Here is a 144,179-nt window from a genome sequence, read left to right on the forward strand (position 1 = left end):
GGATGAAACAGGCAGGAAGTTTTTGAGAGGACTATCCTGAAATAAATTGGAGGTGTTCATGTAATTGTTGCTATTATTATTTAACCTTTTAGAGTTGAAGGGGACCTGAAGCATCACCTAAGACAATGCTAAGATAAATACATGTAACTTCTGCTTTCTTATATCTAGTGATAAATGCTGTGCCCTTCCGGGGAGGCCAGATCCCAAAGTAACCTCAAACATAAGTAATAACGGACAGCTTTTACTCTTGTCTGACTAGCATTTATTATTCCTTTTATGTTTATAGCATCCAATTTTCCTCTATCATGTTCAGTTCATTGGTCCTGGGGGGGAAGAGTCCACCCCAGCTTTAGAGGTAGGCATATGAATCAGGCCTGGCCAACCACAGCACTGCATCTGTGGCAGAGCCCATTGATTGGCCAACCCAATTCCTATCCCCAACCCCCTTCTTCCCAGCCTAAGTCAACTGGAGTCTGGAAGAGCAAAATAGCTGGCTCCCCAACCTCCCTTGAACGTAGAGGCAGGCTTCTGACCCAGTTGTGGCCAGTGAGTTGTGAGCAGAAGTCTGCTGGGTGCTTTGGGGAAAGCTTTTGCTTTCCTCAAAGAGGAATATTTGCTGCCCATAACATCTTTTTGCTGCCTAACACCTGGATGTCCTATTTTGGGGGGGGGGGGGACTGCATCAGCCATCTTGCAATCCTGAAGAAAAGGCCAAAGAATTATGGAAGTTGTTAGTCCATAGAATCATCAGCAGGAGCTGTGCATTCCACGTGTTTTTGTAAGTAAGGGACATGAACTTCATTTTCTTTTATCATGTTCTTGTTGGTAGTTGAAGGCATCTCTAACTGATAAAATAGCTCCTGGGCTACCCTGATTGGTTCCAGGATGGGCATGTGACTTAAGTTAGACCAATCAGAGCCAATGAGACTTAATTTTAGGACTTAAACTGGACTGCTAGAATAAGAAGTTCTGGGTCTTTAGATTTGAAAGTAAAAAGATATTAAGCCAGAACTGCTGCAGTCAACTTGCCCCTACATGGCCAGAGTGAGAATGAAGCCCGTTCAGAGGAAATCAGAGATGAGATGTGGAGGGAGAGTGAGCTACAATGACATGCTTTGAGTCCCTGATACTGATCTGCCTGAAGTTAAGGTGCCTTTGGGCTTTTTGAGTACATGGGTCAATAAATCTCTCTTTGGCTCAAGCTTATCCGAGAGGAGTTTTCCAGCATGTATTATAACTTGGCAAGATATTACTCATGCTGCTTCTAGTCCGTATTTTCCCCTGCCTACTTGGCCTCAAGTGGTATTTAAGTACCTAAAAGTAGGACTTAATATTAATCCATTTTTATTTTTTAAAAGATTTTATTTATTTATTTGACAGAGAGAGGGAGACAGCGAGAGAAGGAACACAAGCCGGGGGAGTGGGAGAGGGAGAAGCAGGTTTCCCGTCGAGCAGGGAGCCCGATGCAGGGCTCGATCCCAGGACCCTGGGATCATGACCCGAGCCGAAGGCAGACACTTAAGGACTGAGTCACCCAGGTGCCCCAATACTTATCCATTTTTAGTGAGCCCCTCCTCCTCCACCTCCTCTCTTGAGACTTTTGTGCCTCCCCGCCCCCCCCCCCCCCCCCCCGCCATCAATAAGGACAGTTCTTTGCTCTGGGTACAAAGAGATGAAAGATCCCATACATCTTCGGGGCAAGACTTGCCAGCACAGGGAAGCCAAGTGCACACAGTTCAATTCCTCTCTGGTTGAAATTCATCAAGAGGCTGTTCAGAGGGGCACGGAAGAGGAGACTGGTTGGAGTTGCTAGGATGAAAGATAATTTGGTTTATTACTATCAAACTTTTTTTCCCCTTATTCTCAAAGTCACAGAGAAAATATAAAAATAGAGATCACTGTCTCATGAATGATTTTTCTTCTTATAGTCTTCTGTATTTCCCTCTGTCTTCTGCTAAGCATGTATGTCGTTGATAATCAGAAGAACATGATAATGGTTGAATCACTTTGAGAGCAACAACCCAAAGTCCCAAGGCCAAGGGAGAGAAGTAGTTTGGGCTGTTGTCAGGAGACAGAGTGTCAACCTGGACTCCAGCACCTACAGCTGGCCAGGTGATGTCTTTAATTCTCCAATTCCTCCTCTACAAAATAGAGATAGTAGCACCTAAGTACCGACCTACCTGCCCACTTACCTCGTTTGGATATTGTGAGAATTAAATGAGATAGTATTCTTTTATATTCCTAGTAAGACATATGTGTTTCTTGTGCGTCTTGTTAGAACAGGGAGTTTAGAGACCAGTGACTGAGGGGCGCCTGGGTGGCTCAGTTGGTTAAGTGACTGCCTTTGGCTCAGGTCATGATCCTGGAGTCCCGGGATCGAGTCCCGCATCGCGCTCCCTGCTCAGCAGGGAGTCTGCTTCTCCCTCTGACCCTCCCCCCTCTCATGCTCTCTCTCTCTCTCTCTCTCATTCTCTCTCTCAAATAAATAAATAAAATCTTAAAAAAAAAAAGGTCAGAGACCAGTGACTGGGGTGGACAGCACAGGGGAGAAAGACAGAGTGAGAGGCTGTCCAGCTACCCGCCCGCAGCACCCCATTATCCCAGCGCCTGTTACATTCCCCACCTCCACGGACGCCACTCTTCCTGTACTTACTCATGTTGTTTTCTTGTTACTCCTGTGTCCTCATGCATACCTGCAGCAGGCCTGTGCATTTTCAGGCTGTTTTACAGAATTTCAGGGGGAACGTGTACCTCTCTTCCTGCTGGCCCTGCTGACACCCAACAGCTCTGTGTCTTCTGCTGTCCTTCCTCTCCCTGTCTAGAAACAGATAAGCATTCACAGACGTGTTCTTTAGGGTCATGTCATCAAGATTTTTTAAAATGTGAATGGCAAGTGAGGTTTCTGAAGTTCCTTCTTTTTTTGTTTTTGTTTTAAAAAATGTATTTATTGGGGCACCTGGGTGGCTCCGTCATTAAGCGTCTGCCTTCGGCTCAGGTCATGACCCCAGTGTCCTGGGATTGAGCCCCGCATCGCGCTCCCTGTTCAGCCGGAAGCCTGCTTCTCCCTCTCCCACTCCCCCTGCTTGTGTTCCCTCTCTCGCTGTGTCTCTTTCTGTCAAATACATAAATAAAATCTTTTTTTTAAAAAAGTATTTATTTGAGAGAGAGAGAGAGTGCCCAGCAGTACACGCAAAGGGGCAGAGGGAGAGGGAGAGAAAGTCCCAAGCAAACTTTCTGCTGAGCCAAGGGTGGGGGGTGGAGGGTTGCTGATCTCACCACCCTGAGCTGAAACCAAGAGTCAGAAGCTCAACCAACTGCCCACACCAGCGCCCCTGAAGTTCCTTCTTTGAAGTCTTTTCAGAAGTCACCGGGAACTGATGGGGGTATGGCAATGGGGCCTGGGAGCTGTTCTTGCTGCAAGAAAAGTGGTCCCGCACCCCGCAATCCAAGGACGACCTTTGCTTGAAGAGTCCTCTCCCCGTTTCCTCCCACGCTGGTCTGTAGACCTCCACAAAAAGAAGGAGGAACAACGACTTCTTCAGCTACAGAGACATGGCGGCCACAGGGACTTCCAGGGCTCCCCTGACACCCAGGCGCACCCGGCACAGCCACCCACCCTCCCGCACAGCGCCCTCAACCCTTGCTCATGCAGGTCACGTGCCCTCTCCACCTGCTCACGCGGACGTCGTTCCAACGCTCAGCCCGCAAACCAGAGGCGCAAGACAGCAATAGCTCTTTACTGCATGGCTAGGCTCAGGAAGACTTCACACACTTTATTCTCTAATCGTTATTCAAATTTACAAAGAGTTAGTGACCCCACTTGCCTTTCTTTTATGTGTATGGAGACCCAGGTTCAGGATGTTATAGCTGGCCTAAAGTCAGTCGGTAAGTGTCACAATCAGGTTGTAAACCCAAGTCTGTCAGGCTCTCTGAAGCTGGTGTCCAGCCTCATTTTTCTATTTCCTGGTTGGCTCGTGTAAAGGAAAAACCCCAAACCAATGTGATCTTAAAAGAAAAAAATCCATTTCCCCCTGTCAAGCAATTTTATTTTCTGCAGAGAAGAAACTTGGTACTTAAATGAGTTTGATAACTATGTTCTTTTCCTCCCTCCCCTGCTTCTCTTTATTATTTGCTGGAATGAAGTGAGGTTTTTTATTATTATTATTATTTTAAGATTTTATTTACTTATTTGATAGAGCACAAGCAAGGGGAGTGGCAGGCAGAGGGAGAGAGAGAAGCAGTCTCCCTGCTGAGCAGGGAGCCCAACGCCGGGCTCGATCCCAGGACCCCAAGATCATGACCTGAGCCAAAGGCTAGACGCTTAACCGACTGAGCCACCCAGACACCCCTGGAATGAAGTGAGTTTTTTTTTTCTAAGATTTTATTTGACAGAGAAAGACACAGCGAGAGAGGGAACACAAACAGGGGGAGTGGGAGAGGGAGAAGCAGGCTTCCCAGGGAGCAGGGAGCCCGGTGCGGGGCTCGATCCCAGGACCCGAGCCAAAGGCAGACGCTTAACGACTGAGCCACCCAGGCGCCCCTGAAGTGAGTTTTGATTGAAAAGTAAGCTTTCACCATTCACTTCATTAGTCACTGGAAATTACTGCAGCCCAAATGGCAGAGAAAATATCTAAAGAGAAACATGTTGCTGAGCCACTTGCTTCAGCCCTTTGTCCAGCCCAGGGGAGGCTTCCTACAGCATCTGCTTCAAGACCACAGAGGACGTGCAGCTTCCACCAGTGGGCAGCAGTTACATGAAACTTGTCTAAATAAAGTTCGTTTTTCGACTCAAGGCTTGGGGGAAGTCATGTTTCAGAAATAAAGAAGCAGACATGATTATTTGGTTTATTTCTTTAAAGAAGTTTATTGCTGGGAGATTGAAAAAGGGGAAGCACACCCAACATGTTAACACCTGGCCTTCCATGCTGCTTTCTTAAATCCCAAGATGGAAGAAATGGAACAACGTCTACTAAAGAGGCCTCCAAATACACTCTTCACCTGTAGACCTGCGCGCGCACACACACGCACACACACACACAGATTTGGGTATCCTTCTCTCGCCCTATTAGTGATTCAACAAACATTTATAGGATTGGACTCTATCAGGAGGACACACAGTAGAGTGAAGGCAAAGGAATTTTGTCATCAAATAAAAAAGGGAACAAATAAACCTGTGTTCATTCAACATCTACCTCCTAAGCACCTACTCTGTGCCAGGCACCATAAATAAGCAGACAAAACATAGTCTCTCTCCTCAGTATGCTTATAGTCTGTGCAGGGAGATAAACAAGTAAATGGATAATTTCAATACCCTGTGATAAGTACTATGTTTGAATTTGCTCTCTTCAGGTTTTCACACCTATCTTCCAGTAAAGCTAACTTTGCTAAGTTCACGCTGTCAAATATGATGGTCAATTCTTGGTCTTTTTACTTCACCTGTTGGCAGCATTTTACACCGTTCTTTGGATCCATGTAGTGAGGCAGTCAAGAGTGTGGACTCTTGATCCAGAAGAGTTCCAAATCCCAGCTCCACCACCACCACCACCACCACCACCACCAGCTGTGTAACCTTGAGAAAGGCTCTTAAATGCTGGCCTCAAGTTTGTTATATATAACGTGGGGATGGTGATACTAATAGAATCTACTTCATAGTGTTGTCAGGATTAAAGTGTACTAAGAACAGCTATTGCTGTTGTTGTTTTATATTTTGACTTGTAGGATCCCACACTAACTGATCTTTTCTCTTACTTCATTAGCTACTTCTCCTACTCCCTTGCTGGTTCCTTCTTATTTCCCTTATCCCTAAAGGTGCCCCGGGTCCCTGTCATTGTACCTCTCCTTTAACTCTGTCACTTTCTTCGTGAGCTCATCCAGTCTTGTGGTTTTAAATATCATCAGTGGTGGACACTATGATGAACCACCCAGATACTCCTACAAGGAAGGCCTCTTGCCCTAGCTGCTCAGGGTACTGTCAGTGGGCAGCCTTCAGCTGTTGGCCCTTTCAGGGATTGCCTCGGCTGCAAGGCATTGCCTAAGGCCATGTCTTTCTGGGGATGGTCAAAATTCAATAGCTAGTACAGTCTAGAGGCCTTCCTATTTCAACCTCACATAGGACAGTGCTGACAGGCCATTTCAAACAGAGCTCCCCATGGAATCAGCTGAGGGTGTCGGGCCTGCATTGTAGCTCAAATGCTTCTGCCCAATCCTGCTTCCTCTACCTGCCTTCCAGAGATGTTGATCTTAAGGACATTCATTCTCTATTAAACAGCTGAAATACTAAAGTCTGCCTCAGAATGTGCTTCCCAAAGAACTCGAATTGTGATGCCATTTATAGTCTGATGACTCCTGAATTTTGTATCGCCAGCCCAATCTTCTCCTCTGAACTCAAAATGGTATATTCAGCTGCCTCCTGGGAGATTTAACAGATATCTCAAATTTAACATGTCTAAAACTGAGCTCTTGATCTTCCCATTTCCAAAACCTTTTCTTCTTCTCTCAGTAAACAACAACTTAATTCTTTCAGTCGTTCAGCCCCAAAACCTAGAACAATACTTTATTCCACTCTTTATTTCATACCCTACATTCTGTTATCAGCAAATCTTATCTATTGTACCATCAAACTAGATTAAAAATCTAGCCACTGACATTTCCCCTGCTAATAGCCTGGCCTAAACCACTATTATCTCTCCTTTGGCTTATTTTAATACCCTCCTAATTGGTCTACCTGTTTTTTCTCTTCCTCTTCTACATTCTATTTTAGACCAAGTAGCCAGAGTGACAGTGTTAAATGTAAATCATATCATGTCATTACTCTACTCAACCCCTTTCAATGTGAGAAGATGAATAAAATTGGTAAATCTCTCTCTCTCTAGACTGACCAGAAAAAAGAGATGCTATAAATTACCAATATCAGTAATGAGAGAGGACATCATGACAGATCCTACAGATATGAAAGGGATAATAAGAGAATATTATGAACAATGTTATGCCTGTGCATTTGACAACTTAGATAAAATAGATAAATGTCTGAAATGACACAGAATATCAAAGCTCATTAAAAAATAGATAATTTTAGGGGCACCTGGGTGGCTCAGTCGTTAAGCATCTGCCTTCGGCTTGGGTCATGATCCCGGGGTCCTCAAATGGAGCCCCACACTGGGCTCCCTGCTTGGCGGGAAGCCTGCTTCTCCCTCTCCCACTCCCCCTGCCTGTGTTACCCCTCTTGCTGTCTCTCTCTTTCTCTGTCAAATAAATTAATTAGTTAATAAATCTTAAAAAAATAATTTTAGTAGCCTTATAAATTCAATTTATAGTTAAAAACCTTCCCCAAAAGAAAACCGCAGGCCCAGATGGCTTCACTGGTGAATTCTATTGAACACTTAAGGAAGAAATAATATGCCAGTTATACACAAACTCTCCCAGAAAATTGAACACTAGGATATACTTCACAATTTGTTCTATGAAACCAGAAATGCCCTGATACCAAAATCAGACAAAGGCATTACAGAAAAAGATAACTGCAGATCAATACTCCTCATGATATCAATGCAATAGCTTTTTTTTTTTAAGATTTTTTTTATTTATTTGAGAGGGAGAGAGAGAGCATGCGTTGGAGTGAGCCAGAGCACAAGAGCAGGAGGAGATGGAGAAGCAGACTCCCTGGTGAACAGGGAGCCCGATGTGGGACTCAATCCCAGGACCCTGAGATCATGACCTGAGCCAAAGACAGACACTTAACCAATTGAGCCACCCAGACACCCCTATACTCCAATTTTTTAAAAAATCGCTTCTCAGCCTTTTGGCTAAGATCAAGTACAATTTTTTTAAAAAAGGAATTAACTACTGATATACACAATAACATGCCTGAATCTCAGTGAATGAAAGAAAACAGAAACCTACGTTCTATATGATTCCATTTATATAAAATTCTAGAAAATGTAAACTACAGTGATAGAAAGTAGCTCAGTAGATGCCTGGGGAAAGTGGAGACGCGCAATGGTGAGCAGCAGAAGGGATTCCAAAGGGCACCAGAGTATGATGGACATGCTCACTATTCTGAATGTGGTGATGTAGTATACACATGTCAAAACTTATATTGTACACTGTAAATATGTGCAGCTTACTGCCCATTATATCTCAATACGTCTTTTTTGAAAATTAAACCCACCACAGACCAGCAAACATAAAGGCCTACATGGATTGGAAGATTCATCATAATGGCTTACAAAGCCAGACATGATCTGCCCCCAGAATCTCTCTGACTTCAATTTCTTGCTACTCTCTTCTTTGCTTTCTGATTCCAAACACACTGGTATATTTTTTGTTCTTGGAATACCCTTTGAGTGCTTCTAACCCAGGGCCCTATACCAGGGTTCCCTCTACCTAGAGTACTCCTCCCTCAGATATTTGCATGCCTAGCTCATTCACCTCCCATGATGGTCAGTTTTATGTGTCAACTTGGTTCGAATGTAGGCCCCAGTTATTTAATCAAGCATTAACTAGGAGTTTCTCTGGTTGAATCCCTGACTAATATACCTCCTCAAGTCTTTCTCAAGTGTGACCTTCTCTAGTGGTCCTTGACAACTCCATTTAAACTTGCAACCCCTGACCATTTAGATCTCTGTTCCTGCATTATTTGTCTTTGGTAAAATTATCACTATCTAAGATACTATAACTATCTTATCACATGTACTAGAATTATAGCTCCTGAGGATAGAAATATTTTTCCTAGGGCACTTGGGTGGCTCAGTTGGTTAAATGGGTGCCTTCGACTCAGGTCATGATCCCAGAGTCCTGGGATGGAGCCCCAAGTTGGGCTCCTGCTCAATGGAGAGCCTGCTTCTCCCTCTCCCTTTGTCCCTCCCAACCATGCTCGCTCGCTCTCTCTCTCTTGCTCTACCTCAAATAAATAAAATCTTAAAAAAAAAGAAATCTTTTTTCCTTGTTGTCCTTTGTTGTAGCCCCAGCAATACCTAGTATACAGTAAGAATGAATGTTTTAGCAAAAGAGGCCAGGAAAGCAGAGAAAGTACACTTAATCCAACCCATTGTAGAGGAATCAGGGAAGATTTTCTAGAGGAGACAATACAGTTAGGTGAAGACATTTGGGGTAGGAGGTGACATCTAGGATAAGGGAATTTAATCTAAGCAAAGGAGAACAGCAAGTTCGGAGGCCTAAAGGCAATAATGGTAAGAACTAACATGTATTATGTATTTACTGTAGACCAGGGACTGTGTGTATGTATTCTCCATGAATTCTCACAATTACATAAGGTAGGTACTAATATTGTACCAATTTTATGAATGTGGAAATTGAGGCACAGAGAGATTTGGTAACTTGCCCAAGATCACACAGCTAGGAAGAGGCATAGCAGGGATTTGACTTTAGGCAGTCTGCCTCCAGAATCTATTCCCACTCTACTGAGAGACCTGACATGGTGCATATGTGTGGAAATGCCTACAATTCAGTGAGTTTGGAGGGTGGAATATGAGAGGACATGGAGAGAAAAAGAGAGAAACAGGCAAGTGGACCCCACATTCTGGGACTGGGTCTTGTTTCTACCTCTAACTAGCTGTGGGTATCTGAACCTCAGAAAGGAAGGGTGATTAGATGATGCCCAGGACCCCCTCCAGTTCCCAGAGCTGTGTCTCTGGGGATCACGTATCCTAGAATTATGCTGTGTTATTGGAGCAAGGTGGGTGGGGAGGGGAGAAACTGAGATCATAGCATAGTCTCGATGCCAGCTGAAAAACCATGACAGATGCCAACAGAGCTACTTGATAACAATACATGACAGTCACAACTAGGGGAAGTTATCTGAAGACTTCACCTTAGAGGTTAGAGAAGGCAAAAGTGAGTGGGAGTTTTCTCCCATGGAATGGGACAAGATATTTGCAAATCATATATTTGAAAAACAATCACTATCCAGAATGTATAAGGAACTCCTACAACTCAAAAACAACAACAAACAACCCAATTCAAAAATGAGCAAAGGACTTGACGTTTCTTCAAGCAAGATACACAAATGGCCAATAAGCTCATGAAAAGAGGCTCCATATTGCTAGCCACTAGAGAATTGCAAATAAAACCACAGTGAAATACCACTTCACATGGCCATTAGGATGTCTATTATCAAAACAAAAACAAAAACAAAAAGGAAAATCACAAGTGCTGGCGAGGATGTGGAAAAATGAGAACTCTGTTGGTGGGAATGAAGAATGGAAAACTGTTTGGCACTTCCTCATAAAGTTGAACAGAATGACCACATGACCCAGCAGTTTCACTGCTGGTGTATACCCAAAATAACTGAAAGCAGGAACTCAGATATTTGTACACCCATGTCCATAGAGCATTATTCACGATAGCCAAGAGGTGGAAACAACCCAAATGTCCATCGACAGATGAAGAGATAAATAAAATGTGGTGTGTACATAAATGGAATATTATTATTCAGCCTCAAAAAGGAATGAAGTTTGTTCGTTCTTTCTTTCTTTCTTTCTTTCTTTCTTTCTTTCTTTCTTTCTTTCTTTCTTTCACTCATGACCCTGAGATCAAGGGTCACATGCTCTACCAACTGATAGAATGGAATGAAATTCTGACACCTGCTACAACATTGGTGATTATGCTAAGTGAAATAAGCCAGCCACAAAAGGATTCTGCCCATACGAGCTAACTAGAGTAGTCAAATTTATATAGAGAGAAAGTAGTAGAGTGGTTTCCAGGAGCCAAGGGACGTGGGGGTGGGAAATTGTTTCGTTGGTATAGAGTTTCAGTTTTGTAAGATGAAGTTTTGGAGATTGGTTGCACAACACTGTAAATGTACTTAACACTACTGAGCTGGACACTTAAAAATGATTAAGATGGTAAATTTAATGTTATGTGCATTTTACCACAATTAAAAAAATTTTTTTTAATTAAAAAAAGGAAAAAAAGAAGCAGTGGAGTTAGGATTCCAGTTCAGGGCATTTAATGACAGTGCCTGGTCTTAACACAAGTCTACCCTGGCGCTGCAGGTAACATTATCCATGATCCGTGCACCTTAGATGGCAGCCTGTCACCTAGTCTTGCCAAAGCATGTCCCTTGGAGTCCATTTATATGAGGCAACGTCATAGAGAAAGTAGAATAGAGGTTATCGGGAGCTGGGAGAAGGAAAGGAGGAGGCATTACCATTGACAGAGCAGTTTCTGTTTGGGATGATGAACAAGTTCTGGAAAGGGACTGTGGTCGTACTTACACAACTTTGTGGATGTGCTAAATGCTGCTGAATTAAACGAAAAGTGGTCAAAATGGTACATTTTATGTATGTATATTCTTCCATGAGTTTTTAAAAGGTAGTTTTTAAAAGGTGAGAGGGATGGCTTCTAAGTTCATGGCCCTACACAGCGTTTACCTCTCACCATCACATTTACCTAGACACACACACTGAAAGCCCCAAAGACCATCCAGGGTGACAGACAGGCAAACCTTTAATTAGACTTAAAAAAAACTGGCGAACCTGACTGGCTAAGAGACAAATTCCGTCTTCCCTATCTGTTGCCTTCAGTCAGTTGACAGTTCCTGCCTACCAGCAAGTTCAACCATAGCCTGTCCACTTGAACTTCCTCTTCTGTTGCTCCCCTCTCCCCAGCCTTCTGTCCAGGCAACCTTGAGGGCTGCTTGTGGAAATGAGTGGAGTCAGTTTGGATCTAAACTTCCACTTCCCCTTGCAAATCACTTAACCATTCTGGGCTTCAGTGTCCTTTTCCGGGCAATAAAAATAGTAACTAAGTTAGAGGGTTGTGGTGAGTAGTGAGTGATTTTATCTAAAGAACTTGGAACAGTGCCCCGCGCATAGTAAGCACGTGTTTTTGTGATTTATTATTCTCCCAGATGAGGCATGTAAGAGGCCTTGAGGGGAAGGAAAACTAACAGGTGGGAGCAATCCCGTAAACAGGAAGGTCAGAGTGTTCATGGTGCCTAATGGCCTCCTTTCTCTTCCAAGTTTATATTTGCCTCTTTCTGGGTTGGCTTCCTCAAAACAACAGACCCCGCCTTGATGGAGATGTATGTGCAAGGAGTTTACTGGGGAGTACCCTCTCAGGAACAATGCCTGTGGGACGTGAAAAGGGCAGGGCTGGGGAGAGGGGAAGTCGAATTGCAGAGCGCCCCGAAGGCCTCAGCTAACCCCTCGGTGAATTCTGGATTTGGACTGTTGGAAATGTCCCAGAATGAGGGCTAGTGGGGCTTTCTACTATTCCAGTGGTGGTGCAGGCTGCCACCAAGAGGGACATGTTGTCAGCAGCTGAGGCAATTCCCAGAGACGGAGGTGCTTGTAATCTGTCAGCCTTTAAGTCATTCTGCAGCTGGGCAAAGGAGCATGTCAGTTCTGGAGGAGGAGGGCTCAGAGGCAAACTGCAGCATCTCTTCACCTACCCTTTCCATCATCTCCATCCACTTGCTGCACAGAAGCTTTGGGAGCAGCTCCACCAGGATTCTGTTTGGCCCCTTTCCTTGGTGAATCTTGCAAAATGAAAGTAAAGGGATGAATTACAAACACAAGTGAGAATCATTGCCAAGGACTTCCCAGAGCCTAGAGAAAGTACACAGAAGTTTACCAAGGAATTTAGAATAGTTCCAGGAACATATAATCCAAGATGCCAGATCTGTATCAATTGGCTCGTATGTTTGTAGGCACTCCATGTGCAAAATTATTGGATGGGAAAGGCAAGGCAAGTAGACCCCGAGGGTAACCTAAGAGACCAGAAGTTGGATAAGAAAACAGGGGGGTTTGAAAAACTGGAGACATTGCACAATGCACTTTTGGAAGCTATCCTCAAAGTTTTTCCTATGAGAACAGAATGAACTCTAATTCCATCCTGCAAGCAAAGGAAGGGTGAGTCCAAAGAAGATGGCAGGAATAGGCTCCTTAATACCTGTAGAGAGCACTCAGAAACAAACTTGGAGGCAGATATGACTCTAGCTCTCTCCTCTCTCTCTCTCTCTCTCCTTTTGTTAATGGCCTTAGGCTAGAAATAGGGGATTTAGGATGCAAGCAAAATTTTGAATGGGAAAAGCCCTATTGTCAGATATCTAACTTCTCACTAAACATTTATAAAAACTGATATATAATTTACAAACTATAAAATTCACCTTTTTAAAAAGATTTTATTTATTCTAGGGAGAGAGAGAGCAAGAGCATGAGTTGCGGGGGTGGGGGAGGCAAAGGGAGAGGGAAAGAATCTCAAGCAGACTCTCCGATAAGCATGGAGCATGTTCGAATTATCTGACAAAGAGGTTTTTTTTTAAGATTTTATTTTTTTATTCATGAAAAACAGAAAGAGAGAGAGAGAGACAGAGGCAGAGGGAGAAGCAGGCTCACCGTGGAGCAGGGAGCCTGATGCAGGACTCGATCCCAGGACCCTGGGATCAGGGCCTGAGCCGAAGGCAAACATTTAACCGACTGAGCCACTCAGGCACCCCCCTAACAAAGAGTTTTTAAGCAGCTCTAATGTTTCATTGAGCAATTATGAACACACTTGAAACCAATTCAAACATAGAAAGTCTCAGTAAAGAAACTGAAGACAAGTAAGAGCAAATGGAAATTTTAGAACTTAAAAATACAATAACCAAAGTAAAAACTTAATGGATGAGCTCAACAGCAGAATTGAGGGGACAGAGGAAGGAATCCTTTAATTTGAAGATAGCACAATAGAAATTGCCCAATCTGAGCAAAAGAGAGACAATAGAGGGAAAAAAAATGAACATAGAATCAGGAACTTGTAGAGCTAAAACAAAAGATCTAATAATTGTATCACCAGAGTGCTGGAAATAGCAAGAAAGAGGGCAAAGATGAAAAAGTATTCAGAGAAATAATGGCTGAAACTTTTCCTAAATTTCCTGAAAATCTGTCCAAAAGACATAAGCTTACAAATTCAAGAAACTAAGTGAATCTCAAATAATATAAACCCAAAGAAATCCATACAAGACACATCACAGTCAAACTTCTGATAACTAAAAACAAAGAAAAAAATCTTAAAAGCAGCAAAACAGAAAAGATACATCATCCCTAGGAAATCAATAGTTTGAATGACAGCAGGTTTTCTCATCCAAACCCATGGAGGCCAGAAGGAGATGTGGTATAGTATTTTTCAAGTGCTAGAAGAAAAGAACTGTCAACCCAGTGTTCTATATCCAACAAACATATCCTTCAGGAATGAAGGAGAACTGAAGACATTCCCAGAGGAAGGAAAATTAAGAGAATTTGTCCAGCAGACCTACCCTAAAAGAATGGTTAAAGGAAATTCTCTAAACCGAAAGAGAATGATAAAAGGAGGAATCTTGAACATCAGGAAGAAAGAACAAGAAAAAGATTAAAAGTACGGTAGGAACAACTGGGGTAAACAATACTTTGCATCACTGGATGGAGAAGGGCACCCACTAGCCCACACCAGAGAATTTAAATCTTGGTTTTTGTAAGTCATTAAAATTTTGTTGTGTACTTTCTTCTGTAGCATTGCCCATAATGCTGATTAAATCATAATAGACTATTTTAACTTAATTTTGTAATTTTCCTTTTTTCTATTAATTTCATATTCATTATAAATCTTTTAAAAATATTAATATAAAAAATCAAATTGTCGTAAAAATCAGTGTAACTTACCACATAAACAGAATATAGGAGAGAAATCATTTGACCGGCTCAAATGAAGGAAAAAACATTGACAAAAAAAGTAATTAAAGGAAAAAAGTAATTAAAGGAGTATTAGAAAGAGTATCATGGGTGAATTGAACTTTTCAGAGATGGTTTCTTATTTTGTAAAGTGAATTATTTAGAAGACTTAAGGAGATGTATATCAACAACCTGCTGTCTAGCACAGAATAAGGGCTCAGTTGATAGCTGTTATTGATAACATATTATTTACATAGGAAATATATATTACATATATGCTAATTACATTGGAGATATATATATGGGCTTGGAGTCCTATATGAAGACATAAAAAGGAAGGACCTATTTGGGAAAACATATGAAATAATACTTGTATTATTTAACATAGGGTTAAAATCTATGCTACATAAAAATCTTATTTAAAGTTATGATTAAAATGGGCCCTCGGGGCACCTGGCTAGCTCAGTCAGTAGAGCATGTGACTCTTGATCGCAGAGTTGTGAGTTCAAGCCCCACATGGTGCATGGAGTCTGCTTAAATAAATAAGTGGCACCTGGGTGGCTCAGTTAGCTGAGTGTCTAACTCTTGGTTTTGGCTCAGGTGGTGATCTCATGGGTGGTGAGATCCAGCTGTCAGCAGCCTCCACTCTCAGCAGGGAGTCTGCTTGAAGATTCTCTCCCTCTGCCCCTCCCCCCACTCATGCACTCACACTCTCTCTAAAATAAATAAATATTTAAAAATAAATAAATAAATAAAATTTTAAAAATAATAAAATAGGCCCTCAATAAAAAGGCAGTGAATAGGAAGACACAACTCACAAATAGAAAATGAAAGACGAGACTATGATACACAGATGGAAGTGAAAATGTTACTCTTTAAGAATTTTTTCTTCTCATGTGTGATGGCATTTAATTAAAGAAAGAAAGCATTCCCTTCCTTAGTCTGTGCTCTTGGGATCCACCATTCTGTTGGGATTTTCTTGAGCAGGGTGTCTTCCTGATGATTTAAGAATGCTTTTGTTAAAAATAAAATGTCTCAGGGCTCCTGGATGGCTCAGTCGTTAAGCGTCTGCCTTCGGCTCAGGTCATGATCCTGGGGTCCTGAGATTGAGCCCCACATCAGGCTTCCTGCTCAGTGGGGAGTCTGCTTCTCCCTCTCCCTCTGCCCTTCTGCCTGCTTGTCCTCTCTCTCTCAAATAAATAAAATCTTAAAAGAAAAAGAAAAAATAAAAATAAAATGTCTCTTAATTATAAAAAACTTAGAAAAAATGTTTAATGAAAGTGCCCAATGCTGAATAAGTTGGGGTGAGATAGGCAATACTCATCTAAGGCTGTAGCAGCTCAAGTTGATACAAAATAGGCCTGAAAAGCCAGAAATTAATGAAAAAGATAATGCAGAAGAGAGTGGGTTTTGTATATTACTCTCAAAATATATGTTTAATAGTTTCCTAATTTCCTTAACAGTAGGCTAATATTGTATATGACGACAAACTACGAAAAGGTCAAGATCTAATTTAGATGTCAGAAATTAACATCTCTGCTAGAGGAAAACAGTCTGGTTGAACCTGGAGCATGGCTGTGGCCCTCCCTTCCTCACCAAATGGTGGTCGAAAGGCTCTCATGATGAGTCCCTGGGACAGGTTTTGTCAAAAGTCAGAGTGTGGTTGGGTGATACCCCTTGGCCACGTTAGACTTGTCCTGTGAAGCTGAAAGCCTTCTGGCTGACAGGGATAGTAATACTCACGATGGGTAATCAACCATTAATAAATCATTCCGGTTGTTCTACTTTAATCATCTGTCATGAAAGATTCAGAGCGAAAAATGCATTTCAGTTTAAATGGTCGCCAGGGCTTTCATCTAATCCAGTGGTGGGTTCAGGTTTCATCATATTTTTGCACAGCGTGGGCGTAGAACACAGGCCGAGAGTTCTGAGAGAAGCTCCAAATGGAGGTGCCACCCCACACTGGAGGAAGGGGACCTATGTGCTACAGGAAGAGGTCACAGGAGGAATGGCCAGAGCCCTGCTTTCAGATCTGGGACTTCTGGGTCCTGTCCCTAGCCCGACACTGGCTCTGCTGAGAGACTCACATGGTCTTCCCCAGTCCGTGATTGTAAGCATTTAAAAAGTTCCCAAGCTTTTGAGGTCATAAAAGGAGCCCTGAGAGTGGAGGGATCTATGGGAACATGGCTGGGAGAGGGGCTCAAACCACCAAGCATTCAGTCCTGCCCAGGAAACTGTGGACAACTCGAGGTTTGGGAAGGCTCAACACAGAAAGCCTGTCAATATAGAAATGGCTGACATGTCTATAAGTCATGTCTGAGGAGCTGTGGTCCTGGTTGGCAGCCAGGGAACCTGGGAAGTTTGAAGGGTGGGTTGGCAGGATTGAGTGAATCTGGGCCTTTCTGCTTGGCGTGCGGAGAGAAGTTCACTTCTTGGGCAGGCCCCAACTGATGCATGGGTTTGAGAGCAAGGCCAAAGGGCACCATGTCCTAGACTCAGCAGTCCAGCCCCATAGTCCAGTCTATCCTCTTTTGTTCATTTTTAGGATGTGATTAGAGTCAAAAATGAGTTGTTGTAGGAATCAGTGTTGGGACTACAGTGATGCAAGCGAGCGACCCAGGGTACAAGACTTAAGGAGCCACTCACCCGCAGAGACCAACTCCATATTTGTATGATCTTGAGCAAGCGTCTCCTTAAATCCCACACCTCCTTGCCGCAAGGTGGTACTAGCCCTGGTAGGGAGCTCTCCAGACAACTGAATTGCCTAGGCTCCCCATCACTTGTGGCCCCAAATCCTCTTCTCCTATTTCCCAGATCTCTGGAGTTTCCCACCCCAGGTACAGTACCCTGAGAATCTAATCTTAGATTAGATTTGAAAGAAAGGGCAGTGGTTAGTTCCATTCGGGCTCCCCTGTATTCTCCCTTGCCTGGACCAAAGATGGATACGGAGAGAGTGATTTCCAAGATGGACACATCTCCCTTATCTCTACTCCCTGAGTCCAAGCCCAGCTGAACACTTAAATAGTTTCTCATCCTAATTCCTAAGGAATGTGAATTTCCACTGCCTCCTCCCATCCTTCCATCAGCTCAGGACACTCGAGTGCTTTCACTGTGGATTCCCTTCCCTGTCAGCTCTGGGCAGCTCCATTCTGATCTCAGAGCTAGGAGGTGCACCCACTCTCTCCGGTATAGCAGCCCTCTCAGCTGCAGCCCTTAGTCTTTGCTTAATCTTTGCTTGACTCAGCTGCCTCTTGGCTCTAAGATAGCTGCCAGGAGCTGGCCCCTGGGGGAGGGAGAAAGCCTTACCACTCAGAGTCATCCTAGGCAGTTGGCAAACCGCCAAGTGTGGGATTTCAAGAGATCTTCCCATTTCCTATCAAAAAAGTCCTGTTTTACTTCACAGATGTATATCTCTCTATGAAAATGCAGATTCCCTGGGGAAGGAGAACACTTTACTCGGTCATCGAGGACACCTCGTGTGAATACTCATTGCTGAGTAGTAATGCATTGAATGGGTGTATCACAATTTGCTTATCCATTTCCCAGTTGAGGGAGATTTGAGGTGTTTCCAGTTTTGACAATTACAAATAAAGTCCTCATGAAAGCATTCGTGTAAAAGGTTTTGTGTGGACATTTCACTTCTGACCACTTTTCATCGTTTTCAATGCTTTCATTGAATGTTTCCAAGGCACCATCATCTCTCCCAGCGGCCTCTACAGTTCTCCTTGCTTGCCCTCTTGCCTACAACTCATTCTCTGCAAAACGGCCTGACTCAAATTTGGAAAATGTCACTCGGCTGTATCTCACTTCAGTTATAAGCTCTTTCACGCATCCAATTACTCTTAGAATAAAATCCGAACTCTTTAGGCTTCCTTGCTCACAAAGTACTCAGGCCTAGTCCCATCATTCATCTCTGAACACATCCTCTACTTCTATCCTCCTCTGTGCTCCAGCCCAGGGGCAGACCCAGGTTTGGGGGGACCTGAAGCTTATATAAGCTGTGGGCAATGGGAGAGCAGATTAGAAAAATAAGATAAAATGAAAAATCAATACAGAGCTTTGGAGACATCTATGAGGGTCCCTGGAAGCTTACGCTTTATTAGCTTTAGGGTCAACTCCCTCCTCTTCCATATTCTCCTTACTGCTTTTTTTTTTAATTGTAATATAACATTGTATAAGTTTAAGGTATTAGATTCCCCTTACTTCTTTCCATCCCTTTGCTCTAGCTGTTCACTTTGCTTGGAATGCTCCTACTCTGAATTTGCATCCGACCATTTCTTTGACTTTTGAATTTCAGCTTAAATGTCACTTCCCCAGAGATGCCTCCTCTAAGCACCCAATTTAAGAATCTACCTAGTCATTATGCTAAGTGAAATAAGTCAAGCAGAGAAAGTCAATTATCATATGGTTTCACTTATTTGTGGAACATAAGCATGGAGGACATTAGGAGATGGAAGGGAAAAAGGAAGGTGGGGGAAATCGCAGGGGGAGACGAACCATGAGAGACTATGGACTCCGAGAAACAAACTGAGGGTTTTGGGGGTGGGGGGGACGGGTTAGCCTGGTGATGGGTTTTAAGGAGGGAGGGCACGTACTGCATGGAGCACTGGGTGTCATATGAAAACCATGAATCGTGGATCACTACATCAAAAAACTAATGATGTATTGTATGGTGACTAACATAACATAATAAAATTAAATTAAATTTTAAAAAATAAAAATAAAAGAAATCTACCTAGTCGTTTGAAATAACATCACTCTGTTTTAGTGCTTGGCACAGCACTTGTCCTATTTGATTCTTTCTTACTCATTTATGTATCTCCTACCTGTCTTCCCAAAGGGGAACATCATTCCATGGGGGGCAGGGACGTGTCTGTACTGTTCATTGTTGTATAGGCAATGACTTGAACTGTGCCAGGCACATAGAAGGTGCTCAGGAAGGAACAGAGACTCCACCCTCAAGGAGTCCACCATCCTGTGATGAAATCAGACAACGCATAAAACACCTGCAATGCAAGATAGAAGGGCACTGACATGATAAGGCGGGTGCAGATGAAATCAGAGGACAAAAAATATCTCTCCTGATGGGGGAGTTAGGGATTGCTGACCAGAGGTGGAGTCCTTCGATCTGGGCTTTGAGAGATAGGTGTGATTGAACATGTGAAATGTTAAAGAAAAAATTATGCAATGACAATTGTTTAAAGCATGGTAAGGCAGATTTCACTCCGGACCATTATAAAAGAAATGGGGACCACTGCAGTGGATATTTGCCTGAGGGGAGAGATTGGACTCAACTTTGAAAACAGTGTAGGCAAGTGAGAATTTATAGCCAAGGAGCAGGGTGGAGATCACTGGATGGAAAATTACCAATTGGAAACATTAAACGTAAGGGGGCTTCTGGTTAAACAGAATCTAACAGGATTCTTGCTGAAGACAGGCTACAGTGCTCAGACATCACCTGGAGGATGGGGGAGGGTGAGGAACCTGACTGGATATTAAAAGTGATCAGAATCCTCCAGGATGAGGATTCTTGCTAAACTGACGTTGTAGCCTCGTGCTAAAACTGGATTTTACAAACACATGTACAGATGGGCCTAGGAGAAGGATCAGGAGCCTGACTAAAGTTTGGTCAAGCAAAAAATCTTAGTCAGAAAATAGAGCCATGATGGGGCATTTCAAATAGGAAAGAGAATGAGGTTAAGTAGAGGGTGTGTATAGGAAATGGAAACTATGAGTGTATTAGTTATTTAATGTTATGTAACAGACAACCCCAAAACTTAGAGGTTTAAAACAACAAATATTTATTCTTTCTCACAATTCTGTGCATTTACTGGGCTTTAATGTGGCTACACTCAGCTGTTAGCTGGATTGGAAGATCCAAGATGGCTTCACCCATAGGTCTGGAGCCTTGGGGCTGGCTGTATTTTGAGGCTGCTCTATTTTCTTCCACATAGGAAAGGAAACTCTGCTGTGAGGAAAACTCTTCCTCCTCCAACTCCAATCAGTGATTGAAGACTTGTAAATTAACTGCCAATATACAGATTAATAGGAGAAAAGATAAGGGTTTTTTTATATATGCACAGGAGCTTCCAGAAATAAAGTTTTATATATATCAACTTAACAGAAGTGGGTTTATTAGGGCTTCAGTGAAAAATATGGAAGTTTCTATTAGGCTGTTTGATGCTGATGGAAATGATCAGTCTGTCTCCAAGGCAGCTGAACTCACAGGAAATTCCCTTGGAGGAGGAGCTAATGGTGTTTTCAGAAAGTTAAGATAAGTCAGATAAGGGAAATTCAAATAAGATTTCTTTCTGTATCTTCTATAGCTCAAATTTTTCACTTTCTCAACTTTAGGGAATCCCAGTGGGTCCCCCCCACCTCTCACCCTCTGGAAGGCTAGACTGGCTTCCTATAAGGAGAGTTGCTCTCAATTCCTCTAGGGAATTGGGTTATAATTTAAATGAGATCATAGTTTGATCTACCCATACAACCTTTAACAAGGGCTTTTTCCTCTGGGTACATTTAGCTTAGGGGAGGAGATCTAAAAAAAATTCCTATCAGGCTCTGAGTATCAGCTTCCAATTGGCCAAATTTCTGATCATGGAGTTATTAAATCCTGTCAAATATCTTGTCAGGTTTCAAGCAGGACAAACGATAAATATTTCTGGCAGTATTGCACAAACTAGAAGACTGTATTTCAAACATATTTCTAAAAAGCTGAAAAATAACCAAATCCTTACACATATATAATTTAGGTATATTTAGTTATTTGATGAAATAAATAGTTGTATAAAAAAGCAAGGGAAGACAGGATTCTAAGGAGAAGCTGAGTAGGAAGCACTGGCAATCCCACTGGGACTACATTTGCATTTTGAAACTCTGCAGTTTATTGAAGACTTCCCGTAAGTTGTGGTTCGTTTCAGTCAACTTTAGCTATGACCACAGTAACATCTACCCATCCCTCCCACCAGCCATGTGGCAGGCAGATGTACATGTGTTCCTGACGCAGCTTGTGCACAGATTATGGAAGTCAGGGTGGATAATAGCCACCTTATCCTCCAAATATGTGGAACCCATGCTCTGATTGCTGATTGAGACTTTTAATCATAGAGGTGCAGACAAAGAGATGGGTACTCATCGTTGCAGCTCCCACCCAATATCGCAAGCCCCTACCTCTCTAGCTGAAGTGACTTCCAGGGGATTTAAAACGCCGGAACTCTCCCCACCCCTCATTTTTCTCTTTTTCCCCTTTTGGGAGCCAGACATTAAGGACTAGGACATTCAGGGTGCCTGGGTGGCACAGTTGCTTCAGTGTCTGACTCTTGGTTTCCGCTTAGGTCATGATTTCAGGGTCATGAGACTGAGCTCCTGTCGAGCTCTGTACTCAGCACAGAAGTCTGCTTAAATTCCTCTCTCCCTCTCTCTCTGCCCCTCCCCAACCCCATGCATCTCCCTCTCTCTCAAATAAATAAATAAACCTTAAAAATTAAAACTAGGACATTCAGAAACAACTGCATATATAGGGAGAAATTAGAAAGTGACTATGCATGCCCAGAGAAAGTATCAGAAAAGATCTCTGAGAAGACTTTAAAATTTACACCTCAGGTTAATCCTTGGCACAAAACATCCTACACCAAGCCAAATAATAATGATAATAATAAATAACAACCCTGATGAAAGGGAAGAATCTGATTTCCAGAGTTATCACATTATTAAAATGTCAGGTTTTCAACAAAAAAATCAAAAGTCATAAAAAGAAACAGGAAAGTATGACCCACTCAAAGGAAAAAATGATAGAAACTGTCCCTGAGAAAGACCTGATGTCAGATATGTATGCTAGGCAAAACAACTGTCGTGGGGTGCCTGGGTGGCTCAGTCAGTTAAACATCTGACTCTTGATTTCAGCTCAGGTCATGATCTCAGGGTTGTGAGATTAAACCCTATGCTGGATTCCATGCTCAGCAGGGAGTCTACTTGAGATTCTCTTCTCCCTCTCCCTCACCCCCCCTCAGCTCACTCTCTCTCTCTCTCTCTCTCTCTCTCAAATAAATAAATAAATCTTAAAAAAAATAAAACAATTGTCTCAGAGAACTAAATAAAGATGTGGAGAAAGTCAAGACAATGATGTCTGAGCAAAATGGAATATCAATAAAGAGATAGACACCCTAAGAAGAAACCAAAAAGAAATCCTGGAGCTTAAAAGTATAACTGAAATGGGGCACCTGGCTGGCTCAGTTGGGGGAGTGTGCAACTCTTGATCTTGGGGTTGTGAGTTTGAGCCCCACATTGGGTGTGGAGATTACCTAAAAATAAAGTCTTTAAAAAAAAAAGCATAACTGAAATGAAACATTCACTAGAGAGATTCAAAGGCAGATTTTAGCAGGCAGAAGAAAGGACTGTGAACTTGAAGATAGGATAATGGAAAGTATGGACTCTGAAGAACAGAAAGAAAAAAGATGGAAGAAAAGTGAACAGAGCTTAAGAGACTTGAGGGACACACCAGGTGGATCACATTTGTATTGTGGGAGTCCCAGAAGAAGAACAGAAAGTGGCTGAGAGACTATTTGAAGAAATAATGGCAGAAGACTTTCCAAATTTAATTAAAGACATGAATACATCCAAAAGGTTCAATGAACTCCAACCAACTCCAAGTTCAGTGAATTTGGAGACCCACACTGAGACATAATCAAACTTTCAAAGACAAAGACAAAGAAGGAATCTTGAAAGCAGCAAGAAACAAATTATCATGTACAAGAGATCTATTTTTTTTTAACTTTTAAAAAAAGATTCTATTTATTTATTTGACAGAGGGAGATCACAGAGGGAGAGTGAGAGGGAGAAGCAGACTTCCTGCTGAGCAGAGAGCCTGATGAGGGCCTCAATCCCAGGACCCTGAGACCACGACCTGAGCCAAAGGCAGCTGCTTAAGCGACTGAGCCACCCAGGCTTCCCTGTACAAGAGATCCTTAATAGAGCAGCTTTCTAATCAAAAACTGTCAACCAGGAATCCTATATCTGGCAAAATTGTCCTTCAAAAGTGAGGAAGAAATTAAGACACTCCCAAATAGGGGTGCCTGGGTGGCTCAGTCTGTTGCCCCTCCCCCACTCTCTAAATAAATAAAACATTAAAAAAAAAAAAAGAAATTCCCAGATAAAGAAAAGCTGAAGAAGTTCATTACCACTAAAGCTGCCTGCAAGAAATGCTAAGAAAGGCTGTAAGGTAAAATGAAAGGACACTAGACAGTAACTTGAAGCTATATGGAGAAAGAAAGATTTCAATAAAGGTAAATTGCCCACAGGCAATTACAAAAGCTAGTTTTATTGTAACAATGGTTTGTAACTACGCTTTTTGTTTCTACATGATTTAAGAGACTATAAAAAAAAAACCAACAATTATTAGTGTAAAAGTTGGTATTGTTGTAACTTTGGTTTGTAACTCCAAATCTTGTTTTCTATATAATTTGACTAATGCATTAAACAGTATTAGTTTAGGTTTTGGTCTTTAGTATTAGTTTAGGTCTTTGTATAAAGATGTAATGTGGGGACACCAACAACTAGAAGGAGTAGGTTGTAGCTATTATAAAGAGGCAGACTTTTTATGTTATTGAAATTAATCTGGCAATAATTCAAATTAGAGTATCATTAACTTTAGGGTGTTACATGTAATCCCCATGGCAGCCACACACACACACACACACACACACACACACACACACACACACACACACACACAAAGCTACAGAATATATATGAAAGGAAACACAAAGAAATTTAAACATTCACTAGAAAAAAATTAATTTGGGGCACCTTGGTGGCTCAGTTGGTTGAATGTCTAACTCTTGATTTTGGCTCAGGTCATGATCTCTGAGTCATGAGATTGACCCCTGAGGCGGGCTCCACACTCAGTGGGGAGTTTGATGGAGATTCTCTTCCTCAACCCCTCACCCAGCTCACGCATGCACTCCCTCACTCTCTCAAAATAAATAAATAAACAAATAAATATTTTTTAAAAATCAATTAAACACAGAAGACAGTAATGCAGGAAATGAGGGACAAACAAAGATATAAGGCATATAGAAAACAAACAGCACAATGATAGAAGTCCCTCCTTATCAGTGATTACTTTAAATATAAATATATTAAATTTTCCAATCAAAGACCTAGACTGGCAGAATGGAGAAAAACACATGTCTATATGCTACCCACCAAGAGACTCAAGAGCCAAAGACACAAGTAGATGGAAATTGAAAGAATGGAAAGAGATAGTCCATGAAAATAGTATCCAAAGAGATCAGGAATGGCCATAGAATATCATAGAAAATAGACTTTATTATTATTTTTTAGAGATTTTATTTATTTGACAGAGATTGTGAGAGAGGGAACTTGTGGAACTTGTGTTCCACAAGCAAGGGGAGTGGGAGAGGGAGGGAGAGGGAGAAGCAGGCTTCTGGCTGAGCAGGGAGCCCGAAGCGGGGCTCAATCCCAGGACCCTGGGTTCATGACCTGAGCCGAAGGCAGATACTTAACAACTGAGCCACCCAGGCGCCCCACAAAATAGACTTTAAGTCAAAAAAGTTTATAAGACACAAAGAAGACATTATATATTTACAGAAGTTTCAATATAGCAAGAAGGTAAAACAATTATAAACCTTCACATAACAGACCAGGAAAATATATGAAGCAAAAACTGATGGGTTGAAGGGAGAACTAGAAGGTTCTATAATACTAGTAGGAGACTTCGATACCCCATTCTTAATAATGGATCCAACAACCAGAGAGAAAATAAGTAAGGGAACAGAGGAGTTCAATAAGACAAGAGAACAACTAGATCCAACAGACATGTTTAGAACACTCTATCAAACAACAACAGCACATACATCCTTCTCACATGCACATGGGACATTTTCTAGGACAGACCATATATTAGCCCACAAATTAAGTCTCCATAGATTTTAAAAGATAGATATATGAAAAAAAAGATAGACAAATGAAGCTATCTTCTCCAACCATAGTGGGATGAAGTTAGAAATCAATAACATAAGGAAAACTGGATAATTCACAAAATTGTGGAAATTAAAGAACACATTTTATTTTATTTACTTGACAGAGAGAGAGCACAAGAGAGCACAAGCAGGGGGAACAGCAGAGGGAGAGGGAGAGAGAGAGAAACAGACTCCCTGCTGAGCAGGGAGCCCAATGTGGCGGGGCTGCATCCCAGGACTCTGGGATCATGACCCGAGCCGAAGACAAAGGTTTACCCCACTGAGCCACCCAGGCACCCTAAAGAACACACTTTTAAACAACCAGTGGCTCAAAGAGGAAATCACAAGGGCAATTAGAAAATACTTAGAGATGAATGAAAATGAAAACACAACATAGCAAAATTTATGGGATTCAGTAAAAACAGTGCTAAGGTAAGGGGGGAATTTATAGCTATAAACACCCACATTAAAAAACAAGAACAATCTTACATTAGCAACTTAACTTTACACCTTAGGAAGTAGAAGAAGGAGAACAAAATAAACCCAAAGCTAGCAGAAGGAGGAAATTATAATAAAGAGTAGAACAGAGACAGAGAATAAAAAAATAAAACAGAAAAATCAGTGAAACCGAAAATTGGTTCTTAGAAAAGATCAACAAAATTGACAAACTATTAGCTGGATGGACTAAGAAAAAAAGAAGCCTAAATTACCAAAATAAGAAATGGAAAAAAAAAAAGGAAATGAAAGTAGGGACATTACTGCCAATTCTACAGTAATAAAAAATAATTATAAGAGTACTATAAACAATTGTATGCCAACAAATTGAATAATTTAGATGAAATGGACAAAACAAAACAAAAAACAAAAACAACCAAGACTAAATCATGAAGAAACAGGCAACCTGAATAGACTTAGGACTACTAAGAAGACTGAATCAGTAATCAAAAATCTCCTGACAAAGAAAAGCCCTGGACAGGATGACTTCACTGGTGAATTCTACCAACATTAAGATTTATATTTATGTATATATACACGCACACGCACGCGCGCGCGCGCATACACACACACACACACACACACACACACACACACACACACTAAAAAAGCTAGGAATAGAAGGAAACCACCTCAACATTAAAAAAGCCACAAAGGAAAAATCCACAGTGAACATCATACTCAATGATAGAAGACTGAATGCTTTTCCTTTAAGATCAGGAACGACGCAAGGATGTCTGCTTTCATCACTTCTATTCAACATAGTACTGGGGGTTCCAGCCAAAGCAATTAGGTAAGGAAAATAAATAAATAAAAGACGTCCAAGTTGGAAAGGAAGAAGTAAAATTATTTCTGTTTGCAGATGATATGATCTTTATATAGAAAGATTTTACACACACACACACTGATTAGAACTAATAAATGAATTCAGCAAAGTAGCAGAATACAAAGTCAACACACAAAAATTAGCTGTATTTCTATAAACTACCAATGAACAATCTGAAGAGGAAATTACAAAAACAATTTCATTTACAATTGCATCAAAAAGAATAAAATACTTAAGAACTAACCAAGGAGATGAAAGATTTATACAATGAAAACTATAACACATTGCTAGAAGAAATTAAAGGCATAAATAAATAGAAACACGTACCATGTTTATGGATTAGAAGACTTAATACTGTTAAAATAGCAATACTGGGGCACCTGCATGGCCAGTCCGTTAAACGTCTGACTCTTGGTTTCCGCTCAGGTTGTGATCTCAGGGTCGTGAGATCAAGCCCTGCATCAGGCTCTGTGCTCAGAGCAGAGTCTGCTTGAGACTGTCTCTCCCTCTAAAATACATAAATAAATCTTTAAAAATTATTAAATAAATAAAATACAATGTCAATACTACTCAAAGCAATAAATAGATGGGAGTGCAATCCCTGGCAAAATCCCAATGGTTTTTTTTTTACAGGAACAGAAAAACCCATCTCCAAATTCACGTGGAATCTCAAGGAACCCTCAACAGCCCAAACAATCTTTTTTTTTTAAAGATTTTATTTATTTATTTGAGAGAGAGAGAATGAGAGATAGAGAGCACGAGAGGGAAGAGGGTCAGAGGGAGAAGCAGACTCCCCGCCGAGCAGGGAGCCCGATGCGGGGCTCGATCTCAGGACTCCAGGATCACGACCTGAGCCGAAGGCAGTCGCTTAACCAACTGAGCCACCCAGGTGCCCAGCCCAAACAATCTTGAAAAGGAAGAAAACTAGAGGATTTATACTTCCTGGTTTTAAAACTTACTATAAAGCTACAATAGTCAAAACAGTAGTATTGGCATAAAGACAGACATACAGACCAATGGAGTATAATAGAGAGCTCAGATATAAACACTCACAAATATGGTGAAACTATTTTTAAAAAGGCTGCCAGGACCATTCAGTAGGGGAAAGGGCAGTCTTTTCAGGGAATGGTGCTGGGGAAGACTGGACGTCCACATTCGAAAAAATGTAATGCAGTCGGGCCTTTACCTAACACCACATACAAAAATTAACTCAAAATGGATCAAAGACCTAAACGTAAGAACTGAAACAATAAAACTCTTAGAAGAAGACACAGGACAAAACTTCACGGCACTGAATTTGCAATGTTTCTTGGATAAGACACTGAAGGCACAGGTAAGAAAAAAAAGACAAATTTGACTTCGTGGAAATTTTCAAATTTTGTGCATCAAAAGATACTTTCGGGGGCTCCAGGATGGCTCAGTCGGTTAAGTATCTGCCTTTAGCTCAGGTCATGATCTCAGGGTCCTGGGATCAAGTCCCACATCGGGCTCTCTGCTCAGTGGAGAGTCTGCTTCTCCCTCTCCCTTTGTGATCTCTGTCACTTTCACTCTCTCTCAAATAAATAAAAACTTTGAAAAAAAAAGATACTCTCAACAGAGTAAAAATGCAATCCACAGAATGGGAGAAAATATTTACAAATTATATAACAGAAAAAGGAGTGCTATTCAGAATATACAGAGAACCCCTAAAACTCCACAACGAACAAATAAGCTGATTCAAAAATGGGCAAAGGACTTGAATAGGTGTTTCTCTAAAGACATACAGATGGTCAATAAGCGCATGAAGAGATGCTCAACATCACTCATCATGAGGGAAATGTAAATCAAAACGGCAATGAGATACCACTCACACCCATTAGGATGATTATTATAAAAACAAAACAAAAAAAGAAACAAAACCAAAAAACAACCAGTGTTGGAAAGGATGTGGGAAAGTTAAAACCCTTGGGGCAGCTGGCTTGCACTCTTGATCTTGGGGTTTTGAGTTCACGTTGGGCATAGAGCTTACTTAAAAAAAAAAAAGAGGGGCGCCTGGGTGGCTCAGCTGGTTAAGTGTCTGCCTTTGGCTCAGATCATGATCCCGGGGTCCTGGGATAGAGCCCCGCATCCCACTCCCTGCTTGGAAGGGAGTCTGCTTCTCCCTCTCCCTCTGCCCCTCCCCCTGCTCGTGCTCTCTCTATCTCAAATAAATAAATAAATAAAATATTTTTAAAAATGAGAACCTTTGTGCACTGTTGGTGGGAGTGTAAAATGGTGCAGCCACTGTGGAAAACAATATGGTGGGTCCTCAAAAAAATAAAAAATAGAATTACCTTATGACCCAGCTATTCTGCTTCTGGATACACAGCCAGAAGAACTGAAAGCATGGTCTCAAAAGAAATATTTATATACACATGTTCATAGAAATATTATTCATAATAGCTAAAATGTAGAAGCAACCCAAGTGTCCATGGATGGGTGAATGGATAAGAAAATGTATAATGGGATATACACACAATGGAATATTATTCAGCCTTAAAAAGGAAAGACGTTCTGACACATGCTACAACATAGATGAATCTTAAGGACATTATGCTAAGTGATATATGACAGTCACAAAAAGACAAAAACTGCGTGATTCCACTGAGATAAGAGACCTAGTCAGGTGCATAGAGACAGAAAACAGAATGGGGGTTGCCCATGGCTGGGGGAGGGAAGAATGGGGAGGTGTTATGTAATGGGTACAGAGTTTCAGTTTGCCAGGAGGAAAAGAAGTTCTGGAGACGGATGGTGGTGATGCTTGCACAACCTTCTGAATGTATTTAATACTTCAGAACTGTACATCATATTTTATATGTATTTTACCACACTAAAAAAAATGGAAACAAAAAGCAAGAGAAAACATGAAATTAGGGTCAGTGAAGAGGAACACAAAGGAAGGTGCAACTTTCTAAATGATTCAGCTCTCTTGTCAGGTGGCAGGTTCCCGGATAATAACTATATTATGTTTTAGAGCTAACATTTTGTTAAATTGTCTTTTGACATACACGAATATTGACTTGGAAGATACAGGGAGAAAATCTTCAGGGGTGAAAGAGGAGGGCGTGCAGCTTGGGCGCCGGCCCCGGGGGAGCAGTGGGCGCGGGCGGGGGCGCAGCGGGGCTCCTGGGGGGCAGCTCAGCCCGGGGCTCGGCCCGGAGCTCCTCAGCCAGCAGCGCGCCGGCGCGGGAGGAGGACGACGGCGGGGAGCTGCAGCGCCGCTTCCGGCCACACGAGGGCGCCCCGCGCCGCCGCATCCAGCCTGGGGCGCTGGACCCGAGGGGGGCCGGGGAGGGCGCCTTCTGCGGGGCGAGGGGCAGCGGGGAGTAGGGGACGGAGGGAGTCCTGTCTGCCCCCAGACCGGCCCCCTCTCCAGGTTCCTCGTGTGGTCACCCTTGAAGAAGGGCCGTGTGAGGTCCCCCGGACAACTGGTCGCGCGGTGCCGGCTTCCAGGCCTGAGGAGTCGGCGCGCATGTGTCGGGGCTGCCTGCGTGGGGGAGGGGAATGTTTGTTGATCGGGGTGTGTGCTGTAGGTAGGGGTGTGGGTGTGGAGGTTTCCCCGGGGATGCCGTGGAGGGTGGGAGGGGGCGTGGGGAGGGGCAGTTCCTGCCGGCCGAGGGCTGTAACGAGGAGCGGAACCTGAAGCAAGGAGCAGCCCAAGTGGACTCGGCGCCTCCCCCCCGTCGGGGTCCGCGGAGGGTCTGGCCGCGGCGAGAGGTGACTGGCCGGAGGTGGCCGGCGCCTCCCTCAGCCTGGCGCAGCGGGATGGATAGGGAGAGCTTCCCTAGGGGCTTGCAACCCCCCACCCCACCCCCCATCCCCACCCCCCATCCCCCATCCCCAGCCTTCTCATCACCCAGCAAAGGCTGTGATGCACCGCGGCTGCCGGGTCCTGGGCTGCGACTCAGGGACCTGGTGCCACCAAGATGTGCCCAGGGGCATAGTCCAGCAGAGGTCTTGTGACCTAAGAAACACCACTGGTCTCACTTTGACCAGAACATTTTTTTCTCCTGAAAGCTGCCTCGGGCCATGGCAGGGAGCCCAGGTTTGGAAGGGGGAGTGAAGTGTGGTGGAATATGCCACCCCCAAATATGCCTTTGATCATAAGGCTTATTTTGAGCTGATTGTTGTGACAAAATACAGACACCGGAGAAGCTCTTGAAAATAGTAGAAATTACTCTTTTGAAAGGGAAACTTAACATTTGTAGAGGAAATATTCATTTGTAAGGGTGTCTCCCTCTCTGTAGTAGGAAGAGAAGCTGACTCTCAGTCACAAGAGACTCTTACCCAATGGAGAGAGCAGTGATTTAAATCTGCCTAAGAAGCTTTACCCTTGTTTACCCTGCTTTTCCAGGTAACCTCCGGTTCAGACCTCACCCCACCACCCCCGCCTTTTGTTCTTTAGCTGAAGATGTTGTTGCGGCGGCTGAGTTAGGCCCCTGGGAGGATTGACTGTTTTTCCTCTTATCTCAAATATATATAGGAGGTACACATGTGAATAAACTTTGGTTTGTATTTCTCATGTTAATCTGTCTTTTATTACAGGGGTGTCAGTCAAGAACTCAGAAGGGTATAGGAAAAATTATTTTTCCGCTCCTACACGGGACACAGCTCCCAGGAGCCTAGAGGCTTCCCCCACCCCCCGCCGTGGGCACTGGGCAGCTACTGCACATGAATAAGCTCTGCAGGCTGTACCCTGGCCTGGCGTCTCAGCTGGGGATTTGGAGAGCATTAGGGTTAGTGGAAATTAAACCCAGGGTGGGAGGCTCAGGCCGGTAGGCTGAGGCCCTGGACAGTGTCCCAGAGCAGGAGGATGAGGAGGTCCTGAGGCTTCTCAGAGCCAGAGTAGGAGAATAGCAAGCCTTAGGAGTCCTTAGGGTCCTGAAACAGGCTGGCGACAAAAGCAGGACTTTGCAGTGCCTAGGAGACCCCCTGCTGGGGAGGGGTGAAGAAGAGCAGAGCCTCCCAGGGCCTCCCATCCGACAATCCCTGCTGTCCTTGTTCTGTACACTTCATCTTTTCCAGGAGCTTCGATTCCCAGGACCAGGCAAACAACCATGAGAAAGATGTGAGAGAACATCTCCCTGGAACGTGACTACTCGAGGGAGTAGCAGGACCTGACACGGAGCAGGGGTTCCAGGGAGCAAGGCTTTGTTACCCTGTAGTCATTTGGAAGAAGGCCTTAGTATCAGGTCTGGGTTGGTTAAAAGTCTAGTTCAGCCACTTAGTAGCCATGTGACCCTAAATGAGCAAATTTCTCTAAGGTTCTAACTGAACCTTAGTTTCATCATCTACAAAGTGGCAACAATAATGATCTCACAGAGTTATGGAGATTCAGAAATCAGGAATGTGGAGTATTTCCGGAACAGAAAGTGCTATTTACTGGCATTCTTTTCCAGGGCCCAGCCCCCCAGGGGATGACTCCAGGCCGCTCACCTTTCTAAAAAAGCAGGCCTCCCTTCTAGGCTCCTATAATTGGCCTGCACTACTGTGATAGTGGTAAGAAGTTACGATATCAGCCAGGCAGTAAGTAATCGGCTGCTGTCTTCCTGTTGACAGCCTCGGGGGAAATGCCTTGGTTCCAAGGAGTGCATCTATTGGATGGCAGACCGTAAGTCTTCGGGGTGAACATGCAGGTGGGTCTCTCCTTTCATCTGGGATCTCACAGCAGAAGGAATGCAGAACTCTAAAAGCAGAAAGAGACTAGGGATGGGTGCCTGTTCCAGCAGAGGTTGGGGCCCAGGGGCTTTGTCTAAGGCTCTGCTGATGCCCTTTGTACCTTTCAGTCATGGGGGTGAGAGGTCATAGGTCAGGGCCCTCCTACATAGGGAGAGGAGAGAAGGCCTGAATGTAGGCTCTGTGTCCACAGCCTCTCCCTGGCCACCCTCAGCCCCCCATCCCTGCTCCAAAGCCTCTCAGTCATCCAGTTCAAATTCCCTTAGGTGAGAAGGGGAGAAGCTTCCCTGGTTCCTGGCACATAAGAACTGCTTAATAAATGTTGGTGGAATTGAATTGCATGTAGGCCATAAGGTTCACGGGAGGGAAGAAGCTTTCTGTGAACTCAGTCCAGAGGCAGGGAGACTGTGGGTGGGCACCACCCCAGGATCCAGTGCCAGGAGCTGGTGGGGGCCCCACCCTTCCAGGTATATCTGGTCATGAAACCTGGCAGCCACCCCAGGTTTCTCCCTGCTCCCACCCCCACCCCCTCCTGTGCACTCTGCCTCCTCCTAAACTCCCAGCAGTCTGCTCTCTTTTCCCTGTCCTCTTCTAGGCATGCCTTAGTTCCGGCCCAGGCTGCTGCAGTGTCATTGTTGACAACCTCACCTGCAGTCCTGCCCTCTCCAACCGATTCCACAGACTGCAGCAAAGTGATTTTGAAAAACCAGAACGATGACTCTTGTCCCTGCTTAAATACCTACCATGGCTTCCCATTGCCCACAGGATAAAGCTTAAATTCTTCAAAATGCTGTGGAAGCCCCTGGAGATCTCCACACCCCTGCATTCCTCTCCAGCTTCATTTCTTACCCCACTACCCTCACTCATCACTCTCGGACTGAACTGTCTACTTGTGGAAAATGCCAAGCATCTTGCAGGGGTTTGTATATGTATGTGCGCCCCTGAAGTGGAAATTAGCATTGTCACACACACACACCCTTTGTTTCTTCCTGCTTAATCTGGTTAATTTGTAGTTTTCCCTTCCAGCCTTGTATTAGACTCTATACTACTGGAAAGCTGGCTCTTACCATTCTGCGCCCCACCCCCACACTGGTACAGGTGCGCCCCCTCTGCTCTCAGCTCCCTGTGCTCCCCAGGCTTTTAGGACAGACACACTGTTACACCAGCCACATTCCTTGATGATTCCAGTCTCTGCTGGCCCTGGAGGGTCAGCCCTTCTTCAGGGTCGGGCTCTGTCTTGTTCGCTGTGGTATCTCCTGGGGCCTGGCCTGGAGCTGGCTGTCACCACCACCGGAGCCTCCCCAGAACCCTCCCCAGAACCGCCTTCCTTCAGCACCTGCTGTGTGCCTTGGCGGAGGGGGGGTGGTGTGGTGAGCTCTCTCCAGGCACAAACCCAGTTGTGGTTAACCCTCTTGTGGCCGAGGAGCACCCAAGGCCCCTTCCCCACTATTTCCTGTCCTTTGCAGGCAGAAAGCTACAGCTGTATTTCCCAGGCTGCCTCCTTCCAGAGTGTGGGTGTCCGCTGTGAGCCGGCACTCGGCCCTCACCTGGGACTCAGAAGGTGGAAGGGAGCCAGAGGCCGCCTTCCTGGGCTTTGGCTGCTCCCTCCTGACACACAGGGTCATGCAGACCTGCGTCTTTTCCTGCACTGGTGTCCTGGGCGCAGTCCCATCCCTGCTCACAGCCCTGTGGCTCCAGATGCCCCCAGCTCCGGAGGCTCCGGGGCAGGGGCAGATCCTCTCAAGCCTCAGCCTACCCTCCTCCCCTCCCCCATCCAGCCACCCTGACCATCCCCCAAGCACCTAAGCCCCTGGGTGAATCACTTTCTGCCCCAAATACCCCAGTGTTCGGATTTCTGCACGGAACTCTGGCTGATACAACCCTTGTTACCCTTCTTTTGCAGATGAGGGGACCGGGGCAGAAGTGACCTTCCCAGAGCCACATGGCCAGGGAGTGCTGGAGCCGGGCTCTGAGGCCAGAGCCATCACACCACCTAGCCTCGGTGGAAATGGGGTGAGGTGTAGCAGGTGCGGGAGGTGGCTGGGTGGGCTCGCAGGCCTAACTGCCATGGCGGGTCCCGAGCAGGTGCTCCGGGTGTCTGCCCCTCCTGAGAAGGCAGCACAAGGGAGGCAGGGTCCTGGGGACTGTCCCAGAGGCCCGGGCTGATCCAGATGGGATGTGTGAGGCAGGGAGGCTGCTAAGAGAGCCAGGCTGCTAAGAGAGACCCTGTTGGTCACCTCCCGTGGTTGGAGCAGATCCGCAGTGTTGGGAGAAACACTTCAGTGATCAGGTCAAAATCAAAAGAGGTGGATGTTATGGTGGAGGTGTTGCCAGGCCCGTGGGGCGGGAGGCTCACTTGGGCGGGACCGCCTTGGTGAACTTAGAATGGTTTGGTCTTGTTGGTGTCCTAGGGTTGAATGGAGCTTGGGAGTCTGACGGACATTGGAGGCTCAGGTTTATACCAGAATTCAGAGGGAGAGTATGGCAGGCACTCAGACTGACTGTTCCTGCCAACATGCTATGTATATCATTTCCTATTAGGCAGCTAAAACTATAGAAGCGGCCAGAGCGTTGTCTGGTGAGGAGAAAAGTAAATCCAAGGAGTTGGCTGGTGCTTCAAGTATTTAAATGAGGCCAGTCTTTGACTGACTACATCTGAGGGCACTGAGCAGGACAGCCAATCTGCCAGTTTCGTCTCCCTGAACAGGTCCTTCTCTGGAGCCCCCATTCATTCATCCTTTCTTTTTATATATTCAACAAATGAGTCCTATCAGATAATAAGCATATTCAGATACTCCCTGCCTCACAGAGCTTAAATTCTAGGGGAGAACACATTTTCCTGAGTTTCCTTGTTGATTATCCCCCTTTCAACATACTGCCTTTCAGCTGGTGAGTACCGTTTTCTTTGCAATGACTTTTTTTTTTTTGAAGATTTATTGATTTATTTGAGAGTGAAAGAGAGAGCACGTGCATGTGTGAGTGGTGGGGGGGCACAGAGGGAAAGAATCTCAAGCAGACTCTCCGCTGAGTGTGGAGCCCGATGCGGGGCTCAATCCCATGACCCTTAGATCATGACCAGAGATGGAACCAAAAGTCAGAAACTTAACCGACTGAGCCACCCGGTCGCCCCTGCAATGACTTTAAATGAGCTAGTTCCCTAAGTAAGACTTGGGGAATGCTTCAGGGTTACCCCTGCCCATAATAAGGACTTCCATTCCCAGAGATTTGAGGGAACTCAGATTCTTCCACAGCCACCCATCTGGCAACAAATGTCCAGCCACAGGTAGGAAGAGGAAGGGGTCTGACTATGGGTGTAGAACAGACACTTCTTCATTGATTTCTCTGAGGCCGCGCAGAGCCTCACAGGGATCTCCTGTGTTTTGCCTTTCATCAAACCTGGGCTTGGGCAACATTGTGAGCAGTTCCCTTGAGTTTCTAACTTTGGCATCTGGACTTTCAGGGCCCTCATCACACTATGTCGTAAGCCTTGATTTCCTTTTATTTCCCACAATAGACTGAGTGCTTCTTGAAAGCAGAGAGCAGGCCTCATTCCTCTATCTTCCTAGCCTAGCCCAGGGCCTGGCACAGTCTGTGTTTAACACCTGCTTGCCAGTTGCTTCTTCCCTGGCCCCAACACAGCTCTCTGGATGCTCTTCTCCAGCAGAAATGTAGCCTTCCCTTTCTCTACCCAGCTCAAATGTCACCTCCTGCAGAAATTTCTCCAGCCCCTAAAATCAAAATGGATAGATGAGTTTGCGTGTTGTTTCCTCTCATCTCAAGCAGCTCACAGCTGGTAGGGTCTAGAAAGGCAAACTGATGAGTGCTGTGCACTATTATGCGAGGAAAAATTGTTAGGTTTTACAAATGGGCAAAGGATTCCTGGGTGTTCTGTCAATGGAAGGCTGTGAGTTTTCTAGGGTTCCGGGCTCTCTGGCTCTATAGGGATCTCCACATCTGTCTGTCTTCTGCTGGGCTATATTACAGCTCTGCGGAGATGGAAGCTAACCTGTAGAGGGCTGAAAGCAGTACAGATGCTCCCTGTCTGGTGTACAGTGCAAGTTGCTCCTGTTGATGGCAGTGCAAATGCATTCTGTCCAGTAGAGAAATCTCCATAAATCCACTTCTCAATTGAAACAGTTGTAAAATCTTACTGCTTCCCCCCTTAATGACTTATATAAACATGTATTTTTATATCTGTACGAGAGTTAAGATTTTACCATTTTTTTTTTAGATTTGAGAGGAGAGAGAGAGAGTGCAAGCTGGGAGAGGAGCAGAGGGAGAAGGAGGAGCAGGCTCCCTGCCCAGCACAGAGCCCTACATGGGGCTCGATCCCACGACCCTGAGATCATGACCTGAGCTGAAACCAAGAGTCAGACACTTTAACTGACTGAGCAACCTAGGCATCCCTGAATTTATTTTATTTTTTTATTTTTAAAAAATATTTTATTTATTTGACAGAGAGAGAGAGAACACAAGAAGGGGGAGCAGCAGGCAGAGGGAGAGGGAGAAGCAAATTCCCCACTGAGCAGGGAGCCCGATGCAGGGCTTGATCCCAGAACCCTGGGATCATGACCTGAGCTGAAGGCAAACGCTTAACCGACTAAGCCACCCAGGCGCCCTGGTGTTCCTGATTTTACCTTTTTTAAAAAAGATTTATTTGCGAGGGCGCCTGGGTGGCTCAGTTGGTTAAGCAACTGCCTTCGGCTCAGGTCATGATCCTGGAGTCCTGGGATCGAGTCCTGCATCGGGCTCCCTGCTCAGCAGGGGGTCTGCTTCTCCCTCTGACCCTCTTCCCTCTCGTGCTCTCTGTCTCTCATTCTCTCTCTCTCTCTCTCAAATAAATAAAAATCTGAAAAAAATAATAAAAAAAATAAGATTTATTTGCGAGAGGGGGGGAAAAAAAACGTGAGCAGGGGGAAGGGCAGAGAGAGGGGGAGAGAATCTCAAGCAGATTCCCTGCTGAGGGCAGAACCTGACCTGGGGCTCAATATCAGGACCCTGAGATCATGACCTGAGCCAAAATCAAGAGTCAGACACTTACAACTGAGCCACCCAGGTGCCCCTATGATTTTACCATTTTGAAAATTATTCTTTGGCAGTGGGAAGAACTATCTAGGACAGAGATAGTGGTAATTCCTACTGAGCATTTATTCAGGTACTATGCTAAGGGTCTTATAGACATGGCCGTATTTAATCCTCGTGGCAACCCTGTAAGGTAAGTTCTCCATTTTATGGTTGTACAAACTGTGGCCTAGAGGTTAAATAACTTGCTTAAGGACTCAGAATTAGTAAGTGGCCTACTTGGAATTTGTACCCAAGGCCTGGGATTTGACACAGATCCATACTCTGTGCTGTACACATAAGGACAATTAAAATGAATTGGGGGTGGGGCGCCTGGGTGGCTCAGTCGGTTGGGCATCTGCCATCGGTTCAGGTCATGATCCCAGAGTTCTGGGATCATGTACTGCACCGTGCTCTCTCCTCGCCAGGGAGCCTGCTTCTCCCTCTCCTCCCTGTTCCTGCTCTCTACTGCTCACTCTCTCTCTCAAATAAATAAATAAAATCTTAAAAACAAAAAAAAAGAACTGGGGAATCAGTAAGGCCTCCTGTAAGAGGAGACATGAACTGAGTTTCAAAGGATGAATAGGAGTTGGTGCAGAGAGAGGAGAGAGGGGTTACCAGACACAAGTGAGCACATAGGAAGGCCGGGAGGTCGGAAACTAGGGCCAGCTTTAGTAACACATTCAGCTGGGCAGGAGAGCAGGGTGCGGCTGCGGACTGGCAGGAGATAAGACTGGAGCAGTACACGGGTGCTGATCGCTGATTGAGAAGGGCACCTGGGGGTCAAGCTGAGATCGGACTTTATCCTCAAGCTATAGAATTTTAAGCAGAGGAGTGACACGGTTAGATGAGTTTTATTATTTTTATCTTTATTGCTTGTATTTGAAATTATAAAAGCAGCTGAGAGACTTGGTCTTTTTAGAGAAATCATTTCGACAGCAGTGTTGAGGTTGGATTGGAGGTGGTGAGAACAGAGGTAGGGAGGCTGTTAAAGGCTAAGCCTGTGGCAGGGAACCAAAGGAGGGAATGAAGGGAGAAACAGGAAAGCAGTTCAGTCTACACATTTGGGCAGCTGATGAGGCACGTGGGGGTAGGAACGGGGAGACGGAAGGAGGGGCTGGGGCAAGAGTGGAAGTTTAGGAACCCTCCCAAGTGCTTGCCTGACCTACTGCAGGCCAGTTCTTGCTCATTCTCATCGTTGGAGAAGCAAGATAGTACTTGGAATTTAAAAGGAGAAGAGTTGTTAATCAAAAGTAAAGCTCTCCTTTGAGAAGCATAGATAAAGAGGGCCTGACAGATAGGCACCCAGGCCCTTCTCTTTTGGTCTCAAAAGGGGGAAAGAAGCAATGAGAAAGGAAAAGAAAGACAAATCACAATGACAAGAACCATTAGAAACCTTCTCTTGATAATTATTGATGTACAGATTGTTAGCACACCAGGTGATTTCTAATCCTAGCCCAGTTCCCCTCCTGGCTTCTTAATGGCTGCTGGCCACTTTCTCTTGGGACCTGGCCAGAGTAAGCTCAGGAAATGCAAACTTTTAATTCTGGAATTAGTAAAGCATATTAGGAAAGGAAATCCACAAGTGAAGAAATCACATTATGAATTCCAAAGCCAAGGAAAAGGATTGTTAAATTAGATTGTGAATTCACTGGGGGCAGGACCATTTTACTCACTTTGGTGCAGGGCCCGAGTGATTGGTCTGGTCATTGTTCCAAGATTACCCAGGATTCGGCCTCTTACACTCTTGGAGGTCTCCAAACTTCCAGCCAGTACCTTCAGCTCTAGCCGCTGAGCTGTCTGCAGTCTTGCTCTGCACTCTTCTGCAGCAGGGGAGATGCCCTGCTCAGATAAGACCCAACTAAAGGGTCAGTATTCTTCATTATACCTACCTCCCCAGGATTTTGCATGAATCAGGTGAACAGCATATACTCAAAAGGCCTTTGAAAACTCTGATTAGCCATACAGATGTTACCAGCCGTTCTTTATTCCTTGTTCTGGCTGATGACTTAATTGACACTATTTTTTAAAAAGATTTATTGGGGCACCTGGGTGGCTCAGTCGTTAAGCGTCTGCCTTAGGCTCAGGTCATGGTCCCAGGGTCCTGGGATCGAGCCCTGCATCAGGCTCCCTGCTCGGCGGGAAGCCCGCTTCTCCCTCTCCCAACTCCTCGTGCTTGTGTTCCCTCTCTTGCTGTCTAATAAATAAATAAAATCTTAAAAAAAATATATAGAAAGATTTATTTGAGAGAGCACACGGGGGAGGGGCAGAGGGAGAGAATCCTTAGCAGACTCCTCGCAGAGCCCATCTCATGACCCTGAGATCACGACCTGAGACAATATCTGACACGCAACTGACTGAGCCACCCAGGCGCCCTGCTATTTAATTTTTAACACTATGAGCTCAATGTAATGCTACTATACACTCCACAGAATGCTGGGTAATTTTACACTAAATCCTCACAATTTTATGTTTATTTTACTAGAGGCTCAGAGAAATTAACTTGCTCAAGAATATACTTTTTGTCCTTTTTATGGTTAAAGAATTCTCCATGTGCTGCCCTGCCCCCCCACAACACTTACTACACAGTCCTTCCCATTAGACTAGAAGCTGTGGGTGCCAGGAACAAAATTTTGTTCAGTTTTCTCTATTCAGCAAATAAGCACATAGATGTTAAAAACACACCAAAATACTGTTTTCCTTATAACCTGATGTTCACTGTCTGTCTTCTGCTCCTGGAATATAGGATACATGGGAAGACCTACTGTGCTTTGCTCATGGTTGGATTCTCAAAGCCTAGAACAATGCTTGGGACGTAGTTAAGAATCCAGTAAATACTTGCTGGTAAATAAATGAGAGCGGTGCAGGCAAGCAAATTCTTTTTGTGACATCAGTGCATTTTTTTCAGATGCTGATTCCAGTAAGATAATGTTTAAGACTGCAACACTGTGATGTGGGTAAGTGCTGAATGCTCTGGCTTTCTGAGTTAAACATTCACTTGCAGCGAAATGATGATCTGAGGGGGAACCACAGTAATGCTGTCCCCAGGAGCACGATCTCCAGGGAGGGGGCACCGCAGGCTGACACAGGTGGCCCATGGAGTCATGCTCCACAGTTCTGGTCCAGACCAGCAAAATCATGACTTGAGACCACTGTGCTCTTGAGTTCCATGTCTCATCCTCCACCCTTTCACCACATGCAATTCTCGAAGAAGCAGGAAAAAATAACCTGCTTGTAAATAATCATCAGCTTCATTTTCTTAGGAGTCATGTTTCTTGCCAGACCCTTAACTGTACTATTTTTTTCCTGTGTAAACCAGTATTACGTGCTACATTAAGTATTTTTAGTGTAAAAGTTACCATCACATTAAGAAAATTTAGAATGTGGAAAAATATAGAAAAAGTCACCTCTAATTTTACCAGTCACAAAATAAGCCTATTTGTATATGTTCTTTCCCCTGCCGTGCATGTGTATGTGTATATATACATATGAACTTGCATCTTGGTAGTTTTTTTTTTTTTTATATAAAGATTTTATTTATTTGTCAGAGACAGCGAGAGCATAAGCAGGGGGAGTGGCAGGCAGAGGAAGCAGGCTCCCCGCGGAGCAGGGAGCCTGATGCAGGGCTCAATCCCAGGACCCTGGGATCGTGACCTGAGCCGAAGGCAGACGCTTAACCAACTGAGCCACCCAGGTGCCCCTTGTGTTTTGCCTTTCTGTTTAACATCGTGCCATGTTTATACCACAAGGATATAATAACCATTCATTTAAAATAATTACTGATATACACTTTAAGATTAAAGACAGACATTTTTCTTCTGTCAGTTCCAAATCTGGAATTCTTAGAAAGATGTGAACTCATGGCACTTGACACACATCATGAAATTGCTGTCAGTATGTTAAATACCAATTTATTCGGCCACTAAGTGGTAATTTATAATTTAAATCATGTTATCACTACATTATCAACGTAGTACAAAAAAATTAAGACCTCATCAAGTCTTCAATTTGCATTTAAGAACACTGCTGAGACAGACAACTTTAATCATGACTGGTTACTAGTTATATTTCTTCTTTTAGAATCATCACAAATATTGAGAGGAAATGTTTATCTGCCGCTAGTTGGGCCTCTCTTCCTTGAAGATGGTGTACTATTAGAGCATCAGGAGCAAGGGTTTTGGGACTCATATCCCTCTTGTGAGCAAGAGCTGGGCATGTATGCCCCAACCTCATCAATTGTTCATTTCATCCATTCATTTACCAAAGAAAGACCATTACATTTATAAGAATAAAAGGAGGATCTGATCAAAAGGAGAATGTGATAATTTAGCTAATATTCTTTATTTTTTATTTTTCAAGTAGGCTCTACACCCAACATGGGGCTTGAACTCAAACCCTGAGATGGAGAGTTGCATGCTCTTTTGACTGAACCAGCCAGGTTCAGTCAAATTTGGGAATTTGCTAATATTTATTTAGCTAATATTATTTAGCTAATATTATCAAATTTAGCTAAATATTATCTTTAAAAGTCACTTCCAAACTATCCTAAGTAATGATCCATCTTGGGAATTAGAAGAGCAATTTTTTCCCCAAGTATTAATTTTCTTTGATTTTTTTTTATAGTCAGGTATTTACATTCGTGAAGCCCTTATTTAACATAAGCTGTCACATATCAACTAACCTTCCTGATAACCCTGGGGGGGTGGGGGGTGGTACTAATTAACACCTTACAGAAGAAAAAACCCTGATGCTTATGGAGCTCGGTAACCTGGTTGAGGGCACACAGCCTCAATTTGAATTCAGGTAGCTTATGTGGTTAAGCGAGCAGCAGGCTGCAATCCCACGGCTGGCTATCCCGGTCTCCTCTAGGCAAGTGAGGGTCAAAGTTAGCAAAACGAAGTAAATCAGTGCTGTTCAACTCAAGAAGATAATCTACACATACACATGGGTACTTTTCCCAATCACTGTCATTTGAATGATTTTGTCACTATGGCCCAGACTGGATGAGGGGAAAAAGGGGAGACTGAATCTAAAATGCTAAAGCTAGAACACATTTCAGAAGTGATGTACTTGAAACCCTCTAAATGCTTCTACCCTCTGAAGTAACTTGGCTTAATTGCTCAAATCTGGGCAAGCCAAGCAAGCCTGGACTGTCGCTTCCTGTCAAGAACTGAAAGAATTTTCATATTGACACAAGTCTGTCATTAACCTCTTTCTTCATGTCTTCTAGGCAAATGCCTGCCTGACCTGATTATTAAGACAAGCCATGTTGCAAAGGTGGAAATTTACTGTTCACCTCCCTCATCTTTCCAAGCAAAACAGGGAGGGGGGGTGCACACCTGATTATTAGGTTTGTTATACTGTGAACCATTTTCTAGGTAAAACCCAGACATTTAGGTTTTTCATACAAACCAATACCCAGTTTATCATTCTGAAATTCAATACAGTCAAACACTGGTACAAAAATATTAAATGGCTTTTAACAAATTTTTTTCCTTTTTAAAATACAGGATTAATATTGACATATGTATCTATGATACAAACAAACTAAATTCAGACAACCCAAGAATTCAGAGGATTAGTCATCTGCGTGATTAAATCAGGGATAAAACACCTCTGAATTTTCCATAATTTGTTTTTACCATCATGCTTTCCTGAATATTTTGTAGAAATTACTTATTTATAAGATAATTTAAATTCTCAACAGACTGGAGTATAGCACACTAATTAATACAGTCTTGTCACCATGATCTTCTGCCATCGACCAACGTACCAGTTTCTTAATTTTCCAGCTTTGGCTGGGGACCCTTTTCAGAGTATGCTCTTAAACAAGACTTTTTAGGCCCTACAACTACCTAAGAGCTGTATATGTTCTCTCTGTGACTTATGGAAGGTGTGGGACAGAAAACAAAGATAGGCAGGTGCTCTTTGCGTACGTTTGTTTCCAAAGCAGCCACTGAAACTGTGTGAATTGGAAGAAAACAGTCCTCACATGGAGTAAAGGACAATAGACTGGATCAGAAAGCTCAGCTGCTTCCCGGTGTTGAACACAACCTACAACACAAGGAGAATTCACTGACTGATAACAAGTAACAGATGGCACAGAGTAGGCCTATACTGGGTTTTGGTGTTGGCTGTTACCAAAACTAATCTTAAATAAATACTTTAATGCTGCCTCTTCAGGGGGAAAAAGTCAGGGTTGCACTGGGCAATAAAAGGTTTAATTCCAGCTTTGAAACAGTTTTTAACCCTTCACTAACAAGATTCAACTACTGAACAAAGACTAAGCAGGGTGTTAGGTATGGACGTAGCTCAACAACTGGGATGGAGTGATGGGGGTTCAGGACAAGGCTGCCCCAAAATGTGCCACTTTGGCATGTGGAGTATTTGAGCTGAAGGCAGCCAATGCCTAACAGACTTAAGAGCTTTTTACCTCACCTGTAATTGCCTAAAAGAATTCAGATAGGGAGCCTGTACCAGGAAGAGTGGTATTACCTTTTTGTTTTTTAAACTCAAGACTTCTCTGCATGGCATGGTTTACCAAACAAACATTTGCTCTTTCCATCTTCTTGTAAATTGTCTTTATTCCTTTTGAAGCCGCAGACCCTACCCACCCCTCCTTAGCTTTGGATGGCTTGTAAGTCTTAGTTGCCTGATTGTTTTTGACCCTCTCATGTCTATGTGAAGTTCCCGTTATGTATGAAATTAAATTTTTCTCCTATCTTATCTGTCTTATGTCAATTTAATTATTAGGCCATCCAAAGAACCTAGAAAGAAGGGTAAGGTTTTCCTCCCTTACAGGAGAAAATAATCCTGTACTACTACTCCTCCACCCTACCCCTTCCCATTTCCTTTACTTATATTACCTCATGGACAGTGATCCTCATTTTTATGGACAGGGAAAAGAGGCACAAAGAGATTATGGACTTGGGTCGATGGAAAACAGCAGAGTCCCAACTGGAGCAAAGCCTGCCAACAATCACAGCAGGCTTCTCCCCTCAAATTCCTTCTCCATCTGCCATGACACTCAGGCATTGAAAGGGAATTTTCATTGTGTTCTTAAGGTTAACTGCTTTGGATGCTTTCAGAGAGGTAATTTCAAAATTCCCCTCTTCCTTGCCTTTAAGAAAAGGAGGAAAGAAGAAAAGTAAAAATAAGCCATATACACAGCTCCCACAGCACATAAGCTGAATGATTTAATATTAGCAAGGGCCAAATTGGATCTTGATAATGAAAATGAAGACACAGTAATATTTTCTCAAGAAAATAAACATTTGGAGGGAGAAGCATTTCTTAAAAAAAAGGAAAAAAGAAGTTTATTTGGAAAAGCCAGCCTCTTACACAAAAGGTTTTGTACCTATACTTCACTGTGTCAATTACAATGATATTTTTAAATGCACTGAATATAATTTATTGAGTGTCTATCATTATCTTCTTGTGCATTTTAGAAGATATTAGGTTAAAAAATATTTACAGATTTCATTCTGGTCCGTCCTCCCTATCCTCATACTAAACTCATTTCTCTACTTTTCAAGTAAGTAAAAAGGGTCACAATACTTTAGTTTTATGTGGAGTAGTAAGAATGTGTCCAATAATTATAAGCAAAACATAATTTTTTTCAGGCCTCCTCAGAAAAAGAAAAGGGAGCACCTTCCCTCCCAATCTTATTCTTACTGGTTTGCCTGGGGCCAAATTACTCTGGCTTTCTTTAATTAGCAAACATTTAAAAAAAAAAAAGAACAAACAAGCACACAAAGATTGAGTATCTCACACACAGCTCTAAGCTAGACACAGATATAAATGGAACCACTATGAATCAATGGGGGAAAATTCCAGGAAAATCAACAACAAAAAAATTCTAAGTCTCACAGTTTAACTGAGGTTTTGGTAAAACTGAAGCTGAATTCAGCTGATGTTTGAAATATCTGTCTACATTTAATTAGATGTGTTGTATTTACTAAGGAGGTACAAATATATACTTTTGCATATTTTAAAATTAACTTTTATAGTGAAAAATACTAAGTAATTTCAAAGGGGGCAATGGTCTATAACCACTCAACCTTTGTCTTTGAAAAGGGAAAATAGTAATTTAATAATTTTATAATTTTATAATGAAATAATTCTCAAGCACTAATAATATTAGCATCCCAAGAAAAGATTCCAGAGGGGTGCTGATGAGTACAATGTGTCTAGAACGGCCAAGATGTTTCCAAAGTTTTATGCCTTAAATTTCCTAAATATATAGCTATCAGGCACTATGCTAGGCAACTACTGATGCAAGGAAAATATTTTAGTCAGGATTTTATAAAATCCCAACTTCCAACCAATATTTCTATTCATAAATCTTCCAGTGGTGATGTCTGACAGTATATTACAAATAACAATGAAGCAAGATTAATTTTAAATTTTAGATTTGTCAGAAACAAGTTAGTTGTTATTTTTCCTTATAACATAACACTTAAAATAGATGAATTCAGCAGAATGGTTTAAAAAGTTAAGGCTCCCTAAAGAGTTCTAAAGACTAAAACTTAAGGCACATATTAAAATCTTCTGGACACTGTTAAAAGCTAGGATTTAAACAAACAAACAAAAAAAACCCCACACTACGTCCTTCTCTCATTCTTTGCCAACCACTCCCTCCCCAAAGGTATGGCATTTTTAATTCAGGCTGCTGGTAAGGAGTGAAAACAGAACTTCCATCACTGAACACCTGGTACAATTCCCACACACATGTCCACTGTTGGCATTGAGCACCACTGCTGGATTACAGGCCAGTAGATATTTTCAAGGATCTTGGGTCACAGATGCTTCACTGACCCTTGGGCCCCAAAGGTTTAGACTGGACTCTCCTCCTCTTTGGGACTTCCTTCTGTGTCTTTCTGCTCTGCAGATTCTGCTGCATATTCTCTTGGCTTCTCAGCAGCATCCACACTGGTCTCCTCCTCTTTACTTTCCTTTTTCTGCTGATTCTCTGCTTTCTGCTCTTTTGCCACAAGTTGATAATTGATGCCCATGCCAATGAAGAGATAGATGCCTGCTATAATGAGGATCACACCACATGCCCAGTAGGTGTATTTGTAGTCTCCATAGATGTCATTCAGACGACCTAAAGATATCCAAAACAAAGTTATGTGGACAAAAGTAAACAAGTATACCTTCCCCAAAGAGAGCTGAAGGATCCACTCAGAAAGAAGATGTCAACCAATCCTCAGAGAGCCCACAAATGACCGTTTCATCTAAAAAGGAACTGCTAACAATGATCTCATCTTTTATGATGTCACATTTGGTTTTAGATGGCCTTACCTATCCTGTTACTTTTGCACCTTGAAAGTAATGAAATCTTGGCCAGTTGGAATGGGGAAAGACCCAGAGATCACCTAGAATCAAGTCTCTCCCTTCACAATGGAAAAATTTGTTGCTCAAAGGAGATGTAGGAGTCTTGCCCCAGGCCCCAGAGCTAATTGCAGTCTCCCACCAACGCTCTTTTGCTGACATCAGCATTCCCAAAAAGCAGCCCTGGGGACAAGTTACAGAATTAACTAATAGCAACACCTTTCCACCATCCTAAGTGCTTAGCCCTCACGACAGGCAGCATCTGTCATCACGCTCACTGTGTACAAAGTCAGACTTAAGAAATGGCACATCCTAGGCTCCTCCAGTGAAGAGTCACCACGTGCATTAGCATATTAAAGGTTTTGCAAGGTCCTCTAGTAGAGCAATCTATCAAACTTGGTGTTCCCCAAATTTTTTTGACCATGAAATCCTCACGATAGAATTTATTAGCATCTCATCAAATTGGCATGTTAAGGAATAAACTCTGGAAAACCCTACTCTGTACCTCGGAGAAGGACTGAATATAACCAATTCAAACAGGATTCCATGTGCTTTTGTAACTCAGGGCATTGGCCATCCAGCCAAACTTACTGAGCCTACGCATGCACCAGGCACTGGGCTACTGGCCGTGAGGATAAGGGAGAGCAGAGGAGAAAACCTCCACAGTTCAGTGGACAAGAGAAATGTTAATCAAATAATTACACAAACCTGACAAGGAGGGTTTGCAAGCAGAAAATAGGGGGTTGGCAGCAGCAAGCAGGGTCAGGAGGCTTCTCTCAAAGTGTAAATGAAGCAGAGACCTAGAGGGGGATCGGAGTTATCCAGGAGGAGGGCATGGGAGAAAGCTGTGGCCAGGGAACAGCAAGTGCAAAGGCAGGTGAGAGGAAGCGGGGTGTGAGAGGGAAGGAAGAAGGGCGGGGCTGCTGGAGCAGAGAGAACAAAAGGTGAGTGACAGGAAATGAGGCTGGAGACATTGGTGGCCAGGCTGGGGGGCGCCTCGTAGGCCACATTAGGGAATCTGATCTCCACCCTGAGAACAATGGGAAGCAACTGGAAAGATCTAATCAGCTGGGCTATCAGGTTTGTATTTGCACAGATAAATTTTGCCTGCAGAGTAGAAAACAGATTGAAGTCCTGATAGAATGGAAATGGGTAGACCAGCCAGGAGGCTCATGGAGTAGCCCAGATGGGAGACAGGAGCTGTGGACAGGGTGGTGGTGTGATGGAAAAGTGGACCAATTAGAAAGAGATTTAGGAGATGAAAACTGACAAGACTTGGCAATCACTGGATATGGGGAGGAAGAGAACAATATCAAAAGATAGCTGTAGGACTTCTTTAATGTATCCTCACTCACTAGCCAAATCATACTTCTAAGACGTATACATCTAAAGGGAGGGCCAGGGCGCCTGGGTGGCTCAGTTGGTTAAGCAACTGCCTTCGGCTCAGGTCATGATCCTGGAGTCCCGGGATCGAGTCCTGCATCGGGCTCCCTGCTCAGCAGGGAGTCTGCTTCTCCCTCTGACCCAACCCCTTCTCATGCTCTCTCTCTCTCTCTCATCCTCTCAAATAAATAAATAAAATTAAAAAATAAAATAAAATAAAAGGAGGGCCAAATTATATTTTCACTAATGTTATCTAATGAGGTATTAATTTAAAAAATGAAGTATTTAATAACCTTAGGAAACAGTTCCCAAATTATATACTCACTTACTAGCCATGTGATATAAGGCAAATTATTTAACCTTTCAAAGTTTCTATTTCTTATGAAGTAGGAACTCTAACAGTCCTATTTCATAGGCTTGTGAGATATAAGAGGATATAGAAAATGGTTAGAACAGTCCCTGGTAAACCATGAGCTTACATGGTAGCTATTATCAGCGATGGAGTTGGATTTTACATGTTTTTCTACAACAAGCACATAAGGTTTTTTGTTGTTGTTTTTGTTTAATTTTTTTATTATTATGTTATGTTAATCACCATAGTTTTTGATGTAGTGTTCCATGATTCATTGTTTGCATGTAACACCACAGAAGCAAGTAAGTTTTTTGAAGAGAAAACATAATTCAAAAAAAGAATGCCATTCGTAAAAATATTTGATTCACCTTTCAGGTTGTTGGTTCAGTGTAATCAATTCTGTAAGAATCTGAGCAATTATGCTGTGCCAAACATTGTGCCAACACTGAGGCTACAGAAATGAGAAATACTTTCTGCCACCAAGCAGCTTACTAATCTTGGCTTTCTATCACCTTTTCCATCTTTAGTGCCTGTTTCATGTTAACAGAACCAAAGAGGTAGTAAGGCATACTATACCTAAAAGCGGTGGCCCCAGGAGGACTGGACAGCATTCCACAATGGTCACCAATCCCACGGCGCTGGAGAACCTCTGGGGTCCAACGAGGTCCATCAGTGTTTCAAACAACACTGAGCTGAGCCACCCAAATGCAAATCCAAAGAATCCCGCATAGACACAGAACCCAATGTAGCTGGAGGATAAAGGTGCTAGCAGATGACACACTCCATTTGCAACAATAGAAGCTGCAAAAAAATACTGAACTCGAGGTCTTATCCACTTGGTGTTGGCTACAAGTCCCATAGAAGGTCTGGCTACCATGTCAACAAAAGCCAGAATGGAAAGAAGGAAGGCAGACTTCTCACTAGAGTAATGTTGACTCTTGCCATAATTACTAAGAAAGACCAAAGGGGTAAACAGTCCAAAAAACATGAGCACGTTTCCGGACAGGTATAGCAAAAAGCCTCTGTGTGTGAACAGAGATAAGTCCAGGAATTTATTAATTGTTTGGAAGACCGATCGTTTCTCTTCTTTGCGGTTTCCTCCAATAAGATCTATATTTGCATCACCTGCTCCCTTTTTCTCGTCAGATTTTCCAGGTTGCTGAAGGGATTCTTTAGACCTATCTTTCCCTGCACTTGTTGGTGGGGGCCCTATTGGACGCATCAGGGCTCCAGCTACACAGCAGTTTAGTAGGAGGCCCCCAAGAATTAGGAAGCTCCCTCTCCAGCCAAAGATACCAAAGAAAGCCTGATTGAGGGGGGCCAGAGTGGAGAGGAACACAGGGCTGCCTGCCATGGCCAGTCCATTTGCCAAAGGTCGCCTCTTGTAGAAATACTTGCCAATCATGGTCAGAGCAGGATTCAAGTTGAAGGCAAGCCCAAGACCTGGGGAAGAGGGAGAAAAACAACCACATAAATGTCAGAAACATATTTGGAATTACATAACCAGACAAAGAAATTAAAATGAGAAGTATAAATAATACAAAGGAGATAAAAATCCTCACCACTACAGGACATACTGTATAGTGGTTTAAAGTATGGGATCTAGAACCAGACTACGTGGGTTCAAACCTCAGCATCACTATTTACTGGCTGGTAATATCAGACACATGTGTTTCCTCATATGTAAGAGGGGCACACAGCACTACCGTGAGTAAAACACTTAGAAGAGTGCCTGGCATGTAGTAAGCACTCAATAAATGTTATTTTTATTATTGTTGCTTATATTATTTGTCTAGTCTTAACAGAATCACCCGAGGAGTCACTGTAACAATAGAAGATCATTAAGTAGATAGTTACAATTAGAGACAAAATTTTACAACAGAAAATGCAATACAAAATTATTCCTTTTACAATCGCTCCAAAAAGTAAAAAAATGTGCAATTTAGAATCGCTATAATTGTGTAACTTTCCTAAAGGGTTAGAGAATTAAAAAACCACAAACACACACACACACACACACACACACACACACACACACACACACACACACACACAAACAGTTTTTGGATAATAAAACACAGCATTATCATCAGTACCCCGTAAATGAATGCATTTATTTAATGTGATTCCAATGAAATGTAAGTGCATTTCATTTTGGAATAGGTAAAATGACTCTAAAACATAGAATGCATGGGAGTCAACCAGAAAATTTTTGGGTGGTACTGGAGGAGTGGGACAAACATTAACAGATACTTAAATGGACTTTCAAAAGCTACAATCACTACAACAGTGTGGCTCTGACTCAGTATAGGTAAACACTTATCAGTGAAAGTGGACAGAAAGTCCACGAATATACCTGATTTTGTTACATATATGATTTAATGTAAAATGATTTAACATAGATATGTGATTTAATGTAAAAGTGAAATTTTAAATTACTGTAGAATTGTTCAATAAACAGTGCTGTAAAAGTAAATATTCAAATAACTTCTAGATGCTCTCCCTGGCCCCCACTTGCTCCAACTCCCTACTATTTATGTTTAAGTGATTCACAGAGGCTTAAACCAATACATCAGGGCTGATCACTCCCCCTTTTCAAGCCTGCTAATGGCTTCCCATCCATAACCTTTATGTTGGCCCTTACCTCTCTTCCTCATCTCATACCAGACCATTCTCACCTGTGCCAATAAGCACACTGTTGACCTGGGGCTTAGGTTCCCCTAAATTTTCAACAAAGCTTGTTCCCTGTTGCTACTCAAATCTCTTGGTTAAGGTCATCTCTTGAGAGTGACCTACCTTTGTAGACTACCCAGTCCTTCCCTGTCAGAACATTTTATTTTGAGGCTTTGTATAGCATTATCACTACCTGGTATTTTTCCTATTTCTTCATACATTTGCGAGTAGTATTATCTGTTTCCTCCCATTAAAGAGTATGATTTAGCCCTAGTTGTTGCTCTATTCCCAACAAAATCTAGAACATTGCTTGACATATACATGGTTGTTAATAAATATTTGAGGAACTAAAAGAGCAAATGAACAAACTGACTAACCATGTGGGAACAAACAGAGTTTCATATTTCTTTCTTCTCATTTTATGTAAAATGTTTTCTTCCATTCAGAAATTTAAAATGTAAGAGAACATATGTTTAAGAGAATATAATAAATGGAAAGACATTCCATGCTCATGGAATGGAAGAACAAGTATTGTTAAAATAGCCATACTACTCAAAGCAATCTTTGGATCAAAGATTGGATCCAATCTTGATCCAACCAAAGATGGATCAAAGCAGATTAAATGCAATCCTTATCAAATTACCAACAGCATTTTTCATAGAACTAGAACAAATAACCCTAAAATTTGTATGAAATTACAAAAGACGCCCAAATAGCCAAAGCAATCTTGAAAAAAAAGGGAACAAAGCTGGAGGTATCAAGATTCCAGATTTCAAGTATATTACAAAACTGTAGTAATCAAAACAGGATGATACAAGCACAAAAATAGGCACATAGATCAATGGAACAGAATAGAAAGCCCAGAAATATACCCACGATTATATGGTCAATTAATCTTTGACAAAGGAGGCAAGAATATGCTATGGGAAGAAGACAGTATCCTTAACAAATGGTGGTGGGAAAACTGGACAGCTACATGCAAAAGAATGACACTGGACCACTATCTTACACCATATACAGTCATAAACTCAAAATGGATTAAGGACCTAAATGTGAGACCTGAAACAGAGGCAGTAATTTCTCTGACATCAGCTGTAACATCTTTCTAGATATGTCTCCTGAAGCAAGGGAATCAAAAGTAAATATAAACTCTTGGGACTGCATCAAAACAAAAACCTCCAGCACAGCAAAGGAAACAATCAACGAAACAAAAAGACAACATACTGAATGGGAACAGATATTTGAAAATGACATATCTGATAAAGGGCTAGTAGCCAAAATATATAAAGAACTTACAACCTATACACATACACACACACAAAACAAATAATCCAGTTGAAAAATGGGCAGAAGACATTATAGATATTTCCCCAAAGAAGGCATACAGATGGCCAACAGACACATGAAAAGATGCTCAACATCACTCATCACCAGGGAAATGCAAATTAAAACTACAATGAGATATCACCTCACACTTGTCAGAATGGCTAAAATCAAAAGCTCAAGAAACAACAAATGTTGGGGAGGATGCAGAGAAAAAGGAACACTTGTGCACTGTTGGTGGGAATGCAAGCTGGTGTAGCTACTGTGGAAGACAGTATGGAGGTTCCTCAAAAAACTAAAAACAGGACTACCATATGATCCAGTAATGCCACTACTGGATATTTGCCCAAAGAAGACAAAAACACCAATTCGAAGGGATATATGCACCCTGATGTTTACTGCAGCATTACTTACAAAAGCCAAATTATGGAAGCAACCCAAGTGTCCATTGATTGGTGAATGGATAAAGATGTGATGTGTGTGTGTGTGTGTAAAGGAATATTATTTTTGTTAAGGATTTATTTATTTGAGAGAGAGAGAGTGCACACATCCATGCATGGGAGTGGGGGGGGGGGGAGGGGGCAGAGGGACAGGAAGAGAATCTCAAAAACACTGCCCACTGAAAACAGCCTGAGACAGGGCTCAATCCCAGGACCCTGAATGATGGCCCGAGCTGAAACCAAGAGTCAGATGCTCAACCGCTCAATGGACTGAAGCCACTCAGGTGCCCCTATACAATGAAATATTATTTAGCCATAAAAAGAATGAAATCCTGCCATGTACAACAACATGGATGGATCTAGAGAGTATAATGTTATGTTAAATAAGCCAAAGAATACAAATAGCATATGATTTCACTCATGTGTGGAATTTAAGGAACAAAACAAATGAACCAAGGGGCAGGGGGGAGACAAACCAAAAACAAACAAAACACAACAACAAAACCCCAGACTCTTAACTATAGAGAACAAGGGGAGAGGGGGGTGGGGGGATGGGTAAAATAGGTGAAGGAGATTAAGAATACATTTATCTTGGGGCGCCTGGGTGGCTCAGTCATTAAGTGTCTACCTTCGGCTCAGGTCATGATCCCAGGGTCCTGGGATCGAGCCCTGCATCGGGCTCCCTGCTCAGTGGGAAGCCTGCTTCCCCCTCTCCCACTCCCCCTGCTTGTGTTCCCTCTCTTGCTGTATCTATCTCTGTCAAATGAATAAATAAAATCTTTAAAAAAAAAAAGAATACATTTATCTTGATGAGCACTGAGTAATATATGGAATTGTTGGAGCACTAGATTGTATACCTGAAACTATTATAACACTATGCTAACTACCCTGGAATTAAAACACAGTTTTAAAAAAGTAGGCAAATATATTCATAATCTTAGAGTGTAGAACTTTGTAATAATGATATACAAGACAAAAATCATGAAGTATTGAGAGTTTTGAATACCTGAAATTGTAGATGAAGAGGGAAAAAACTGGAAGACTAAATTAAAAAATTTTCTTCCAAACAAAATTCAACAGAAAAAATTAACTGGGGACAGATATTTGGGGGGAGGGGGAATGGGAAGTTACTGTTTAATGGGGACAGGGTTTCATTCTGTAAGATGAAACAGTTCTGAAAATGGATGGTGGAAATGGTTGCATAAGAATGTGAACATACTTAATACCACTGAACTGAATACTTAAAAGATGTTAGGAATGTAAATTTTATGTGATATGTATTTTACCATAATTAAATGTAAAAAAATTTTTGGAAAAATAACTGTCTTTTTTTTTTTAAGATTTTATTTATTTATTTTGAGAGAGAGGGAGTGTGAGAGAGAGAGCATGAGCAGGGGGGAGGGGCAGGGGGAGAGGGAGAAGCAGACTCCCTGCTAAGCAGGGAGCCCAACATGGGGCTCAATCCCAGGACCCTCGGATCATGACCCGAGCCGAAGACAGACACAACCGACTGAGCCACCCAGGCACCCCAAAATAACTGTCTTATGCAAAGGGATAATAATTTAACCTGTAAAGTTATTACATATTATTTTTAAATAGGTACACAAAAGCAGTCAATAAGCATTTTGTACAAAGACAATAAACAAAAAACCCGAAATACATAGCCACAAACATATTAAAAACATTTACTTTCCTAATAAAGAGATTTAAATTAAAATCAGGAAATACTGTTCACCTGTTAAATGATTCACCTGGCAATAATTAAAAAGGATAATATCCCATTGTTGTCAAGGCTGTATGCCCTCTCACATTATGGTGAGCATGATCTTTTTGGGAATTTAGCTCATATGTATCTTTAAAACACACAGCAGTTCCACTTTTACAAAGCTATCCTAAGAAAATATTCATGTTCACAAAGATTATCAACACAATACTGTTTACTAATAGTAAGAAAATGTAAAAAATCAAAAACAAAACCCTAAATATCGAACAATTAACTAAGAGACTGGTCAAATAAAATTATGGTACGTATCGGGATGCATGGCTGGCTCAGTCATTAGAGCATAAGACTCCTGATCTGTGGGTTCTGAGTTCAAGCCCCACATGTGTCATAGAGCTTACTAAAAAAATTATTGTACATACCTATTTAATGGAATAACAGATTAAAAATCTTGTAATATTTAATGACATGGAAAGATGTTCATGGTATCCTGTTAAGTGAAAAACTGGTTACAAAACATATCTGATTATTTTTTGTATTAAAAAAGGTTTTATCTTTGTGCACAGGAAAAGTATGGAAAGATATACATCAAAATGTTAATAAAGTCTCTGGATTGTGAAGTTATGAGTAATCTTTATTATACTCATCAGCAGTTCATTACTTTAATTTGGCTATCAAAAGAGGAGGGAGGAATTATTAAGTGGGTCTTCTATCCCTCAGAAATGTATTTGGACATTCTGCCAGATAATTCCTGCTTTATATTTTATACTCTCTCCTGCTCCAGTAGAAGCCTATCCCCTGTGGGAAGAAGAGGTAATGAGAAAGAGTAATAACCAATGATCACCCTTGCAAGAAATTGCCAAACACATTTTATCTACCACCACTGACTAGTCTTAGGACAAGGGATGCAATCATCTCTTTCATTATTCATTCATTCAACAGTGAACACCCCCTGTATAACAGGAATTTCCTTAGAAGTTTGCTTTTCTAGTACCCTTTAATGTATTTATAGCTCTTCAAAATGATAATCAAGTAATTTCTATAAGGTAGGAATTTCACTCAAAAGATCTGAAAGATGAATGTTAAATGAATACCAAATAGCCAGCAATAAATTAATGCTTGAAAATGAATCAACAGTAACTCACCTCCAATGACTCCAACACACAAGTAAAGTTCCTGAACAGTATTACAGAAAGAAGCCGCAACCAAGCCACAGCCTGATAAGCAGCCACCAACAATCATGATTGGACGACTGCCATATTTATTCACCAGGATACTGCTGATAGGACCTAGGAGAAAACCAGAAATTTAGTTAACACAGAGGAAAGGAACCAACTCCCTCCTATCTACACAAGGCATTGACGCTAAATGACAAGTCTTTTAAAATAAACAGATAAAAACAAAGACAATGGGAAGAATATTGCTTTCTACATTTATTTCATAGTCAAAGGTGTATTAGAAAATAAAGATGCTAAAGAACATCATTGTATATCTTCTTTATCTATAAATATTGGATGGAATTTTATTAAAATATCAGACTCTGGTTCTCTCCTTGATCTTCCTCTTATAAGGCAGAACTGGCTGAAAACACCTTGGTAATGGATGTTGATAGGCTTGTTGATGTATCTAGGATATGATAAACATATTTAGTAAGTTTGCTCTGTTTTAATTTTTGGACAGGCACTCTAATATGATGATATTAGAGCATCATTTACACATTATCATAAATGTAGTTTGTGTCATATTTTTTAAAAAGAAAAAATCCCTGAAAAATACGTAATTATTTTTTCCAAGTTTAAGTAGCTTTGCAATTAGGAAATCTAAATTGAGGGCGCCTGGGTGGCTCAGTCGTTAAGCGTCTGCCTTCGGCTCAGGTCATGATCCCAGGGTCCTAGGATCGAGCCCCGCATCAGGTTCCCTGCTCCGTGGGAAGCCTGCTTCTCCCTCTCCCACTCCCCCTGCTTGTGTTCCCTCTCTTGCTGTGTCTCTCTCTGCCAAATAAATAAATAAAATCTTAAAAAAAAAGAAATATAAATTGAAAACAAAAAACTTCCCAGTTATACCTAGATGTCTCAGGTACTGAATTGAATATTTCTTTAGAGTTAACCTGATTCCATGCCTAAATTACTGTTTCATGGTAGCAATACAGTGAAACTAAGCTTGCAGGAGATTAAATCAAATAATGGTTAAAATATCTTGGATCTAACAATTCAAGAAGATAGGAAATAGTGTTATCTAAGATAATCAGATTAAATTTCCTCTGATAAAGGGATGCATACCAAAATTATCAGTTTTTCTTCAATGTGAAAGGAACCAAATAAAATGTGAAGTATTATAAGGATCAGGAAGAAAAAGATTTGATGCATTTAATGTATGTTTTCAAATATGAGTATCAAATGGGCTCTCCTTACTTGCTATAAATAGGTATAATCTGTAATTCCCCTTTCCAAGTTTTTATTTTTAAAGATTTTATTTATTTGTTTGGCAGAGACACAGCGAGAGAGTGAACACGAGCAGGCGGAGTGGGGGAGAGAGAGAAGCAGGCTTCCCGCGGAGCAGGGAGCCTGATGTAGGGCTCCATCCCAGGAGCCAAAGGCAGACGCTTAACGACTGAGCCACGCAGGCACCCCCCTTTCCGTATTTTTAAGTGTTAATTATAATAAAGTCCTATTCAAACCAAACAATGTTTTAAAAGCTGTAACATGGGGTGCCCGGATGGCTCAGTCAGTTGAGTCTCCAGCTCTTGGTATTGGCTGGGGTCATGATCTGGGGTGGTGAAATTAAGCCCTGCATGGGGCTCCACACTCACCAGGGAGTCAACTTGCAGATTCTCTCCCCCTGCCCCTCCCCCCATGCTTGCGTACAGGCTCTTTCTCTCTCTCAAATATCTTTAAAAAAAATAAAAGCTGTAACACAACTCTTAAGTAGACTAACATTATTTTCTGATTACACTGACATTCATTGCATTTCATTTCTTTATAAAAGAATATGCCTCTGTCTGTACTTCATGGATAGGGACTTGGGGGAATGACAACTTTGTTTACATGACACCATACCTTACCTGCCTGGTTAAGGTAGAGGACTGCAAACAAGAGGATCACTGCAATGCATCAGTAGGGAAGGGCACACAAGGAAATGAACTGATGTTTGAACTTTGCAAAGTCACAAAGCTACCAAGAACCAAGTTTCAAATCCAGCCCATTTTCTCCCTATTACACTGTACTTCATATTTTTGGAACTAAGCTATTAAGCAGAAGACATAAAAATTATGTTTTCCTTCTATTAGCACAGTAAATTCTGACCTTATTCTGCTCATTCTATAATTAGTTCCTTAGAAGACAGTAAGTCTATTTTTTAAAACAAATATAGAATGTACGTATTCAGAATATATTATTGGTTATATGTTGACATATTCTATTTCCATAAACACTATGGGAAATTCTGCAGTTACTTATATTCTAGTACTATACTCAAAGCTGCAGTATGATTCAATTAAAAGGTCAGCTCTGACCCCAGGGAACCCAAATTTAAATTATAGTGTATGTAAGCATGCAAGAAGGAAACAAACCTTTTTTCCTTTTTAAAGATTTTATTTATTTGAAAGAGAGAGAAAGCGAGAGCACAAGCAGGGGGAGTGGGAGTGGGAGAGGGAGAAGCAGGCTCCCCACTGAGCAGGGAGCCAGACTCGGGGCTTGATCCCAGGACCCCAGGATCACGACCTGAGCTGAAGGCAGATGCCTAACAGACTGAGCCACCCAGGTGCCCCAGAATCAAACCTCTTGATATCCTAGTGTTTCAGAGGACTAAGTCTCTTTAAGGCTGGGTCAAGAACTGGCTGCCAGGAGAGATTTCAGGCCCAACCAAGGATATGTATAAAGAAGTTTTCATTGACTAAGTCACTTCAGGAAAATACTAGACCACAGCTGGTTTGGAAGTAATTTGAATTTACAGCTTGTGTAAGGTGAAAGAATTAAATACTGAAAGAATATTCATGAAATATTTTCACATAAATTGGTCATGAAATAGATCTTGTATAGTCAGAATTACAAAGATCAAAATATTGCCACACTATCGACTTGTGAAGTAGAAGTTAATACTGTAACATCTGCAATATTAAACTAGGAATGTTAAAGACATTAGTGTGAAACTGAAAATATGCAAATTACTTTCCTGTTAAAAAAAAAAAATCGGAAAAACTCAAATAAAAAAGAGAGTAGGCAACTAAAATCTCCTCCCCTAAAAATATACTTACACTCCAACAAGCATCAGTACGTATCTCTGAACCAAAGTACTAAAAGAAAAAAAAACTAAACCACTGGTAGTTCAAAACATATTAGTGTTGAGGGTGTGGCCCAAATACATTAAGTTAAAGAATTGTGGCAGTTGAAAACTGATGATAATTCTTAGGGGATATACCACTTAGGAGCCAATCAAAACAAAATAACCCATTTAGTAAAAATTCTGCCACAAGGCTCTCGATAGGCAATTTGTCTTTCAGAGTTATTTCAGGAAGGATGACCCCAATTAGCTATCATTAAAAATAGAGAGGGGTACAGTTCATAGGCCTATTATAACACAAATTCAGAGAAATGTGCTAGTTATCTCTGGGTGAGGACAAAGAAGGAACTGTTTTCCCAGAAGAAAGTGTCATGTGCCATTAGTACAACTGACATCACTTACTTTTGATGCAAAATGCAAGTGGCTCTCAAGCTCTTTGGCAGCTCCAAATTATAACATGTGAACCCCTGGTTTATAGTCAGCTTAAAGATACCCTGAGCACCTGGAATACGTCTGGGTAATACTTATACCAATTTCTTCAAGCCATCATAGTCAAAACCTGATTAGAAAATCCTGGCAGAGGGCGCCTGGGTGGCTCAGTTGGTTAAGCGACTGCCTTCGGCTCAGGTCATGATCCTGGAGTCCCGGGATCGAGTCCCACATCGGGCTCCCTGCTCGCCAGGGAGTCTGTTTCTCCCTCTGACCCTCTTCCCTCTCGTGCTCTCTATCTCTCATTCTCTCTATCTCAAATAAATAAAATCTTTAAAAAAAAAAAGTAAAAAAAAAAAAAAAAAAAAATCCTGGCAGATAGAGTCCAAAGCTTCCAAAACTATTGGCTCTCAGAAACTAGATAATATCCAAGGTCCCTTTTGATTTCTCTGAACTTATAAAAAGAAAATAAGTACTACAATTTAGCACTTATATTCTCTAAAAGTACTTAATAGACAAAACAGGCATACCGTCAAAATTCAAAAGGCATAAAATAAAAAGATATATAGTAGAAAAACATAAGTCTTCCCTGTCACCTAATTCACCTCTCTCTAAGGCAACCAGGTTACCTGTTTTTTCTGTGCAATGAAATTATATATTTAGTTAAATTATGACTTCAACTATTTATTCTTGTTTCATGAGTTTATGTTATTGTTTCAATAGGATTATAAGCTCCCCAAAGGCAGGTATCAGGATCAAGTGTTCTCTATCACTCACAATATCTAATCTAGTGTGAAATATGTGCATAGGGCTTAATATTGGTTGACTCTGCCAACAGCTTACTGGAATCCCAAGAATTCAAATTCTAAGGTTTTACAGTTGAAATATAGAATCTTTATACTGGCTATTAAGGAACTACATGTGAAAATAATGAGATACTAAACTGCCACCAAAAAGTAGTATTAACAGAGATGAAAGTTTGGCTAACTAAGCAGCATGAGGCACTGTCAATCTCAGTATCACTTGGCTTTAGAATCTCTCACTAAGCAACTATATGTTTTAAGTATTATGGAAGGTTTTGACTTTTACATGTTACATTGTGATTTGATGTTCCAAGGTGAAATGAATAGTATTTTATTTATTTATTTTACAAATTTTTATTTTATTTTATTTATTTTTATGTTAGTCACCATACAGTACATCATTAGTTTTTGATGTGGTGTTCCATGATTCACTATTTGCATATAACACCCAGTGTGCATTACAACACATGCCCTCCTTAATACCTATCACTGGGCTAACCCATCTTCCCACCCCCCTCCCTTCTGAAACCCTCAGATTGTTTCCCGGAGTCCACAGTCTCTCATGGTTTGTCTCCTGCTCTGATTCCCCCACCCGCCACCCCGCTTCAGTTTTTCCTTTCTTACCCTAATGTCCTCCATGCTATTCCTTATGTTCTACATATGAGTGAAACCATATAATTGTCTTTCTCTGCTTGACTTATTTCACTTAGCATAATCCCCTCCAGTTCCATCCACGTCAATGCAAATGGTGGGTATTCATCCTTTCTGATGGCTGAGTAATATTCCATTGTATATATGAACCACATCTTCTTTATCCATTCATCCACTGAAGGGCATCTCAGCTCCTTCCCCAATTTGGCTATTGTGGACATTGCTGCTATGGACATTGGGGCGCATGTGCCCCTTCTTTTTCACTACATCTGTATCTTTGGGGTAAATACCCAGTAGTGCAATTGCTGGGTCATAGGGTAGCTCTATTTTTAACTTTTTGAGGAAACTCCATACTGTTTTCCAAAGTGGCTATACCAATGAACAGTATTTTAAATAATGTTAAGTAAGCAACTTACTCTCCGTATTTCCTTTAAACATGTCAAGGAAAACAGCAGGGAAAAAAATGGTAAAACTTAAGTTTAAGATTCAGCTGAAATGCTTTTAGGGTGAATAACATCACAAGGAAGAAGAGGAAGATTTTTTTCAGTTAATTCTAACACCATGCAAAGATTTTACCTGAGACTTTGAACTATGCTATTCAGGTGAGCCTGATTTACTTTAATTCTCCCAATATCAATTTAAGAAAAGTCTTTATTTGTGGGATGCCTGGGTGGCTCAGTTGGTTAAGCATCTGCCTTCGGCCAAGATCATGATCCCAGAGTACTGGGATTGAGTCCCGCATCAGGCTCCTTGCTCAGGGGGGAGCCTGCTGCTCCCCCTGCTTATGCGCTCTCTCTTTCTCTCTGACAAATAAATAAATAAAATTTAAAAAAAAAAGGAAGAAGAATCTTTGTGTTTATATCTTAAGAGTCTAGCAGAGAGCAGTAAGAAAAATCAGCTGCACACATGTCATTTTTCTGAGAGCTTTTTAATGATACGGAGTTGGACCAAATCACAGGACCTCACAGTTTCTCATTTCTGTTCAGAATACTACAGTGGAACAAACAGATCAAGAGCGGTCATGGTTAATGGGAATGAAAAAAATGTGACTAAAACAGCAGGCCTTGGGGGTACTTACCTCCACCATACATGACAGCCAACATGATTGAGGATATCCATGACACTTCACTGGTGGTGGCATTGAATATGCCTTCAATTTCTTTGAAGAACACAGTAATGGATTTGGGAAATGCGTAAGAGAAGCCGATGGAAATGAAAGCTCCAACTACTACTGCCCACCCCCAGCCTCCATCTGGGGGAGTGTATCCAACTGGACCTCCAACTGCTGGTGGCATTTTAAGTGTAGATGATTTCCAAAATGCAGTTCAGATCCAAATATCTGAAGGATATAAAATTAAAATACCATGTCAGTAATAAAGCACTTCCACCCTTTATAGCCAGCTCTCAAGTAACTGAATTGCTTCCCAATATTAATTTTCCAATAGAGATGATCTTCTAAGGACATTATTAGAAAAAGTCTTAGAGCCATGGTATTGCCCATAGTAGCTTAAAGGAAAACAGCTCCATACCATTTAAGGAACCATAACTGACATAAATCCTGTTCAGTACATATAGCCTTTCTATTTCAAATAAGCCTACTTGTTTCAACAGTTAGTATAATTCCTCAAATTACTACTCAAATTACTACAGAATGCTGTTGCTGGTGGTAAAGCAAATGGTACAGCCAGGTCAGAAAACATTTTGGCAGTTTCTTAAGAAGTTAAACATACAAACATATGACCTAGCCATTACATCCCTAGGTATTATCCAAGAGAAATGAAAACATACATCTTCACAAAGACTTATATAAGAATTCTCTAATAATTTTATTCATAATAGCCCCAAACTGAAAACAACCCAAATGTCCATCAACAAGTGAATGGAAAAATCATGGTATAGCCATATATTGGAACAATAAACACGAACAAACTAATGATGCATGCAAGAACATGGATGGGGCGCCTGAGTGGCTCAGATGGTTAAGCATCTGCCTTCGGCTCAGGTCATGATCCCAGGGTCCTGGGATCGAGTCCCACATCAGGCTCCCTGCTCCTTGGGAGCCTGCTTCTCCCTCTGCCTCTCTTTCTCTCTGTGTCTCTCATGAATAAATAAATAAAATCTTTAAAAAAGAAAAAAAAAGAACATGGATGAATCATAAAAGCTTTATGTTAAGTGAAAAAAGACCAGACATAAAAATATTCTGTATGGTTACATTTATATCAAGTTTTAGAAAAGGCCAAATTCTAGTAATAGAAAACAGATCAGGGGGTTGGGAGAAGAGGTTGACTGCAAAGTAGCCTGAGAGAATGTCTCTGGGTCATGGAAATGCTGTGTTATGATTGTGGCTGTAGTCACCCATCAAATTGTATTTACTGTATGTAAATAATACCTCAGGGGCGCCTGGGTAGCTCAGTTGGTTAAGTGTCTGCCTTTAGCTCAGGTCATGACCCCAGGGTCCTGGGATCAAGCCCCAGTTGTCGGGCTTCCTGCTTAGCAAGGGCCTGCTTCTCCCTGTCCCTCTGCCGCTCCCCCTGCTTGTGCTCTCTTATTCTCACTCTCTCAAATAAAAAATCTTAAAAAAATGCCTCCACAGAATTGATTAAAAAAAAATAGTTCAAAGACAGTGACAAGGGGGATAAAATCTGTTCAGTGGCATGTGGAGACAATACAGAAGCAAAAGGTAATGGCAGGCAAATTCTCTCTCTTGGCTATCTGGTGGTTAAAGAAGAGGAAAAGGAAGAAGACAAGGAAGAGGAGATGACACTCTCTTCTGAGAATTCACAACTACAGGACTGGGTGAGCTTGTGCTTGGCAGGTCAATGTCTGTGGGAAACCTCTGTTGTTCTTTTAGAGATATATTATGTTTAACTTTACTAGCAAAGATTTCCCACAAACAAAGCCCTGCCAAACATAAGCTGACAATATAAAATTTCCTATCTTTCTTTCTATCTATCTATCTATCTATCTATGTATCTATCTATCTATCCATTTAAAGTAGGCTCCATGCCTAGCGTGGAGCCCAGCACAGGGCTTGAACTCACAACCCAGAGTTCAAGACCTGAGCTCATATCAAGAATCAGATGCTCAACCGACTGAGCCACTCAGGTGCCCTGACAATCTAAAATTTTAAAACACATCAAGAATCAATTAACCGTGAGTGAAGTAAAGTCAATTCAATATAGCTGGATTAGACACAAGAACTACAGACATTGGATGTGAATATTTAAAATGATTAAAAGCATGAGATAAGAAATTAAGACCACTAAATAAAAACAAACAACATATTAAATACTATTAAAAGACCAGTTGACTTGAAACAGAACTTCTAGAAATAAAAAGTATGCTCAATGAAGTAATAGGTTAACCAGCAGACTGAACATAGCTGGAGAGACCATGAATCTAAAGGCTAAATTTGAAGAAAATAGAATTCAGGGGAGAGCTTTATTCTGGAGCTGAGAGAGGAAGATTTAGAAACACGGAGTTGAGAATGGGAGCATCTGGCATACATCTAATGGGACTTGGGAAGAAGAGAATGGAGAGAATGGGAAAGAGGTAATTTCAGGGGTTAATGGCTACGGCTATTCCAGATGTGATGGAATAACATGAACCTACAGTATGAGGAAACCCAACAAGATAAAAAGAAAAACCTTAAAAAAAAACAAAACCATTGAGAAAATACAGATTACATAACCAAGAGACAGTCACACTGACAAAACAAAATTCTCATCAATTTTGAAAAACTCTCAGCCACTATGTCTTCAAATATTCCTTCTTCCCTTTTCCCTTCTTCCACTCCCCTGAGACTCCAATTGGATGTGGGTTGAACCTTCCCATGGTATCTACTTTCTTTCTCTTCTGTGTTTTCCATCCTTAGTGCAGTTCCATCTATACTGAGAATTTGAGGCTTAGGATAGTATCTTCCTCCTGAGTGATTTTCATTTACCTAGGGCTATATAAACCTAAAATCTCTTCAAGAATATTTCAAGGACCAAGATGTTTTGTTCATACAGATGACTTGAAATCAGGTTGCAGTTCATTTGAGGACTGGTTTACCTCCAATGCACACTTATTCCTATGGCACAGCCCTTTAGGATCCCAACCATTAAGAACAGAACAGAACTCTTACTCTTGATGGGCCCTAGACTCCCAACATTTGTTCCCTTAGATCCATGAAGCTTTCCAAAGCACTACTCAGGCCACCAAGAGAGTTGCTCCTCCTTCTACAACCAGAAAGCCACTGACTCCATCATCGTATCACTATTGGCACAATTAGGAAGCCAACAATATAAAAAGCTGCCAAAATCAAGTAATCATCAAAATCAGGAAGTTGCAATCAAAGGTTGTTAATTTCTGCAGTTAGCTCCAGAACCATATGTGCCTCCCATGATAACATCATCAAGATGGATTCCACATGCCCTGCTTCTTAAAATCTCAAAGCTAGTGAGTAGACATCAAGAACTCTGTTCTAATTCTGCCTTACAAATGTCATATGAAGGGGCGCCTGGGTGGCTCAGTCATTAAGTGTTTGCCTTCAGCTCAGGTCATGATCCCAGGGTCCTGGGATCGAGCCCCGCATGGGGCTCCCTGCTCCGTGGGAAGCCTGCTTCTCCCTCTCCCACTCTGCCTCTCTCTGTCAAATGACTAAATAAAATCTTAAAAAAAAGTCATATGAATACATGTGACTGGCAGAATTTAAATCAAATTCAGGAATATAGTTGCAAGGAAGCCTGAGAAATGAAGTTTAGCTTTAAAGCCTCTGCAACATATTAATGTACACTAGAAAAGAGGATGTGTAATGGATGCTAAACCTCATTTCCAAAATACACCTTAGACACAGTATGATTTATGTAAAATTTTAAATCATGCAAAACTATGTATGTGTATACCAGTGTCTTTATAAAGAGTATATACTGATATTATTATATACAAACATATACAAAATGGGTATATACAAAAATGAAAAAAAATTGCTATAAAAGTTACTAAATGCTTACCATTAATGTCTGTACTTATCTCATCATGGACTGGCAATACACAATAGACCAGCACTGGTCCCGTGGGCATACTTGATAGTGCTCCTTCAGAATTGTCTGGGAGAAGTGGTTCAAGAATGTTAGGCAAGGGCATCTCCTCCAAATCCTCCTGGTACTGGAACTTCCCAAAAGGAAGTACTAGCCAAGATTGATGTAATCAGATATAGATTGGAGGCCACCACAACAATTATAAGTTTGTTCCTATCAGGAGTTTCCTTTCATTACTTGTCAGGATGGGTGAAATTGTGTCACAATATAATTCTCAACCTATTCTTGTTCATTGGTGGAACAGACAAACATGGCCGATGAAAAGGTGAAGTGCCCAGGAAAACAGAGAACATACCATCCATTTCCTTTACAGAAGAAGTTTAGACAGTATGAGGAGACATTTCTGAGAGTTAGTCACAAACTCACTAGAGTTGCAGATAGGTCCTAATCTCCTGAAGCATAATTCTCCATTGTCAAAGAATACTTTTTGCACAGCCAGAATTGCTGGCTTATCCTGATTCCAGGCACTTGGTCTATCCGAGGATCCCTAGCTTGTTCTCTATGTGAAAATAGTGTCAACATCCTAAAATAATATTCTTTTCCTTGGAACTCTAGTTTGTTTTACTCAGTATGTACATTATTATGTGACACATCATTACCCGACTCCATAGTTTGCCTTAAGGTTCACTCTTGGTGTTACACAGTCCATGTGTAGACACATTTATAATGATATGTATCCACCATTATAGTATCATAATAAGTAGTTTCATGGCTCTAAAAATCCTTTGTGCTCCCAATATTCATCCTTTCCTCCTCTCTAACCCCTAGCAACCACTGATCTTTTTACTGTCTTCATAGTTTTGCCTTTTCCAGAATGCCAGAGGGTTGGAATCATACAGTACACAGCCTTTTCAAATTGGCTTCTTTCACTTAGTAATATGCATTTAAGTATCCTCTAGGTTGTTACATGGCTTCATAACATATTTCTTTTAAGTGCTATATAATAATATTCTACTGTCTACATGTACTACAGTTTATTTATCTGTTCACCTACTGACAGAATCTTGGTTGTTTCCAAGTTTTGGCAATTATGAATAAAGCTGCTATAACTTCCATGTGCAGGGTTTTGTATAGACAAAAAAATATATTTACTGTCTTGTACATTAATTTTACATTTAAAATTTGTTAAGCTTAATAGTTACATAGAATAGAATTTCTGGCATATCATATGTTGTATTCTATGTGCTTTAAATATATTTGTCAAAACTCTGGTGCTAACAATTTAGCCCAATTTATAGAAAATACCATATAGTCTAATTGGCCGGATTTCTGTCAAACAAAGTCATACCTCATTTTAATTGAAATACATGTATTGACACCATCCCTGTGGTAACTATCCCACTTTTTAAATCTAATTCTAACTTAGAAAACAGAGAAAGAAGGAGTTTGTTGTCCAGAAGGAATAAAGTCCTGCCTCCCCCAATATTTCCCACCTAACCCCTCTTTGGATTTCTGTCATGGGACACTGTGGGACAACGCATTCTGCAATTTTCTCTTGTTTGGGGGACCTCAGAGATTTTGATAGTATGGGGGCAATGAATCATAGTCAGAATTAGGATAAGCGAGAGATATACCTTTCTTTCATAAAGGGGTTAAGGGCTCTTGGAGAAAACAAACTGAAAAAGGAAGGAACAAACTGGAAAAGAAAGGAGAGGACCCCAGGCATCCATTTTCAGGAGAGATGATTTTTAGTTCAGAGTACATTTGAATCTGAAAATCTGAAGAATAATTCCCTTAAAAATATAACTCAGGTTAAAGATTAAAGTTCTTTGTCCTAGGGTATTTTAACTACCTATGGTTCAGGAGGGATAAAGATATTTACAAGTTGAAGCTTCCTAAAATTTCTACCAGAATAAATATAAAAAGCTATGTAACTGCTTTGTTCTGCTAAAAGAAAACAGTCTCAATTCTAAAATTATGTTAAACAGAACTGCTCCAGGCATTACTTTTACGAGTTTTTCCTTCATCTAAGTATGAAAAAAGAGAAAAGCACTTGAAATTTTTCAAAGAACACTAAAAAGATTAATTTGCCCCAGATTGTTTACACATAGAGAGATATCCACACAGACGGCAGAGCTATTTAATGCATCAAGCTCTGACTCGAACAGCTAATACGTGCTGGACGTGATTAAACTTTGAGCTTAGCTGCCAGCTATGATTTGTCCCGGTTAGTTAAAGCAGTTACAATCTTTAGTCACTAAGACTTGCCTCATCAAGTTAGTAATACCTTATTCCATAGTGTCAAAATTAGATTTAAAACTTCAAGAAGCTTTTTGGGGCGCCTGGGTGGCTCAGTCATTAAGTGTCTGCCTTCAGCTCAGGTCATGATCCCAGGGTCCTGGGATCGAGCCCCATATTGGGCTCCCCACTCTGCGGGAAGCCTGCTTCTCCCTCTCCCACTCCCCCTGCTTGTGTTCCCTCTCTTGCTGTGTCTCTCTCTGTCAAATAAATAAATAAAATCTTTAAAAAAAATAAAAAATAAAACTTCAAGAAGCTTTAAAAAGATTCAGAAGGAAGCAAGAAGTGTAAGAGAATACAAATTTTGAAAACAATACTTCAAAAAAACAGATATGGATTCAACACAGTTCTGCTACCATCTGACAAGTGGCTCTCTGTATTAACTTAAAAAATTCTGATGGTACACAGTAAAAAAAAAATGTGTATTATCATTATCTAAATATATTATTTCCTTTTAAACTGACCACATCTCAGCTATTAACAAAAGGGTTCATACAACAAGTAAATTATGAGAACAGGCTCCCTCACACAGTATTCAGAGCCCCGTTGAGAAGGAGTACTCAAGTCCAGAGGCTAAAAGGGATTAAAGTTTAAGATTTTAATCCTTACAGTGTGCACAGTAGCTTTTCTATTAGCTTAGTTATTATTTGATGACTCTCTTGCAGTTCCCTGAAAGTGATGGGGAGATTAAAAAAAAGTGATATAATGATGAGGAAGTTCATCATCAGTTTGCCTTGTAAAGGACAATGGGAAACAACTTTAACTTCTTGACAATGACCATGGTGCAAGAATCACCTAATTTCTCCTCTAATCACCTTCTGACCTTTTTTCCTTTTCTCGTGACTCTCAGGAATTGTGCAAGTAAACTAATCTGGAAAGCTGAAGTTGTGCTACCTACCTAGCCCCATGCTCTGCCCCCACTCCTACTCATTATGTTCCCTACACTTTCTCCATCAACATTTAAAACAAAGCCACTGTCATTTCCTAAAATGACAAGGGCCAGTTGGTGAACTTAAAAGAGGCAGAAAGTATCTAAAATCAATAACCTTAAAAGAATTTGTTACTAAGTGTAGACTAGTTTTAGGTTTCAAATTCACATGGAAACATTCACATGGAAAATCCAGAAGGCTGATTTACTGAAGCTATTGCTGTTAATGTGGATAAGCGACTACTCTTTACTACCGGCCCTAGTCAAGTTTCATGGTTTACAGAACTACCTGTGTCAAGGTAAATCCCAAGATTCAAGGTCTAGGAAACCTCACCTTCTTTTACCTTCTTTTCCACTTGAAACAGAACAGAAAGAAACAAAAGACTGTGAACAAAACATTAAAAAAACATAAAGCACTAGTGAGAGGAGAAATATAACTATACTACTGTTAAACTAGCCAAAAACTCAGCAGTTACGAAATACATGGTTTTGATCAAACTCAATATAAAGAACCTAGAAAAATATAAACCTGGCTCTGCAAACTTCCAAATGTTTGTATCTCCCCTTACCATTGAGGGCAAATCTGACCAGCGATACAAAGAGTTAAATACACTATTCTTGAAGAAAAATGAACAATTTGCTAATTGTTAAAGAAAGATTCTACGTTTGTCCTTCATAATATATGAAAATTGTAGATCTTACTTATATTTAGCTCATATTTATAATCTCTAAAAATATCAATATTTTAATTACTAATAATTTCTAGATTTTTCACTATTTATATGGTCAGACTATCCTACCCATAGATATAAAATAGATTTCTTTTTTTAATATAACAGATCTCCAAGTTTTTGGTCTAAAGCAACCTTAAGCAGATACATAGTTGTACAAGGGAGTATTTTAATAGTCTTTTCAGATAATTATGGATATTTTACCTTGATACACCAAAATTTGATAAACTATTACCTATCATCTTTTTTTAAAGATATTTATTTATTTATTTATTTCACAGAGCGAGTGAGAGAGCACAGGCAGGTGAAGCAGCAGAGGGAGAGGGAGAAGCAGGCTCCCCGCTGAGCCAGGAGCCTGATGTGGGGCTCGATCCCAGGACTCCAGGATCATGACCTGAGCCGAAGGCAGATGCTTAACCAACTGAGCCACCCAGGTGCCCCTATCATCCCTTAATGATTAGTTACAATGTGCAATCTAAGGATTCCAACCCTGAATCTTGTGGTCCTTGAGGGGCTCATAAACCACACTTTGAGAATGGCTGTTGTTTCAAATCATTAACTCTACTTGATTGCAAAAGTAACTAAATTGATATCTATTGGTTTTTGGCTGATTCAGATGGTATATCATCTTGGTGCATTCAGAATCTCTGTGGGCTAGGCAGTATTTTGTAAGTGCTTTAGTAAATAATGATGTGTAACTTGAATGTATTAATTACAGAAAAAAGCTGATGCACATGTATACAGGAAAGGGTGGTAGGAGATGATGCAGAATGGACTATTTTTCATTGTTAAGTCATGTCTATTTGAACTATATATATGTATTTTATACTTTGATAAAATTATAAATATATAACCTCTCATGTATTACAGTAACTTTGAATAAGGACGTCAAATCTTTGCTCTTTTTATTTAGTCAGTTGAAAAGAAAAAAAATGTGGTAATTCTATTATAAAACAAAATAATAATTTCCTTTCCTTTAAGAATTCTTTGGCTTATTAGGCATTCCCTGTCATCCTCGTCAACATTTTTTTTAAGGATTTGAGAGAGGGAGAGAGCGAGCACGTGTGCACATGCACATGGGTGGGAGGAAGGGGAGAGGGACAGGGAAAGAGAGTCTCAAGCACACTCGGTGCTGAGTGCAGAGCCGATGGTCGAGGTGGGCTTGATCTCATGACCCTGAGTTCATCACCTGGGCAGAAACCAAGAGTCAGACACTCAACCGAATGTGCCGCCCAGGCGCCCCCTCCTCACATTTCTTTTTGTTGTCCCAAATACCGTATGTATTCTTGGAGAGTATTTTCTACCCAAACCAGGAATTTGGTCAAAGTTTTCCCAACAGAAAGCTCACAATATATACCTGTCAGGACCCAGAGCACCATGAAACAGATGAAACCTAACATTTGTATCTGTCCTCATTTCTACTGTGATCTAGAAAAGAGCTGCTGTTTCAAGTAAATGTATCAGGTGCCAAAGGGTATGTGATGAAATGAAGGGTGTTTGAACTAAGGGCTTTTCACCACCTAAAATAAGACTGAGTGGTGTGTCAGAGATCAAGGGACAAGGGTTTCTCAAACATAAACAGTCAATACCCTTAATTTCCAGCCCTCCTGCTACCTCTCTATCCACTGCGGTCTTATGTACAGATTGTTCAAGCATAACACTTTTCTATGTTATGAATGACAACTTTCTATGGATCTTCCTTAAATACTAGTCAACTACCTTTTGCTCAGTTGAGGAAAACCTCAAGGCTAAAATTTTTTGAAAAGGCAGAAATACAAATTTATCAATAACACAGAGACATATGAACATTAAGACCCAGTATTGAGAAAGGCTTCCAGAGAATAGAATTTAGTGCCACCACCAAATGACATGCATTATAAATATTCCTGGCTTATTTCATGAAATGGGTTTAAGTTTTCCTACAAGGCTTCCTGGCAATTAATATATATCACCTTTTAGATCAATATATCACTATTATAGTATCAGAGCTACTTTTGCTGTACCATCAACAAAGCCAGGCAAGCTATTCAATGAATGACAAACATGGGGAAATTTTGGCCATTTGCAACTTCAACTACAAATTCCCTAAGAGGGGCACCTGGGTGGCTCAGTCAGTTAAACATAGGACTCTTTTTTTTTTTTTTTTTTTAAGATTTATTTATTTTAGAGAGGGAGGGAGAGAGAGAAGTGCGTGGCCAGGAGAAGGGGCAAAGGGAGAGAGAATCTCAAGCAGATTCTCCGCTGAGCCCTACATGGGGCTCAATCTAACAATCCTGAGATCATGATCTAAGCTGAAATCAAGAGTCAACACTTAACGACCGAGCCACCTAGGGGCCCCTAAACATCTGACTCTTCATTCTCAGCTCAGGTCTTGATCTCAGGGTTGTGAGTTCAAGCCCCATGTTGGGCTCTACACCAGGCATGGAGTCTACTTAAAAAAATGAAAAGTAAAAAAAATAAATTCCATAAGAATCTACAGAATGCCCAAGACTTAACAGTAAGTGAAAAATCAATTTTTGCTTATTTCTTCTTGACTGGGACTACACTGATGCAGACTTCCAATTAATTTATCATGACTTTGTTTAATGCTCTAATAACAGCCCTATGATGTTGCTATAACAACCCACATTTTTAAATGTCAAACCTAATCTCTTGTAGTTGTTTTAAAAAAGAGAATTAGGAGCGCCTGGGTGGCCCAGTCAGCTGGGTGTTGGACTCTTGATTTTGGCTCAGGTCATGATATCAGAGTCATGAGATCAAGCTCTGCATCAGGCTCTGCCTCAGTGTGGAATCTGCAGGAGATTCTCTCCCTCTTCCTCTGCCCCTCCTCCTGCATGCTCTCAAAATAAGAATAAATTTTTATATATTAATAAAATTAAATAAAATCTTATTAAATTAAATAAAATCTTATTTTTAAAATTTTATTAATAAAAATAAAATCTTTAAAAAATTGAAAAATAGAGGATTTAATGTTTTTTAAGTACTACAGAGAACTGATGAAGTTGATCGTATCTGCAAATGAACAAAGTAATATGCAAGCTTAAAGGTAGTGAATATACAAATATTGTAACATGTGTGTATACATATGTATGTACACATATTTACTTACTTAATTCTCTTTTGTCAATCTCAACCAATATCATGCTCAATAATCTGAATCTGTAACACTCTTTAATTCTCCTTGTAAGACAATGATTTCTGGCATCCATTCAATCAAATAAGCATAATTTTAGGCAAGTGGGTGGGGTAAAGAAGTATGGTCCCTGATATGTGTAGAAACTCTCAATTCAAGGTTCTGGTTTCCCTGTTGAGAGTTAATCTTAGTATTTTATTTCTCTTCTCCCCATACCAGTGCAATTTCTTTCAAAGGTAAGTAATGTACTTGTAGACTTTCAGAATATATAATATTGATATATATTAATATGCATTTTAAATTGAGAATCAGAATTTTCAAAATTAGGAAAAGAGAAACTTCTACTTACTTTTAAAGTCTGATTTGCAAACTATAAGCATAACAAACTAATTCCAATAAAAATCTCTCTCCCTTTGGGGCATATGGGTGGCTCAATCGGTTAAGCATCTGTTTTCAGCTCAGATCAAGACCTCAGGGTCCTGGGATAGAGCCCCATATCGCTTCTCCCTCTCCCTCTGCCCCTCCCCCCCCACTCAGGTTCTCACTCGGTTCTGCACGCACACTCTCCCTCTTTCTTTCAAATAAATAAATAAATAATCTAATATAAAACTTAAGATTGCATGAAAAATTGTGAACTTGTTAAAATGTTTATTATAAAAAGGTTTCAAGAAACTAGCAACTAGGGGAACCTGGGTGGCTCAGTTGGTTAAGCGACTGCCTTCGGCTCAGGTCATGATCCTGGAGTCCCAGGATCGAGTCCCGCATCGGGCTCCCTGCTCAGCGGGGAGTCTGCTTCTCCCTCTGACCCTCCCCCCTCTCATGCTCTCTCTCTCTATCTCATTCTCTCTCTCAAATAAATAAATAAAATCTTAAAAAAAAAAGAAAAGAAACTAGCAACTATTTCTACTACAGCTGACAAATAGCAAAACATGAGACCCCACTTAGCATCTTTTAATACTAGGGTTCTGGCTCCCAATTTTCTAAGAGTAAGTAGACTTCTAAGGGGACATAGTATGAAGAACAATAAATCTTCAGTTTAACATTGCTCCTAGTGAATTACTACTTCAAGAAGAAAAAAGTGAAGCTCATTAGCTATTAAATACCATCCAGGATGAAAAGTAATAGTCTTATAACACAAAGAAATGAAAAGACATTCCATGCTCATGGATTGGAAGAACAAATACTGTTGAAATGTCTATGCTACCCAAAGCAATCCACACATTTAATGCAATCCCTATCAAAATACCAATAGCACTTTTCACAGAAGTAGAACAAGCAATCCTACAGTTTATATGGAACCAGAAATAGCCAAAGCAATCGTGAAAAAGAAAAGAAAAACTAAAGGGATCAAAATTCCAGATTTCAAGTTAAATCACAAAGCTGTAGTAATCAAAACATTAATGGTATTGGCACAAAAATAGAACTACAGACCAATGGAACAGAATAGAAAATCCAGAAATAAACCCACAATTATGTGGTCAATTAATCTTCAACAAAGAATATCCAATGGCAAAAATATACTCTCTTCAACAAATGGTGTTGGGAAAACTGGATAGCTACATGCAAACGAATGCAACTGGACCACTTTTTACAATATACACAAAAGTAAATTCAAAATGGATTAAAGATCTAAAGATCTAAATCCATAAAAATCCTAGGAGACAAAACCGGCAGTAACTTCTTTGACATTGGCCATAACAACTTCTTTCCAGGTATGTCTCCTGACCTAAGGGAAACAAAAGCAAAAATAAACTATTGGGACTACATCAAAATAAAAAGCTTCTGTGCAGTGAAAAGAAACAATCACCAAAACAGAAAGATAACCTACAGAATGGGAGAAGATATTTGCAAATAACATACCCAATAAAGGATTAGTATCCAAAGTCTTTAAAGAACTTATAAAACTCAACACCCAAATAAACAAATAATCCAATTAAAAATAGGCAGAAGACATGAACAGACATTTCCTCAAGGAAGACCTATAGATGGCCAAAAGACACATGAGAAGATGCTCAACATCACTCATAATCAGGGAAATGTAAATTAAAACTACAATCAGGTATCACCTCACACTTCTCAGAATGGCTAAAATCAATAACTTAAGAAACAAAAGGTGTTGGTGAGGATGTGGAGAAAAAGGGCCCTCATGCACTGTTGGTGGGAATGCAAACTGGTGCAGCCACTGTGGAAAATAGTATGGAGGTTCCTCAAAAAGTTAAAAACAGAACTCACGATCCAGCAATCGTACTTCTGGGTACTTACCCAAAAAATACAAGAACACTAATTCAAAGGGATACATGCACCCCTATGTTTATTGCAGCATTATTTATAATAGCCAAGATATGGAAGTAGCCCAAGTGTCCATCGATTGATGAATGGATAAAGAGGTAATGTATATACATACAATGGCATACAGTCATAAAAAGAATGAAATCTCGCCATTTACAAGGATATGGATGGAGTTAGAGTATAATGCTTAGCGAAATAAGTCAGAGAAAAATAGCATATGATTTCACTTATATGTGGAATTTAAGGAACAAGTAAGCGAAAGTTAAAAAATAAAAGGGGGGCACTTAGGTGGCTCAGTCGTTAGGCATCTGCCTTCGGCTCGGGTCATGATCCCAGGGTCCTGGGATCGAGCCCTACGTCGGGCTCCCTGCTCCACAGGAAGCCTGCTTCTCTCTCTCCCACTCCCCCTTCTTGTGTTCCCTCTCTTGCTGTGTCTCTCTCTGTCAAATAAATAAATAAAATCTTTAAAAAAAATAAAAAATAAGAGGGGGAGAGAGAGACACAAATCAAGAAACAGACAATTAGAATAAACTGTTGGTTACCAGAGGGGAGGTGGGTGGAGGATGGGTGAAACAGGTGATGGGGATTGAGGAGGGCACTTGTGATTAGGTGATGATACAGGGTGAAGTATGGAAGTGCTGAATTACTATATTGTACACCTGAAACTAATAAAACACTGTATGTTAACTACTAGAACTATAATAAAAACTTGCAGTCCTTTAAAAAAATATATTTTATTTATTTATTTTAAAGAGAGAGAGGGTGTGCGAGCCAAGGGAGGGGGGAAAGGGAAAGGGAGAGGCAGAGAATCTCAAGCAGACCCCTGCGGAGCCTGATGCAGGGCTCGATCTCAGGATCCTAAGACCATGACCTGAGCCAAAACCAACAGGCAGCTGCTTAAATGACTGAGCCACCCAGGTGCCCCCAGTAATAGTCTTATAGTAGCAGATTAATTCTTTATTCTTGTATTTAACAACTTCCTAAGAGCCATACTGCATTCCTTGGGTATTGCACCCTTCCTTTCCACTACCCAAGCACAAACTGTGGTGTAACTTTCTTTATAAACACTACAATCCCAAAGAACAAGGGTTAGTTTCTATTCATGCAAATGAAGGGGCATACCTTGTTAATAAAGATTCATACAAAAGCAGGATTTTAGTGTTATGATCCCAAAGAGGATCAATTATCAATGTCCTAAATTTCATGAATGTTTTTGCAATTCAGGTTTTTAAACTTAAACATAATAGGACTATATAATCATTTTAAGAAATTATACCAGGTTATACACCAACCTTTTTTCCATTCATTTAATAAAATTTGAGTGCTTGGAGCGAAAGCAGTAAACTAAACAGACATGGTCCCTGCCCTCAGGGAGTTTAGATTCTAGGGAAGAAAGAAAAAAAAAGGTAATGTATCTGAAACTTTATACTGGTTGGAGGTTGTGAGGGGTAGATAATAATCCTCTTTCCATATACTGTGTTGTTTGATTTGTTCCAACCAACATTACTTTATAATTATATATATAATACATTACTTTATAATAAAAAAACACAAAGTAGCAAAGTAATAAAAGATGACAAGTTATACATACTCATTATAGAGAAATTAGAGGATATACCGATATAAATAGAAAATAAAGTCTGCCCGGGGGCACCTGGGTGGCTCAGTCTGTTAAGCAGCTGACTCTTGGTTTCAGCTCAGGTCACGATCTCAGGGATCAAGCCCCACATCGGGCTTTGCACTCAGCAGGGAGTCTGCTTGAGGATTTTCTCTCTCTCCCTCCCTCCTATTCCCCCACCCACCCAACTGCATGCCATCCTCATATCACTTATTCACATTTTGATGAAGATTCTCTTAAACTTCTAGGATAGTGATACATAAGCATATATGTAATATAAACATGGGGTTATATTTCATGCTGCTTTATAGCCTGCTTTTTCCATTTAGTATCAGAAATATTTTTCGGGATGTGTCCAGATCTATCGTATTATTTCTGAATCGTGGCTTTCTACTTTATAGTAAGGTTTAAGACAGACAATAACTGAATCTTCATTTTTTTTTACATTTAAAGTTCATGGCTTATTTAACATTAGATGAGTTAAATAACAGGTAACTCTTCAACATTACAGGTCTGTGGGTTACTCAGGGCTGAGCATTAAGATTCCTGGGCCAAAGTTGGACACCTAGTCAAATGAAGTGGTAAACTCATTTTTACTTTTTACTGCAAGCCCCTAACTTCAGAGAACTTTCCCACTTCACTATGGTTAGCTACCTAGGCTACCCCTTAAAGTCACGCCACAAAGAAATTAATGTATGTTTTAATATATATTAGGAAATAACAGTATAATAAACTAAGACAAAACCCATGAAATCAAGTTAGTTTCGTTCTCTTTAATAGTGGGACTTATTTGCAGGGATAAGGAGGCAGATGAGGATGTCCAGAAATTGGAAAAAAACTTCTACGGATATTTCAAAGCTTTAAGCATAATTCATAGAACCAATTCTTTATTATATCAGTCACAATTAAAATGTATACTTACAAGTTTCCTTTTCCTTCATACTGTTGTATCATTAGCACTTATCACACTTATTAGCAAAGATTGAGGCCTTTTTATCTCATAAACCAGAGAGGAAAGAAGGAAAGGGAAAAAGAAGAGATATTCTGGTAATGCTACTATGGAAGAGTTGGAAGTAGAGGAGGGAAAAGTAAGGGACTTTTGAAGTATGTATTTAGAATTCATGATGGAATCACACTTCAGTTAATCTCAGTTATGAGGGGCACCTTGGTGGCTCAGCCGGTTAAGTGTCTGCCTTCGTTCGGCCCAGGTCATGATCCCAAGGTCCTGTGATGGAGCCCCGCATTGGGCTCCCTGCCCGGCGGGGAGCCTGCTTCTCCCCCTTCCCTCCACTGCTCCCCTTGCTTGTGCTCTCTCGCTCTGTCTCTTAAATAAATAAATAAAATCTTTAAAAAAAAAAAATCTCAGTTGTGAATGAGCAAAGGGAAGAGAAAGTCAACTGCATGATTCCTTAGGAAGAAAAGGACAATTCAAGAGGCACCACTGCTTTAGGAGACCTTAAAGACCATATCAGAAACAAAGGCAAAAAGATAGTATAGTTTTAGTCCAAATTCACATATTGATGTAATAAAAGCATTTAGTAATTTATAAAAATGAAATTTTCATTTACTGACAATTTCCATAATTCTAATTTTATCTAATACTAAAAATCTACTCTAGCCCACCAATATCTTTATTGTTTTTCTGAATACATCATGCCACATGGAGTTAATTTCCTCCATGACATCTTAGCGCTTCTTAGGTAGTGTTCTGAAAACTCTAAGACACTAAACTGTATGTCTACTTCTCTCTTTTTAAGTAACTATTTCCTGGGGCCCCTGGGTGGCTCAGTCGTTAAGCGTCTGCCTTCGGCTCAGGTCATAATCCCAGGGTCCTGGGATCGAGCCCTGCATCAGGCTCCCTGCTCTGCGGGAAGCCTGCTTCTCCCTCTCCCACTCCCCCTGCTTGTGTTCCCTCTCTCACTGTGTCTCTCTCTGTCAAATAAATAAATAAAAATCTTTAAAAAAAAAAAAAGTAACTACTTCCCTAATTAGTTTAGGTGTGTGCTTTTAGATCATGAATTAAGGACAGAGACTATTCTTACTACTTTTGAAAAATTTAACCTCCTGGGTGGCTCAGATGGTTAGGCATCTGCCTTGGGCTTAGGTCATGATCCCGGGGTCCTGGGTTCAAGTCCTACATCAGGCTCCCTGCTCCTTGAGCCTGCTTCTCCCTCTGCCTGCCACTCCCCCTGCTTGTCTCTCTCTCTCTGACAAATAAATAAAATCTTAAAAATAAACAAACTTAAATAGCCTTCTTAATTGTTGACAATACTATACTGTCTTTTAAGATAATTATCAGTTCCTTTATTAGAAATATACAATTTCAAATGAGTGTTTTATTTTCCTGGAAACTACAGTAATTGTTAAACCATTCGTTCTCCCTCTACTAACTCCATCAAGTAGTATTCTAGGTGACAGAGTAAATACAAACAACATCATTACACAATCACAATAGAAAGCATGTGTCTTGGGCACCTGGGGAGCTCAGTCGGTTAAGTGTCTGCCTTCAGCTCAGGTTATGAACCCAGAGTACTGGGATTGAGTCCCGTGTCAGGCTCCCTGCTCAGCGGGGAGCCTGCTTCTCCCTCTCCCTCTGCCCCTCCCGTCGTGCTCTCTCTCTCTCACACTCCCTCTTTCTCAAAATAAATAAATAAAATCTTAAAAAAAAAAGGATGTCTTTTTTTTTTAAGATTTTATTTATTTGACAGAGAGAGACACAGTGAGAGAGGGAACACAAGCAGGGGGAGTGGGAGAGGGAGAAGCAGGCTTCCCGCTGAGCAGGGAGCCCGATTTGGGGCGCCATCCCAGGACCCTGAGATCATGACCTGAGCCGAAGGCAGACACTGAACGACTGAGCCACCCAGGCGCCCCTCTTTCATTTTTATTTAAGTAATCTCTACACCCAACATGGGACTCAAATTCACGCATGATCAAGACTCGCACACTCTTCTGAAAGAGCCAGCCAGGCACCCCAAGGATGTGTATTTCTAATCTCCAGAGGAGGTATTTCAAACCTGAATTCCACTGACACCATTAGGGATTCACTTAGCTGAGCAAAATAAAATCCTGCATCTAATAGAGTAAACTTGTGAAGATAAGATATGAAGCACCTTTGCTGATATATCCAAAAGAGGGCAGGAAAGTCCCAAGTCAATAAAGACACCCCCTATTCCATTTAACTTATGGCATTTAAGAGAATTTGGGGGGCACATGGCTAGCTCAGGCAGTGGACCGTGCAACTCTTGGTCTTGGGGTTGTGAGTTCAAGCCCCATGTTGGGTGTAGAGATTACTTAAAAATTTTTAAATTTTTTAAAAATTAAAAGAGACAGAATTTTGGAAATGTAATTTAAAGTTATATAAACCTATACTTCCTGAATACAAAGGAAAATTATTCCACCCAATTTTATAGAAATCATCTCACTAGACCTTAGAAAATACACACAAGCATTTTGTTCCCCATTATTTGTGAGATCAAAATTTATGATTTAGTACACAAAAGTCAATGACCAAATAATTTACATAAACCTGTGACACCATGATTTGTATGCTACATTTCATCATAGCTTCTGGCTAACCATTCTTGTATCAGAACAGACATGTAAGAGTTAGGAGGAGTTAGGAGCAGAAGTTCTTAGCCTCTTTGGTGCCACAGATTCCTTTGAGAGTTTGGTAAAACCTGTCATTATTCTTGTCAGAATTATGTTTTTAAATGCATGAAATACAAACATAATTGTCAAAATATATTTTTAATTGATATGTGCTTTTAAAAACAAATCAGATAAGATCTAGTAGTAGGTCTAATAACCACAGTAATTTTGAAGTAATGATGAATTTAAATAATTTCAAGATGGCTGCAACCACCATATTATATGAAAATGTGATTTCTATTGATAACAAAGTCACAGGTACTGCTAAAACTACTTATGGTTTGTTGCCTACATTCATAGTTGAAATAAATCTAAATTTTATGTAGAAGTTAATGAAAAGATGTATTTTTTTTTTTCTCCAGCAAGTTCAGAGACTCCCTGAATTCCATCCACCATGGAAGACCAATCTGCAGATCACAGGTTAAAAACCCCTGACAGGGGAATAGAAGAGAAAGTTAATCAAGTAAAAGCTTTGAGTCTCAAAACTATATAAGGCAATTTTAAAAAGCTTTGTTAGAAGTACACTTACCATGATGAACACTGAGTAATGTACAGAATTGTTCAATCACTATACTGTATTTCTGAAACTAACGTAACACTGTATGTTAAATGTATTAGATTTAAAATAAAAACTTAATTAAAAAAAAAAAAGCCCCTTTACTATCCAAAACAGTTTAACACACTAGAGCAGCATTATCAAGCTTTCATTCACTCAATAATCTTTGGTGATTTACATAGTAAGAGCAAAGCAAAGGGAAGAAATATTTTTCAACAAATGATCAAATAAATATGCAGCTTACAATGCTTGTACATTTTGAGTAATTTCTTTTATATGAAGGCTAAGTCATTGTAATCAAATTAGATTAAACAGTATTATGAGCTGTGAGTAGTAATGGAATAGTATGGACAACCAACAGAGCTGGATCCTGCTTCTTCTGCATAAATGGTCAGTTGTACTCCTCAATAGCTTAGCCCTTGCAGCCAAGTCTCCCTGTTGGTAGATGTGAGCTCGTGCTGTGATTGTGTGTACTGTGATCCCAGAAGAGAAATCACCATTTCCTTAAGATCATTATTACTGTTTTATCACTTCTTTATAGGATATGAGGGCTCAAACATCTCAACTATACTAATCTTGGCACACAGATCCATTATAAAATGGATCCTAGGACCAGGAAAAAAGAAAAAAAAAATTACAGGGAAAAAAGCACGGAGAAAAATTTCAGTTTGTCAGTGCAAGTTAAAGAATAACATACAACTCAGAAGGGTAACCTGGAGTCATATATTGAAGACTAAAATCTATCCAGACAAATACTAAATTTGGTAGGCACTAGAAAGCCATTAGAAGATTTTGATTAGAGAAATGACATGATCAGAACTGGTAGCACATTATAGAACAGATTGGAAAAGGGTGAATGGCAATGATGGTACAAAGCCACCACTGCAACAATCATGGCAACAGCTGAAACTAGGGAGTAATGATAAAATGAAAAGTGGGGTGGGGTTGGGGGGAGAGAATGGACGCGAGATATAACAAAGAAGAGAAGCGTTTGGCACATAATTGCATTTGGGAGGGCAGGGGGCCCACTAGGGAAGTATTTAGATGACTGACTCAGAGGTTTTAAGCCTAACTGCTTGAAAGAATGTAGTCAGAAGAAAAGACAAGGTTTGGGGATGAAGGGAAGTTGAAAACAGGCAGAAATAATGAACCTTAGGCAACATTTGAAGTTTGAAATGCCCAAGAGATAATTAGAAAAGCACATCACTGATAATAGTAATCAATCTCTGTACTTAAGGAATTTAAAATCTGTATTCTGGGGCGCCTGGGTGACTCAGATGGTTAAGTGTCTGCCTTCAGCTCAGGTCATGATCCCAGCGTCCTGGGATCGAGTCCCGCATCAGGCTCCCTGCTAGGCGGGGAGCCTGCTTCTCCCTCTGCCTCTCTCTCTGTCTCTCATGAATAAGTAAATAAAATCTTAAAAAAAAAAATAATAAAATCTGTATTCTGGTTACAGCCTGAGATTTAGATTTGGTAGTGATTCTACCAGAAATTCCCCAAAAGGTATGGGAACAAATAAGCTCTTCAGAAAAGAGCAGAGAAGACCAAAAGAAACCGTATCAATGTAGGAATAGAAATTCTAAATATTCCAAATACTAAAAAACCATTTGAAATGTTAATATCAAGTGCTTAAAACATTTTAACAAAATACTGGCTTTTAAAGAGGATGTACCTTGATACATTTAAATACATTTCTCAAAAAGATAGTATCTCAATCATATATGACATTGTATTAAAACACACAAACTTTAACTTGCTCTTTCTATTCAAAAACCACTTAGAAGAAGGTGGTCAAAAGGTACAAACTTCTAATTATAAGATAAGTACTAGCGATGTGAGGTACAACATGATGACTATAGTTAACACTGTATATGATATATATGAAGGTTAAAAGAGTAAATTCTGAGTCCTCTTCAGAAGGAAAAAAAAATTTTTTGCTCTTTATCTAATGAGCTGGTGATGGATGCTAACTAAACTTATTGTGGCAATCATTTCACAATATATACTAGTCAAGCCATTATGCTGTATAACTTAAACTTACACAGTGACGTCGATTATATCTCAAAATAAAACTGGGGGGGAAAAAACCCTACTTCTCTCTATAGAGGTATTCTAGTTAATCAATTATGAAGGAATGTTAAGAGACGCCTGGGTGGCTCAGTCAGTTAAGCGCCTGCCTTTGGCTCAGGTTATGATCCCAGGGTCCTGGGATCAAGTCACACATCGGGCTCCCTGCTCAGTGTGGAGATTGCTTCTCCCTCTCCCTCTGCTCCTCCCCGCACTCTCTCTCAAATAAATAAATAAAATCTTTCTCTCTTAAAGATTTTATTAGAGAGAGAGAGAGAGAACACAGCAGGGGTAGCAGCAAGCAGAGGGAGAAGCAGGCTCCCCGCTGAGCAGAGAGCCCGACGCGGGACTTGATCCCAGGACCTTGGGATCATGATCTGAGCCAAAGGCAGACACTTAAAAAGACTGAGCCACGCAGGTGCTCTAAATAAATTTTAAAAAACAAAACAAAACAAAAGGAATGTTAGAGAATTAAAGGCTATTTGCAAACCACTAATGAGAAAATGGAACGATGCCATTAATACAGCAGAGTCAGTGATAACCAAACATAGGCCTCCTGATGGAAATATACGTCATCACCTAGGAATTATACTTGTCCTCTCCCCCACACTGTCCCTACCCTCAGAAATCAAACCTGAACTGATCTAAGCATGCTTGAAGTCTTCAACCTAGCTACCAACTTACAGGATCAAGGGACATGTTGAACTAAAACATGTTAAAACTATTCCAGAGGGATATATTCAACAAAATCCAGAATGAGGGAAACTTCAGGAAAAATAACCTGGTTCCTTCAGCAAATAAATTATGAGGAATGAGAAAGGGGGAAACTGTAGATTAAAAGATCTATCAACCAAATGTAATATGTGACTGTGTTTGGATCCCAAATCAAACAAACCAATTATTTAAAAGCAACTTGGGGGGGGGGGTGGTAGTGCCTGGGTGGCACAGTCGGTTGAGCATCCAGCTCTTGGTTTTGGCCCAGGTCTCCATAACAGGGTAGTAAGATAGAGTGCCACATCAGGCTCCGTCTGTACTCAGCATGGAGTCTGCCTGAGTTCTCCCTCTGTTCCTCCAAATCATGCTTTCGCTCTCTCAAGTAAATATATAGATCTTAAAAAATTAAAAAGAAAAACCTGAGGGATACGACGCCTGGCTGGCTCAGTCAATAGAGCATGTGACTCTTGATCTCGGGGTCTTGAGCTCAAGCCCCACGATGGGTGTAGAGCTTACTTAAAAAACAAAAAAATGCCAACTGAGGAAAATTTGAATACTGCCTGGTTATTTGGTTATGTTCATTTTTACAGGTGAGATAATAGTATGTGGTTATGATTTTTTGAATAATATCTTTTAGAGAAATACTGAAATATTCATAGACGGAGTAATTATACACATATAACTTGCTTCAGAATAATCCAGTAGTAGTTGTGGGGGAGTAGAAAAGGGTATAGATGAAACACTCGCTCTCAATTGTGTTTGAAATTTTTCGATAATAGTTTGTTTAGAGGGGAATAAATAAAAAAAAGTCACTATCAATCACACCAATAGAACTACAAAGAGGACAGGAATGGATTTGTTTTATTTCCCAGACTTACAACCTGAGCAGCCCTGGGCTAGTCATACAATGTCTTAATTGCCCCCACTGGTTAAATGGAGACAAATACCATCTGATAAACCCACAAAATCATATTTGCTCAAGCTAGAAACCTCGGAGATACTGTTAACTCTGGCTGCCCCAGTTTCCCACATCTGGTCCGCCACTGAATCCTGTGTTTTCCCCCCTCTTCCCTCCTACCACTAGTGTCCATCACTGTGGTTTCACACACTCCCAACAGCCTTCCTTCAGCCTTTTCCCCACATTGTATGCAAAGTGAGGTTCCTAAAATGCAAAATATGATCCTCAACTCCACTTAAAACCCTTAAACCGGGGCGCCTGGGTGGCTCAGTCGTTAAGTGTCTGCCTTTGGCTCAGGTCAGGACCCCAGGGTCCTGGGATCGAGCCCCACATCAGGCTCCCCGCTTGGCGGGAAGCTTGCTTCTCCCTCTCCCACTCCCTGTTTGTGTTCCCTCTCGCTGTCTCTCTCTCTCTGTCAAATATGAAATCTATAAAAAACAAACAAACCAACCCTTAAATCGCCTGATTAGCTTCAAGGCAGGAGTGCTTCCTCAAATTTTTAACCTAGTCCTTTCCCTAATTCTTTAAAATGACTTATAAGGCCTTCCGTTATCTGATATTATCTACCTCTCCAACTTCCATCTCTCCCTAATTTCCCTTCTCCCTCTTATGCTTTAGCTTTGGTAAATTCTTGCAGTTTTTCCAATGTACCCTGTACTCTGACTGTAGCTTCAGCATTCATGGCTGGAATGCTCTTTCCACCACCACTTCCTGGCCTAGTTAGCTCCTAACCTTCAAGTCTAAAAAGTTAAGTAGCATTCCTCAGAGAGGTGTACCCAGATTGCTTCTATACTAGGTTGTTGGGTATCTTCTCCTAAGTAGAGAATACACTATTTCGTTCCACAGGAACCTGTACTTCCTCTATCATAACACTCAATATTTGTTTATAAAGAGTCCTTGTGGTAATCACTGTTACCTGTCTATCTGCTCTCCAGTTAAACTACAAACTCCAGGAGGGATAGGGACAGAATCATTGTTCACTGCCGAATCCTAAGTCTCTCATAGTGCCTAATAGCTAATAACAAATTGCTGAATACAAAAATATTCACAACTCTCTGGTCTGTTTTTCTCACATCCAAGTTCCATCTTCCTAGTCTTCATCTGCAACAAAAACAGATTGGCCATATAGGCATTTACAGGGACCTAAATCCTATATACAGTAATGCATTATAAAGTGGATTGAAAACACAATGGGAATGAAGGACATAAACTGGGAAACAGTTACTCAAAATATCTATTTTAGTATAAATTTATATCCATATTAACAATTTTACAGAAAGCTCAAGAGTGCCAATCTGATTAAATGGGAGTCAAAAGACACATTAATTCCCACAAAAACATCAACCAGTTTTCACACCTAAGGTGTTAAGTCACTTAACTTACTCCAACTTCAATTTCCTAATCTGTAAAATAAGGGAATCTGACTAGCTGGTCATTAAGATCTTTTCCAGGGTTTATATTATATGCATTAATATTAGAAGATAAAAAGACATGTAAACTATTGAAACACTATCAAATGGTTTCATCCTATGACCTTTTTAATCCTTTTTTTATCTGTTTAGGGATGTTATAGCCTATTATGTTAAGCTTACAACCAAACCTTTAAACCTATTCAGCTATAAAAATCTCACAAAATGCTTTCCAGACCATTAACTTGCATATTTAACAAGAATCACTGCAATATGATTAAAGAACAGCATTTATCTAAACCCTAAATTACTCAAGTATGTTAAACTTTTAAATAATACTTACCCATTACCTATATTAAAGGCTAGATGTCATGAATTCCTGATATTTTCTATGGCAATTTGAAGGCAAAGTTGTACTCCAGGGCATAAGACTTGGACTTATGGGTACTACTTAACACCAAACTAAAAAGCTGAAGATACATAGTCTCTAACTCACTCATAGTTCTGGTAAACGACACTGACATTGTTTATTAATGCCTAATTCTTAGTCATACTCTTCCAAACTCTCACACAATTCAGAGTTCACCCTATCACGACACTCCACTAGTTACTAAACCCACATTTGTTTTATCAGGGCACTGACGTGTACGCATTTTATTTCGAAACCGGAATAACTTTTGAAAAAAAAAACATTTCAAAACTAGTTATGGTAAAGAGTAGCTCTGTAAACATTCTACTGCTATCAGGCGCCTAGTTCGTAAACAAACGCTGGAAACCCGGCTCAAGTAGAAATCCGTTTGTTTCTTGGTCGAAAATAATTACAAAGTAGTTTGGGCCACTGCTTGTCACACCAAATCAGTCGTGACAAAGACATGAAATGCTTAAAATGCACGTGGAAAAAAAGGATGTACTTGGAACAAAACGAGTGCATCTGACCAAGTGTAACGCTATCCTTCAGATTCCTCCCCACAGGGCCGCCTTCAAGACCAGGAGCGCGAGGGCGCTGCAGTCGATGTTCCGCAGCCACAGGTTGAATGACAAAGAGTCCCCGTCAGCACCAGTCCCGGAGTCGGCCAGCTGCCCTGTTCCCTCCGCAAAGTCCCCTCGAACCTTGCAGTCACGTCCTGGCTGCGGGGACTGCGGCTCCCCAAACCACTCTCGCAAGTCACCAGGTGGGGCAAGGATTGGCTGGCCGAGGTTGGGGCGGGCATGCCACGAGTCCAAAATAACTCCCGCCCGAGTCCCTTCCCTCGGAGCAGAACGCGGCCAGGAGAGCCGGGAGGCACCCCGTGAACCAGCCCCACGTCGTCCCTTTTCCAAATCAAAAGCATCTCTTGAGGAGACTCCTGAACGCTACGGGAAAAGCTACTTGCCCAAGGTCACCGGCACCCAAACCCAACTCCCCCGCCAGGCCGGTGGCCCGCACCTGACTATGGGGCCGCAGCTCGGCGGGGCGAGGCGCTGTCCCCATCGCCTCAAGGTCTCCTTCCCCAACGCCGCGCTCCGGGGCTAAGCGGCTGCCCGCCGCCACGACGGCCCTACCAGGCCGCCTCCCTCCCCCGAGACCCAGGTCTGCGCCCCCCTCCCGAGGCTCCCTCCCACCCGCCAGGGCGGCAAGGGCACCGCGGGGTCCGCGCCCAGCGCCGCCGCCGGCCGTTACCCAACTAACCGTTATGCGCTGTTCGCGCCGCCAAGCGTGTACGTGACACGACTGGAGTCCCGCAGGGCCCAGGGTCCAGGTCGCGTCCTTCGCCAGCTACCTCGTTCGCTCTCTCGGGCACACACGCGGCCGGGAGGTCACGTCGCAGCTCGCCAGCACTTTGTCGGGCCGGGCCCGCGGGGCTGCCTTATAATCCTCCGGGGGCCGGAGCATGCGCACAGGGGGCGGAGTCGGCCCTCCCGGCCGCCGCCCCCTCCCCCCCCATACATACGCCCGAACCGCGACTCGCGCCTCCACACGCTCTCAGGCGCGCGCGCCCGCCCGCGCTCTGACGCGCGCCGGCGCCCCCTCCCCGCCACGTGACCGGCGGCCCGGCACGACCCGCGCTCCGCGCCCCCGCTATGCGCTTGCCACAGGGCTGCTGTGTTCCTCTGCGGAGCTCGCCCCTCTGGTCCCCAGTCCAAGGAGTTCGCGGTGACCTACACGCGTGCGGGACATCGGCGCCGGCCTCCCCCTCAGTCTCTGGCAGAGAAAAGGGAAAAGCCGCCAAGGACGAATGGGGCGTACCCCCGGGGGCCTGACTCAGGTGTGGGGGGCGACGGGCGCGCGGAGGAGCAGGAAAGCGACTGGAAGAGGAGGGACTGGGCAGGGTGTGAATGGATGTGGAGCCACCTCGGGCCCGGGAAGAGGCCTAAGGGGCGGGCGGTGAGAGCGCTCGGGCTGTGGCCTCCGCAGAGTTCGGTGAACTCGGGGAAGTCACTCAAACCCTCGGGGCCTGTTTCCTGTTCTCTAAAATGGCAACAGTAGTAGAACCAACCTCCTGGGCACTTTTGATGAGAGAAGTGATGGAACTTTCTTAATACAGAGCCTCCCCTGTGGCATTTGATGAATGCTGAGTGTTAAACACAGAAGTCGGGAAAGAGCAGGTCAGAGGGTGGTGAGACTGGTCCCTAGGGAGGTGTGTATGTTGGAAACATGGAGAAACGAGAATGCAGAGGCCAAGTTTTTCTGGACACTGAATGTTCGCGACAGGATATAATTAGAGCTAGCAGTTCTGAGGGACTGATTATATACTTAGCAGTTCACCTGAATTATCCTCATAACCTTCTGAGGTAGGTAACTATTATTAACATTTTACAAATAAGGGGCTTGAGGCTCAGAGAGGTTAAGTAACTTTCCAGAGGTCACAGAGTAAGTGACCAACATCCAAAGTCAGACTCCAGAGCCTGATTTTGTTCTAAGAGCCATTGTAAATTCTTGAGCAAGTCCAGACACTGGAAGTGTATCATTTTAAGTGATCAGCTTGAATAATCATGAGGTGTCTCTTTGTTAGCTTTTGGAAGATACCAAAAATGTATGAAGGCCCCTACCTTCAATGAGTTTACAAGTTCTTTGGAGGGTTGAGTCAGGCAGAAGAAATCAACCAATATTTGATGACCACTTGCTGTTGTCCCCAACCCTGCCCTCTCTCCCCTTAATTCTCACAGCCTTGTGAGGTTGGCCTTAAGGTTTTGTCTTGCAAATGAAGAACTAAGTTTTAGGAGTGGGGGCTTGAGGGATCAGGTTCTGAGATGTAAATGTTACTTTCCCTTCACCCACTCTGCCTCTGTTTCACACAAAGGAAGTTTTCAGTTATAGTTCAACACCTCAGAAGACAGTACATAATCTATGGCCCAGCACTGCATATGAGCAGTAACTGCTTTTCACTTGATAAATGCAGAGAATTAAGGCAATTCAGGCCACCCCAGTGGCCAGGATTTAGAACTGCAGGGCTTTAGGATTGTTAGGGTGGTAGCAGCAACATTCATGGTAGATGGTAGGAGAACTGAGTTAGGGAGAAAAACAGGACTGGTTCAGACATGAGCTTATCAGGTCCAGAACTGTAGAATGTAGTGGGAAGTGGTAGAATAAGTTGACTCCCAGGAAACCCGAAAAGAAGGCTTATGTAGGAACAGAGTGGGGTAGGTTTATAATACCAACCCAGGAGCCAGGTCTCAGTTCCAATTTTGTTACTTTGCACTTACAAGCTCTCTATCCCTAGGCAAATTATTTTACTCTCCAAGCCTCATTCTCTGCTCTGTAAAACAGGGATAGTACCTACCTCATAGGGTTTTTATGATAATAAAAATAGTATTTTACTTAAGAGTCTGGCATATAGTGAGCATTAAATAATCGTATAACCATGAAAAACCATGAGACTGAATCCTAAAGATTAATTCTAAAAGCACTTGAATAGACCCCTTCCAGGGCCCTGAGAGGGGCCCTAACAATGTGTTCACAGAATCATGTTAGTGCTTTATTGTAATTTTGTATTCCTTTTCTTGAAAATGTCCACCAAAATTGTATACACCTCAAGCTCCACAAAATCAGGATCTGCTCCTAGCAGGAACTGTAGTGTTGTGATAAGGGTATAGACTTTGGAATCAGAAGGCTTGTTCCCATAACTTATTATCTGTGTTACTTTGGACAATTCAGTGAACTCTTCTGGGCCAGCCAGGTAAACTGAAGATAATACATAGCAGCCTGAGGTGTTGTGGTAATCAAATAAGAGTATTTGCAGAAGGGGTTGATAAAACTTGGAAAGCACTCTACAAGTGTTTGTGATTAATATTATAATTTGTTCATAAAGTGCATAAGAGGGAAAGATCACAAGCAAGGGAAAGGTTCTCAGCCTAAAAGTAGAAATAGGATGGGTGAGCTGGCAAAACTGATGAAATGATGCAGGTAAAATTCTTGCTTTTCTCTAGATTTCTTCCTGATTAATCCATGAGACACTGAAGAAATAAACTAGTAAGCACAGGATCAGAAATTTAGAGCTGAGAGGCGGTTTTGCAGAATAGAAATTAAGGCCCAGAGAAGCTAACTTTTCTAAGGCTATTCATCTAATAAATGGCATGACCAGAAGAACCAGATCTCCAGCCTCTAGGTTCTTCTACGGTACCAAGTTGTGGGGTTTTTTTTGTTTTGTTTTGTTCGGGATTTGTTTGTTTTTTTGAAAGGCTGTCTTTTATTTTCCTTAAGATTTTATTTATTTATTTATCTTTTGGGAAAGAGAAAGAGCGCAGGTGCCAGCAAGGGTGAGAAGTGGAGGAACAGAGGGAAAGGGACAAGCTGGCTCTGTGATGAGGGACACAGGCTGGATCCCAGGACACTGAGATCATGACCTGAGGCAAAATCAAGAGTTGGTCGCTCAGCAGACTGAGCCACCCAGGCACTCCCTAAGTGCGGTTTTTAGGATAAAAGCATTTTAGGGGCGCCTAGGTGGCTCAGTCAGTTGAACGTCTGCCTTCGGCTCAGGTCATCCCAGGATCCTGGGATCGGGCTCCCTGCTCCGTGGGAAGCCTGCTTCTCCCTCTCCTACTCCCCCTTCTTGTGTTCCCTCTTTCACTGTCAAATAAATAAATAAAATCTAAAAAAAAACCAAAAACATAAAAGCATTTCATCATGGAGTCTTTCAAAATCATTACATCAAAACCAGAAAAGGCGTGATGTTCTTTAGTGGCTTCCGGCTTTAGCATGGAATTCCCCAAATTCACTTTCCTGTTTTAAAGGCTGATAGACTGGATGATGCATGGGTAATCTGCTGTTGGCAAGCTTGTTAAGTGAGCAAAATTTCTGAAGATTTTAAGGTAGGAGTTTTAACCTCAGAAATTAGTATTGGGATGAGAAATGCAAATGCAACAAGTTTGAAAATTCATAACAATTAGTTACTATTTAAGCTGAGTAAGTTACCCATTTATCTAGAAAAGGAAAATAATAAAGTTAGAGTGTATTTTCTCTGGAATTCAAATACTTCACTTACATTCCCTTAATTATTCCATCATTTCTGTGGTGGAAGATGCTATTATCCTCATTTCACTAACACCAAACAAAGCAGGAAGGGGTTTTTTAAAAAACACAGTAATAGTTTATTGATTAAGAATACTTCCCTACTTACAATTTATAAGAAGTCAAAGGGGAATATGGAAAATGAAATTTGAAATTTGCTTTTGTACCATGTATGAAAAAAAGTCTGCTAAGCAAATACCTAGCATAAAGAAGATAATGTCAATGCTAAAAAACATTCTTTAGAGAACTCTTGGGGCACCTGGCTGGCTCAGTTGGTGGAATGTATGACTATTGATCTCTGGGTTGTGAGTTTGGGCCTCATGTTGGGCGTAGAGATTACTTAAAAATAAAGTCCTGGGGTGCCTGGGTGGTGCAGTCAGTTAAGCGTCCGACTCTTGGTTTTGGCTCTGGCCATGAGATCAAGCCCTGTGTTGGGCTCTGCGCTCAGCATGGAATCTGCTTGAGATTCTCCCTCCCTCTCCTGCTTGTGTGGGTGCATGCGCTCTCTCTCTCAAAGAAATAATCTTTTTAGAAAAGTAATATCTTTAAAAATAATAATAGAGAACTCTTTCATTCAGAACATCTCTAATTTTATGTTATATATCAGTGTGGTCTTGCTGCATCCTAAGGGCCAAGTCTGGATCTAAGATGAATTTGCTACCCGTTGAAGGAAGACTGACTCTGTTGGTGAGATGTATGTGTTTCAAGCATTGCCCTGAGCTCTCCCCATTTTTCCTTGGCACTTCTCACTCTGTTTTGACCCTTCCCTTATCTCACCAGCCTGCAGTTTGGCATCCTAATCAGTTGGCCTCTTTGGCTCTCTGCTGGCAAGAGATGATTTGGTTAAAACAGTCAAAACAAACTGCCACATATGAAGAGTGCCTCAGCAATTTGGTAGAAAACAAAACTACTCTCAATAAAAATTTCCTCAACGTGACAGATTAGTCAAAAATGATTATATCCAACTACTGAATTTTTGTGTGTTTAGTAGTTTTGATGGCCAAATATACTTCTTTGAGTCTTTGAGAATTTTTTTGTGAATAAATATGTGTTTTTCAAGGAATCATACTGTCCTACATTTACTAGCACACATGTACTAATTGTAATTACACGTGTACTAATTGTAATTATACGTGTACTAATTGTTTACTGTGTTTTTTAATATTTGCAATGGCTTTGATAGTGAGGGATATTTATATTGTTTTTTAATAATTGTCTGAAATTGAGATTAAACCCCAAACTTGGGGGGGGGACCTAAAAAATTATGATAAACTCGCGCTAATGCTTAAAGACTTCAAAGTTTTAAAAGATTTAAAGACTTTAAAGGTCAGAAAACAATACATATGTGTTGTTATATACCTTGGTAACAAGTACCAAGGGTATTCCTTTTGACCTGTTTAGCCTCTCATTCAGTTTGTTTCAACCAAACTGCCTGAGGCTCTGTTTGTATATGGCAGTACAGTTCCCATACGCTCACTTCATTCCTGGTCTGATAAAGCTTGTGTCCTGATTCTTATTTCTGCCAGCACAGAGACAGTTTTCGTGTCTGCTCTTTTTAACCTGTATCATTAATTAGGGTCTTTCCTGGCAAACATTCCTTCTAGGCATGGTTCTACATATTTGCCAGACCTGTCTAACTTCCTGGCTAACCCAAAGCTCCTTCCTTCCTTTTACTTTTTCTCCCTCCTTCCCTCCCTTCTTTCCCATCTTTAGTATTCTAGGCAGATGGGGTGGAGATTGGAAATAATAATGATAAATTGATGATAGCTAGGATTTAGGGAGTGCTTACTATATGTTAGGCATGGATCTACGCACTTTACACATATTAACTCATGTACTACTCATAAAAATGCTATGAACTAAGTACTGCTATAATCCCCAGTTTACAGACAGACACAGATACAAAAGGTTAAGTAACTTGCTTAAGGTCGCATTATCAGTATTTTCTGGAACCATCAGGAAGTATTCATCATTTCGTTCTCGCCAAAAATACATGAGCAGAAGTTGTCATTTATAACTATTAATACCGTAGGAGATCACTCCCTAGAGTTTGAAGGCCATTTTGACTTAGGAAAATCCTGTTCTAGTTTCCTTATATCCCTCGTAGGGCTGAACAACCCTGACAAAAGCTGTTGGCCACGAAATCTGCCTTCGAAACCAAAAAATGCACTACAGGGAACTACTCCCTGCTTATCTGAATTTGGGATAGTTGTGCTCACTTCTTGTATTCATAAGGCACTTCTAGGCACCAAGTTGGGGGTGGAGGTATTGAGACCTGTTTCTTAAACTTCATTTTAAGATCACCTGTATTCTGGGAAGTTCTGTGTGTCCTGGCGCCCATATTCCATGCTGGGAGATCTTTCTGAGAACATGGACCTTTCAGCCCCTACTCAGCAGCAGCAACAAGCAGTTGGAACTCCAGAACAGCTGTACCTCAAGCCTGATGTGACTCAGAAGAGTGGTGCATGCAATGAAGGAGGCCTCTTAGGGCATAATGACTAGCTTTATGTATCCCCCTGCCTGGGTAGCCAGACCTGGGTGTTCTAACTGGACCTTGAGGCTGCTGCACTGGTGAACATGAGAGGCTGAAATAAAGCATGAACTCAGTCTGTGGTGACTTCTGAGAACCGTCAATCTGCCACAGGGCCCGTGCCGTACAATATCTTATGTCGTCTGTACCCAAGTGAGGTCCAGGGGCTACCAACCCCACTTTTGAGCTGTGTATTAATAAGAGGGAAGCCTCCTCCCTCCCCCCAGCTTACCTTTTATACAAACCATTAGTTCAGATGTTATGCCTGTTGTACTCTGATAGGATTATTTTTACGGCCATAGAATAAGGTTATACCCCCCTTTGAGTAGGGTGGAATGGTTTCCTTAAATAAGACATTCTCATTATCAACCAATCATAGAGGAAGAAGGTCCTCACACACACAAAAAAAACTTGGAACATAGAACAGGTAGAAGGGGCACTTGTGGATTTACCTTTTCAGGGTTTGAACTTAGAGGAGTTAAAAAATGTTGAGGGCCCTCCTTACTGATATGAGGGAAATGGCCTTTGCCACAGAGTTGCCTAGTAGGAGCCAGGCCAAAAGGCTTTCCTAGAGACCCAAAAGGGAAGGTAAATACTCATGTTTTGTAAGTCTGTTTATTGGTGCATTACTCTGCTTATCCCTGAATTTTAGTCAAGTTTAATCTGAATCACAGATTCAAACTGGGAAGTCTTCAAGGACTAGGAAAAGTTAATCGGCCTGGTATAAGATAATAGGGAGTGGAGCAGTATGTGAAAGTACCCTTCTAGGCCTCAGAGTTCAGATGTTTCAAATGTGCTTCATGAAGCCCTTCCCTTTATGGCACTAACTACAGTACATGTTTGCTTGACATTTCTACATCATACATTATTCAGTAATACAAAAGAAAATAGAATTCTTTAAACTAATACTTTATTTTTAATCAGCATAAAGGAGAAAACAACAGTGACAGAAAATTGTGTGGGGGTTAGAAAATGAGGAATGGACAGGCAGTTAGGGAGGGGAGGGAAATACATATTGCAGCACCTAGTTCCAGCTCGGGCTCTGCTGTGCTATTTAAGAAGCAGGCAAAAAGGGAGGGTACCTGGGTGGCTCAGTTGGTTAGGCATCTGACTCTTGGTTTCATCTCAGGTCATGATCTCAGGATTGTGAGATCTAGCCCTACGTGGGCCTCAGCACTGAGCGTGGAGTCTGCTTAAAGATTCTCTCCCTTTGCCCCTCCCCCCCCCATCTCGGGCACCCATTCTCTCTCTCTCAAAATAATAAAATCTTAAAAAAAAAAAAAAAGAGCAAGCCGAAAGGGAAGTGCTAACGCATCCCCCCAGTCTTCCTCATGGTGTTGGTGATAATTTGTGTAACATGCCCAAGGGAAAGTTTAATGTCAGAACAAGAGCTTAGCAACAACATTTGGCAGTCTCCTCCCTCTATGGAGATTCTCCTTTTAATGTCACCTTTGGCAGATCAGGATTCACATTTAAGAGACCCAGTGGACCTCCTGACAACTTCCTCAAAATTCCACAATTTTCTCATCTCAGGCCCATGGTTCCATTTTGGTCATCATGGCCACAGTGACTGAAACGGCCCACTACATCCTTTGAAATGGACAGCCTTCAGCTTCCGATTCCAAGCTAACTGCTTATAGACAAGTTCTTTTCTCTCTCGTGTCTTCAAACTCATGGTCTCAGACTGAGGGCTTTAACTCTATCCTGCTTTGGCAGGGCCCTCTTTAGGTCTTCTAGGTTTACAAATATACCTTCCCCTGTTCACCACCTCCAATCTGGTAGCAGGAAAGAAACTGGAAAATCTTGTAGTAGGGGAATACCCTTTGTACTATGCTACCAACCTCCAGGACTGCTAGTCTACTCAGTACCTCAGGGCCAGAAGTAGAGTAAATCTCACCAAGCTCAGAATACGCTATTCTGAGGAAGTCATCGTTTTTACCACTCCCTCATCCCCACCATGCACACACATCTCATGTCATTTTATGTATACTCGCCTTAGCCACAGCAGTGGGAACCAGAATTGAAAAGTTAAATGCCACAGGAAGTTAGTGAGAGGCACAAAGACATAAATTGCAAACAGGTAACACTCATCAGGGTAGCCATCCAAGTTGAGAACTACATACACTGCCTTCATCTCATGTTCTATCAGGCCCAGACAGGCTAGAAAAACAGGGGTTTTTGCTCCTGTTTCCAATGAAAAGTTAATCTGGAAGCCTTCTTCTTTTTTTTTTTTAAGATTTATTTATTTATTTATTTGACAGAGAGAGACAGCACAAGCAGGCGGAGCAGCAGGGAGAGGGAGAAGCAGGCTGTCCCCTGAGCAAAGAGCCCAATGCAGGGCTTGATCCCAGGACCCTGGGATCATGACCTGAGCCGAAGGCAGTCACTTAACCAACTGAGCCACCCAGGCGCCCCAATCTGGAAGCTTTCTAACTCCATCTTGTATAACCCCTGTGGTCCACTAGTCATTCCTTTGACCAACCCAGGTGTGAGACCACATTATGCATGAAACAGCCAAGATGTGCTTCAACCATAACATGGAAGTACATGATTCAGGCTGTGTTGGCAACCAAGCCCACTTACAGAATCCAGTGGAGTGAGAGAGAGATGGATTCCAAGTGTTATTGGGGAGAACTTTTCATCACTGCAGCCATGCACCTAAACAAAGGTTTTTCTACCAAGAACTTAGGGAAATCCCATCCCATCTCCCCAAACTTACAGATATGTTGCTAAGCTATTTTTAGCTTATAAGTCCTTTAAAGCTGAGATTTAAACCTAGGTCTGCTTAACTCAGCCTGTGCTAAAGTCTAGGCTATTTTCATTTTATTTTGTTCAAAATCCTCAGGTTATAGGGAAGGATAGTGATGAGGAGGATAATAAGAGGCAGAATATGCGGGGTTGTTTCAAATTCCTAACCCTGACCATTCAGCCTTTGTACATACTGTTTCTTCTTCATAGAAAACACTTCTTCTTTCTACCTAGTAAGCTGTGTACAGGACAACCTGGAGATGAAAGAGAGCCAGATAGGGCGCCTGGGTGGCTCAGTTGGTTAAGCGACTGCCTTCGGCTCAGGTCATGATCCTGGAGTCCCGGGATTGAGTCCCACATCAGGCTCCCTGCTCAGCAGGGAGTCTGCTTCTCCCTCTGACCCTCTTCCCTCTCGTGCTCTCTATCTCTCATTCTCTCTCTCTCAAATAAATAAATAAAATCTTTAAAAAAAAAAAAGAGAGGCAGATAGACTAACAAGGGAGTAGTTTTAGTAATTCTATTATGTAATTCAAACCTCTTCATAATGCAATTTATGTTCCCCACTGATTAATGTGAATTAATAAGGTTTCATAATTATATTTATAACCAGATTCTTTTCACATAATTATTGTTTATACTTGAATAAATTGCTTAGGAAGGCCTCCTCTTCATCCAAATTGAATGTAATGTTTCATTTCCTATTTCCTTTATGGGGGTACATGATTATTTTGGGAAAAGCATTGGTTTGAGAATTAAACTCTACGTCTTGCTCTATCTCCCCTGGAAGACCTAGATCTCTTTTATTTTTTTTTAAATATTCATAAGTCTTACCAATCGGTGGGAAGGGCTCTTAGTGGATCCTCTCAAGTATTAAGGACCTCAGGCAAACATGTATGCAGTCTTTGTATTTTAAAATTCAGGTATTCCAAAGCCCTCATGTATTGTCCACTATTAACACAAAAGCTGCAGAATTCAGGAATTATCTTAACAGTATCGGATAGCCGTATAAACATGTTGTGATCTAATTTATACATTCTCCATGTAGAAAACTTTTCCTCAGGTTAGGAAAGCAAATTAAATTTCTCCTTAATTTCCACCTGAGAAGAGAAAGCTGGGGTGTGTGAGGGACAGGGTATATTTTAAGGTAGATAAGAAAGACCTAATACCTCAAGGATAGATTTTCTACTGTATGTCGGAGGGAAGTTTAAATTATGTGTTAGGGTTTGGTGTGCCTTCCTGTCAATTTGGGAAGTTAACCTTTCCAGGACAGTCTCTACTAGAAATTAAGGCTTTCTTTTCAAAAAGATTTTTGCCTACTCCTTTTCAGAGAGATTGCAAGACAGTTTTAACTCACTGAAGAACATTTCCCACCTTTCAATTATCCAGTACAGCTGTAGTACAGTTCTTTTATTCCTCTTCCTTTTCTTTTCCTTTCCTTTCCTTTCCTTTTCTTTTTTCTGTTTTTTTCTTCCCCTTTCTTTTCATAGACTAGAAGGTATCCAAAAACAAAGGTGTTCAAAAATGGAAGTATACATACATGAAGACTAAGGACAGTTCCATGTACCCAGGTCTCTAGGCAATCTTCCTCCTGGCCTTTTCCTCTTGCATTCTACCCTTGTCAGGGGGAAAAAAAAGATTATAGATTCCCACTTAAGTGCCTTACTTCCCTGAGAATTTTGATTCTTGTATTCAAGACCTATATGGAGTTTGGTTTAGATAGATTTTATGACACCAGAATTGTTGAAAAGCAATAAATTACTACTGTAATTTGTTTCTGTTTATTTTAAATATTAATTATCTCTGTTTTTAACTTGTTTGGGAAAGAAGGAGCTATGAACTTTTCTCAGCCTTTGATGCAGGACTCTAGCTAAACTAGCAAAAGATGCTGCCTCAAAGAAACCAAACATTTTTTTCTTTAACCATTTAACTTTCTATTCTCCTTCAAAATGTATCACTATAAACTTCTTACAAACAGGGACTGTTTCTTCTCTTGGTATCCTACAGATTGCTTTATATAAAGGTACAGCATGGCTAATAAAACCTTTTGACTATTCTGAAGTGGTAAGTGTCATTATAATAATGATGATGATAAATAGCAGTTAGCATTTACAAAGCCAATCTACGGTGCCAGACACTGTTGTAAGCATTTTACATAGAGTTGCTCAACGTAAAACCACTTATCCAGTTGTCTTTATTTTTTTGGCAAAACTCTTTAAGAATCTGTGTGCTTTAGTGAATTCCACAGTTCAGCCTTCATCTCCCCAACAAGAATAGCTAGAATTCCACTGTCATCCCTTTTTCATTTTGATTCCAAGAAACTGTCACTTTTTAGATCCATGCTTGTCCATAAGGTTTGACCTAAATACACAATAGGTTACTGGTCTGCTTATCTTAGCACATAAGGCAGTAAACAAAGCCAAAGTAACTTTGCACTTAGTGTAAACTCTTGATTACCTTCACTGAAGTAAGAGATACAATAAACATATTCATTTGAAGTCGTTCCTACCTTTTATTATTTTTCAGAAAAATATCAGGACCAGCTTCCTCAGCAAATGTAGGGAGATACAGATCTTCCTGGACTTATGATGAGGTTACATCCCAATAAACCTACTGTAAGTTGAAAATATTATAAATCAAAAATGCATTTAATACCTCTAATCTACCTTAAACGGGCTCAGAACGCTTATGTTAGCCTACAGTTGGACAAAATCATCTAGCACAAGTCTATTTTATAATGAAGTGTTGCATATCTCATGCAGTTTATTGAATACTGAAAGTGAGAAACAGAATGACTCTGCAGGTACAGTATAATTGTTAAGTGTAGGGGTTGTTTACCCTCGTGATCACATGGCTGATGAAGCTGCAGCTCACTGCTCCTGCCCAGCATCACGAGAGAGGATCATACCGCATGCATATCACTAGTCATGGAAAAGATCAAAATTCAAAGTACTGTTTCTACTGAATGTATTGCTTTTACACCATGTAAAGTCAAAAAAGTGTAAGTCGAACCATCCTAGGTTGGGGACCATCTGTATATGAAACTTCCTTGTAATAAAGAGTAATGGATTGTTCCATTTAGAAATATAACAAAGTGACAATAGTTTTTTCCCCAATTCAGTCTTTATTTCTGTTTTAAAAAGCCATTTAGGGGCACCTGGGTGGCTCAGTTGGCTGACCATCTGCCCTTAGGGCTCAGGTCATGAGCCCATGTCCTGGGATCTAGGCCCACTTTGGGCTTCCTGCTCAGTGGGGAGTCTACTTCTCCCTCCCCCTGCTCTTGCTCTCTCCCTCTCTCTCTCAAATAAATAAATAAGAAATAAAGAATAAAAATAAAAAGCCATTTAGTAAGGGTACCTGGGTGGCTCAGTCTGTTAAGCCTCCAACTCTTGATTTTTGGCTCAGGTCAAGGTCTTGGGGGTCATGGGATCGGCCCCTGTGTCGGGCTCTGTGCTGGGCGTGGAGCCTGCTTAAGATTCTCCCTCTCCATCTTCCCCTTCTCCCCCCTCCAAAATAAATAGCCATTTAGTCTCATGCAATTATGAAATTTCACTGTTAAGCAGTGAGTGGAAGGTTGATAAAACTGCCACTAGACAAGCTTGGGACCTGACTTATTAACAATAGAATTAGTGCATTTTCTTCTAGACCGTAAGAGGTGTTTTTGCCAATGAGTGGTAATTCTTTCACAGATTTGGGGGATGGAGGATAATCTGGCTTTATTACTTAGGAATTTTTAAAGGACTAGCCTAGAGCCACTTATAAAAATGCTGTTCTATCAACCAAAGCTCTTTTCTTGGCTATGTCACAGTTCTGCCATTTCTGAAGATTTACAGATATTGACCATTTACAGCCTTAAAGTTTGCTGCAGTCTGGGCACATAACACCACAAGGCTTTAGTGCAAGTTTAAGACATTGATTCATTTTACTTAATTCATTTATTCATTTATTCTTTCATTCCATGTTTATGAATGCCTACTATATGTAATAAGATTTTTATAATTAAATTCTATTTTTAAATTGTTAGTTCCTGTACATGGAACAAAATTTTTAAGGTTCAGGGAATATACAGTGAAAAGGAAATCTTGCACTCCTGTTACCCAGCCATTCATCACGCCTCCCAGAGTAAACCAGTATTAATAGTAACATTTTGTTATGTTGTATCCTGCATATATTCTATGTATATAAAAAATACACACATTTTTAATATATAATGGTATATGGCATATACTATTCTGTTCCTCTTTTTTCACTTAACAGGTTCTAAGCTTTATTGTTCTTTTGGTACATTAGATTAATTTCAGTATCATAACCGAGACATTTCAATATTAAATTGTTAAAAAACAGGATGCTCCAGAAAAGACCTTAAAGTGATATCCTTAAAGTCAATAAGGACAGTGTTTGTAACAAATCAAAAAGTTATCACAAAGATTTGTCTTTTCTAAAAAAACAAATTCTAAAAAGAGTTATACACATGAAACAACCCAAAACAGAAATTTAAAAAGAATAATATATATTGAGAAAAGAATAGATAACAGGCTCAGAAAAAGGTAAAGGGACAGTAAGTTATGTGAAGATGTGCTTTGTTATTCTGTACATGGCCAGTGAGTTATAATTTGTTCTTTTGAATGATCAACTATCAACAATAACCTGCTCAGCCAGTAAGTCAGAGCCCAGCAAGGGGGTTCTGTGTCTTTCCAGTGTCTCTAACTTAGTATTTCTTCTAAAGGCTCTAAAGAGCACCACATTTGTTAAGATCACTGAAGGCTATTATTTTGTGTTTTTTTTAAAGTTCTGGTGAAGGTGGCCACTTCCAAGGTGTTTGCCTGTTTATTTACCTAGCTAGTCCCCCCACAGAATGTGATGAATTATAAGTACATACCTGAATGTAAATCTTTTGCTGCCATAATTTTGATACACATTGTATAATAAGTTGTACATTTAAAATCAAATACCTGCAATGCGCTAACTTTCTGCCAGTTTATCCAGTATTGGTCTACCAGTGTTTAAGATTTATTAATGTTCAATGCATAAAATTAATGAAGTCTTAGTATTTTATTCAAAATACTTCATTATTAAAATGTTGTTGGAAAAGGTGCTCCAGAATAGAGCCCTAAAATGACTGATAGGTTGAGATTTAAAAAGCAAAATGAAATCATAAAGTGATTTGTGGATAGGCCAGAGGAAAACGGTAAAAAAAAAAAAGATATTAATTGACGTTTTGGTCTGGGACCATAATTAGGGCGATTATGATCTCCAAAAACAACTTTGAATCTCCCTGAATCTGCAGGGCAACATCAAAAATAATGAGGAATTTGAGGTGTCTCAAAAAAAAGTGAACAAGTAGAAAAATGAACAAAGTAATGGAGTAGACAACCAAAGAAAAAAGAAATGTAAATGACCAAAACAAAACAAAAATATTCAGTAATAATCAGATATGGATATTGACAATCAGATATGGATATTGAATTATAAAGCCTACAACCTCAAGGGTTTTTCTGTAAATTATAAAACCTGTTTTATAACCTCCAGGGTATCTGGAGCACACATAAATTACTAGTAGGAATATCTCTAGTTATAAAAAAATGTTCTTAGGAAATAACCACTTATCCTTGTAAAAATTTGTTAACTACAATGTTATTTATCACACAGAGTATAAATAACCTAGATGTCTAACAATAATAGATGAGTTAAATTGTAGTATTTAATAGTGGATTGCAAATGCAGCATGAAGAAATATTATGCTTTAGAAGAATGTGAGGAAATCTTTATGGTGTATTATTAGGTAAAGAATTCAGGTTTCAAAACACTAAGTACAACATGATCACAATTTTATTTTTTAAATAAATATGCATAAAAATATGGGCACTGAAGTAATAGAAGATTATAACTCAATTGTGGGGTTATAGGGTGGTATTTATTTTCTTTATATCTTTATTTAGATATATTTTATAATTTTTAAGTGGTGCCATGACTACTTGGAGGAAAAAAAGGGCAGACATTCTATATAGAGAGCTTTTTATTTTAAGCATCTGTGGTAAGTGATTTAAAAAAAAAAAAAACCTGGAAAAAATTAAGCATTCCATGTACAACAAGGATGGCAAAGGGGAGAGTTTGCTTGTCAAATGAAATCACAGAAAATTCAAACTGGAGGACGTTTTAGAAATAATTTAACTCAACTCCCTCTATTTTACAGATGAAAAAATTAAGTCCAAACGTAACCAAGGCCACAAAGACAGTGTTTAGAATCCAAACAATACTTGGATTTTCTTATTCCTAAGATCCTTATTTCATCTTTCTTCCTTTCTACTTATGTATTATAATGCCATAATTGGCAACTATGTTCTTTTAAGTCTGAAAAAAGAAACGGAAAACTTTAGGATAAGGAGAAAAAAATTTAGGATAAAGGATATCTCAAATAACATGGTAACATAGCTTTGCTTCCTATTTTTGAATTAGCATTTGCCAAGGAAAAAAGAATACACACATACTTTGTACTTGTCTTCAGAATAGCCCATTTGAAATAAAACCTCTAAATACAACTTCAGGATGGTGACTTAAATATCCCTCTTTCTTACATTCTTCCTTTTTCCCCAGCCAGTGCTATTAACCTCAAGGCCACAGACTGATTACAAGAAGTAAAAATTAAAATCAACTGTTTCCACAGGACCTACTAAAATCTGATACTGGCTGATACTGAAATGTTTATGCAACTGTAATCACAAACAATGTGTTTGTCAAAGAATGTAGTACACACGTATTCGAAAAGGAACATCATGTACATACCTGTTCATACATTTATACATCCAACTAATATTTATTGAGTACCTATCATGAGACAGACACTGCTGTACTTGGGTATAAAGTGGTTCTTGAAACAGACCCCAAACCTGACCTTGGAGCATACAGTCTAGTGTATAATAGTCTCCCACTAAATTATATATTATAAGGCAGCAATCAAGTCTTATTCAGTACAATGAATATAGATTTTCTTTGAATATAGACTAAATGAATGAATTTCCCAGGAGTTACTTTGCCCTAAAGTAAGAAGTTGTTTATTATTACTTCAGACTTGTACTTGTGGCAGTTGAGGAATAATGTGGCCTAAGGAACGCTGATAAAACCTCACTACTAACTTTAGCATGCTTCTTCCCAAGCCAACCTGTCTTTCAAATACCCCAAATTGGGCCTAATGTCTGATTATGAAAAGATTTCTGACAAAAAGTCATGTAAATGTGGCCACCCAGTGATAAAACAAGCAGGCTAAGTGCTCAGAGACTGCTGTCATTTAGATTAGAACAAATTATTGTTATTATTGTAATTTTGTTCTTTTTTTTTTTTTTAAAGATTTATTTATTTATTTATTTATTTATTTATTTGAGAGAGAGAATGAGATAGAGAGAGAGAACATGAGAGAGGGGAGGGTCAGAGGGAGAAGCAGACTCCCTGCCGAGCAGGGAGCCCGATGCGGGACTCGATCCCGGGACTCCAGGATCATGACCTGAGCCGAAGGCAGTCGCTTAACCAACTGAGCCACCCAGGCGCCCTGTAATTTTGTTCTTTAAAAAGAAAACCCTCTGACATTTATTTTACAGTGATTTTCTTAGTTGCATGAGATATTTGGGAAAGTAATCTGAGAGATTATATGACCCAGCATTTTTAGAATAAGTAACAGATTTCAACACCAACACTTAACAGAAATCTCTAAAGTAATACATTTTTAAATGATCAGAATATCAGGAACTTTTAAATTTTTGGAGATTAATTGGTATGCAAACATACCATTTGCTGACATCTCAGTCACTTCAGGATCTGTGCTCTTGAATCAAAGAATCAACCTGTAAGAGCTTTCCTGTTTTCTCCCCTGTAAATAACAGATTTTTCTACCTCAATTTACCTGGGGAGGTAAACACAAAATGAAAGACAAAGACTGATTAGCTCTCCTAAGCTCTGGTCTACCTAATGGATAAAGTGGCACTTACCTGGGACTTCCAAGAGTTAGCCTTTACTGTGTCCTCCAAAGGAAAGAGAATGGATTGTCCTCCGGGCTGATATAAACGGGAGAAGAGGGCAGCTATAAGTGACCTTGTGTTCTGATATGGTCCTGGCATCTGGACAGAATCTTTTTGGTAGCCTGTGCTTTGTCACTTTCTAGCAAGTACAGAGGCTGGGCACCATGAGATCCCAGGCCTCCTTGAGAGTAGGAGAAAGGGATCTCAATATCCTCAGCATTTGGTTGTCCGTCTCAGATGAACTTTTGAGTCCAGTTAATGAGCAGGCATCATGCCAGGAAGAGATACATGAGCTTGGACCTCGAAGGGTATGTACTCTGAAGCTGAAATCATAAACCAGAACATCTGATTTGTGTCTCACACAATGAGGGAAGGGAGGGCTGTTGACGGAAATGTCACATGCAGCTGCTTTTAGCGCTTGGCTCTCACCGAGGAAGCTTCCCCCTCTGCCACTACACCGTACCCTCTTCCTGCATGAAAGCCATTTAGGGCACTTTAGTTCTTATCCTGCGTGCTGTGAAACAGGCTGAAAATTTATATCTGTTACATCAGTCTGGTTCATGGCTGATTGATGTACCTGATGGGCTTACGGGAGTGAGCTCAGTTATGTTTGGGTCAGGAAAGAATCTGCCTTAGACAATTGTGTGCCATGCTTTGTAAAGAAAAGAATATGGCTTAGGGTCCTAATTAAACTATTTGTTAAACATCATCCGTTGAACAAGTCACTTTCTTCTACCACTTCTCCAGCTATATGATTAAGCATATAATCCTATTGAGATTTCCTAGTGGGGTTGTGAAGACAAGCTATTCCCTCCATCTGGAATTCTTTCCCTTGCTTTTCCATGCTGAATCCTCCTTATTCTCGGTATTTAAATTCAAACATCAGTTTTTTTTATTCATTTATTTATTTTTAAAGATTTTGTTTATTTATTTGATAGAGAGAGAGAGAGAGCACAAGCAGGGGGAGTGGCAGGCAGAGGGAGAAGCAGGCTCCCCGCTGAGTAGGGAGCCCGATGTGGGGCTCAGTCGAGGACCCTGGGATCATGACCCCAGCCGAAAGCAGACGCTCAACCAACTGAGCCACCCAGGTGCCCCCAAACATCAGTTTCTTGAGATCTTCCCTGATCCTACTTTCTTACTGCTGAAAACCAAGAAGTTTCCCAGTTCACGCCATAGTACCTGTTACTTCCCCTTTCGCAACCTATGTCATGCTTACTATATAGTTCAGTGTCTAGTTTCCCTATTAGACTCTAAGTTCCATTGTGGTAGGACTCTGTCTTTTGCACCTGAATCTCCAGCACCAAGCATTGTGTGTGCACATATTTGGTACTTAATAAACATTTGTTGAATAAATGATGAATTATATCTTATAATCACTTTGAGATTCCTTTGTGAAAACCAAATATTGAACTTTCTGTGCCCTCCTATCATGCAGGTAATGTTAAGAACAGGTGTTGAATTAGAGCCAAAAGGACGGCTACTTATTATGCTTTCCCCATGCCTGACTGCTGCTTGCCTTCTCATATCATCACAATCTAAATTCTTATCATCATGGCAAATTGTTCCCAACTCCCTAAGCGATCATTTCTAGGAAGATTGCAGTCTGTGTTCATTTTTTAAATGAAACCAACCATCCAAACTGGCTTTTAGAGTCGAGTGTTGTATTTCCTCATATTTTAGTCAATTTAAAGAATCATTAAGCTCCCATAGAAAAGATTTCATGTAATTTGTAATTACATTTGAGAATGAGTTTGCCAACTTCAAATAAATTCTTATCAAAACGTTGTCTTCTTGTCAACACTAGGTGTTTCTGAAATGTTAACCTGAACTTGAATACCTTAATTCTTTCTGAAAACTTTTCAGATTCATAGTTGAAATGAGGAAAAACAGCTTCAGATGCCATTTATTAATTCATTGCTTTATTCGTTCAATAATTGTTAGTGAACACTGGAAGCCAGACACGATTCTAGATATTAGGGGATATCAGTACATAAAACAGATTCTTGCCCTCAAGGAAATAATTATAGGACTACTGTGGTATGGACAGTACTCACCAAATATTCCATTGCTGCTCTGCATTTCCCAGCCTCCCTTCAGGTAGGTTGGGGTCCTGTGATTACTTCTGGCTAATGGCCTGTGAAAGAAGTGACTTGTATCACTTGAAGGCATCACTTTCAGACTGAACAAGTTATAAGCTAATAAGCCTCCCATAACCCTTTTTACCCTGTCACAGCAGGCTTGGAGGTTACATATTGCCCATGGTATAGCTATAAGATGGGAGAACCTGAGTCCTGTTGGCTACTGAGTGAAGGGGTGGAACGACACATGACCTTCACCACCTGTCACCCTGTGCTAGATATATGACATGTGTGAGATAGAAATTTTTGTTGGTTAAGCCACTAAGGATTCAGGGTTTGACCTCTGGGACAGCCAGCATTAACCATCCTGAGTAATACAACGTGTATTATTTGTTTAACATCTTTTATATTTGTAGGCTGTTTGTAATAGTGATTTATTATTGTTAAAACCCTGACAATTCACTTTCCTTGCCAAAAGGGAGACATATTCAATGTTTATCCTGAACTACTGTGCCCATTCTCATCAAAGCTGCCATATATATATATATATATATATATATATATATATATATATATATATATATAACAGTAGCACTAAGATTGAGATCAGCCTTGTAATTTTAGAGGGAAAAAATGGATTTTAGGCTTATTCTAGAGGACTGAATTAGGATGAATCCTTATCCTGGTTCTGTAGCTGTTTGAGTAGGTTATTTCATCTGCCTTATTTTTCCCATATATAAAACTGGGGCTAATATTCTGCTCCTGATATTATAAGGTTATTATGATGATGAAAATGAGTTAATATATAAACCATGAAGCACTTATACAAATATAATATGACCATTCTCATTGAATCTAAGACACCACAGATTATAGGGTACACCATTATTTTATATTCCACTGAGAAAGAAAATAATGGTACAAGTTAATCTATGGCACAATACTTTCTTATCACTCAGCCCTCATTAAAGGGCTTATTTTGCTTTATTTATTTATTTATTTATTTATTCACTTTTTTTTTTAAAGATTTTATTTATTTATTTGACAGCGAGAGAGGGAACACAAGCAGGGGAAGTGGGAGAGGGAGAAGCAGGCTTCCCGCTGAGCAGGGAGCCCTATGCAGGGCTCGATCCCAGGACCCCAATGTGGGGCTCGATCCCAGGACCCCAGGATCATGACCTGAGCCGAAGGCAGACACTTAACGACTGAGCCACCCAGGTGCCCTATTTTGTTTATTTAAACATTGATTTTCTTTTTTATCATATATAAAAGCTTTGCTTTAAAGGGAAACAATTCAGTTAAGGTAGTCCAAAATGTCATCGTATTCATAGTCTGTCTTCTGGAATCACTTTTCAACTCTGAAAAATTGATGAACTGTGTTTCTCAATGCAGTATTACCCTCTGTGCCATCAAAAGCAGTGGCAGGGGCACCTGAGTGGCTCAGTCAGTTAAGTGTCTGACTCTTGGTTCCGGCTCAGGTCATGATCTCAGGGTGGTGAGATTTGGCTCCAGGTGGGGCTCTGTGCTCAGCACAGAGTCTGCTTGAGATTCTCTCCCTCTGCCCCGCCCCCGCTCATGCTCTAAATAAATAAATACATACATAAATAAAATAAAATTAACATAAAAGCAGTGGCAATGCAGCAGTGCTGAGGCAGGGCTTCATTTTTTTCCTAAGATTTTCTTTCAACCTTCTGACATCGATTCTACAAATTTTTATGTCGACACTTTCTTGTTCTTATGGAAGGGTGTCAATGGAAGGTTTTCAGACAACAATTAGGATTCTTATTTCTTGTGCAAATGTTGCTTAAGTGATTGGCTGACTGAAATGTCCTTGGGTTTCAGTTGTCCAGTCATTCAACCAAGAGTAACAACCAAGTTTGTAGGTAAGCAGACAACAGCCATTACATCAAAAGTACTAAGCAGTGGAAGAAGCTGAAAAACATCAATTGCTTCAATTTCGGAGATGTTAAAAAGTGAAAATATATGTATCTTGGAATAGGTAAAATAAAGTATTGGACTTGTTTTTATTTTTTACAAATAAAGATATATAATATCTTTAACCTGATATCAGCTATGCAGGAGCTCACAGGTCATTCTTTGATCTCCATCTCATCGTTAGCACTCTGATCCAGGCCTTCACAATCTTCAGTCTAGCACAATGCAGTAAGAAGAGTCTGGGGTGCAGGGCAAACAGAACTAGCTTTGGGGTCTGAAGACCTGAGTCTGACTCTCAGCTGTGCAATTTTTCAGATGTGCCACTTTTTAGGGTCAAGGTACTACTCTGGGGGCAGTAACTAATTCACAAGGTTTTAAACTGTAAACAAATCCACATGCAAAGGGAGGGAGTGCCAGGGACTGTGCTGGGTGCTTTGCATACATTATCTCATTTGACCTGATGTAAATGTTAAGGCATATGGTGTCTTGATGGTCACCTTGATATCTAATCCATTTTAGGCTGTATTAATAAAATACCCTTTTCATTGCCTCATACTTTAAAGCAGAAATCTTCTAAGGCTATTGTTTGGATCATAAACTAGTTGGTGACCAAGAGCCCATTACAGAGCTGTAGCCTCTCACTTATTCTTGCCTTGTAGCCCAGAAATATTTGAAATAAGAGACCCTTGGGCTACCAATGTACCATCTTTTCTGTGACTCTGGTGCCAAAACTAGCCCCAGAGGACCATGCAGAAAGTTTTTAATCAATGGTAAAAAGTCCAAAATGAATCTGAGATCCAGGGTGTGGATTTAAACAGGCACTGGGCAATTTATACAGATTCAGGTGACAGAAAGTGCATCCAAAAAACATGGTCGTAGAAACCAGAGGCCCCAGTGACAAGGAGATAGTTTGGGGGGCCATAACTCTATTTTGGGGAAGGAAAGTTACCAGCAAGAAATCTAGTACTGAGGAATAGAGATGAAAGGCAGAAACCGCCCCAAAGCCCAATTACCTTTGAGACTGACTCTTTGAACTAATGACCCACTCTCTTCATATTCTTCTAGCAGGAAGAATTGGGATGCTTGATTTGGAGCAAAGCTTAATCTACAGGTTAGGGTTATAGATGATCAAGCTCAAAGGCTAGACAGAGGATATGAATGAAACACGTTATTACACCAGCTATATGAAGTGCTATCTTGGAATACTAATAGTTGGGGATAAGGTGGAGTTGGTAGTGGGGGATGAAGGAGGGTGGTTAAGCAATAAACTTTTTTATGTTTCAGATGTCCACAGGATAGAGAACTTTGTGAAGCCACAAAGGAGCAAAGACCTACAAAAATTAGGGGACTTCCAAGACCCATCTCAAGACTACCTTTTTTAGGACACCTTCTCCAACAGCAATGCTATAATCTTTAATCTGTAATACTCATATTGTTCTTTGACTAGTTTGGGTATGTACACAAATTCCCCTGAGGATTTTAAGCATGAGGTCAATAATAGCATTAAAAAAATATTCTTCATGTACAGTACCTAACATAATGCTATGTACTGCTAAGAAAACTTATTAATGTCACTCCTTCCTATTTGAATCTAATGGAGATTATATCTTGCTATAATGATTGCTATAAAGGTGAGTACCCAGATTACTTTTTGCCATTCAGCCCACGTTTTTCCACGAACCCAGCCACTCCAGAAAATCTATCTTATTTGCAGAACTATTGCAAAATCTGACACTCCACTTCACTGGAACGCCCTTGTAATTGCCAAATGTTGACTTGCCTCATGGAAATTCTTGGCCAGAAACCTATGGATTGCCAGCCTTTGCAGCTGTTGACCCTAATTCTCCTTTAACATCAAATCAAACAACATTTCTTAATGACCTACTGAGAACAGACACTGAGCTAGTTGTCATCGAAGGTATAAAGATATGATCAGTGCCCTCAAGTAGTTTATAGTATATATAAAAACAAACATATGAACATTTAAATACCAGGTAAAGGCTTTGTGACAGTTATGAGCAGTAGGGGAGACAGCAAAGGCAATGATGCAGGAAAAAAAAATGGCTAAGAATTCACTGCAAGATGAGGCATGATTTCTACCCCTTCTATCTAGAAAACCAAGAACCCAGTGTAGGAACTCCTCATGTCCTGTTTTCTTTTGTGTCACTATTTTGAAGTTCAATTTATGGAAAAGATACGGTGTCCTTATTCCCCACAAATCTTTTTTTTTTAAAGATTTTATTTATTTATTCATGAAAGAGAGAGAAAGAGAGAGGCAGAGAGAGAAGCAGACTCCCAAGAAGCAGGGAGCCTGACACGGGACTCGATCCCAGGACCCTGGGATCATGATCTGAGCCGAAGGCAGACGCTTAAACATCTGAGCCACCCAGGCGCCCCTTTTTTTTTTTTTTTTTTTGAGAGAGAGAGAAAGAGCATGGGGGTGGGCGGTGGGAGGGGCAGAGGGAGAGAGAATCTTAAGCAGCCTCGTGGAGCCCGATGCATGGCTCCATCTCACAACCTTGAGATCATGACCTGAGCCAAAATAAAGAGACACTTAACCGGCTGAGCCACCCAGGCACCCCTGTCTCCTACAAATCTTTTGTATACTGTAGGCCACCTCCTGGGTTCTAGGTTCTTACCTCTTGACCTGAGGTTGCTTAGTGGCACCCTTTAGATTCCTGCCTTGGGAAAGCTTCACCTCCTCTCTGCTACTAATTCTATATGTTAGAGCCTAGACTCTTTTTGGTTTTTGTTTCCTACATAAACTGTGCCCAACCTGGGACTTGAACTCATGACCCTCAGATCAAGAGTCACATGCTGTGCTGACTGAACCAGCTGGGTGCCCCTACTCTTGTTGGTTTGTTTTTAAGTTTTGTAGACCTGGGGACCTTGGGCTGGTACTAGGCCACAAAAATGTATTTATTCATGTTGCCACAAGACTTACTCTCTTCTCCTAGAATGGTGGACCAGGATATATGATTTCTACTCATCCTCATCATGCTGCCTAGAATATGATCTTCCTGGAACAATCTTTTCTTCTGAGATGAAGAGACTTTGTCAAAGGTAGTACAACAGCCACTGTCCCTATTCCTTCACCTCATTTTCCCTGTTCCCTCCCTACCCTCTCTTCCTTGGCGACCTCATCTGTTTCTCTATGCGAATGAATGTTATCCCATTCCAAGTCTTCAATCAATGTGTTCTAAAAGGAGAGAAAGCCTAAGAGTATGAGTCAACTTTATTCCTGGTACTGAACCCTGTTTGTTCTCTTGTTAGTTGCCCTGAGGAACAGGAAAGAGAAGTTCAACTTCTCTTTCTCTTGCTATTAAAGGGAAGTGAATGGCAGTCAACCCACTTCATTAAATTAAAAGAGATCCCTTTAAAGGAAAGTGTTAACACACTGAGCTCCTGTTACATACACCTAGAGCATTACAAAATATTTGCTTTATGGTGCCTAACATGTTACAGTTCATCTTGGCATTGGCTTCTGAGGCCAAAACAGACTCAGACTACCCCAGCTGATCAATAGGCATATGGCTAGTGGCCTGGTAGGTGAAAATTCTCACCTTTAACTTTTCCAGGTGTGGAGAGTATAACAGTGACCTGTCCTTACATGCTTACCTTTTATTACAGTGATTTCTGTGTGCACCTATGTCTCCGTTATGATGTGGCCTTTTTTGAGGAGAGAATCCCTTCTCTCATTCATCTTTGTTCTCCTCCACATCAACAGGTGGTACATTGCACTTGCCAATGTTCAACAGATGCCTTTGAATCGATCAGTGGAGCAAGACTTGCTAAAGTGGTAACCTGTTGCCTGGCTTTGTGGAAGTCTTTCAACTGTGTGTGCCAGCTCTCTAAGTATTAAAAATAACAACAACAACAATTATAATAGGAGTTACCTGTGGAAGCCATGAACAGCCATTCCCCTGACAGCCAGTGACAACAAGAGAAAGGGGAGGGAGTCATGCTGGGAGTCATCGAGAACCTAGCTAACGCAGAGCCAGGGAGCAGCTCTGAGGAATTATATCTAGAATAGAGCTGCTGGAAAACACCCACATTCAACAACAGCATCTCTGACTTTCACTACTCGGCAGATAGCCTCTGAGAGACCTTGCTCCATGAGTTGCACAGTGAGTGAGGAAGGGGAGATTCTGTGGCCCCAGCCTGTAAACTTGAGAGATTCCCTGACATGAGGATTGCTGAGAGACTGAGCAGATGCAATAGGAATGCCTGCGTTCTTCCCTGACTGCCTATTTTGGCCATCTCCCTGCTTTTAGACTCTGCAGTGGAAGGGTCAGAGGCTTTAGCCAATCCAAAGATACAGGAGAAAGATGTGGAATCTACCTCAATGGGTAGGGCCAATTAAGACAAGAAGGGAGTGTTCAGAAAACAAAGTTGCAAGAATCTGGAGTCGTAAAGGGGCCGAGTCCCGCTACTCAGTTAACCCCTAAACACTGACGGGAACTTCATTTTAATGTATGAATGTTGGGGAGAGGTGGCATATGGTAAGAAATCATGGTATCTTGAGTGAGTGGACTTGATCGTCTAGTCCCCCGGTTGGCCTTCAGTGAAGAGAATTAGTAACTGTATCTTGACTTCCCTGATCAGCCCTCCCCCTCTCTCCCAACATCATCTAGAGATCTTTTCAGGGAGAGGCTGTGCAGTCATGTGTCCGGGCACTAGGAACTCTGGGGCTCCCTGAGATTCTTTCCATCCTGTAAAACGGAACTGGCAATGGTAGGCCTTGAAAGCCAAGGGCTTCAGTTCTTGTACCTTCCCAGTAATGCTGGGAAAATCCCTCCCCCTCCTCTCCCGCCCCCCACCCCTGGGTGCTCTGCCTTTGCTTTGTGTCTGAAAATACGGAAACGCCTCACCTGCAGAAGGAGAGGAGAGGAGTTTTTCCACACTGTACTTTCCTTATGATCTGCTGTGCATGGCTGTCACATGGCACGTGTACACAGTGAGGCATCCATTCCTTGCCTGGAGGTTCTGAAGTTACCCTGAGCCCAAAGGTTCTGGGGTAACTGCCCTGCTTTAAATCTCGGCTGCTGTAGCTGGTAGAGCTTCCAACCTCTTTGGTTCCAGCCATTCCATATTGTTATCAGCAGGAGACTCCCAGGCATTCTGGAAGTCTCTGCACGAGAGGAGCAACCGCTGCTGTTGCCATAGCTGCCTGGACCTACAGCAAAGAGCCAAGAAAAAAATCATTTCACACCCTGTACACTGATTTCCCCGAGAGCTGGCATAGCCAGGCGGTCAACAGAGCCATGTAAATCTTCAACAAGCCTGTCTCTTTCAGTAGCTACAGAAATGGTGTTTGCTACCTTTTAGACTGTAGTAGGTGGGTGAAAATTGCTAGCAACAGTCTGTTTCTGAAGCTGGAGAGCCAACCAGCAAAAGTTCCTTTTTCTTTTTTAATATTTTTTATTTTTTTAAAGATTTTATTTATTTATTTGACAGAGAGAGACAGCGAGAGAGGGAACACAAGCAGAGGAAGTGGGAGAGGGAGAAGCAGGCTTCTCACTGAGCAGGGAGCCCCGTGCGGGACTCTATCCCAGGACCCTGGGATCATGACCCAAGCTGAGGGCGGATACTTAGCAACTGAGCCACCCAGGCGCCCCCAGCAAAAGGTTCATAGAGGAGAAGGCAGCTTCCATCAGAGGGGTCTGTCTCTCATTGCTTCTCTGAGTCCTTTGTGGCCTCAGAGCAGACTCCCCTCCGGAAGAACCTGGAAGTCCAGCTGCCCTTTTAGATTTAAACCTGCAAATCAATGCATAATGCATCTAAGTATAGCTGTTCAGAATCTTAGTAAAAAAGAATTATGCTGTAACCTGAAAAAAAATTAACCTAAATTCAAGAAAGAACATAGAGTCAGCATGAGTCGGCCCTGAAAACTTAGGAAGAAAGAGGATCTAGGAGGCAAATCCTGATGGTGTTTATCCAAGTGTTTTTAGGTGAGAGGTTACACTGGTCTGTTCAGTTTTGGAAGCAGGTAAATTGCTGCTTTGGAGTTGGATGGATTTTGTTCTATCAAACATTCACGCATAAAACAGACATCCTTATTTCTAGTTCCACACTCCATAAGCAACCTGCTCTTAGAATCAGATTTCCAAGTGTTGGTCACAGGACAAGAATGTTTTTATTTATTTATTTTATTTTATTTTTTATGTTTTAAGTAATCCTAACGAGGGGCTTCAACTCACTACCCTAAGATCAAGAGTTGCATGCTGTATTGATGGAGCCAGCCAGGCACCCCAGGATATGAATGTTTTAGCCCTTAGCTATTATATTTCTTTCTATTTATATTCATAATTTTCATTATGAATACACTGGTGTTCTGGATTTGAATACCAGGCTCTGGGAGAAGAATTCACGATCTGTGTGTTAACAGATTGGATTTCTAAGCCTTTAGGGCTAAGGGCCAGAACCTCACTCTGATGAAAGATAAGACCATATCATGGAGGACCTTTTGTGGTTCCTGGAAACTCCTTGACTGGCTGGTGATCAATATCTTTACTACTCAGACTGCCAACGTTATCAGGGTTTTGTCTGTATTCAGGGACTGGCAGGATAGAATTATGTTTGGGATCCTGGTCTGGAGTCGGATAGACTTGGTGTATATGTCTTTTCTTTCACTTCTAACTTAAGCAAATTGCATAATCTTTCTGTGCCTCAATTTTCTCATCTGTGATTTGGGCATAACAGAAGTGTCTACTTCATGGAATTGTTAGGAGACAATGAGACAGCATGTTAAGCACTTTATGTATACTAGGCCCTTATGTAATACCTAACACAAAATGTTGCTTAATAAATAGTCGTTACTCTTCTCTCTAGAGCTCTCACTAGATGCTAGGCACTGTGCTAAACATTAATATATTTGCCCAAAATAAAACAGTTGGCAAGTGGTAGATCCAGGCCAAACCTAATGTATGTGACTACTAGCTTAAACTGTCTCTGATGGTTTAACAAACACAGCAAACCTTGAGCTTCCAAAAAGTATTGTCTCCTTCAAAGGAATAAATTTGGAAGACTGTATATTTATTCCTCAGCCTATTCAGGACTCCTCTCTTGAACTCATCTGGACAAATCTTTTTTTCTTTTTTCTTTTTTTTTTAGAGGCGAGGGGCACTGAGGGAGAGGAAGAGAGAGAATCTTAAGCAGGCTCCATGCCTAGCACAGAGCCCAATGCATGGCTCGATCATGAGATCATGACCTGAGCCAAAATCAAGAGTCAGATGCTTGACTGATGGAGCCACCCAGATGCCCCAAATCTTTGTTCTTTAAGAGAAGATTTGATCTTCCTTAATAACCAAAACTTACTTAGTGCCAAGCCCAGTAAGCAAAGTGGAGAATTACAGTGGGACATGCTATCTTTGGCCTAAAGATGTGGCTAAGAAAGCAATTCCACAGAAGTAGCAAATACCTCTCTGTCACAAAGCATTTTCTATCATGGCTGACTTCACTTTCCTATCACATTGGTTTTGTATGGAATGAAGTAAGAAAATATGTATTATAAAAAAAAGAAAATATGTATTATTATTTGTAAATTAGGTTAGCTACAAATGGGCTAAATTATTGTAACTAGTTAGCAGATTAATACAAAATAAAGTTTGCCAGTGAAGGCCTTATCTTTTTAACAGTTCTATCATTGACATGAAAATATGCTCATCAAACAAAGTTGAGAATGAGTGATTTTTTTTTTTAAGAGGAGGGCGATTGAGGGGCGCCTGGGTGGCTCAGATGGTTAAGTGTCTGCCTTCGGCTCAGGTCATGAGCCCAGGGTCCTGGGATTGAGTCCCGCATCGGGCTCCCTGCTAGGCAGGGAGTCTGCTTCTCTCTCTGCCTCTGCCTCTCTCTCTCTCTCTCTCTCTCTCTCTTCCTCTGACTCTTATGAATAAATAAATAAAACATTTAAAAAAAAAAAGGAGGGCGATTGAAAATTTAGTTTAACAGAGTTAAATGTAAGACCCTGTACTTCAAGCTAGAAAAAAATAACTACAGGGGCGCCTGGGTGGCTCAGATGGTTAAGCATCTGCCTTCGGCTCAGGTCATGATCCCAGAGTCCTGGGATCCAGATCCACATCGGGCTCCTGGCTCAGCGAGGAGCCTGCTTCTCCCTCTCCCTCTGCCTCTCTCCCTGCTCATGCTTTCTCTCTCTCTCTCTCTCTGTATCTCTGTGTCTCAAATGAATAAATAAAATTAAAGAAAAGAAAAAAATAACTACATGTACAGAATATAAACAATATAACCTAGCAGAAGTATGTCAGAAAAATGCTTGGGGAGGACCTGGCTGACTCAGTCAGAACAGCATGCGACTCTTGAGTTGTGGGTTCAAGCCCCATGGTGGGTGTAGAGACCACTAAAATAAATAAATAAAAACTTAAAAAAATGCTTGGACGTTTTAGTAGAACTTAATCTAAGCTAGTGACTGCCAAGAAAAATACTAAGATATTTAGCCGAATTAAAGGAAGCATAGATTCTAGACAAAGGAAGTGATATATCCACCCTACTCTGCTGATTGGATTTCTAAAAGCTCCAACTTAAGAAGCTACAGTTTGAATCTGACCAAACTGAACTGCATTCAGAAGAGAGTAATCATGGAAAAGAATCTGAGAAATGTTGAATGATTAGGAGATGTGTTGTTCGAAGGTGAAAATATTGGGGCCATGAAAGAGCCCTTTAAATATTTAAAGTGCAATCATACGGGGAAAAGATTCAGTTCATTTCATATGGCAGCAATGGATGGTATTAAAAAAGTGGGTGGAAGCTTCACTGAGATAGATTTTTAGTTCAAAATGCAAAAGAAGTGTATAAAATTTTGACAAAAAATTAAAAATGAAATGAGGTTTTGGGAAAAAGTTTCCCTATCACTTGAGGTGCTCCCGTAGAAACAGAAAGTGAACTAGTTCTTTCTCCCTAAGAAAGGACTTAAGCCTCTCTAAAAGGATAAAGATCCTATTTATAATCAGCACCATCATCCAAAAGCAACTTTAAAGCACCCTATGTTTTGTGAAGCTAGAGCCACCAACTGTCCTGATTTTCCCAGGACTGAGGGGTTTCTTGGAGTGTGGGAGTTAGATGGCTAAAACTATAAAAAGTCCCATGCAGACCACAGCAAATTCATCACTGCAGAGCTGAAGGAGTTTTGGTTAAAGAATGTCCTTTAAGTCATGTTGAAACACACATAGAATATACAGAATCAAGCCTTCATTGAATCAACACATGAATTAATGAAGGTATTGTCGTTTATTTTCCATATAAATGAATTTTCCAGGTATTTATTTATTTTTTTAAAAGATTTTTTTTAATTTTATTTATTTATTTAACAGAGAGAGACACAGTGAGAGAGGGAACACAGGCAGGGGGAGTGGGAGAGGGAGAAGCAGGCTTCCTGCCAAGCAGGGAGCCCAATGCAGGGCTCGATCCCAGGACCCTGAGATCATGACCTGAGCCGAAGGCAGACGCTTAACAACTGAGCTACCCAGGCGCCCCAATTTTTTAAAAAGATTTTATTTATTTGAGAAAGAGAGAGAGAGATTGAGAGAACGAGTGGGGGGAGGGGCAGAGAGAGAAGCAGACTCCCCGAGGAGCAGGGAGCCCAACTTGGGACTGACTTGGGACTCGATTCCTGGATCCTGGGATCATGACCTGAGCCAAAGGCAGATGCTTAACCGACTGAGCCATCTAGGCACCCCGAATTTTCCAGATATTTAAAGTTTACTCTTTAAATACCAAGAAATTTATATGTATTAGATTTTAAATGTCTTAAAATACATTACATAGTTCCCTGTGCTTTTTATCAGACAATATGGGATATAGATGTCTTTGTTTGAAAATATATTAGGAAAGAGTTGGGATTGGAATATAGAGCAGTAAAGCAAAACAGGTAGGACTTAAGTTTTGAAGTTTGACAGAGGTGGCTTTGAACTTGCCTCTGTCCATTGTAGCACATCAAGTTATTTAATCCATGTCTCAGTTTTCTCACCTGTAAATTGGGGATAATAGTTACCTACTACATAGAATAGTGCCCACTGGACCATAGTAAGCACTTAGTAAATGGTAGCTATTTTATCATTGTTGTTAATAACCGCAGAGTTATTTTCTGGGCTAAACAGATCTAGCAAGTTGCTCTGTCTTCTAGATCATCTGAATGGACTCTGCTGTCTGCTATCAGAATCTCTGGTTTGTGTACTTGATCTCTTTATTTTATACACAATTGAATGACTGTGTGAGCGCACTTAAACTTCTGAAGGAACAAAATGCATGTACTTTTTGATGGCTGTTTACTCACTGATATCTAGTCCCTCGACTGTATTCCAAATACTTGAGAGTTTTGGAAACATCATCTACCTGTAAGTGTGGCATTGCCAAAATCAGTCAATTAATCTGCTTACTTAACCAGCAGTTTGAAGTTTAAATGATTGTTGTGGGGTTTTTTTTAAAGATTTTATTTATTTATTTGACAGAAAGACACAGTGAGAGAGGGAACACAAGCAGCGGGAGTGGGAGAGGGAGAAGCAGGCTTCCTGCGGAGCAGGGAGCCCGATGCAGGGCTCGATCCCAGGACCCTGGGATCATGACCTGGGCCGAAGGCAGATGCTTAACCAACTGAGCCACCCAGGTGTCCCAGAGGGTAACATTCCTAAAGCACAAGAATGAGACTTTTTAGTCCGTAATTGCTTTTCCCTGGTAACTTTACCCTTGATCCTGTATGAAAAAGCAGTAGATAAACATGCGTGGGAGATTCACAAAGAGAAGGGTTGAAAACAAGAACATGGAGGCACACTTAATATGGCTGCACTGACATTCCCTATCCTCTCTCCCCTCCTTCTACCTGCAGACTTAACCATGCCAACACAGATCTGTGGGTCATCACTTAACCAACTGCACTCCTCCTTACAGGACTGGACCGAGATTACCCCTTAAAGTTGTTCTCTTAAATCCATACCACTCCCCTTCAGGTGTGCCCTGGAGGGGAGGAAACACTTCAGAAGAGTAGATGAAGTCAAGCATACTGGCATCATTCACATATCTGTCAGAAAATTGTGGAATTTTTAAAAATCTCTTGAGGGAGGCCAAAGTTAACCTGTTTGAAACTGACCACCGGGAGTTGGCCCTCTGTCTAAAGGTTTGGCTGTAAGTAAACAAACAACAAAAAAAATTAAAGACCTTGTTTTTGATCAGACTGTTCAAAGAAAGACTTTTGTAGGTAAAAGTTCACTAGGTTGAAACAATAGAAACATTTGAGAGTGGAATATCGCCTTCACCCTGAGAGCAGAGGTCTTTGTTCACCTTTGCTGGCCTCTTTCGAGAGCGTGGATAAGACTTGCTTCACCTCTCAGAATATTTTGCACGTTCATCTTTGATATTTGGAGAGTCAGAAAATACTATGTTCAGCAGTTGGGCATTTAGGTCTAGGAAAATCTGGCAACAACTTTCAGCAGGGTTGGTCTTTACTTGGCAAATAACCTCTTGAAGAATTTTTAATGATTAAAAAAGCAAGAGGAAAAAAAGAGCAGAAACTCTCTCACTCCCATGGCTCTGTATCGATCCCACTGTAGATTCTCAAACTGCTTCTAAAAACCACCAAGAAATGAAAAAGTAGCCAGCCTGGCCCTTCCCCTGATTTAAGCCTTACCTTTTTTTTTTCTTTTTTCCTGGAACTGGATTTATTGAGTGAATGGCTATTTTAACTCCCTTCCTCCCCATTCCACGCCTCCCCCCTTTTAACCTTTAAGAGATAGAAAAATGAACTTAATCCTTAATTAATGAAGTTCTAAGTGAGAAAAGACCAAAAATAATTACTTTTTCAAGAATGTTAAGGTAATTATATGTCCATGCATTTGCCTGTTTGTTCCAGTTGTGGCAAGCATATGTCCTAAATTTTCAGGGCAAGATTTGATATATCTTCTCTCAGAAGTCCTTTACTCCTCAGATTATAAAGTTAAGAAAATTTTCAGTTTGTAAAATATTATTTTAGCTGTGTCTAAATAATCCCACAAAAGACTACAGAAGGGAGGCCAGCAAAATTAAGTGCCCTGACCTCTCCCCCACTGTAAAAGTCTGAGGTTGGAAAACAAAATGAGATTAGTGATACTAATTGATCAAGTTATATATTTTTTGTACATTTCTGGTTTTAGCTCTGTTAAAAATAATGGTATGGAAAGCTGTTCATAACCTTAAGACTAAAATTGTCAGTTATTTTACCAGCAAAATGGGTTTATTTGGGAATAATGGAGAATTGCGATTTCAGGCATGGAAGCTATGACAAAACCATGGGAAAGTCCAACAAACGAAGGAGAGGAATCTTATTTTATGGAGAAAAAAGAGGTTGGAAGGGATTGTTTTGAATGACAGCCCATTGAAAGAAAGCAAGAGTTCGGGGTGATGATGTTTTCTCATTGGCTGGGTTGCTGGGGTACTCAATTTCTTGAATGAGATGCAATGCATGTCCTTTCCTGTTGGAACCTGTAATTGATGATTCTTTCCTGTTGATTCTTCTTTTGGGGTCTGTAATCGACAATTCTTCCTCTAAGTAATGTAGGGCTCCCCCTTCCAGCCTCCCATTCTAGACTCCCAAGTCTACTTTAGTGAGGTTTCTTTTTATTAATTTTCACATGTTTTTGAGGGAAAGCTTGTTAAAATACAAATAGTTATCTTATCTTCTACCATCTATGTCCTCTTACCAAGGTAATAACAAGTCATATCCCCTGTATGATTTTAATGCACACCAGAAGAACAGGGCATAACACAATTATTGCTTGAATTATCCTGACCTCCGTACTCTAGTGTAAGTGGAGAAAGGAGAGGAGTATTGGTTCATGTCCCTTCTGAGTGTCCTCCTTCTAATGGGAATTACATGCTCTTCCCAGGTACCCAATGCATCATCTGCTACTCACCATCTATTTGCTCCATCATGGACCACCACTCACGTAACTGCAGATCAATGCCCCAAACTCCTGGATACAGTTCTCTTATAGGATGTTGTTCCCTGTGATGGGTGCAGCATAAGAGTAAATGTGAGGCAGGGCATGCTTCTGTTTACACTTTCATCCCTTTATCCTCCACGCCTCCATCACACAAGGTAGTGTAGGCCTATTAGACTTAGGAAATGGTTGGAATAACTTAAGGAAATCACAGTGTGGAAAGAGAAAAAAAATTTAAACTGAATGCGAAATCTGCTGTAATCACCCAACTCACAGTGCATTTGATAGGTAGGAGCTCTATTTAAACTGCCTTCCTGATAATCCCATCAAGACTTCCACTTAATATCATTAATTAGAAACTTAGACTCCTGGCCAAATAGACCTGCTGCTTCAAGAGCGAAGTCCATATTCTATTCTTGAATTTCTCATGTCACTCTGGTTTTAGCCTAGTTCACTAGAGAGTGCAGAAGGGAGACCAGCAAAATTAAGTGCCCTGACCTCTCCGCCACTGTAAGAGAAAGTCTGAGGTTGGAAAACAAAATGAGATTAGTGATACTAGTTGATTAAGATATATATTTTTTGTACATTCCTGGTTTTAGAGTATCAGTGGTAGTTCAGCTAAGTAACCTTTATTTTTTTAAGATTTATTTCTTTAGGGGCGCCTGGGTGGCTCAGTCGTTAAGCGTCTGCCTTCGGCTCAGGTCATGATCCCAGGGTCCTGGGATCGAGCCCCTCATCAGGCTCCCTGCTCGGTAGGAAGCCTGCTTCTCCCTCTCCCACTCCCCCTGCTTGTGTTTCCTCTCTCGCTATCTCTCTGTCAAATAAATAAATAAAATAAAATAAAATAAAGATTTATTTCTTTATTTGAGAGAGAGAGAGAGAGAGAGAGAGATAAAGAATGGGGGGAGGGGCAGAAGAAAAGGGAGAGAGAGAATCTCAAGCAGACTCCCCACTGACTGCAGAGCCCGACTTGGGGCTTGATGTGGGGCTTGATCCTACAACCCAAAGATCATGACCTGAGCCAAAATCAAGAGTTGGATGCTTAACCGACTGAGCCTCCCAGGCACCCCTAACTAACCTTTACAATCATCCCAGGAAAGTGAACAAAACATTACACCTTTGCCAGGAGATTGCCTTGTAGATAACCCAATCTATAATCTTTCTACCCTACCTTCAAGTCTGAGAACCCTGCCATTTCCTAACCTTTGCTGTGTGGCTGCCTGCATATCTTTGGCAAGCTCTAGTCATTACCCATGGTGTTGGTGTCATCCCAGGACCTGTCCCAGTAGTTAATTCTTCAAGTCTGTTATTCAGTCAAAACAACCCAAATACTTTAGACAATTCCCACAGATCGACCAGTCGTGGTTCTTAAGTGCTACAGCCCTACAGAAGAGTCCAGATGGGCATATTAGACCTCCTGCTGTGATCCCTGTTTGTCTCCTCTCTGCTGTGAGTAGCAAATATGCCTCTTTATTCTTAAATTGCCTAACCAGTAACTGTTGGAACACAAATGCATGCACACCTTTCAAGGTCAAATGTTAAATCACAGAGACAATATAAAACCTAAAGCTCTCAAACTGCCTGCAAAGCAAATTTTTCCTAAAGACTTATCTGATCTGCCTATTGTTGTTTTTTTTTTTATGGTCTTTAAATGATTTTTAATGTCTTTAGAAGGGGGAGGCAGTTCCCATTTTCCCCCAATCTCTACTCTTCACTATTATTTACATCCAACTGCATCACCCATTTATATACTGGCCTGGCCTTCGAAAATGTTTGAGTTTGAGATCCCTGCATCTAAACCCACAAGGAGATACACATTTTCCTAATTACCCTATAATATGTAAACATCTCTCCTCTCTCCCCCTTCTGCTTTTAAACCTTGCCCCTTGGACCTTCGAGTTATAATAGGCCACTCCTTTAGCCATTCCCAAACCACGTGAAGTTTTTGAATGTTCCTTTAAGGATCTAGGCAAGTCCTTAGCAGACTTCTCTTCCTGCCCCCCACCCCCAGCCTTTGAGCTACTAGAGATGGAGGGGAGGTTTGATTCTTCGGGCCACATTAATAGTAGCTATTTTCCAAATTCTTCCTTGGCATTCTCAGATATTGTTTGGAATACTGATAACTGAGCAATAATTCCTTCAGGATTTAGTTTAATACTTTTTCATTTCCTCTTGTTGTGCCACCATACATTTTCATGTGTTGAACAAACATGTAGTGAACTCCTGCTATGATTCGGACACATTTGCGCTGGGAATAGAGCATTGAAGAAAACAAAGCTCCCTGCCCTCAGGAAACTTACATTCTAGTAAAGGAAACAAGACTTCTGGAAAGATGGCAGAGTAGGAGAATCCTAAACCCACCTGTCCCATGGACACACATAGAAAACAGCCAAATCAGAAACCCATAAAACAAGCAGAAGACTGGCAGAACAGACTTTTCACAGTTAATCATAGAGAGGAAGCCACATCTATAAAAGAAACAATTTCAGTAACCACAGTAGAATCCCTATTGTTAATGTCTGTAATGCTGAAGATTTAATAGACTCTGACTTTAATTTGGAATTATCTCATTCATGTAATCAGGAGATTTTATCTCAACTCAAGTAAAGTAATTGCATGTTGTTAAATACCGACTTAGTAATAAAATGGTGAAATGGAACCAGTCTGTGACTAGTTAGCTCAATAGATAGGGAAAGGTATGACGACATCAAGGTCATTAACTCTTGGGCTTATTCTACGCACAAACTAGTTAATATCTTTCAGTCTCATTGCCACAGACTACTTTGCTAACCTGGGCGGTCCTCCTCCAGAGGCATGCAGTTGGAGACAAGAGAAATCAGGGGATGATAGATTAGGTGTCTTTAGCACTGTTAGAAAAACAATTTAACGTCCACATCCTGATGATGGTGTTTTAAGAGGACTTCTGGACAATAGTGTCATTGTGATCAAATGTGGCCCAGGGCAGTCTTCAAGCTGAAAGCTCTCCAGGCTTCCTTCTGTCTTCACCAGCCAGGAGAATCATGAGGGAGTTCTTTTCCTTGGATAAGATCCTTGAGATGGGATGGCAGTCCTTTGATTTCTGCACTGTTTCCGTGGTATAGTCAGTCTTCAAAAGAGTTTCTGAATTAGACTATTAATGCCCGTCATTTTAAGAGCATAACAAATATGATGGGGGTGTTTTGAGAACTTTAGCTGACACATTCTTGTATTCAGGCATGTCTGGAGGACCTGGCTGCCAAGGTTCCATATATGTGAAGAGTTAAAAAAGAGCTCATTCTAATGGGAGAGGGCCGCAGGACAGGGTAAACCACAAGAGAGGAGTGATTCTGGGCACAGACCAGATTCATATTTAAAAGGGAACTAAAATAAAGGGCCTATAAAACCCAAAAGAGTCATTTCCATAAAATCTCTGAGTCATCGGGACCTTAAAACAGCCTTCCAGGTTGACCGTGTCACTGTGTGAAGAAAAAATGGGGTAAAGAGTGCTTTTTCCGGGTGGGATTTCTATTGCAAGCATTAAGAAGCTGAAACGGTCAACATTAGGGCCCCCAAAGAAGCAGGGGCAACATCACCCTTCAAGGAGCATTGGTGACGTATTAAAGACATCCATACTTCAGTGCTTTGGCCCTAGCATCAGTGTGTGTGTACAGTTTGGCTTAAGGATGACAGGAGGGCTCCTGGGTGGCTCAGTCGTTAAGTGTCTGCCAGGGTCCTGGGATAGAGCCCCACATCGGGCTCCCTGCTCGGTGGGAAGCCTGCTTCTCCCTCTCCCACCCCCCACCCCGCTTGTGTTCCCTCTCTCGCTTGCTGTGTTTCTCTCTGTCAAATAAATAAATAAATAAACAGATCTTAAAAAAAAAAAAAAGAGGATGACAGGAGATTGCACTGAAGTGAAGTGGAAAGGAAAGAGTACCTGTAGGAGTGGTTAAATGTAGTAGTTGAGACTGTGGTTCCACAGATTTCTCACTGTCAGAGAAAGAAGTTATAAATATATGGAAAGGAGGAAGGCTGGGATGAATCCTGCAGTGCCGGACTGAACACATTGTTTCTAAGTGTGTGTGTGTGTGTGTGTGTGTGTGTGTGTGTGTGTGTGTGTGTGTGTGTGTGTGTGTTGGGGGTTGGGGAGGTTGTCTTCTGAGAGGACCTGACAGCAATGACACGCTAGTGCAAATTAGCACACCTAGAATCCAAGTCTTTCTAAATACTATTCTCCACTCACGGAATCAGAGCTTAGAAAAGTGGCTGGTTTCAAGACTGGTGCTAGGAGAATACTAGGAAAACCTGGACCATCTTATTGTATGATAAAGTTAGGAAGCTCAAAGAATTTTAGGGACATGTCAAAAGGACGGTTTGAAGGGATTCCCACTAGCTGTATCAGGGACAATTTGAGTATCATAATAAATAGTGTCAATAACAGATTATAACCCATTGAATAAAATAGGACTCTGTGAGTCCCTACTGGTATAAATGAACAGACAAGCAAATCATGGAGAAAGGTATATTTTTCCTTACAGTAGAATACCAACTAAAAAATATAAAAGGAATGAAAGAATTATGAAATCACCATTTGGCAATCATCTCAGTAATAATTGAGTCGGGCAAGAATCATCAATGCATGCTAAAACTAGTGGGTAAAGTTTGATGAGGGACAGAATATGTATATAGTGTCAAAGTATCTCCCCACAAGGCACTTGTTAATGATGAAGGGAAAAGCAGTAATTTTAAAGTGGAGAAAATGTAACCAAGTCATTAAAGGTAACTTCAATAGTAATGGAACAAATCAACTACTATTATGTACTGAGAAGATCACAACGTCACTTCTGTGGTATTTCTGCTAAGAATGCATAACCTGAATCCAATCATGAGGAAACATCAGACAGCCCAAGTTGAGACACACTCTACAAACAACTTGCCTATAACTCTTCAAATATGTCAAGGTCATGAAAAACAGTATGGAAAATCTAGTCTAGATTAAAGGAGACTGAAGATACTTGACAGCTGAATGTTGATCTTGACAACAATGTATGATCTGGAATTTTCTTTTACTGTAATGGGCATTACTGAGACAATTGAGCAAAGTTTGAATGAGGTCTATAGATTAGAGAGTTTAATTGAATCAATACTGACTTCTTAATTTGCATAATTATATGGGATTGTGCAAGAGAATGCCCTTGTTGTTTGGAAATACACACGGAAGTACTTAGAGGGGAAGAGCTTCATGTCTACAACTTATTCTTAAACAGAAAAAAGTTTAGAAAAAATTATAAATAAATGCAGAGAGTACACAAGCATGCACAAGTTTGGCCTAGGTTGCTAGGAGAAAGAATTGAAATTAAGAAGCATGATTTACATGACTAATCAGAAATTCTGAGAATATGCCTCAAAGCCCTTTTTATTTGGTGCCTGGTGCCAATTTATGATGTAAGATAAGGTAGCAGCCCACATGGCAGATAGTCTTGAGTACCAGTGAGTCATTCTCTATGTCTGAGACACCTACAGAACACTCTTCTAACCCAATCAATTTAACTCACCTCAACTTCAACACAACAAGCTCCTCTACCAAAAATTCTTTCTTTTTTTTTAAGATTTTGTTTATGTATTTGAGAGAGAGAGAGTGTGCTCACGAACAGGGGGGAGGGGTGGAGGGAGAAGCAGACTCCCCACTGAGGAGGAAGCCAGTAGTGGGGCTCGATCCCAGGACCCTGGGATCATGACCTGAGCTGAAGGCAGACGCTTAACCAACTGAGCCACTCAGGTGCCCAAATTATTTCTTTCTTTAACTTTCATATTCAGATTGAGTTATTGCAGTCACAAATTCCATGCAACTCTTCTGCTTGAGCAGTAAAATAATCCATTTACTGATGACCAGGTTTAATCCAAACAAATTCCAAACACTTATCTTAATATAGGGATAAAATATTTTGGACCTAAAAGTCAAAGCTGATTAAGAAACAGCACAGACTGAACCACCACCAACCTCTCTTTGCTCTATTATTTCTGTATCACTCGTGGGCAGGAAGCAGCCATCTTGAAATACAAATTTTACTTGTTTCTTTAAAAAAAAAAAGAAAAACAAATAGATGGTTTATTCTAAGAATGTACAGGAACTTATATTCTAAACGTCCACCAATACATATTCCAGAGACTCTTATCACCTCAGAACCCTACTACAGCTTCTCTTTAATCTTTTTAAACATCCTGTTACATAAACCGCAGCTGCATCTATAGCAGGAAAAATAATAAGATAATAATTGCTCCAACATCAAAAGCACTTGGGTGGGTCTTACATAGACCTTTAGTCTTCTCTCCCACCAACACCACGTTCTAAATTTTTTTTTTTTTTTTACCCACCCACATTAATGTATTTTTTGTTTGTTGTTTCCTTTCCCCTGAGTAATTACTATGAAATTTTGCCAGGTCAGAAACTGTTCCCAGGAAGACACCCTGAATATTAAGAAAGCAGACAAATAGTACCTGAAGATAAGATGTGACTCTTTCCAGGCCTGCCCCTCCTTTGATTTCTGTCTCCATTTGAATGTGATTAATTGGTGGAATTGCACGTCCTCAGTGTTGTATGAGGGAGAGTTCCCCTGCCTGACCTATGCTAGGAATTTCCTATTCACTTTAATGGGAACTTAACTGTCCTTATCACCAGTATTAGGGTAAGAACCACACAAATTGTTTTATGAGGGCTGTGAATCTAATATGTGTATTCCTCTAGCAAGCATTTCTTGATCATATATTAGAGTTAGGAAGAGTTTTAGAAGTCATTTTGCTTGACCTGTCTTCCAACGCCAGCATTTCTTCCATAATTTTTCTGGCAAATGGTCACCAGCCAAGACTCGGTTATTTATTATGAAGAGGAGCTCCCCATGGTGTTGGGCAGCCCATTTCATTGCTGGACAGCTCTCATCATAATTCTTGCTGCTTGCTGTCGTTCTTTGGGACTTCCACAGAATATGTCTACCCTTCCTCCATATGCCAACCCTTCACACATCAGGTGGCTGCTAATTTTTCCTAAGTATCATCACTCATAATGATTTTTTCAGATCACGTTGAGTGATGGATAAACATCCAAAAGTTAATAGTAGTTAACTCGGGAAGGTCAGATTGTGGTTATTTTAAAAATTTCTTGCTTGTATGTAAATTCTAATTTTCACAATAAATATTTACTTTGATAACTGACAACATTAATTATTTTTATTGGGCTTATTCTATGCCAGTCCTGGAATGCATATGTAATTATCCTGCAGTAATTCTGAGAGATAGGAATTATAATTGTTCCCATTGTACAGATGAAGAAACTAAGGCATAGAGGGATTAAATAATTTGCCACGGTCAGAAGGTAAGTGACTGAAAAGAAATTAGAACCCAGGTTTGCCTAATTCTTGACCATTCCTCTTATAACAAGAAAAACAATTTTTTTGAGAGGTATTTGTTTTTAGTGTCGTGTCCAGAAATTGATACAATATACTAGGTTTGATCTGAACACTGTAATTACTACATCCTTTGATTTGGACACGGGACAATCTATTAATGTTCCTAAGACTTCATTTGACTTTTTTACATGTTATATGACTCCTGTAGGAGCGTTAAAAAATCCTTTGGCTCTTATTTTATTTTTCCACCTTGACTCCCTCTTTGCCCATCCTCCTTTGTTACCCCAACAGCTCTTACCCCTCCATAACCATTTTTTTTTTAGAGATTTTATTTATTTATTTGACAGAGAGACAGACAGACACAGCAAGAGAGGGAACACAAGCAGGGGGAGGGGGAGAGGGAGAAGCAGGCTTCCCGCGGAGCAGGGAGCCCGATGCGGGGCTCCATCCCAGGACCCTGGGATCATGACCTGAGCCCAAGGCAGACGCTTAACGACTGAGCCACCCAGGTGCCCCATAACTATTTTATCAACCTAGTTAACATTTCTCTCCATGCTCCTATAATCATATAGACACATACAAATGCACACATATTTGATTTTCTTTGTAATTTAAGAAGTGACTACATTTTTGCCTCTCACTTTTACTTAAAATAATTTCTTGTATAAAATCTCTCTAAATCAAATTCATTCCTTTTAAAGATGTTCTAAAATATGGATGTACTATAATTTTTGCAACCATTCCCCTATTGATGGGTAGGCATGGTATTTATAGTGTGTGTATGTGCATGTGTGTATATGTGTGTTGACATGGAAAACATTGCTTTAATAAACATACTGGTACATATGTATTGTAATATTCTTACTTCAATAGTTTTCTTGAAACTAGTGGTTTACTTTAGTAGGATAGATTCCCAGAACTGAGGTTGATGGGTCAAGGGATATATGTATTTTTAAAGATTGTATTTTTAAGTAATCTCTACGCCCACTGTGGGGCTTGAACTCACAACCCCGAGATCAAGAGTCACAGTCTCTACTGTCTGAGCCAGCCAGCCACCCCGAGATGTATATGTATTTTTAAATAATAGCTGTTGCCAGATTGCTTTTCAAAAAGCCTGTAACACTTTGTATTTCTTTTTTTTTTAATATTTTATTTATTTATTTGACATAGAGAGAGAGAGACAGAGTGAGCACAAGCAGGGGGAGTGGCAGGCAGAGGCAGAGGGAGAAGCAGAATCCCCACAGAGAAGGGGGAGCCCGATGCAGGACTCGATCCCAGGACTCCGGGATCATGACCTGAGCCGAAGGCAGTCGCTTAACCAACTGAGCCACCCAGGCGCCCAACACTTCGTATTTCAATAGCAGCACATGAAAATGCTCTTTATCCCACATCCCGGCAGCAACAGGTATTACAGAAGTCATTCCAATAAAACCCCTGCGAAACAGATCAAAGGAAACTACTTAAATCTGATAAAAATTATGTACTGCAAATCAACAGCAATTCTAATCCTAACCGGCAAAAATATTAAAACTCTTTCCTTTAGGGACGCCTGGGTGGCTCAGTCGGTTAAGCATCTGCCTTCGGCTCAGGTCATGGTCCCGGGGTCCTGGGGTCAAGTCCCGGAGTCAGGCTCCCTGCTCCCTTCTCCCTCTCCCTTGCCCCTCTCCCCTGCTCTTGCTCTCAAGTAAATACAATCTCTCAATACAATCTTTAAAAAAAAAAAAAATCTCTTTCATTTAAAATCAGGAACTACACATTGAGCTTTTAATTAAATATACCTTAATTAAATTTAATTAAATATGCCAGGTCTTTTTTACTCTTAACTTTAAAATTGATGTACAGGGGTGCCTGAGTGGCTCAGTCGTTAAGCGTCTGCCTTTTGGCTCAGGTCACGATCCCAGGGTCCTGGGATCTAGCCCCACATCAGGCTCCCTGCTCAGCGGGAAGCCTGCTTCTCCCTCTCACATTCCCCCTGCTTGTATTCCCTCTCTCGCTGTGTCTCTGTCAAATAAATAAATAAAATCTTTAAAAATAATAATAATAAATAAAAATAAATAAAATTGATGTACAGGGCGCCTGGGTGGCAGTTGGTTAAGTGTCTGCCTTCAGCTCAGGTCATGATCCCAGGGTCCTGGGATTGAGTACCGTGTCTGGCTCCCTGCTCAGCGGGGAGTCTGCTTCTCCCTCTGCCCCTCCCGCCTGCTCGTGCTCTTTCTTTCTCTCTCTCTCTCAAATAAAATAAATTAAAAAAAATAAAATCGATGTACAATGTACATATAAAAATGTGGACAAATCATAAGTGCACAGATCAACGAATCATTACAAAATAAACACATCCATATAACCACCATTTAGGGTCAAGAAATAGACGTCAGCAATGCCTCAAAAGCCTTCCTCATGCCCCCTCCTAATCATTGATTGCCCTCTTCCTCCTTCCTCAAGCGAGCCACAGAATAGTTTTGCCTGGTTTTGAAATATGTAGAAAGAGAATCGTGTAGTACACACTCTTGTGTGTGTGTCTGATTTCTTTCCCTCAGCACTACCTTAGTGAGGTTTCTCCATGTAGCAGGTATCAGTGGTTCATTCATTTTCATTGCTGCACAATAGTTCATTGTAGGAATAATATACTACAATTAATTACCCATTCTGTTTCTGATGGACTTCCAGGTCCTTCTGAATCTGAAACCTGTCATCCAGTATATTAGCCACTAATACTCCCAGCTTTGTATCATCAGAAATTTGGATGTTCACACTATTTATTTATTTATTTATTTATTTATTTTGATTTTATTTATTTATTTGAGAGAGAGTGAGTGAGAGAGAGAGAGCACGACTGACAGAGGGAGAGGCAGGCTCCTCCCTGAGCAGGGAACCAGATGGGGGACTTGATCCCAGGACCCTGAGATCATGACCTGAGCTAAGGGTGATTCTTAACCAACTGAGCCACCCAGGTGCCCCAGTGATCACACCACTTTTGTCTACGCAAATCATTGACATTGACCCATTTGACAGGACCAGGCAGATTTGCGTCAGACGATTAGAGATCTCCCTTCAGGTTAACCTTAATACACTAATAAATAGTATTTGGGCAAGTTGTTCAATTAGCTAACACAGTAGCTATCTGTAGTGTCATTTAGTGAATAACAAAATTTACTGAAGGTATACTATGTTCTAGGTACTAACTGGGGATGAAACAGTGAACCAGAGAGATCAGATCCACACCTTCATGGAATTTACATTTTAGCTGATGAGACAAATGTAAACAAAAAGCAAATAATTTAGATAATTTTAGCTAAGTGCATTAGGAAAGTGAAACAGAACAACACGATAGGAATTGCTGAAGGGAGGCAGACAACTCGAGAAGGAGCTATAGCCGCATGAAGTCAGGGTGAAATAACAGCCAGGCAAGGACATAAGCAAGTACAAAGCCCTGCAGAGGGGATAAGCTTCAAGAAACAGGAAGGCTAGTATCCCTAGAGCCAATTGTGAATGGAAGCAAGCAGAGGAGAGGTAGACAGGAACCAGATCATTTCGGATTTCAAAGTCCTAAATGTCTAAATGCAATGATGAGACGGATGAGAAGATACAACCCCCAGATAGCCCTTTAAGGAAATGCTATGTCCCCAGAAATGAAGAGTGTAGTCAGCAGACAGCCTGAAGCTGACAGCTGTCTCAGGGACTGCCTTATTTGTAGACTCAGACAGCAGGACTGCTGTCTGAGGACATATGCCGCTTAGAGCAGACCACATCTGTGACCGAGTGAGCAGGGATATAAATGCTCACTCATTTTGATCTGGCACCAGAAAATTCTGACCAACAGTACTCAGTTCAGAGCTCCCTGATGGGTTGGCCCAAGCTTTATTGGGCCGGTATCACTTTCTTCCTCCGCCCAGTCCTGCTTCCTCACCTTTTCTTTCAGAGGTGTGAAACCCTGATAAACATCTCAAATCCCAAACTTGGTCTCCACATCTGTGGAGAACCCAACCTGTTACAAATGGGGAGCCACTGAAGGATTTTAAGCAAAGAATTCAAATGGTCTGATTTAGTTCTTAGATCACTCCAGCTGCTGTACAGAGAATGGATTATGGGAGGTAAAAGTGAAAACAGTGGCCCAGGAAAAAAGATGGTGGTGGCCTCATCTAGGGGGCAGAAGAAGGTAGGGGAGAAGTGAGTGGATTTGGGACCGAACATAAAACTGATATAAAACTGGTTATAAAGCTGATAACCATAGTTCTTCCCAAGCGCTTTGATCAAATGTCTTGCTAGAAATAAATTTAGTTGGTCTTTGTATTTCTTTAGCCTACCTGTCCAGCCTTCATTTTGCGTGAGGAAATAGCCACAGGGCGCCTGGCTGGCCCAGTTGGAAGAGTGTGTGACTCTTGTCAGGGTTGTGAGTTTGAGCCCCACGCTGGGTGTAGAGATTACTTAAATGAATAAAAACTTAAAAAAAAAAAGGAGGGGCGCCTGGGTGGCTCCGTCATTAAGCATCTGCCTTCGGCTCAGGTCATGATCCCAGGTCCTGGGATTGAGCTCCGCTTCAGGCTCCCTGCTCAGTGGGGAGCCTGTTTCTCCCTCTCCCTGTGCCCCTCCCCCTGCTTGTGCTCTCTCTCTGACAAATAAATAAATAAAATCTTAAAAAAAAAAAAAAAAGGAACTAGCCTGTGTGGTATGGCCCCTAGTTTCCTGGATAGTCTCACTCTTGTACTCACCTGTTTACTTTTCCAACCATGTCAGCTTTCTCTCCGTTCCTTTAGCGTGCCAAGTTTATTGCTGCCTCATGCATTTTTTACATGTGGTTTTTGGATTGTCTCTGTAGCACTCCCTACACTCTGCCCATCTACATCCTATTCATCCTTCAGGGCTCTGATTACATGCGCCTCCACACAGAGGATTTCTCTAGCATCGCCCCCTCCTGCAATGAGGCTAGTTCCTCTAATTATGCACTCACACAAATCCCTATGTCTTCTTTCATAGCACTTATCACAAGTTGTAATTATGCTGTAATTTTTGTTATTATTTATCTTCCTCAGTAGAGTTCCACAAGGGGCAGGAACATACCTGTTTTGTTTTCTGCTTCATCCTGAGTGCCTTGCACAGTAACTAGGACCAAGGAGGTGCACAATAAATATTTGTTCAATGAATGAACTTGCCCTTAGTGGATCCATGTTGGTGCCTAGAGTCAATTCCTTTAAGCACTCGGTTTTGTTTTGTTTTTTTTTAAATATTTATTTTAGAGAGAGAGCATGAGTGGGGGGTCGGGGTAGGGGGGCAGAGGGAGAGGGAGATAGAATCTCAAGCAGACTCTGCACTGAGCACAGAGCCCAATGAGGGCTTGATCTCATGCCCCTGAGATCATGACCTGAGCCAAAACCAAGAGTTGGACGCTTGACCAACTGTACCACCCAGGTGCCCCAATTCCTTTAAGTGCTCTTTTTTTTTTTGAAAGATTTATTTATTTATTTGAAAGAGAGAGAGAATGAGAGAGAGAGCGAGCACATGAGAGGGGGGAGAGACAGAGGGAGAAGCAGACTCCCTGCTGAGCAGGGAGCCCGATGTGGGACTCGATCCTGGGACTCCAGGATCATGACCTGAGCCGAAGGCAGTCGCTTAACCAACTGAGCCACCCAGGCGCCCCCTTTAAGTGCTCTTAAAATGTCTTTTAGTAATCCATACCAAAATCTCCCAGGGATCACTGAAGATTTTCAGACTATGGTTTTTAGGATCTCATTTTTTTTCTACACACACCAAAAAAACGACTTTTTTTTTTTTAAGGATTTTAATTATTTATTTGACAGAGAGACACACAGCAAGAGAGGAAACACAAGGAGAGGGAGTGGGAGAGGGAGAAGCAGGCTTCCCGCTGATCAGGGAGCCCAATGCGGGGCTCGATCCCAGGACCCTGGGATCATGACCTGAGCCAAAGCAGACACTTAATGACTGAGCCACACAGGCACCCCCAAAAAACACTTTTTTGAGTAAAGATTAGTTACTATATTATATGGAGCTAATTTTAAAATAGTACCAAATAGTTATAATGAAAAAAATAATAATAACCCTGCTTTATTCCCCAGTCTTACTCTCTAGATAGGCAACTACTTTAAACTAAGCAGGTTTGACCAATCTTCTCTCTTTAAAATAAGTCCTTATTCACACTTGAAAATCAATACATCTCACCTTCCGACACTTCTCCCACTGTCAAAATAATTTTTAAGTTTTCATTTGTGGTTTGTCATCACACTGGCAATTTCTTTCACCATCTTTCAGTATTTGGGAGTAGGAATCTTGCTTTGTTAAAAGGCAGAATATCTCATATTATCTCACCTCAGTGGAACTTCAAATTTCTTACCTGTTTGTTCTTCCCCTTCCGGCATGAAAATTATCTTTTTTTTTTAAGATTTTATTTATTTATTTGACAGAGAGAGAGAGAGAGAGAGCACAAGCAGGGGGAGCAGCAGGCAGAGGGAGAAGCAGGCTCCCAGGGAGCCCGACACAGGGCTCTACCCCACAATCCCGGGACCATGACCTGAGCTGAAGGCAGACGCTTAACCAATGGAGCCACCCAGGCGTCCCTCTCTTTTCTTTTTTTCAATGGGATATAATTCAGATACCATAAAATTCACCTTTTAAGAAAGGTATCTTGGGTGCCTGGGTGGCTCAGTTGGTTAAGCGACTGCCTTCGGCTCAGGTCATGATCCTGGGGTCCCGGGATCGAGTCCCGCATCGGGCTCCCTGCTCAGCAGGGAGTCTGCTTCTCCCTCTGACCTTCCTCCATCTCATGCTCTCTCTCTACCATTCTCTCTCTCAATAAATAAATAAAAATCTTTAAAAAAAAAAAAAAGAAAGGTATCTTTCTTAAAGAAGATGGAAAGAAAAGCAGACCTTCCCTGGTTTATCAGCAGACATGCTATTGCTTTCTAGAAGCAATGTCCCCTACCCTCCTTAAAGGATGGCTGTGGGTTCCAAAGCTAAGGTAAGGAGGGAAGGCAGTAGTGAAGGTAGAATTCAATGTGGACTGATTCTTTACATAGTTTGGAGTGTTACGCTACCCAGGTCCAGTTTAAGAGCCCCTTGTGCTCTAGGCATTGCTACCTTTGGAGATCCTTTGTAGTATCCTAAATACGTATTAAAATATACAATCGCATTCAAAATCAAATATCAAAATTCAGGGTGCCTGGGTGGCTCCGTTGGTTAAGCGTCTGCCTTCAGCTCAGGTCTTGATCCCAGTGTCCTGGGATAGAGCCCCATGTTGGGCTCCCTGCTCACCAGGGAGTCTGCTTCTCCCTCTGCCTCTCCCTCTGCCCTTTCTCATGTACTCTCTCGCTCACTCTTTCAAATAAATAAATAAAAATCTTTAAAAAAAATCAAAATTCACTGTAAGAATGTTTATAGAATTTTGTATAATTTTTCTTTTGAAATTATTAAGCTATGAGCAAGTAATGTTTAATATGTATTTGGTTATCACTTCTCAAGAATTATCATACAATCTTGTGAATTTGTATAGAATAAAATAAAATTTAACGTTCAAATACTGTTCTTTTTTTTCTTTGTTAATATACAGTGTTATCTTAGTTTCAGGTGTACAATATCGTGATTTAACACTTCCATACATCACCCAGTGCTTACCACGAGAAGGGCCCTCCTTAATCCCCATCACCTATTTCACCCATCCCCTATTCTCCTCCCCTGTGGTAACCATCAGTTCGTTCTCTATAGTTAAGAGTCTGTTTCTTTCTTTCTTTTTTTTTTGAGATTTTATTTTTGAATAATCTCCACACCAAGTGTGAGGCTCAAACCCACAACCCCAAGATCAAGAGCCCCATGCTCCACTGACTGAGCCAGCCAGGCTCCCAAGAGTGTTTCTTGTTTTGTCTCTTTCTCTCTCTTTAACCCTCAGATACTTTTCAAATGTAATAAACTTCTTTTCAATGTTAATTACATAATTAATGAACTTCATATGTTACATATGTAGACATTTAATTGTTTTATTTATTTCCAGAAAACTGATGGTGCACAAAAATAACTTTTGTTTTAGATGGCAGTATTTTTTAAATTATGTGGTAAACAAATCAACCAATCCAGAAAAGTATAAATAGAAAAGTGAAGTCCTCTTATCAGTCATTCCCTTTTTCTAGAGTCTACAGACAGCCACTGTTGAGTGGGTCTTGTATGTCCTTCCAGAAAATTTGCATACATATCCCAGCATGAAATATCTACAAAAATACACAAATAGTATTGCATTATATATATTGTTACACATCACGCTATTTTTACTTTATAGATACTGTGGGAGTTTTTTCATATGTATAGATTTATCTCATCATTTTCAAATGTTGCAGAACATTCCACAAGATGAACTATAACGTATTGAGCCAGGTGCCCTATAAACATAACTTTTAAAAAATGTTTATCTTTTTTAGGGTAGTGGCATTGTGGGTGACTTTTTTTTTGCCTATTATGTAGAACTGTATTAATGTTGTTATACTGGTCACATAATTAAAATTTTAAAAAATTTGGGCGCCTGGGTGGCTCAGATGGTTAAGCATCTGCCTTCAGCTCAGGTCATGATCCCAGAGTCCTGGGATCGGGTCCCACATCGGGCTCCCTGCTCCTTGGGAGCCTGTTTCTCTTTCTGCCTCTCTCTCTCTCTCTCTGTCTCTCATGAATTAATAAATTTTTAAAAAAATCTTAAAAAATTTTTTTTTAATTTATTAAACATGGGATGCCTGGGTGGCTCAGTCGGTTGAGCATCTGCCATCGGCTCAGGTCATGATCCCAGGATCCTTGCTCAGTGGGGATCCTGCTTCTCCCTCTCCTGCTCCCCTTGCTTGTGCTTTCTCTCTCCCTCTCTGTCAAATAAATGAATAAAATCTTTTAAAAAATGAATAAAAAATAAAAATTTATTAAACAAAAAAAAGAACCATCCCTTAGGGTGTGATTTGCAGTAACAAATTGAATAGGAGACTCTGGATGTCAGTAAAGACTGAGAAGGGGCATTTGAAACCACCTATTCAGGAGTAGATAATGCCCCCTAATTACATTTTCAAGAGAGACCAAAACCAAATTATTGGAAGTTAAGAGCCAAAGATAACTGTGAGTGGAGATAATTCGTTAAAGGAGTTTGACAAAGAAGGACAGAAACAGGACAGAACCTTTAGCAGCAAGATTGGGCAAAGGCTTTGTTCTGAGTTGGAAAGATACAGACAAAACAGGTGTAAGCCCTGTGTCCTTAGCTATTTCAATTGCAAGCCTGAGGAAGACCTGATTAACAGGGGAAAGTTGATAGAGGGCTTCTTCACCTTTCTTGTTGTCATTTTACTTTGAAAAACGGGAAGACTCTTAACAATAGAGAACAAACTGAGGGTTGATGGAGAGAGGTGGGTGGGGCTGGGCTAAATGGGTGATGGGTATTAAGGAGGGCACTTGAGATGAGCCTTGCATGTTGTACATAACTGATGAATCACTAAATTCTACTCCTAAAACTATTACACTATATGTCAACTAACTAGAATTCAAATAAAAATTGAAACAAAACCAAGAAGAAGAAAAAGGGAGCAGAGGGTAAGGGTCTTCATAAATTATGCTCTTGAGAGGTCAGTGGCAGGGCATTAGGAAGGGGAGGAAGCCATTTGATTGATATATTCCTCACATTTCACCCGTAAGCAAAATCTAGTTTGTGTCAAGCTGGCTCTTCTAGAAAATGTGGGGCTGTAGGGAAAATGTATCACATTTAAAATCCTAAAATTAGATTTGCCTTAGTGAGGGCCCCTCAGGGCTTCCCCAGATGAGTGTGTGTTTTGAGGATGAGAATGGGGAGAACAAAATAACCAGAGAAAATAATTGTTAGGCTGATTAACAGAAAGACTGTTAGGCAAAAGCACTGAGTTTGACCATTGCCCTTTACCTGTGTAGTTCTGGAAGTAATATCCCCATCTTTGCTTTAGTGGGAGGATTAACACTCACTGGGGGGAATTTCCTGCTAGTTTGAAGGGGAAGGTGATACCAGGCTAGTGGAGATGTATTTTGTACAAGGCATCGGATCTTTCCACACTTGTCATCACACCGTGTGAACAGCACTCTCTTCTAATACCCAGAACCCTCTGTGCCGAGGCTGAATCAAGGTCTCTGGATACCCTATGCTGGTCAGGCTGTCTGGGAGGGCAGAGGAGGGAGGGTAAGTGACTTCTCACATTATATCTTTTGTATCTTTTGAATTTTGTATTGTGAACATGTATCATTTTATTTAAAAAAATATTAAGTTGTTGTTTTAAAGACTTGATTAAGGCTGAGAAGGAAAATTGAAGGCTTTGTTCCCTCTGGTCAGTATAGGCTCCTGGATTTGCTCCGTTTCATAACCTACTTGTTCCTCTCATTTGTGACTTCATAGTGTGACCTTTTAGTTTAAGTACCTCTCCCTGCGAACCACACCCCCAGCCCGGGTTATCTATTCTAATCTAAACAGGTCAATTCGTATGTGACATCTCATTTTCTTCCACCCCATTTTTTGTTTCCCATCAGCAAACAAAACATCTTGTTAAACACAGACTATCTACCTCAAGTTTGAGATCAGAGTTACAGTCAGATGCCAGCCCTGCTATTTACTAGCTATGTGACCTTCTGCAGGGCACATAAAATGTTCTGGGATTCGGTTTCCTCATGTGGGGCTGTGGACGGTGCGCCCACTAGATCAGGGGTCAAAGCGGGTGGGTTCAACTTCTGGTTCTGCCACTTTGTTGATTTGTGCCCCCAGACATGCTGCCTGACCTGTGAGCTTTAGGGTCTCTGAAATGGGGACAAATCTTACTTTTGAGAGTAAGGGAGGTTGTAAAAGTGAGGTAAGAGATGCGAGGTGGCTGGCGTCTAGGACACAGGGTCTCTCGAACCATATTAGTATCTTTTTCTTCATCTTCACTTCCTTCGCTCTGTTTCTTTAAATGATTATTATTATTTTTAAAGATTTTATTTATTTGAAAGAGCGAGAGAGGGGATGCAAGCGGGGGGAGGTGGAGGGGGAGAGGGAGAAGCAGACTCCCCACTGAGCAGGGAGCCTCATGTAGGACTCGATCCCAAGACCCTGGGATCATGACCTGAGCCAAAGGCAGACGCTTAACCAACTGAGCCACCCCGGCACCCCTCTCTGCTTTTAAAAAAAAAATTTTGTGTGTGTGTTTTAATTCAGATCCCCAGTGTGTTATTCAGATCCCTTGCCTCTCATAGGGCTTTATAAACTGCAAAGCAGAAACAGAATATGTGGTTGTTTTTACACGAGGCAGACAGACACAGGGCCCCAGGCTGTGAATTTCTCTGACCTCTCTAAACTATGCTTGAATTCCAGAGGAGAGCTCTGTTTTTCTAGGTGGAAGTTAGGTAAACTTTTTCAGGAGCACACCCCAGGCAACAGGCTGGGGGCTGGGGACTACCTTCAGGAAGTCCTTTTCATCATTTGCAGGAGGCTCAGCATCATGGAGCCACCTGGGTGCTGGCTCACTGCCTCTGGATGACAAACTGCTCAGGCTTTTGAGGTGCTTTTTTTTTTTTTTAATAAAAGTCATCTCTACATCCAACGTGGGGCTCCAACTCATGACCCTGAGATCAAGAGTCACACGCTCTACTGACTGAGCTAGCCAGGCGCCCCTTAAAGTGCACTATTAAAAACCTATCCGTACACAGAAGACAGACTGATAGGGGTGATGATGTTAATGATACTAATAATAGTAATAATAAACCACACCGGCTGCTCACTATGTATACTATGCTCTGGGAGAAGTCAGAATGCTTTCAGCCCAGTACTTGATTATTAAAGATTTTATTGCATTTCTATCTCCTCTGAGGTTTTACTCCTACAGGCACATCTAGGTAGGTGTAAAATAAAAGTTCTAAACCAGGGGCACCTGGGTGGCTCAGTCAATTAAATGTCTGCCTTTAGCTCAGGTCATGATCCCAGCATGCTGGGATAGGGTCCCAAATCAAGTCCCCCCCGCAACATCATATGGGCTCCCTGCTCAGTGGGGAGTCTGCTCTTCCCTCTCCCTCCGCCCCTCCCCCGCTTGTGCTCTCTCTCTTGCTCTCTCTCTCTCTCTCAAATAAATAAATATTTAAAAAAAAAAGTTCTAAACCAGACACACTAAGAGAAGCGAAGAGAGAAGACAGTTAAGCTAAAAGTTGGCAATCTTGTCATTTTAACTAGTTTGGACCTGAGCCAGAGGTACAGGTGGAAGTTTAGAAAAGTCATTAAGACACTTGGCCCTGCCACTCAGTGGATTTGTAATCTTTATTAAACAAGCAATTCTCCCTGGGCCTCAGTTTCCCTATCTAGAATTGAGGAAAATTGGTGAAATCATATCTAATTCTTCGTAGCTCTAACTTTCCTAGACCAGATGCTTACACATTCAAATTCTTCCTTGTCACTGGGTCCTCTTCAGTGGACAACGGGGAGGAAAGAAGGCTTCCCTATCTGATAGAGCAGCTAGCACTTGCCGGGCACTGTGGGAGGGATCTTGCATACATTAGCATACATTAATGTATATACATTAACTCATGGGACAGTGGTGCTGTCTTAATTTGACTAGTGGTCTTCAGAAGGGGGGGTGGGCACATCCACCAGTGCTGTCATCACAAGGTTCTCTCATTCTATCTTATTCAGAAAACAAGGAAGTAGGTATTCCATAGACAGAAATGGATAGATGGAAGTATATATACATATAAAATCACTACAAATAGTTTATACATACATAAATTACATATTGATGTGTGGCACAGAATTTGAATTTTACATGAGGGATGCAACATTTAAAAAAAGAAAGAGTTGACGTTATCCCAGACACTGGAAGTAAAATCGCAATTACCCCACCCAACAGATGCTTTACTTGGAGGGAATTGAGAGCCCATAATATGCTTAAATCAAGTTTCACATAGAAATCACAGGTGAGCTGTTTCTCAATCCATTATTTCCTTCCTTCCCCAGTTAAAAAAAAAAATTACACATGCAATTCCCTAAATCATTCTCACTGTGAAAGAGCCCCACAATGCAGAGTCAAGAGCCCTGCAGTCATTCCCACGGCCCTCCTCTCACCCCTAGCCGCCCTGACCTCTCACCAGAGGGAACCCAAATGATCATTTTGCTGTGTATTCTGCCCACTTTCAAATTAAAATTTCATTATTGCTATCCTTCAGCTGTTGCCTTAAGGAAAAAGAGCCTGGAAAGAGGAGAAAGTGGGATTCGGTAACCTACAAAATATTTTAGGCAGGACCCTTTTCAAAACGCAACGGGCAGAACTGGAGGTCGAAAGGCGTGTGGTTTCCAGTGCAGGGCAGCTGGCCACCTCCACCTTGGTAAATACTCTGACTGGCTCTGGCCCTGGCCTGCCTGCCAGACAGCCAGACACAGGAAACCTGACAAATCACTAGCATCCTTTGCTTCTTTATTTTTATTCTTCATACTCCTCAGTCTCCTGTCCCCTGGTAATGGCTGGGAATCGGAGGTTCTCTTACACACAGTAGCAAGGGCATACTTTCTCTCCTTCTCCTTCCTTTCTAAAGGACAATGTCAAGGACATGTCCAGGCCAGGTCAGAGAATGTTACATCAGAGATACTGCTGCTATATTTACCCCCACTTGCCTTTCAAGCAAAGCAATTTATATGATGAAAAACAGCAGAGACAGGCTGTCCTGGGGTATCTTTAGAGAAGAAAAACACAGAATTTTAAAGCTGTGTATGATTTTATGTTGCAGTACATTTCTCTCGGGGCAAAATTTCTTTCCCTCTTTCTTTTCACTTTTTAAAATTCTGAGGACAGAGTTGAAGAGACTTATTACTTCACCCCAGGCCTAGAGACCAACAGTTGCTACTCAGGGTTTAATCCATTCCAGGCTGTCACTATAGCCTTGAGACAAGAGAGACTAAACAGAATGACAAGCAGAATCACCACTGGATTTGCTTTGCTATGGAAGTTTCCATATTGGCCTCTGTCGCACTCTCACCCCCAACCCCCTCTGTACTAATTATGTTTATTCTCCAGGCCTCAGTTTCCTGCTCAGTAAAATAGGAAGACTCAATTCTGTTTCACGTGGAGGAGGGTCATTAGGGGAATAAATATGAAGAGGGTCTTGAAGTGGGAAAAAAGGGTTCTTCAGCTCTGATTCAATTCAGCAGTTGCTTCTTGAGTACTTACTAAGTACTGGCAGAGGGAACCACCCAGTCAGACACTGTACCTACCCTTAAAGAGTTAACAATTTGATAGCTGGTAGAAAACCAAATTTACAAAGAAACTTCCATGCCCCAGTTTCAGAGGAGGGAATGCTGGGGGAATTGGGAGAGGGTTTAGGGGAAGCTGCTAAGGGAGGGGTGGCATTTGAAATGGGAGGGAACAAGACAACATTCCTGAGAGAGAATAAAGAATAAAGGAGGGCGCCTGGGTGGCTCAGTTGGTTGAGCGACTGCCTTCGGCTCAGGTCATGATCCTGGAGTCCCTGGATCGAGTCCCGCATCGGGCTCCCTGCTCGGCGGGGAGTCTGCTTCTCCCTCTGACCCTCCCCCCATCTCATGTGCTTTCTCTCTCATTCTCTCTGTCTCTCAAATAAATAAATAAAATCTTTAAAAAAAAAAAAAAGAATAAAGGAAGGGGCCGCACCTGG

The 144,179-nt window shown here is 41.1% G+C and overlaps 1 protein-coding gene and 2 long non-coding RNA genes across 8 annotated transcripts; 2 read left to right on the plus strand and 1 right to left on the minus strand.

The window, feature by feature from the left end:
* The first annotated feature begins 30,598 nt into the window (after positions 1-30,598).
* On the plus strand, positions 30,599-49,432 carry LOC113920311. Of its 3 annotated transcripts, XR_003519283.2 has the most exons (5): positions 30,599-32,605; positions 33,241-33,564; positions 34,549-34,658; positions 40,615-40,663; positions 49,302-49,432. It is a non-coding gene; the product is annotated as an uncharacterized LOC113920311 (long non-coding RNA). The 3 variants fall into 3 exon arrangements; XR_003519282.2 differs by lacking the exon at positions 49,302-49,432 and having other exon boundaries at positions 40,615-41,281; XR_003519285.2 differs by lacking the exons at positions 33,241-33,564; positions 49,302-49,432 and having other exon boundaries at positions 40,615-41,281.
* Positions 41,602-99,754, minus strand: SLC16A1 (solute carrier family 16 member 1). Of its 3 annotated transcripts, XM_027590530.2 has the most exons (6): positions 88,131-88,278; positions 76,784-76,874; positions 62,170-62,430; positions 56,076-56,219; positions 49,351-50,217; positions 41,602-46,812 (listed from the first exon to the last, which is right to left on the minus strand). In XM_027590530.2, exons 3-6 carry the CDS (start codon positions 62,384-62,386, stop codon positions 46,541-46,543), a joined length of 1,500 nt encoding a protein of 499 aa, XP_027446331.1. In that variant the 5' UTR covers positions 62,387-62,430; positions 76,784-76,874; positions 88,131-88,278; the 3' UTR covers positions 41,602-46,540. The 3 variants fall into 3 exon arrangements, with proteins under 3 accessions (XP_027446331.1, XP_027446392.1, XP_027446267.1); XM_027590591.2 differs by lacking the exons at positions 76,784-76,874; positions 88,131-88,278 and adding an exon at positions 99,734-99,754; XM_027590466.2 differs by lacking the exon at positions 76,784-76,874 and having other exon boundaries at positions 88,131-88,296.
* Positions 88,470-94,550, plus strand: LOC113920452. Of its 2 annotated transcripts, none has more exons than XR_004820006.1 (3): positions 88,470-89,233; positions 92,557-92,643; positions 94,249-94,550. It is a non-coding gene; the product is annotated as an uncharacterized LOC113920452 (long non-coding RNA). The 2 variants fall into 2 exon arrangements; XR_003519288.1 differs by having other exon boundaries at positions 88,470-88,707.
* Positions 99,755-144,179: the final 44,425 nt, after the last annotated feature.

This window comes from Zalophus californianus, chromosome 4, assembly GCF_009762305.2.
Source record: "Zalophus californianus isolate mZalCal1 chromosome 4, mZalCal1.pri.v2, whole genome shotgun sequence".
NCBI classification, from domain to species: domain Eukaryota; kingdom Metazoa; phylum Chordata; class Mammalia; order Carnivora; family Otariidae; genus Zalophus; species Zalophus californianus.

Coding starts and splice junctions, on each gene's coding strand:
- SLC16A1 (XM_027590591.2), bottom strand. CDS start 62,386: ATGCCACCAGCAGTTGGAGGTCCAGTTGGATACACTCCCCCAGATGGA. Junction 56,220..62,169: donor GGCTGTCATGTATGGTGGAG/GTAAGTACCCCC, acceptor GTTTTCTCCTAG/GTCCTATCAGCAGTATCCTG. Junction 46,813..49,350: donor CCTGGGGCCACCGCTTTTAG/GTATAGTATGCC, acceptor GGATATCTTTAG/GTCGTCTGAATGACATCTAT.